This window comes from Trichosurus vulpecula, chromosome 3 (genome assembly GCF_011100635.1).
Source record: "Trichosurus vulpecula isolate mTriVul1 chromosome 3, mTriVul1.pri, whole genome shotgun sequence".
In the NCBI taxonomy this organism is placed as follows: Eukaryota; Metazoa; Chordata; class Mammalia; order Diprotodontia; family Phalangeridae; genus Trichosurus; species Trichosurus vulpecula.
This window is the reverse complement of record NC_050575.1, coordinates 105776385-105879011: the sequence shown is the minus strand read 5'-3', so window position 1 is coordinate 105879011 and position 102627 is coordinate 105776385. Positions and strand designations below refer to the sequence as shown.

The 102627-nt window shown below is 46.2% G+C and overlaps 2 protein-coding genes across 10 annotated transcripts; one reads left to right on the top strand and one right to left on the bottom strand.

Annotated features, from left to right (window-relative positions):
• The first annotated feature begins 34322 nt into the window (after positions 1 to 34322).
• LPIN3 (lipin 3) lies at positions 34323 to 64425 on the top strand. Of its 9 annotated transcripts, none has more exons than XM_036750994.1 (21): positions 34323 to 34367; positions 37150 to 37350; positions 37796 to 37891; positions 39015 to 39292; positions 41279 to 41356; positions 41474 to 41554; positions 41827 to 41959; positions 42308 to 42704; positions 42892 to 42991; positions 45828 to 46009; positions 46420 to 46513; positions 53066 to 53135; positions 54106 to 54198; positions 54354 to 54406; positions 57194 to 57326; positions 58340 to 58488; positions 59645 to 59731; positions 61596 to 61748; positions 62522 to 62636; positions 62734 to 62837; positions 63847 to 64425. In XM_036750994.1, the coding sequence occupies exons 2-21, from the start codon at positions 37159 to 37161 to the stop codon at positions 63998 to 64000; spliced, it is 2742 nt and encodes a 913-aa protein (XP_036606889.1). In that variant the 5' UTR covers positions 34323 to 34367; positions 37150 to 37158; the 3' UTR covers positions 64001 to 64425. The 9 variants fall into 9 exon arrangements, with proteins under 9 accessions (XP_036606889.1, XP_036606892.1, XP_036606890.1 ...); XM_036750997.1 differs by having other exon boundaries at positions 34330 to 34367; positions 58397 to 58488; positions 62600 to 62636; XM_036750995.1 differs by having other exon boundaries at positions 34330 to 34367; positions 58397 to 58488.
• Positions 64426 to 68912: 4487 nt separating this feature from the next.
• Positions 68913 to 78615, bottom strand: EMILIN3 (elastin microfibril interfacer 3). The gene is made up of 4 exons (XM_036748202.1): positions 78434 to 78615; positions 75271 to 75393; positions 71425 to 71669; positions 68913 to 70807 (listed from the first exon to the last, which is right to left on the bottom strand). The coding sequence occupies exons 1-4, from the start codon at positions 78613 to 78615 to the stop codon at positions 68913 to 68915; spliced, it is 2445 nt and encodes an 814-aa protein (XP_036604097.1).
• Between the last annotated feature and the right edge of the window lie 24012 nt (positions 78616 to 102627).

Genomic DNA, 102627 nt, shown 5'->3' with positions numbered 1-102627 from the left:
CCAGATTTCACAGGCAAATTTAATCATCATGCTTTTAAACAAGTCCTGTAATTATGACTGGTCCTACTCCAGGCCTTTTCTGAACCCTAATTCACAAAGCCCCTTCACTCCCCCAATTCTCTCGCCTTGCTCTGTGGCATAATGATAATAATAACGAGGAGAAGAAGACCATTTCCATTAATACTCAATAGGTGTCTGTCTCCCACCTTGAATAAGCACCCCGATGACATGACTCCTGCTCAGAATTTTCCACAGAGTCATTAGAAATACACTCCTTCTCGCCTTTTCCTTTGCACTTCTGCTTCACACGTTTTTCTGAAGCATGCAAATCACCCTAGGTGGTTTCTCAAAGTCCTTCCAAAAAGGAGATGGGCATCAGTCAATCATCAAGCATTTATTAAACCTACTGTATGCTAGGCAATGGGGAGATAAATTCAAAAGTGAGACAGTCTCTGCCCTCTGGCATTCAATTGGAGAAAAATAAATTATTATTATCAATATCTTTATTATTTCCACCACAGTAGGAAAATTTTTGGTTGAATTTTGTAAATGAGAGGGCCAGGCAGAGAGGGAGACACCTGGCTGGGGTGCTGGGCCAAGAGCACCAACCTCCCAGGCAGATCCAGAGGAAGGTGAGTCCTGGGCTAAGTAGGAAGCTTCCTCTCCCCCTTGCTAATGGCTACGTGCTCTGTCATGTGCCTCATCATCCCATGGGGGAGAAATAAGCATTTATGTAGTACTTACTATGTGCCAGGGACTGTGCTAAATGCTTTACAAATATTTTCTCATTTAATCCTCACGACAACCTTGGGAGGCAGGTGCTATCATTATCCTCATTTTACAGTTGAGGAAACAGGCAGACAGAAGTTAAGTGACTTGCCCAGGGTCACACAGGTAGTAAGTATCTAAGGCTGGATTTGAACTCATTTCTTCCTGACTCCATCCCCAGTGCTCTATCCACTGCCCCACCAGCTGCCTTATTTCTCGAGTCTGTGCCCCAGCAGAAATTTCATTCTAGATTTGCTCTTCTTTTGACCTTGTTTCCTTATTTGAGACTATCTTCAGGAACTTTGCAGGAAGAAACACAGTCCTTGTCATAATGAACCCCTGGTTACCGCTGATACTAAAATGGCAAGTTTGTGACTTTGTCACTGGATTGATTGGCAGAACCTGGGGTGGGGAACCAGTGGTAGGAGGAAGAGCTGGTTTTTCTTACAGGGGTGGGGGATACCAGAAGGAGGGGGATGAGAATCAATGTGGTTCTGAATTGTTTTGGGCCCAGTGGTGTCCCTCCTTCGGGTCTTTGTTCACATCTTTGTCAATGCAGGAGCTCAAGGGGGCAGGACCTGAGGGGCAGCATGGGCAGAAATAACAGCAGCAGCATTGATGACGATGGCCACAACTCCGCCCACGTCAAAGGCCTCCATGACATAAATGACTTGAGAGAATATTGAGGATCTGGGGAAAGGCATTGGAAGCCTGCATCTCCCACTTGGCTGTACTTCACTCCTCTGGATTTCTCTGGAATTCTCCATCATGCTCTTCACATTCAACTGGGTACCTTCTTCCCCTACTTTCAGCTTCCTCTTCTTGTCTTCCCCCATTAGACTGTAAGTTCCTTGAAGGCAGGGACTGTCTTTTTTAATATTTGTATCTCTGATGCTTAGCAAACAGTGTTTTGCACATAGTAGGTGCTTAGTACATGCTTAATGACTGATTAATTGATTATGTCAATACCTAACTCCTATACGCAGTAGGAAATTTGAATATGTTATTGTCCAATTAAAGGTACCCCAAAGATATGCAGAAAGGAATCCAGAAAACAAAAGTATATTAGAAATTTTAGTTTATCTTAATTAGTAACTAAAAATAAAAGTTAAGAATATATAGCAATTCAAAGAGTCAACACAGAGAAAATGACAAAATAAACAACTAAACATCAATTTAAAAAAGAGAAACTTCACTAAGGACCTTGAGAAATAAATAAATCATAAGTAAGAAGAATACCTAAAGGAGCGCATAGAAAATTTCTGGACATTGATATGCTCATAAGAAGTCCAACACAATGAAAACACAAGTTGGATCAAAGGTGAATCAGAAGCCTTGTACTATTAATATACACTATATATGCTATTAATATAATACACTATTGATATAATAAATAACAGTACAGTTAAATCAAGGAGGGCAATTGAAGTTCTAGCCTCTGTGCAAAACTGGAAAGTGATGGGGTTAAATAAGATCCCTAATTATTGGCTCAACCATTTCACAGAGTCACATGAGTTACTAGCAGAGGACTTTAGCACCTTCCTTTCAAATGTCATGTTGATCCCAACTTTCTTAATAGAAGACATCATACAGTTTTTACCAAGGTATGAGACTACCATTGACTTTTCCATATATGGACCAATTATGTATTGATAAGCTTTATATAAAGCCTTCACAGCTTGTATTACAAAAAAATCTAAAAACTCTTATAAGGTAACTATATATCAGCCAAAGGATAAAAGGGTGTTCCAAAACCTCAGAAGTATAAAGGAGAACTTATGATTCAGTAATGATTGAACAAACTTCCCCAAAGCACCATTACATATGTACTGTCTTTGTTGATTATCACAAAGCCTTTCACTCAGTTATGCACTCGTGGCTTATTTATATACTGCAAATATATAAAATAGAGATAAGTAGAGTGAGATTTCTAGAGTAATGTCCTACGAAAAGCTATTCTCTATTTAAAATGTTTTCAGTGTAATCATGTCAAGAACAATTCATATACATTTTTTTTCACAGAGTTTAAGTCCATTATGGTTCCCTCTAGATTTAAACTTGTTATTTTTCCTAGATATAATGAAGAATGGTACCTTAAGATAAAGAAAAAAGAAACTCCTACAGAGTAGTCCTAGTAGTGCCCTCCCTACCACCATCCACCCCCTTCCCTTAGAAGTGACTAATCAAAAACTATTACCCCAAGCCTACCCAAACGATGATTAGACAAAAAAGTTCTTGCTGCCAAAATTGGCAAACTTCCTTTCATTCAGACATGAATCCCTAGCTGGGTCCATGGTCTACCCACCTGCCTTATATAAAAAGAGGCTCTCTGGAACCCTGCGTGGCACTTCATCTAGACCATAGGTTCCCAAACTTATTTGTCCTACCACCCCCTTTAAAAAAATTACTCAGTGCCCCTTTGGAAGTCTACTTTCTTTAACACTTTAAAGATTTTTTTTTGAAATTTGCATCATTTCAAAAAACCATAATTTTTTTTAAAAATGATGCACCTTAAATTTAATAATTTATTGTAAATTTATGGTTTTTCCTGCATTGAAATTTTGATGATGTAATATTGTATCATGTAACTGTATAATATCATATTGTAAACAAGTCATTACATGCACATATTCCTGCCCATGCAAGCTGGACTTTACAACAATGCGTGACACTCACTTGCCAACATTTGCTTGTTAAGACCTGCCAATGGACTTGACCACTGATAGGTTATAACTAGCATTTTGTGTGTTTATTTAGAAAATAGTGTAATCACTATGACTTTAACTCTGTTACACAACAAATGAAACATGTACAAACAGTTTTTCAAAATTTTCTTCTCTTCTTTCTTTATGCTTCCACCCCCTTATTTTTATTCAGCCCCCCTCAATTGCACTCAAGGCTACTACCGCCCCCTCCCCATCATCTCAGTGTTCCCCAGGCGGCAATATTGTCCACTTTTGGAACCTATGAGTCCTAGACCAACTTGGCTGACTCTTTCAAGGATGACTGCTCACTCTAGAAAATCCTACCCTTTCCTCCCTCTCCTCTGTGCCTCTGATGGATCCTTGCTCACCATATCAACTTTTACTTTTTCTCATGCCACTTCTCCACCTTCCCCACTGAGCTGTATTCAATACAAAACTGTCATTATAAAAAAAAGAACTGGGCTGATTTGATGCCTCTCTGGCACTAGTACAAGTCCCAAGCTGAAGGCACATGGGTTCCAAATAAAGGAATTGAAGCAAAACATCTTATTAAGCACTTGGCATATCTATATCTATATATATATATATATATATATATATTATGTACACACATGAATACACACATATGTATAGGTATGTATGTACATATATATGTATATATGCATGAAAACAAGTTAGCTTTCCTAAAAACAATGACAACAGGTTAAACAGCTGTTTTATATTGTAGATACTCCAACAACATTAAAATATCATCTGGACTCAACATTATGAAGTTTTTAATATACACCACGGAAAGACAGAAACTAAAGGTTTAGATCTTGAATCTGGAAGTCCCATTGAACCAATGGATGAAAGAAATATGTACAAATACCTTGATTTTCCCCAGGGAAAATGTATTCAGCATAACACTATTAAGCAGAAAGCAGTGGCTAAATATGTTATGAGACTCACTGGCATCCTGAAATCAAAGCTGAATGGGAAGAACATATTGAAAGCAATTAGTACTTACACAATACCAATTTTTATGTACACCCTTAGAATTTTTAAATGGAATTTAACAGATTTGGAAAGTATTCTAACAAATACTTATACTATATTAACGAAACAGCAGCCATCTAAGGTAGCTATAACAGGAGCAACACTTTGACATCAGAAAGGAGGAAGAGGCTTTATAGATATTCTTAGAGATCTAAGTCCTACAGAAGTACCTTTGGAACAGACAGGCATCACTCTGCAAAGCCATATAAAAGGATGATAACAGGCACATGCCATTGGATTTCTTGATTACAACCAAAAGTGGTTTACCTCTGGATGGAGCCTATCGAACTATTAAAATCCAACAGTGGGATCGAAAGGTTCTCTATAGTTAAATATCCACATGAACTCAGTCAATAATATGTCAACAAAGGACTGGACAAACACCTGCATCATGAAGATGTATTTGTGGAAATGAAGGACAGTTGAGGTCTTTGACATCAGAAACTACAAAAGGCTTGTCCTTAAAAGCTCAGATTTATGTAAGGAAATGGTGGAGAGTATACAACACATTATTTCTCTAAAAATTTAGCACCTACTTAGCAAGAAATAGCTAGAATTATGCATCAGAAACTCCCTCTCTTTTATGTAATGACAGACCAATATGAAATCTTCATCCTGCAAATTCAGACCTCAATCAATAAACTGTACTGGAACCGAATCATTATCGCACATTGAATTGTTGTTCACAATCGCCCCCACATAACATTGATCCATAAAAACTTAAGAAAAACATTTTAAATAGATGTCACCATCCCAAATGCTCATAATATACAAGCTTCAAAGAACAAAAAGAAGTGCTGGAGGTCAAAATAATACGTGAGAACAGAATGAAATACTGCTCATCTCTGTTGTCCTGTCTGCTATTGGAGTTTTACCAAACCCCACAAAGGATGTTTACATCCTAATACTTTTATTCAATTATGAAAAGCAACCATTTCATTTATCTATGCAATGGACAATGGATCATTGAACAATAAGAAATAACAGCAGGATAGCAACTTGTCCAGTGTGTTTCTATCTTAACTCCATCAAAAACCAGGAAACTGAATTAATAATAGTAATGATAGTCTGCAATACCTTAAATATAAGAGAATAATACTTAGGCCATGTCTGTCTGAACCCTACCAAAAATGTGAGAATGAAATGACAGTTATAACATATCATAACAACAATTGACATTTATATAGCACCTTAAGGTCAGCATATATCATCATACTTGAGATAATAAAGGGCAGAGCCAGGAGCGTGCCGCTAAATATTTAACAATTGTTTTATTTTTTAAAAAATATGCAGGACATACTTCTTAAGTTTAATTTGCATTGTTAACATTTTCTCCATCATTCTCTTATATCTAGATAATCAACAAAATGTTAATTCAAGTCCCACGCATCACATTTGCTGATTTCTGAAGTGTAAATGCTCTCATTGAATATTTAACAATGGGCTCTAAGCATCTCCGGGTGTTGGCTGGGCTGGGCCAGCTTTCTTCCCCTCCTCCCATACTCCACACATTCAGCCCAAGTGAATTAACCAAGATTTATATGCAAGAAGGAAATTTCTATAGGCCCTAGTCCGTGTCAACATTTCTATATCACACAGCTCATTCTTCACAACCACCTTGTGAGACAGACAGCAGGAGTATGGCTATTCCCACTTAGAGATAAGGAAACTGAGTCATAGAGAGGTGAGGGTGCTAGCCCAAGGTCACAGAGTTAGGGAGTATCAGAGCTAGCTCTCAAACCCAGTTCTCCTGACTCTAGAGTCCCAGGCTCTTTCCTCTTGTCCTGCTCTGAAATGTTTCTCGTTTGATACCTTGCTTTGTTGGGTGGTTTGGGTCTGCTAGCTTCCTCTGCCAGTGATGCTTCTGCCAAAAGACCTCCAGCTGGGTGGCCTTGGAGTCCTCTTAGCTCCTGTTGTCTCTTGAGGCTCCCTCCCACTAGAGGTCCAACTGAGAAGAGTTATCAGAAAAGTGACCCTTGTACAATGTACCCTAACCATGTGCCTGAAGCCAGAGTCCAGCCCTTAGTCTCTCTTCTACCAGAGATTCCAGCCTCTCCCAAAGGGATGTGGGGAAGGCTTCAGGCCCAGAGTGGAGTTCTGATGGAACATCTTTACAGCAGCTTTGCTCTGATCTCCCTGGGTGGGCTGCTCAGCCTTTAGAAGCTGTGTATCAAACCAGTGGCAAAACTGGAAATAGAACCCGGTTTTCCTGACTCTTAGTCTAGGATTCCTTCCACTCCTCACTCCCTGATCCCCCACCCCCTTGTTCTAGAGCTGCCTTCACTCCTCATGTCACTTTGAACAAGCCATTTTTCCTCTTGGCCTCAGTTTCCCTATCTGCGAGACAAGGCTATTAAGTGTGCCCCCATTTGGGCACAAACAAGCCTCCCTTCATTACCTTTCTGTCCAGAAGGATGGTGTTCATTGGGGAGAATTTCAGACACTAATATAGCAATTAGAGAGTCCCTTGCTATGCGTATTCTATTGTCTCCCTTTCTCCTTATCCTCCCTCCCCCCAGTTTCTGGGTCCCCTGCTCTAGCGGCTAGGCTCCCCCAGTCCAGCAGCCTCTGGGCTAAGCCATTGCCTGGATTTGCCTTCACCTTGCTCTTCCAGTAGGCTCAATCTCTGCATATTTTTCCTAAGCAGATGTTTTTAAAAATCTGTAGGACACAAACAGGCCTTCCCAACCACCCCACTGAACATTTTATCAACCCCCACACACACAGGCTCCAGCTGGAGTCCCTGGGATGGTAGCAACTCAGGAAGGAAGCTCCCTTTGACTGGTTCAGCACCCTTAGCCGATGGCCTGCCCAAACACTCCACCTGAATCAGCATCTCAAATTCCTAGGCCCTGGGCTGTCACTGTCCACATTCACCCCCTCACCCCCCACCCCCGCTCCGATGTTGTAAGAAAAAGAGCTTGCCCTGGAACTGGGACATTCATGAGGCTTTGAAATATTTCTGTAGCATCACACGGTGGAAAGGGCCAGGAAGGAAAGACCCGGTTATAAAGCCTGGCTCTGACATTTATTAGCTCAGTGATCATGGGCGAGTCATTTAACTTCTCTGGGCCGTGGTTTCCTCGTCTGTAAGCTGGGCATGATGGCCTACAAAGTGCCTTCAAGCTCTAGAGCTATGAGCCTTTGAGGTCATTATAAAATGAGTTTAATAATAGAACCTATTTCACAGGACTGCTTTGAGGATCATACAGGAGAGTGCATGTCAAATGCTTTGTGAATGTTGAAGAGCTCTATGATGGCCAGCTATTCTGAGGCTGTGATTCTGACTGCCTGATCCTGGCCCTGCCACAGCCAGATTGAGATCTCCTGCTGGCAGGATGAGGGCCCATTAATTGATTTTTTTAAAAAACCAACTTTTTTAAATTTAAAAATTAACAAAGGCCTACTTGGATTTAGATAAAAATCCAGTTACCATGGCTCTAGAAAAAGAACAATTGATAAGGAACAATGACAAAGGATAGAAAGATAAAAAATAATCATTAAGTTTTATTTATTAAATTGATTTAAATTTTAAATAATTTTAATCAAGCCCTGACTTGTTCATAGTCTCATGGAGTCATCAGTCTAACATAGGATCATACATTTAGAACTAAAAAGGACCTCACAGGCCATCTCATCCAACCCTCTTTTTTTATAGATGGGGGAACTGAGGCCTGGAGAGAGGAAAGGACTTGTCAAAAATCACATAAGGGATTTAATTTAATAAGTGGCAGAGACTGGACTCAAATTCAGGTGTCTGACTCCAATTAGTAAGAGTTTATTGAGCACCTGGTTACAATGGAGGACAGGGACTTGGGGGTAAGAGAGCATCTGGCATCTGCTCTCTTGCTCACATTTCTATAGCCTTAAGTTACCCTTAAGGGCAACAAGGTGGCACAGTGGATAGAACTCTGGGCCTGAGTTCAAATGTGACTTCAAAAACTTACTAGCTAAGTGACCCTGGGCAAGTCACTTAACCCCTGTCTGGGGATAGTAATAGCACCTACCTCCTGAGGTTGTTGTAAGGAACACATGAGCTAGTATTTGTAAAGTGCTTAGCTTAGTACCTGGCACATAGTAGGTGTTTAATAAATACTTGTTTCCTTCCCAACCCCCCAACTCCCTACCCTCTTTAAGATGTGTACTGTGCTTTCCCTCACAACAACTCAGTAGACAGTGGACATGTTACTGTACTCATATTACAGATCAGGAACCTGGGTCCGAGGAGGTTAAGTGGTTTGCACAAAGTCACACAGTAAGCCAATGTCAGAGCCAGTACTCCCAAATGCCATTCCATTTCCACAGAACCATAGGCTGGGATTCTGGTGCCCGGGAAAGACTTGGAGGAAGGGGGAGAGAAATGACAAAGGATGGCCTTCCTGGGCAATGCAGGAAAGAAGAGAAGGTGGAGGTACGGAGGGGAAAGTCCCCATGCCACTGTAGCCTCACTGGACAATCCCCTTGAAGCAGGGTTGGGGAAGGAGAAGAGGCATCAAAGATAGTTTATTCTGGTCAAGTGCAGTCCCACAGGTTAATCCTCTGGAGGAGGTGGGGGAGGGGAACAGAGCAGTTTGGAAGTACAACGATTGGACAAGAGACGAGCAGACCCTCACTAAAGATGGTCCCCAGGGGAGGGACAGAAGCCCTGTGGTATAGTCATGTCAGGTAACCTCACAGAGGAGGTAAAGGGGAGAGAGGAGGCAAGGAGCAGAGTTTAGCTCATCCTGGATGGGTTGGGTTATACTGGACAACCCCCTTGGAAGAAGGGGAAGGAGGTAATAGGTATGGGGTGGGGAGAGGGACAAACACTCATGATGGAGGGTTGGTCCCAGGAGAGGAGCAATATCCTCATGGAGCAGATACATGCTGCTCCAGGATGTAGTTATAGGATTCAGAGGGACATGGTAATGGAGTGAGAGATGGGCCTGACTCTTGTGGCACCTCACGGTTCAGGGTCCACAGAGACCTAGGTAGGGGAGGTTGGGGAGGAGGAGGAAGTGGTCCTTTGCCATCCCCATCCCCCCATCCCATTGATAATTGGAGGAAAAGGTCTGGTCTCCCCACCCTAGGTATAGCTTTGTCCTTCCATAACACAGATGTTCTATATAGGAAAATAAGTCATAAAGCACATCAAATTAAATAACTATTAGAGGCAGTAAATATTATTAGGGTCAAATCAATGGTCTAGACAATATGTTGGGAGATTTTCCCTAACAATCAGAGTCACAAAGTGTGAATGCTTCATCAGGTAGTGAGCTCCTCATCACTGTAGGTCTTAAAGCTACATGACCATTTGTTTGGCATACAGTAAATTCCTGTTCAGGTACAGTTTGGGCTAGATGGCCTCTGGGGTCCACTTTTAACTCTAATACACTAGGAATTTATGTTATAGTAGTTCAAAGGAGGGAAGGAGGGAGGGGTTGCTGGAGGCTGGCACGTTCGGGGAGGCTTTATGGAAGAGAGACTTTTCCTGAGGAGGTGGTGGTCACATGCTCCAAAGCAGTCCATCAGGAATGAGGACTGAGAAGAGGCCATTGGACTTGGCAGTCAGGAGGTCATTGGTGGATCCCAAGAGTGTAGTTTCAGAAGGGTGGTATCAGATCGTCAGACTGTGGAAAGAGGGTAATGGAAGGTATAATGGAGGGTAATGGCCTGGAAGTGGAGCCAAGATAGTTCTTGTGTGAGAAGTCTGCTTGCAAGAAAGGGAAGACAAAAAGGGAGGTTCTTTTCAAAATGGGGAGAATTGGGTGTGTCTGTAGGCAATGGGAAAGGGGCCACTAAAGAGGGAGACTGAAGATGCTAGACACTGGGGATAATGGAAGTGGGGTGGGGCAGGGGTGTCCTAGGGCAGACAGGAAAGGCTTCAGTCCCTGAACAAATATTTATTGAATGGTTACTATGTGCAAAGACTGTGGGGGTATGGGCTGCTGGCTTCAGGCGCCTGCCCACTGGTCCCCAAGAGGGTTTCAGTTTTCTTCCCTGGGAATTGACCTTCATGGCACACAATGCTTCCTTTCAGGGCTCATATGGGCTTTACTGAATCATTCCAGGAGCTCATTGTACCTGAGCTGGGCCGTGCCACATCTGGAGCCAGAGGGAAGGTGAGGACATGCCCTTGTCCTTCTGCTCTTTACATTCTCTCCCCTGGTAATCTCATCCACTCCCATGGCTTCCACTGTCACCTCCACACCAAGGCCTCGCAAATCTGGAGGCGGACAGTGTGGCTGAGGTCCCTGTCAGCTTTAGATCAATGATTTTAGTGCAGCAATGCCCGGCTTTTCTGCCAGTAGCCAACATACCTAAAACCAAATTCATTATTTCCTTACCCCAAACTTCTCCCAACTCCTTCATTTCTCTCGGTGGTATCATTATTTTCTAGGAGCTCAGGTTCATAATTTTGTCTTAAACATTCAATCAACCCACCACTTCCCATGGCTTTTTCCTTTCCACTGTCTTTTTGCATCCATCCTTTCTATTGTGTTCCCTTGTCACCACCCTAGTTCAAAGTTCTTATCACCTTAGACCTGGATCACTACTTACTGGCTCTCCCTTCTCCCCTATATGAAATGCTTCAGGGTTAGGTGAAAAAGTTACATACAGATGAGGAAACTGAGGTTGAGCCATGATTAGACTCACACAGCTAGTAACTGTCTAAGGTAGGATTCGAACTTAGATCTTCTTTACAGCAGTCCATCCATGACACCACCTAGCATTTATTCATTCATTCTATAAACATCTTTTAAGTATCTACCATATGCTAGGTACTAGGGAAGATACAGAATTTAAGTAGTGCCCTTATGCTCACAGTCTAGTAAGAGATAATAAATATGTTAAGTGAATTAGAAAGCTATACAACAAAGTGCCTAGGTTAGATTGTGACTGATAGAGGGAGCAGGGAAGATTTCATGGAGGAGGTGGCCTTTGAGGGGGCTTTAAAACATGGACAGGAATTCAAAAGTAAAAGAAGAAGAGGAGGAAGGCCATTCCCAGAATAGGAAACAACATAAGCAAAGGCGTGGAAACAGGAAATTTCAGTACTCATTGGATGGCAATGAGTAGTGGTCTGGTCAGAGTGTAGGGTAGAAAGATGGAAGATTATTGTTATTGTTCAGTGTTTTCGGTCACAGCTGACTCTGTGACCCCCATTTGGGGTTATCTTAGCAGAGACACTAGAGTGGTTTGCCATTTCCTTCTCCAGTGCATTTTACAGATAAGGAAACCGAGGCCAACAGGGTTAAGTGACTTGCTCAGGGTCACATAGCTAGTAAGTGTCTGAGTACTTGTATCAGATTTGAATTCAGGAAGATGAGTGTTCCTGACTCCAGGCCCCGTGCTCTATCCTCTGTGCCACCTAGCTGCTCATGAAAAAGATTATTCTAGCATAAAGGCTGGATTAGAGGTGAGAGAGAATGAATGGGAGACTTAGAAGGAGACTCTCTTGGAATGGTCCAGGAAAGTGGTAATGAGGCCTTTTTTAGGGAAGTGGCAGTAGAAATAGAAAGAGGTCCCATTACAACTCTCCTACCAAGGCTTCTGTGGTCTCTCTTCTGGCTCTGTCACATCCCTCCTGCTACATTCCCCACATTTCTCCTCAGCTCTAAGCGAGGGGTGCCTGGTAATTTCTTTTGCTGTTCATCCTGATATTGGTGATGCAATTCTCTTTGAATCCAAAGTTTCCTCCAAAACTCAACCCAAGCCCCATCTTCTGCTTAAACTTATTTCTGATCTGCTCTCCCTCCCAAACTACCTTGTGTTTATTTTCCATATATTTTCTATGTGCCTTTATATGAATAGGTTGTCTCTCCTGGTTAGAATGTAAACTGCTTGAGGGCAGAGACTGTTTCATTGCTGTCTTTGTATCCCCAGCATTTAACACAGGGCCTGGTACATAGTAGGCATTTAATTATTGCTCATTGATCAATTATAGAATTACCCCAATACTCTTCCAGGAGTCTCCACCACCAGTGTCCCAGCCCAGCTATAATGCAGAGTTAGGGGGAATGCTACCAGAATGCCTTTGTCTGGGCCAGGGGGTCTTCCTACACTCTCCTCCCCATCTAGCTCAGCCCTTTTCCCCAGTGCCTACCAATCTCTACCCACCCCTTTGATCACACCCTCCAGAATCTCTGCCTCATAGTTAATAAATTCCCCTTCATCCAAGCTCCCTTCCTGTCTCTCTTTAGAAGACACTACATTATTCTTCTGGGCTTGTTGTCCTTGGGCCTGGAGAAGGAGCAGGCCTGTGTCTTAATCTTCACTGCCACTTCCAGATCTTCCCTCTGCCAGTATCTCTGTAACTTTTTCCTCCTTTTAAATTTACTTTATCCATCTATATTACCGGGCCCGGATCTTTGTTGCCATAATCCACAGGCTGTTGAATCACCCCCTACTTTCTCAAAGAGTTTGGTACCTACCTCACAGTCTTCCTTTCCACTTCAACCTCTACCCTTATATTTGGGGGCTTCAATCTGCATCTTAATGTCCCCTCAAACATCCAGACCTCCCAGTTCACCAAAATGCTCAAATGATATGACCTAAACCTCAGCTATCTGCAATGACTCAATCAATGAACATTTATTAAGCATTTATTATATGCACGTGATACCTTAGATCAGGGCTGTCCAGTGAGATTTGTGCTACCCGCCTACAAGCCTTGAAATTTACATAAATGCTTTAGTAAACGAAGCTGAGCCACTGCAGAGCTCTCACTAAAATGGCAAATCAAAATATATTGTCTATTGTTTCAATAAAAACCTAAGGTTGGACAGCCCTGCCTTAAATTTTGCCTTCACCCCCAACTGGGCTATCTCTGTGATCTTAAATTCTGAAGTTATTCTCTCTGATCATAATATTCACGTAACCACCTTGAGCTCTTTGCAACTTATGGTCAATTGCCATCTTCTAGGTATTCCCTCTTCCTTGGCCCCTGTGACATTGTTATCTCCTGGATTTTCTCATGTCTGTCTGAATGTTCCTTCTCAGTCTTTTTTCCTGAGGATGAAATTACCACTCTGAATGAACTATCATCTACCTTCCAAGCCCTACATGCGGGTATTCACCATGCGTCTGACTTGGGTCCTTTTCTTTCTATATATACTCTCTCAGTGGTTTCATCATTTCTCCTAAGTTCAATAATCTTCTCTATGAAGACGACTCTCAAATTTAGGTATCCATCCCTAATCTCTCTTCTGAACTCTAATTTTCCATTATCATTTGCTTGTTAGCATTTCTACCTGAATATCCCATTGGTATCCCAAACTCAACATATCCCCTCCAAAGTCCGCCCCTCCTCCAAGCTTCGCTAAATATGTTGAGGGCACCTTTAGCCTCTCAGTCCCCCAGCTTGCAATCTCAGAGTCAACCTTGACTCTTTCCCTCTTCCTAATCCACATGTCCCATTAGTTGTCAGATCCTGTTGATAATAATTGAAGCTGGAGGAGGAGACTTGGCCTCAGGATGGAGAACAAAAGCTAAGTCTTAGCAAATATGAGATAAATCTATGAGGACTGGGGCCAGAGGGGTCAAAGTTGAAGGGAGGGGAAAAAGGGAAGGAATCCAGATAATTACCCAATCTCTCAGATCCATCCCCTTCTTTCTACTCACACAGCTCCCACTTGACATCAGATCTCCATCACCTCTTACCTATATTATGGGGCTGTATGGGGTGCTCAGGGAGGACTAGCATCTCTGGTGTGAGGGCTGCTGACCCACCTTTGGTGTCACCTGTCACTCAACTCTTACCTGTGGCTCCAAGAAGCTGCAGCATGTGCAGAGGCCACACCCTAGCAAAACCATCTCAGCAAACAGGCTAAACCAGGTTAAGGGTAATTGGCAAGCTTCACATGCAGAGGCAAATTAGGGGGATGTCCACCCCAAGCATGGGAAGACTTCCCCCAGCGGAATGGGAACAATTTGTTCCAATGGCCATGAAGGCAACTGAAGCAGGCGCTGCGGAGTGCTTAGAACTGGCTCGGACATCACCATCCCCAGTCATCTTGGCTTTTGTCCCTCCACTGGACTTTGACGACTCTGGAGGAAAGCGAGGTTGACGACTTTGCACAACTCTGCCTCACTTAAACCCAATTCACAAGTGAGTCAAGACATCACCCCATGAAGTCATTGGTTCTCTTGGAAAACAAAGGAGCAACCACGACAGTATTATTATAATAGCCTCCTATTTATATCCTCTGCTTTTAGTCTCTCCTCTCTCTAACCCATGGTAATGATTCTATTTTTAGCATTTATGTTGCCCTTTGAGGCTGGCAAAGTGTTTTACGCGGACCATCTCATTTGATTCCTCACAATCCTATAAAATTGACGCTTTTATTATTCCTACTTAGCATATGAGGTAAATGAGGCTGAGGAAGGTAAAGTAACGTTCTGAGGGACACACAGCTAAGAAGTGACTGAGGAAGGATTCAGGCTCAGGGCTTCTAAAATCACGTGACTGAACAGGATGGCAGACGAGACATTTTTTTCCGATCCTTGTGATCTCTCAAATCTCTCCAAAAGAGGAATTATGTACCAGAGATAAAGCAGCTTCAGCTGTCTCCATGGTCTCTAGGACACACAAGGTAACAATTCAACAAAGGAATGGCAGAGAAGACTAATTGTTGGTCCCTAAGGCACTCACTAAGCACTCCTTCCCTTCCCACCTACCACATGATCAAGGCCGCCCTAGGTGACCCATGGATTTGCAACAGAATTCAACTCTACATTTTACTCCCCTTTCTTCCATTGCCCACGAGTTCCAAATAGCACAAATGTGCCCAGACTGTGACTGCAGCATATCAGAGCTTTGTGCTCCAACAGAGTTGAATTAGAGAACTAAGGAATAGAGGGACATGTGTGTGGCTATTTAGCACTCCACTAAGCCAGAGAGAGAGAGAGAGAGAGAGAGAGAGAGAGAGAGAGAGAGAGAGAGAGAGAGAGAGAGAGAGAGAGAGAGAGAGAGAGAGAGAGAGAGAGGGAGGGAGAGAGAGAGAGAAAGAGAGAAAGAGCCCAGAAGCTAGCGGGGACAAGTTCTGTCCTCCCAGAAGTAACTGGAGGCAGAGACCTAAGCCAGTGAACTATGAATTGCCCAGTGTGGGAGGAGATTGAGATGGCTCTGAGATCCAGTGCCCAGGAAAATTGCCATCAAAGGGGAAGAAGTCAGAAAGTGGGTTATCAGGGACCATAAGAAGAAAAAAAAATTCTGGAACTATTAAAGATCTCAGCAAGAAGAGAACTCAGTTAAAGACCTTGAACACAAGTAGATAAACCCGTTGGGAAGATATTAATAACAAAAGAGAATTCTATTGCTTTCAGATCAGATCAGCTCTTCAGATATCTATGAACAAATATTGCCAGACAAAGAAGAATGTATCAACACCTGATAGGATAGAGGGCCTTGTGGATTCCCAAGAGTATATGGAACCAAAGGAAGATATTCCTGGGCTATTCAGGACTTCCTGCCTCCAAGCCTGTTAGAGTGTGAGTTCCTTCAGAATGAGGACTGTCTTTTGCTTTTCTTTGTGTCCTCAGAACTTAGCACAGTTCCTGGAACACAGTGGGCCCTTAATGATTAATTATTGATTATCGACTCCCTGACTTTAGCCTCAATCCAGCCTGCAACAGGTCCCAGGTACTTCTCTTTTTTTGGTGAGGGGTTGGTGGTGTAGAAGGGGAGACTGGGTCTCTTTAACTAGCCCAGATTAGAAATGCAGTGGCCACTCACAGATCCACAAAAGCTTTAACCTTATCTATTTTTTTTTCTTTTTTGGAGGAGGGAAGGCAGGGCAATTAGGGTTAAGTGACTTGCCCAAGGCCACACAGTTAGTAGATGTGTCAAGTGTCTGAGGTTGGATTTGAACTCAGGTCCTCCTGACTCAGGGCCGGTGCTCTACTCACTGTGCCACCTAGCTGACCCCCAACCTGATCCGTTTCTGATCAAGGCCTCCTTAGATAGCCTGGTGGCCCCCATACTCCCAGGAGCTCACCAAACTTGTACCAGACTTAGTGCAGACTCTCAATCAGCTTTAGCCCTACCACAGCTCAGAACTTCAGAGCTCAAGTCATCCATTACCTTCAGCCTCCCCAGTAGTAAAGTTATAGGAATCTGCCATGATGTCCTGCCAAAATAATCTTTGCTAAGGCACAGGTTTGACCATGTCATTCCTTTGCTCAGAAATGTTCGGTGGCTCCCTATTGCCTCTAAGATAAAGTATAAACATCTGACATTAAATGCCTCGTGACTTCAGGCAAGTCACTTAATATCTCTGGGTCTCAATTTTCTCACCTGTAAAATGAAGGAGTTAGACTAGACAACCACTGAGGCCTCTTCTAGTTCAAAATCTATGATGCTATTATTTTCACCTTTGGGGGTTTTTTTGGTGGTTTTTCCCTTTTGTTCTGTTTCTTCTTTCACAACATCACTAATGTGGAAATATGTTTAACATGATTGCACATGTATAACCTCTACCAGATTGCTTACTGTCTTGGGGAGGAGGGATGGGAGGAAGGGAGGGAGAAAAAATTTGGAACTCAGAATCTTATAAAAAATGAATGTTGAAAATTATCTTTACATGTAATTGGAAAAAATAGTATATTAAAAATATCTATGATGCTTAGCTTGGCATTTCAAGCCCTCCACAATTTGCTTCCAGCATACCCTTTCAGCTCTAACTTTATTTCATAAGCATGCCTTTGCAGCCTTATTTCATATTACTCTATATTCCTATTAAATGGACTATATTCCTATTAATTTAAACAGCAGTTGGCTGCTGTTTGAATGTTCTACCTCCCAACCTCCCTGAATTCCCCCCTGGCCCAGAATGCTCTTTCTCCAGATCCACCTCCCAGAATCTTTATCTTCATTTAAGGACTAAAGGTAACATGCCACCTCCTCCAGGAAGTCTTCTCTGATCCTGCTAGTTGTTCACGTTCCTTTTCCCTCCTGTGTTCACTTCCTAGGTTCATGTTATATACTCCCAGGACAGTGGAAGTTTATTGAGGGCAGGGATTATTAAAGTCTCTGTCTTGGTATTTCCAGGGCCTAGCATAGTGCCTGTGGCATTGGGCCCTTCATAAACGTTTGCTTTTGTCGTTAGGCCCTTTTCTCATCCAACCTTCCAGCAAAGCCACTTTGATTGAGGCCGGTAAGGCCTACCCATATTGCATGGGCCAGCTAAAATCAGACAGTCAGCTTCTGAGTTACCTGAATACACAGAACAAGTACTTACTCCTTTGACGGCCTTAGTCTGGCATCCTGACAAGACTGACCTAGTAGGCCTTCACACAAACACACAGAGAAATGAATTCAGAACGTGTTTAGGGAAATTAACAAATGCCATAATCACAAATGATTTTTTCCTTTCTTTTAAAAATATCCTTTATTTTTAATATTAAAAAAAATTGAATTCTAAATTCTCTCCAGCCCCTCCCCCATCCAAGAAATATGGTATTAATTATACATGTGAAATCATGAAAAACATCTATAAGTGACTTCTAAGAGATATTGGCCATGCCTTACCTTTAAGATGGATCTCAAAGACGGCATATCCCCCGGGGATCACCACTGGCAACCAGAATGCTGGGCTGGACAGTCCAAAGGTTCTGAGCCAGCCCGGAAATGCCTCTGCTCTTCCAGTGTCTCTGTTTTACAAGGGAGGGGGCCAAGGCACAGGGCTGGGGCAGGACATGGTTAAAATAAGTCAGTGGGGGAGGCAGGAATTGAAGCCACATGCCCTGGCTCACTGTAAGGGCCCCTCTAGGCCACACCCTCTTTCTGGCCTGTACCCCTCAAGGGTGGAATTTCCTGGTTCATGTCCCAAATGTGGGACAGAGAAATGCAGGGAAGGCATATGTGGACATCCTCTCCTCCCTCCGTCCCCTCCCTCATTTTTGTTACCCCACCCGATCCAAACTGGACTCCCAACTTCTTTCTCGTTTGAAGTGAAAATGATTTTGGAAGGAAAAGCAATGATGAAACCTTAGCCAGCAGGCGCTGTGCATGCTCTCTTCAAGGGAGAGGAGCCCAGAAGAGGGCTGGGCTGGCAGGGCTGCGGGGGCAGCTGGGGACAAGCTGCAGTTGGCAGGACTCTGTCCCTCTCCTCTCTGTCCTGCTAGGCCGAGCAGTGTGGGAAGTTGGCCCCAGGCTGGTTTGCCCAGTGCCTGGCTCCTGCCCCTCTTATCAGTCTCTTACTTTCCACCACTGCCCGCATTCACACAAAGGCTGGCACCAGGAAGGGGTTCCAGAAGGCTCCCTGGAGGGAAGATGAGGCTGGGGGAGGAGGGTTAGCCTGGGCATGGAGAGCAAGAGCCGAGTCTGAAAACAAGGATGGCATAAATATCACAGAATTGAGGCCCGGGGGACTGGAGCTGAGGGGTGGAGGGAAAAGAAAGAATACAGAGAACTCAAAAGATGCAGTCCCAGTTGGCTTCTCCCGTGTGGTGTACACAAGAAGATGTGATGCACTGGCTTCTTGCCTCTCCTTTCTTCCTGAATTCCCCCCACCCCAGAAGACAGCATAAGACTCAGAGCTGAAAAACAGTGCTAAAACTAGAAATTCCAGTGCCTGAAGCAAATTCAGTTCCGCGGGGCAAGATGAGGAAGGGTTAAGGTGCACAATGGACGTGGCATAGAATATAATTTGTCAATGTGTTCTGGGCAGGTACAATTACATTGGGAAAAGCCTGACTAGCCACTTGGGGGTTGGAGAAGGAAGGAAGACCCTGAAAGAGGGGCACTATGATGACGGGACCCTGTGGGTGATGACCCAGGACCACTACGCCACATGAGAAAGGTGGTCCTATAGGAGAAGCAGCACACCCTCCACACTGTGGGCCAAAGGCCTTATTTCCATTTTGTAGTTACAGCTTAAAAAGACATAGACATAGTCTAGTCCAACCTTCTCATCTGATAGATAGATGGAAAAGCAGCTATTTCATATAGGTAGTAAGTAGTCAGTGAGTGAGAGGTGGGAAAAATTGAGCCAGGGATTCCAAATCTAGTTTTCTTTCCAATACCCTACATGGCCTGCCCCATAAAATTGTAGGCCTTGCTCCAGAACTGTTTGTTAAATAAAAGATTGATCACAAGACAGTGATGTCCAAGACAAGGTTAGTTAACTCAAAAAGTGTCTTTAAAATTCAAAAAAAGGACTTAAAGGAAAATATATTGAATTCATTTTACTAAAATGAAAGGAAATTGCCCCCATTGGTCTGAGTCTACCAGGGTTTTGAATATGGGCACATGAGCTGAGGAGTGGAGGCATTCCAAACCCTAGGAACAGCAGGTGGGAAGACAGGGAGATAGGGGGGAGATGGCATGCCAAGTTTGGGGAACAAACAGTCCCTCAGTTTGGCTGGAACAGAGGGTATGAAGTAGATTAATACAAAATAAATCTGGAAAGATAGGTGGGATCCACATTGTGGAGAGCTGAGGGGTTCGCATTTTATCCTAGACTAGGTGACAGGAAGCCAATAAATGTTTGCTTTTGAATGAAGGACCCGTACTATAAGAAAATGGCTTTCGCAGTTATATATAGGAAGGATTGGAGGGGGAAGAATGGAGACAAAGGATATAAGTTGTGGAGTCAATCAGCTTGGATTCAAATTCTGACTTTGCTTCTTAGTGCCTGTGAGAATATGAGTCATTTCCCTCTCTCTGTAAAAGGGTGTGTGATGGGTGGTGGTGGGGGGGGGGGGGTGGCTGTGATGGTGGAGAGGGATTGTGCTAGATGGTTTCTGAAGTTTCTTCTAATCCTTGTATAGATGGAAGTGATATTGAAGATAAAAAACAAAACAAAACAAAACAAAAAAAACCCTAACAAAAAACCCAAAGGGGAAACACTGCCCTCTGGTGTCCAGGAGCAGCAACTGTCTTCCCAGAAAGATGACTTGTAACACACATTCCTCCATCCTGCCCAAGAGGGAAAGATGTGGTCTTGTTCCCTAGCTGAGTCACTGGTTTAGGAGCTCTGGGTAACGGACCTAACAACTGTCAGTGAGGATGTGGGATACCCCTATTATTTCATATTGAGGCCCAGCCACCAACAACAGCTTGGCAAAGCGAGTATCTGGGGACGGATTCACCACTCCATCTCAGCCCCCACCCCACCACCACCACACACAGTTTTGGTTGTTTTTGATTTAATGAAAAAAGAATTCAATGCATTTCTCCTTAAGGATATTGTTTCATTTTTCCATTTAGAATTTCAAGGTACCTCTTGAGATAACTGGCAGTACCTTGAGTGTTGGTTAAATCAAGAAACATCCATAGAGCAAGGCCCTGGGCTAGGCCTCCTGGTAGAAGATATAAGACAGTTCCTATGGCACAGCAGCTCACAGTCTACTTGGAAGAACAATAGGCCCTGACGTTCCTCTCCAAGCTAATTTCACAGGGCTCTCCTTTACAAACTACAATCTAACAAAACATCTCAACTCAACGTTCTCTCTCCCACATCCCTTATCGTCTCCTTCCCACGCTAATATCCCTCTGGTTGATCATCCCGCCTTAAGTCTCTCCCTACTCCAGTAAATCCTCCATTCAGCTATTAAAGTGACTTTCCTAAATCACAGATCTGACCATGTACTCCCCTATCCAATGAACTTCTGTAGCTCCCTATTGCCTCTAGGATCAAATATAAAATTCTTTTAAATCCCATCATAAATCTGGTACCTTCCTGTTCTACCTGTCTTCTTATGTCTTACTCTTTTCAACATACTCTTTGACTCAGTAACGCTGGCCTGTTTATCATCTCCTTGTTGTTGAGTCATGTCTGACTCTTTGTGACCCCATTTGGGGTTTTTCTTGGCGGAGATTCTGGAGTGGTTTGCCATTTTCTTGTCCAGCTCATTTTACAAATGAGGAAACTGAGGCAAACAAGGTGAAGTGACTTGCCCAGGGTCACACAGCTAATACGTGTCTGAGACCAGATTTGATCTCAGGAAGATGTCTTCCTGATTCTAAGCCCCGTGCTCTGTCCACTGTGCCTCCTCGCTGCTTCTCCATCTCTCATCTTGGTGTATTTTTGCTGGCTGTCCCCCACACTTTGTAACTTTCTCCCTCTTCATCTTTGTCTCCTGGCTTCCCTTAAGTCTCAGTTCAAACTCCACCTTCTGTAAGAGGCCATTCCTGGTCCTCCTTGATCCTATTGCTTTCCTTTCTCTCCAGTTGTGACTTTGCGACACTCTGCCTCGCTTCAATCCAATTCACGCTCACATGGTCACCCTCGTGATGTCATTGTTCCTCTTTGAGAAGGAAGGAGGAACGACAATGACATTGTACAGAGTTGTTTGCATGTTGCCTCCCTCCCATTAAATTGTGATCTCCTTGACAGCAGGGGCTGTTTTTTTGTCTTTCTTTTTATCCCCCGTATTTAGCATGGTGCCTGGCACACAGTAGGTGTGTGATAAATAGGTGGTGATTTGAGTTGATCTCCATTTCAACTCCCATTGTGGGAACTCTCTCTCCCCCTTCCACCAACACATACACATACACACGCATGCACACACGCATGCATGCACAAACCCCAGAACAAGGCTTATGTCCTTTCCCCTCTCCTTCACCATGGAATCCAGGGTACTCTCCTCTGACAGCAGCAAATTAAGACTAAAAGAAGGTTTGATTTTATTGATGTCTTTCTTGTAAACATCTCAGAGAACACCAACTCAGTCCCTGTGAGATAAGAAAAAGCAGTCACTCATCTCCCTGCGAGATGAATAGGGAAACTGAAGCACACAGAATGACAGAGCTAGAAGTAGTGCTAGAGGTCATTTAATCTACTCCTTTGAGGCTAAGAAAGGTGAAATGACTTGCCAAAGGTCACAGACGCCTTTGGACATCCAGTCCTGCATCCTACCTACCCTTCCCACCCTTTCCTCCTGCTTTGCCCCTCATAAATTGCACTATAAGTCAGAAGAAGCACTTGAGTCCCTGGTGAGACCTCTATCCACCAGGTTAGGCTAATAGATCTTCCACATAAGCCCTGGGTGCCTGGGAGTTGAGTCAGTTCTCATGGCCAGCACAGTATTTCTTGAGAACTCTGTAGGAAATCCTTCCTCTTTGAGAGCTGCTTCTTTAGGAGAGCCAGACGTGTCCAGGGCAGCATGGCACAGAACAATGAACTTGAGATCAGAAGACCTGGGCTGGAATCCCAGCTCAGTCAACTACTATCAGGACTTACTTGAGCAATTGACTTCTCCGTGGTGGGGCTGGGTTAACTTAATCAGCAAAATGAGGGGTCTGGACTTGCTGTAAGATCCCTTCAAGCTTAGACACCTGTGAACCTACAGCTTGGAAGAGCAAAGCTTGCTGGCTTGGGGCACTTTTAGGCCTCACCATGGTAAAGGACTGGGTGGTTGAATAAACATTACAAAATCATACCCTTTGACCCAATAATTCCATTGTTGGGGATATTCTCGGAGAGTCTTATTTTTAAAAAAATATCAAAAAAGAGCTACCTGTTCAAAGATTTTCATCACAGCATTGTATGTAATTTTTAAAAAAATGAAAGCAACCTAAATGCCCATTAGCGAGGTAATGGTTGAATAAATTGTGGCACAATAATATAATTGGATATTTTAATGCAATTAAGACTGTCAAATGAGAAATACACAAAGAAATCTGGAAAAGACTTCTGTGAAATAAAGCAAAGTGAAAAAAGCCAAAGAAGGAAAATGGAGTACATTAACCAAGACCACATAAGAAGAAAAATGAGATTGAATGGGCCAAAAAAAAAATCCTAATAAGGCCATAGAGTGACTGAAAAGTTGATTTGATGCTTTATGTGTTGGAATTAATTCCAGCGTAAATAGTGATGAACAATTTTATTTGACTATATTGATGCTCAATGTTCAGCTTTTAAGAAAGCATTTAGGGGCAGCTAGGTGGCGCAGTGAGTAGAGCACCAGCCCTGGAGTCAGGAGGACCTGAGTTCAAATACAGCCTCAGACACTTGACACGAACTAGCTGTATGACCTTGGGCAAGTCACTTAACCCCAATTGCCCGGCCTTCCCCCCTCCAAAAAAAAAAAAGAAAGCATTTAACCTCAAACAAACAAAAACAAAACCAGAGCTGTGATTCTCTTTGGCCCTATCCACTGGAGAGGTGGAGGGTGGGAGTAGAGGGGAGGAGGCTGCTTCTGACCTGCTCTCCAGTGGCCAGCTGGGGAAGTGTAGTCTCTCACCGTGGTTCTAGTTATCACCTGAGATGCAGGAGACTGCCATAGCATCTGGCTCTCTGCCCAATGCCCCACTTCTCGGGAGGGGTTAGGGATACTTCCGAAGGCAGGGGATGGAATAAACTGCTCCTCAAAGTCCCTTTACGGTCTAAGGAGTCTATGAAGACAGCTCAGGGCCTTTGGGATTTTGAGACAAAGGAGGTAGCTGGGTCATCAAAGGCACGGTAGGGGCAGTGATCAGCAAGTCCCTTAGGTTTAGAAGCTAAAGGGTGAGGGGCATATAATCATGGCATTCCCTCCACATTCTTGCCAGGAATGGAATGTGGGGAATGTCCAGTCTATTCTCCACTCAAACCCCACCATATCTGTTTTAACCCCTCCCTCAGCGGGTACCGGACAAACCCATATGGTTTAAGGACCTATTTTTCCCATTTTGAGAAAATTCTAAGAAAAAATTCAGACTGTTATAAGGGTTGACTTTAAAACAATACCTAATGAGGCCTGTGGTGAGAAAAGTCTTTTTGTGATTATTTTAGCCAAGCCTGTGGTTCAGTGGAAAAAGGGCACTGGGCTCTGGATTCAGAGAACCTGGGTTCAAATCTAACACTTATTATATGAGTCGCTTCCTTAGGTGTCAGTTTCTTTATCTGTAAAAGGAGCAGAAGAAATAGCCCCCAAACCCCTTCCAGTTCCAGATCCCTTAGGGGTCTAGGATTTTATTGAGGACTGTTACTTGACTCCCTCAGATCTCAACACAGAAGATTTGGGGTCCAATTTGCCAGCTGCAAGTCTTGGCTTAGTTTTATTTTAGATGAAGGATTGTTCCCTAGCGTAATCTGTGATCACCAGCTTTTGGTGGAGTTTCAGGGAAGTCTTGCTTCCATAAGTTTCTTGGAGCTGAGGTCCTGGCCACCAGGGAGGGTCCGCATCTTTTGAACTGGCCAGCTGTTGATGGAACAGCCCCAGCCTATTTTATGGAGGCTGTATTCAAGGCTCCTCCCTGTAGTTAGTTAATACATGGTACTGGGAGGCCCTACCCATGGGCTCAATATCAGTAGCAGGTACGCTCTTTGAAAATAGTGACTGATTAATTTGTGTCCATGTAGTCCCAGCATCTAGCACAACCTTGCAGATCCGTCAATGTGCCAAAGACCTGTGATTCTATGATTTCCGGTGATTCTGTGATTTCATAGGTGCCCAAACTCCTTCCACCAATAAATTTTAGACTTGGAAATTCTGAAATTCCAACTCTGAAATTCTGTGGTTCTATGACTCTCCAAATGGAACCTCCAGGCACCCAGGACCCGGGCCTCAACTGGGAATGGAATAAGAGTGAGAGGATGGCCCTGGGCCTAAGACTGGGTGGGGTGGTGGGGATAGGGAAGAGTCTCCAGGCCTGGGGTAACAGCCCAGGCAGGCAGGCAGGCAGGCAGCTTTGCCCCTAATGCAGGAAATGTATCCATCCATCACTGCTCTCTCCCTGGGGCCTTTAATTACAGGAGAACAGAAGGACTGAGAGCAGCTGCCCTGACAGGGTGTACAGACTGAGGCTCCGAGCCAGAGGAAGCAGCTGGGAAAGGCTGGGTCCAAGGCCCCTCCTTCCTTCCTTTCCTCCGCCAGCCTCAGGTGAAAGGAACACGGGAAGTGGCAGGTGAGAAGAGGAGGAGAGTGGGGTGGGGCAGGGCAGGCAAATCCAAAATGTCTAGTCTGGCCTCTGGCCAGCCCAGCTCCTGAGGTCTATGGGAACCCAAGCCAGGCCAGCTCTGGGAGGTGAAAGGTGAGAGGTGGGAGGTGGGAGGTGTAGCGCTGAGCCAAGTCCAGCCCCCAGGTAAGGCTCCCTGAATGGCTGGCAGGCCATGGGACTGAAGAAATCCCATATGCGGAGTATGAGCAAGGGTTGGTGTGGGGGAAAGAGAAAGGGAGTGGGGCAGCTATTCCTTGGGAAGACTTCCCTTGACAACTTGAGGCTTGGATTCCAGGCCTCCAAACTGTGGCATCCTGTTCCCAGGCCCAGCAACCCAAGTTCCTGGGCCCTCTTCCAAGGGGTGCTCCAACTGGTTTGTTACAGCCTTTCCTTGGTTTCTGGTAGGACCCTGCCCTGAGTTCCCCTTCACTGATTCTTCCTTTTATGCCATGCTGCTGTGACGCACAGCTGTGTGCTTGGGGTCTCAGTGGGCCTGCTCGCTCCAGATGTTTCCATTGTCTCTCCTTCTTAGCAAAGGTGCAGTGTACCAAGGATGGAAGGGTAGGGGTTCATCAGACATCAGGACTAGTAGCTTAGTCTAGTTTAAAAAAAAATTAAAGGGAGAGACAGAAGACTTATGCAGGCTCTAATTTTGCCTCTCCCTCTTATTATCTGAATGACCTTGGGCAAGTGAGTCAACAAGTATTGAAGCATCTATGCTGTGCCAGGCTCTGTGCTAAGCACTAAAGATACAAAGGAAGGTAAAAGATAGTTCTTGTTCTCAAGGAGCTCACAGCCAAATGGGTGAGACAATATGTAAACAACTTCGTATAAATGAGATAGAATAAATTGGAGATAATCAAGAGAGGAAAAGCACTGATGTGAAGGGGGATCCAGAAAGACTTCTTGTAAAAGGTGGGATTTTAGAGAAGACTTGAAGGAAGGAAAGAGAGAGTTCCAGGCTGGGAGTTGAGAGATGGACTATCTAGTACAAAGAACATAGAGGAAGCCAGTATCATTGGATGGAAGAATATTGGGGTAGGCAGGGAGGGAATGTAAAAATAAGAATGGAAAGGTAGGAAGAGGCTAGTTTATGGAGGGTTTTAGAAGATTTTATATTTGAACCTGGAGGTGACAGGGAGCCCCTGTTGTTGATTGAATTGAGGAGTAATATGGTGAAACCTGTGCTTCCAGAAGATCAATTTGATGGCCGAGTGGGAAGAGACTTAAGGCAAGGAGACTAACCAGTAAACTACTGCAATAGTATTGCTACGGAGTGATGAGGGGTTGGAGCGGGGTGGTGGTGATGTCAGGGGAGAGAAGGGGGAGTATAGGAGAGCTATTATAAAGCTAGAAACAATAGGCCTTTGCAACTGTTTGGCTTTGAGGGGTGAGAGAGAGAGAGTGAAAAGTCAGGAATGATACCTAGGTGGCCAGCCTGGGTGACTGAGAGGATGATGGTGCCCTGGAGAGTAAGAGGGAAGTTAGTGAGAGGAAAGGATTTGGGGAGAAAGATAATGAGCTCAGTTTTGAACATGTCGAATTTAAGCTATCTAGGAGATATCGTTCAAAGTGTCCAATATACAGTTGATGTGCTGGAAATGCTAAACTGGAGATCAAGAGAGGAGTTAGAGCTGAACAAATTAAGACTGAGAATGATCTGCTTAGGGTTGAAACCATGTGACCTGTTGAGATCACCAAGTAAAATAGTATAGAAGGAAAAAAGAAGAGGGCCCAGGACACAGCCTTGGGGAATACCCATAGTCAGTGGGTGTGATGCGGTTGAAGACCCAGAAAAGAAAACTGAGTTAGACAGGCAGGAGGAGAGCCAGAAGAGAACGGTATCTTGAAAACCCAGAGAAAGGAGGGTGAGCGACAATGTCAAAGGCTGCAGAGGTAAGAGAGGATAAGAACTGAGAGAAGACCATCAGATCTGATGATTAGGAGATCACTGGTAACTTTGGAGAGAGACGTTTCAGTTAAGGGATGAGGTCAGAGAGAGTGAGAGGAAAGGAAATAGAGGTACTCATTGTATGTAGACTTCTCAAGAAGTTTAGCTACAAAAGGGAGAAGAGTTATGGAATGATAGTTGGGGGGGGGGGAAGAGAAGGATGCAGTGAGGGTTTTTTTTTTTTTTGAAGACGGAGGAGATGTGGGTATGTACTCAGGCAATAGAGAAGCAGCCAATAGACAGGGAGAAATTGAAAGCAAGTGAGAGAGTGAAGATGATGGCGAAGGAAATCTGGAGAAGATGAGATGGATGGGATCACTTGTGCATGTGGAGATGTTAGGCTTGGCAAGGAGAAGGTCTACATCTTCATGGGAAATAGGTTTAAAGATGGAGATAGAAAAGGGAAAACACCTGAGTGATGTGAGATGAGGAGGAGGAGGAGGGAAAAGAGGAAGCTCTCTGATGATCACTGTCTCTTGGAGCCTCCTTGCTTTCATCTCTCAAATCTGCCCAGCTTGTGTCACCGGGACATAACATCATTGATTTAGAACTTGAAGGAACCAGATGAGGAGACTGAGGTTCAGGGAGGTTAGGTGTCTTGTGCCAGGTCATGAGGCAGCAAGTATCGGAGCCAAGCTTCACGTCCAAGAGTGACACGATGTTAGAGGTGGAAGGGAGGTCACAGAACGTCTATTCCACATCTGTCATTTTTTTAGATGAGAAAACTGAGCAGCTGACCTTTATAAAGTGCTTCCTAAACGTTATTTCATTTGATCGTTCACAACTCTATAGGGGATATTATTAGATAGGGGATATTATCCTCATTTTACAGATGAGGAAGCTGAGGCTGACTTGCCCAGTGTCATATACCAGTAAATGCTCGAGCCAGGGGTCCAAAGCCAGGTCTTCCTGTCTCCCAATCCATGCCACCCTTTCTCAAGGTCATATAAGTAGTAATGGCAGAGCTAGAATTGAAACAAAATTTGGCCAAAGTTCACATGAGATATTGATGTGAAGTACTTTGGAAAATATAGAATGCAATGCATACCAATAGAAGGTGGTTCAGTTTTCACCCAACAGAGTAATTATGGAGCATTACCCCTGGGCATGCTGCAAAGATGTGTATGACTTCTGGAGGTGGGGAAATAGGAGACATATGCATCAAATGTTAAAAATTATTTTGGGGCAGTATATACTTAAGTATCAAACCAGTAATGTCAAACTTGAGATAGAAAATGGATCTCTGAGGGCCACATATTGACTTAGAAAACCACAAATTAATATTATCTATGTTTTATTATATTTTTATTTATTTTCATTAACTGTTTGCCAGTGATATTTTAATATGGTTCTGGCTGTATTCTGGAAATACTGTCTTGTAGGTTGTACGTTTGAGACCTCCGGTGTAGATGATAAGTTCTATATTATTTCTCTTTTTTGGGAAACTTGGGAAGACTTGTTTGAACTGATACAAAGAAAAGTGAGCAGAGCCAGAAGAATAATTGATACAATAATGTAATGATACTAGTAATTCAAAGGAAAACAGCCCTGAAAGACATCCGGACTCTGACCAGCACAGTAATCAATGAATGATCAATACAGTAATTATGACTTCAGGGAACCAGTGATTAAGCCTGCCTCTTTCCTCTCAAGAGAAATGGTAGATGATAGCTGTAGAATGAAGTCAGGTGTGGCTGCTGAGTTGATTGGTTTTGCTCAGCAATTATATCTTTGTTTCAAGGGAAGGTCTAACAAATCCTTGGAAAGTGACAGCAATGTTTTTTTAAAAAAAAATTAAAGCACCAATAAAATGTTGGGTTTTTTTTTTAAGGTAGGATAGAGTCATACTATATAGAGGGCCTTGACTGCCAGGCTAAGGAGTTGGGCTTTATCCTACAGTCGGTGGAGATTTCCAAACTCTCTTGTTTGTGATAAAAGTGTTTTAGAAAGAATCATCAGGCAGAGAACCCTGAGCCCTTGAGTCTACGCTGGTGCAACAGCAGGTCTTACCAAGCAGGAAGGGCTTGTAGTATGGCCCCAGACATGGATAATATGACTACAATCTGAGGATCAGCCCAATTTAGCCCAGAGAGGCTCATCCCCCACAGCCCACAAAGACCAGCTACCAACACCATGCCAATTAAATCAGGAATCCTGGAAGAATTGGAGTTATCGGGTAGCATGCATTGGCTGGATCAGAAGTAGAAGCAACTGGAGATGGGGAAACCAGTTAAGAGACTAGTACAATAATACAAGTATGTAGTAAAAAGGGCTTAAACAAGGGTGGCAACAGTGGGAAAAAGAAAGAAAGAGGTGAGTAGTACTTGGCAATTATCTGGACATGAATAAATGAAAAAGCATTTAGTAAACACCTAGTATGTGCAAGGTACATAAAGATACAGATGTGCAATGGGTCCTTGTCCTCAAGGCACTAATGTTCTCCTGGAGGGAGACACCCCAGTGGGGAGTGGTGGCCAGAGAAAGGAGTTTTGGTCTGGGGAGACACAGAGAGGGTGAGTAAAGACTAGGTCCGTTGTAATTCTCTTTCTAGTCAAATTTCTAGTCAAAATGGTGGTATCGATTTGATTTTTGTCCTCTTAAGAAAGATGTAGCAAGTGAGGGGGGCTACACGAGAGGCAGAGCAGGTGGCAAAGTGCCCTGGTGGCCTGATAGATGCCCAGATGGCATGTAAAGTGTGGTCTGTGGTTGGTTAGATATAGTGGCTTAGATGAGGCTCCAATTACTAACCCACCAATCAGGATGGTTCAGCCCCAGGGAAGACTTCTAAAAGGAAACAAGGGGGAATAAGCATTTATATAGTCCCTACTATGTGCCAGAGGCAGCTAGATGGCTCTGTGGATAGAGTGCTGGGCCTGGATTCAGGAAGACCAGAGTTAAAATCTGGCCTTAGACACTTATTATCTGTGTGACCTCAGGCAAGTCACTTAACTCTGTTTGCCTTAATTTACTGGAGAAGGAAGAGGCACCACCCCAGTATCTTTGCCGAGAAAACCCCATGGTAAGTATTGGCATGCTCTGGTCCACAGGGTCACAAAGAATGGGACTTGCCCAAAGGACCGAACAACAACAATGCATCAGGCGCTGTGCTAAGGGCTTTACAAATATGCTCTTGTGTGATCTGCCCAACGGCCCTTTGAAGCAGGTGCTATCATCATCCCCATCTTACAATCGAGGAGACCGAGGCAAACAGATTAAGGGACTTCCAAAGGTCATACTGAGGAGGGATTTAAATTCAGGTCTTCCTGTTTCCAGGCCTAGTGCTCTATCCGCTGAACCACCAGCTGCTCCAAAAGCCGAGGGATGGGGGGGAGGGAGAAGTAAGTGTTAAAGACATTTCTAAATTTTTTTTTTGCTTAGGTGAGAGAATGATAATACTTAAAATAGAGAAGTGATTGGAGACATGGAGACAGTTTGGGGTCAAGAAGACGGGTTGGGTTCTAATTCCAGTTCTCTCACTGTGTGGTAGAGGCTGTGTGACCTTGGGCAAGTAACTTAACCTTTCTGGGCCTCATTTTCCTTATATGTCAATAAGAACGCACCTGTCTTCATCATAGATTGTATGTGTGTGTGTGTGTGGTCAGAATCACATAATATAAGTGGAAGCATTTGACCAAACAAAAAACACTGTAAAGGTGAGACAGTAGTCCAAGTTTGATTTTAGAAATGTTGGTCGCTGTCTTCAAATGTCTGAAGGGCTGCCATGTTGAAGAAAGATTGAACTGGCCCTGTTCTGCCCCAAGGAAGAGGACCTTGGAGCAAAGGGTATGATTTGCAGCGACAGATTTTGGCTCGGGACCATAGAAAACTTCCAAACAACTGAGGCTATCCAAAAGTGGAACGTGTCACTTCACAAAGTAGTGAAGTCCAGTCCCTGGAAGGTGTTCGAGCAGAGATTGGTGAACCCTTCACTGGGATCATAGGCTCAGAGATACGAAACTGGAAGAGATCTCAAAAGTCCAGAGTCCAACCCAGTCCGTTTTACACTTGAGAAAACAGGAAAGAGAAGGAAGGGGAGGGAAGTGACTAGACCAAGGTCACAAGTGTCAATGGTAGGACTTGAACCCTAGTCTTCTGACTCAAAGGACCAAAGTTCTTTCCACTGTACTAGGCTACCTCCCTAACATTATACAGGAGATTCTTGTTTAGGTCTAGGTTGAACAAGATGACCTCTGAGGTCCCTTCCAACTCTGAGATCCCATAATTCTGTAAGTATTAAATTAACTTCTGTTTAAGTTGATGAGAGCTCAGAACCAGGCCTCTAGGGGGCCCAGAGGAGGTCGGATGGGGAATCATTGGCACAGAACGGGTAGTGGAAACTGAAATGACCATAATCACCTGGCATGGCAGACGCAGCATGGTGTATTGGATGGCTGACTTGGGAGTCAGGAAAACCTGCATTCATTTCCCACTGGCTGGGTGGCCCTGGGCAAGTCGCTTAGCTTCTGTCTGCCTCAGTTTCCTCATCCGTAATAATACTAGCATATCCCTGACAGGGTTGTTGTGAACTTCAAATGGGACAGCATATAAAAAGTGCTTTGCAAACCTTAGATCATGATGTAAATGTTAGCTGTTATGATTTTATTAAGTGACTTGCCTTTGATCACACAAATAGCAAGGGGCCGGAGGAGGGATTTTTATTTTGTTTTTGAGACTAGGTCTCCCTGTGTCACTGATATCTCATTCTCTGCAACTTCCACTGATTTCTTCCTATTTCTGCCTCCTGGCACCAAGCAAAACGAGTTTTATCCTTCTTCCACACTAGGTGACAGCTGGCTGGCTTGGTAGACAAAGCACTGAACTTGGTATCAGGAAGATCTGAGATCGAATCTTGGCTCAGACATGTAACCGTGTGACCCTGTGTGATCTCTCAGCCTCAGTTTCCTCATAGGTAAAAGGAGGCTTGTAATCACACCTACCTCACAGGGCTGTTGCGAGGATTAAATGAGATAACATATGGAAAGTGCTTCATAAAATATAAATTGTTGTATAAGAGCTAGCTATTTCACAGAGCCTTTTAAATATTTGAAGCAGTCATAAACTTTGCTAGTTCCTCCATCCTATTCTCCTAGGGTATGGTTTTCAGTCCTCTCATCTATCTGTGTCATTGGTGATGGTCCTGGCTTCCCTTTTTCAGATGGGGAGATGGAACTCTCCTGTTGGGTCAGCTGCTTATCTCTCCACCAGGCCCAGAGGATGGCTGGGCTGGCCTCTTGTCCTGGAGGGCCTCCTCCCATAAGATGGCCACATTGCTGAGAACCCCTACCTCCTTGCCCACACCCAAATAAAAGGAAATAGCTAAAAGCTGGAGGGAGAATTAAAGGGACAGTGTTTAGCCTTCTTGGCAAAGAAGAGGCTAATTAGTTTGGCTTAATGCAGCTTTGTCATTAACAGTGTTTTGTCTCCATGGTCAGGGACTTAGCTTCCTGGTCTGCAGGCTGGGCTAACATGAGGCTGGCCATCTTCCCCAAATGGTTCTAAGAAAACACCCAAATGCTTATTAAAATAATAACAGTGACCAGGCTAAGGTCAGAGACTCAGACTCCAAAAACAAGTCTTGTATATCCTGTCTGATGCCCAACTGGCCCCTGGAACCTGGAGCTGTTCCCATATTTCACACCCAAGCTGGAAACAGAGGTATCCCCCCACTCAAAACAACCAAACAAACTTTGGAGCAGGATAAAGTCCAGGCCTTCCATAAACAAACTTCAGGTAATTCCAGCCTGGATGCCAGGGCTGCTGTACTCATCTACCCTTAGGTCTGGGCAATGGGGGTAGCGTGGAGGAGAGGGCTGAACCTCTGAATGTATTTGCTGTTCTTGTGTCAGTCCTTGACAGAATTTCCTTTACCTGTTTCTATTTTTGGTGACTGAGGTAACTAGTGATTTCGGGAATTTTTAGGAGGTGAGAAAGAGAGAAGAGAGTTCAGGCTCCCCAAGGGTACTTATGTGTACGTAAGTCCATTCTAGGTCAGGAACTGAGGTGTCTGGCCTAGGGCCAGGGTCTGCAATTGAAAAGGCAGTAAGTTGGGGTGATCCACATCCCCAAAACTTCTAGTCAGAATGGCACGTTGATAGAGCGATGGAGTCTGAGAAAGGACATGAGCAAGCGAGGGGCAAGGAACCAGATGGGCTATTCCTTTCGAGGCTTACTCCCAAGCCTCATCTGTGGTCTCTCTGCTTTTTTCTTTCCTTGGTCCAGGGAGACTTGGCTAGCTGTGTGTTTTCTCAATCTCGGTCACAAGCAGAGAGAGGCCCAGAGGTGGGGACAAAGGGGCTTAAAGTGCCTGAAGTCTGAGGCCTGAGGAGCTGGCGGGGCTTGGCTGTGAGGGCCTCACCCGTAGAGTTTGGAGGCTGAGAGGCTGGAGGGATGAACAGCCCCTGATGAGGACCTCTGGTGTGGGGTTCAGTAGGTTTGGGCAGGGAGCCCGCTGTGTACAGTGGGAGGAGAGTCAGATCTGGAGTCACCTGTGTGGATTCAGATCCAGCCACGACCCTAACTCCTGTTTCCTAAGTCCCAGAGGGCTCTGTAGACCTAAAGAAGCTAGATGGTTCTGGAAACACTGTGTATTTCTGCCCCGGAGGGCCCCGCTGCGAGGTTTAGGATGAGACAGGAGGGCATATTAGAGATTTTCTAGCCCAGCTCGATCACTTTACAGATGAAGAAACTGAGGCCCGGGGGGGGGGGGGGGGGGGGGGGGGGGAGAATGATGGCCACAAAAGTACAGCGCGGGATCTAACCGCAAACACGGGGCCTCAGGATATGGTGGCAATACTGGATTTAGGAGGGTGGTCTAGAATGTGTGCGAGGCCTGGTTACCGAGAAAGCCTCCAAGTGGGTGGCGGGGTGGGTGGGTGGGGGGAAGACCAGGATGGAGGATGTGAAGGGGGTGGGGATTCAGGCCTGAAAGGCCACCAGTGAGGGAGACCCTCTGGGTGGGGGTGGGGCGGTGGTTTAAAACCCCATGCAGCGCCTGCCCCAGCCTGCAGGGGGCCCCGTGCTCGGAAGCCGTGGGAAGGCTCCTGGAGGCCTGGGAAAGGTGAGACCGCTGTCCCTGGGCAGAGCCCCCCAAGGGCCCAGGCTGGCCCTGACTGCCCGAGCCGGGGGGCCCGGGATGGGGTCACTGGGCCGGACGGACCCTCCGGGGCAGATTATAGGCGCCGCGGGGTGGCGTGGGGGAGGGGTGGGGGACGGGATCCCGGCAGCTCCCTCCTCCCTCCCTCCCCACCCCCCCCCAACTGGCCCTGCTTCCATCCCACCCGGGCTAGCTAGAGACCGCGGGCTAGAGCGGCCTTTTGGTAATCGGCCTGCGCCGTCCAAACCCACCCCCACCTCCGGGAAGGTGTAAACCAGCGCCGCTCCCATTTCACGGGTGGGAAAACCGAGACACCCACCGTTTAGGCGGAGAGGGTGGGGTTCTGCCCGCCAGCACTGCGGCAGGAAGAACACTCTCCCTGGAGTCCGAGAACCTGGGTTCAAAGGCCTGCCTCTAAAGCCCCGGACGAGTGATTTGACCTCTCGGGACCTCAGTTTCCTCAGCTGTAAAATTCCGGAGTCGGGACTAGACGGGCTCGGAGCTCCGATGACTCAGGGACGCTTCCCAGGGCGAGGCTTTGGGGCGCCCCAGGCAGGTTCGGCCCCACCCGGCAGGGCGTGGCGGAGCCCTCCTCCCCACCCAGGTGTGCCGTCCTGGTGGAGGAGCGCAGAGACTTCTGGGCCCTCGCTGCCCTGCCGGATCGCGGGGGTCCATGGTCCAGAGTCCTCCTTAATGTTGTTTTGTAAACTGGGGAAACTGAGGCAAGGTGGATCTTGCTCTTGAATCCAAACAATATCGTGTGCCTGAAACGGCCTTGGGGTGGGGGTGATGGGGGAGGGGGAGATGGCGGTCCGCCCCTTGTTTCTGAAGGCTCTGGGGCCCCGGGCTGTGCCTCGGCACCACTCACACCTCGGGTTCTTAGGTCAGGCCCGGTCTAGATCCCAAGACGAGGAAGAACTGGCCCCACGACTTTCCAGAATTCAGGGACTGAAGTTCAGACAGACGGCCTTCTGCCTTGGCAAGGACAGATCCAGGGAGGGAGCGGGGCTACACCTGCCCACTGGCAGGGGAGTCACAGACCCCCCCCCCCCCCGGGAGGCACCGATCCGGAGGGTCTGGCCTGAACATGTTACAGCGAAGGAAACTGAGGCACAGAGGGAAAGGGTGACCTCACAACTTAGAGGTGGAGTCACCCACACCACACCAGCCCAGGATGGGAGGCTGGTGGGAAGGGAGCAGCTAATCTCACCTCCTTATTTTACAGGAGAGAGCGAGACACAGAGAGAGAGAGAGAGAGAGAGAGAAAGGTGCACTTGCACATTGCAGAAGGGAAACCTAAACCCTGTGCCAGATGCAGGGCAGAAGGAAGAGGGAAGGGGGGGATGGAAGGGATCCACTAGGGGCATAGGGGACATATTCATTGGCTGTTTGAGGATGGGGGCTCTGACTTCTGTTGCTATACTTGTATATACCCAATGTTCAAGGATCAGACCTAGAACTGTGTCCTAAGGATAGGAAGAGCTGGTGGGGGAAGTGGGGTGGCTTCAGCTGTCTCCCATGCCTCCTCATATCCGCCTGTCCTCCCCTACTATCTACTCTCTGCAGGCCAGGCAGCTGGACTGAGCAGCTTTGCTTGGCCTGTCCCCCTGGTCCCGTGACGTTGGCCTTTGTGTGTCTGTCTTTCTATCTGTCTCTGTCAGTCTGTCCGGGGAGCCGACAGGTACTGTCGCTGCCAGGGCTGGGGCCCCGGTTCCAGTGAGGGTTGAAGTGGGGGGCTGTTCCTGAGAGCAGAGAGCTGGGGAGGCAGCCTCCTGGGATCTGGTGTGAATGCATCCTAACCCCCAGCCCTGTTTCTGCATCTGAAGCCAGGACAACAGGCTGGCCTTCATCTCCCTTGGAGAGGGTGATGGAGTACTAGGGGAAAAGGAAGACTTGGCCTGTGGGGTAGGTGGTGAAGGTACAAAGAAGGCCTCCACAACCTTTCTGTTTCTGGGGATGTTGTGGCCTGGTTTTTACAGGTGAGTTGCTCTTCTAGACCTTTGCCACTTGCTGCTTTGAACTTAGGGGGAGATTCTGAGGCCCTCTGCCTTTGAAGATAGAAGGTAGTGGGCTCCTTGTCACTGGTGGCCGGGCAGAGGTCAAATGGCCACTTAGGGATGTTGTAGAAGGGATTCCTGTTCAGGGAGGCCTTCAGAGGGCACTCGTAGCTCTGAACTTCTGTAGTGCAACTTGCCAAGACTGTCAAGGAGGGTCCCTGAAAAGAAGGGAGATAGATGGACTTTTGAGGTGTTGAGAGAGTTGTGGATACAGGATTATCACTTCTTCCCCTGAGACCAGAGAGGTTTGGGGAAAGGCTCCCTGGAGCCCAGAGAGTGATCTCCTAGGATGAAAAGGAACCCTGAGGCCCTGATTCCGATTTTCATGTGGTTCTGGCCTTGCCCTTGTCCCTATTCCATCAGTAGCTTTCAGAACCCTTGACCTTGGAGTTAACTTCTTCATCTATGATACCCCAGAGATAGCCCATGCAGGAACAATGGTGTCCCAGAGTTCTGTGAGACAAGAATGGGGTGCTTACTATCAATGGGTGTGTGCCAGTAATGCTTATAAAATCCTAGAAATGGTTTATACGCAGTGAGTTACAATGGGTAATGTTGACCTCATCTAAAAAAGGATAATTTACCTAGCAATCGGTACTTTGTAAAGACTAGGAGAAAGCCATGTGGCTGGGTTATATGGCAGACCTTGGCCTCCTGCTGACCCTTCCTGTCATGGGCCTTGTTGACAGTGCCAGACCATGAACTATGTGGGCCAGCTGGCGGAGACAGTGTATGTGACAGTAAAGGAACTGTACGAGGGCCTGAACCCTGCCACACTATCAGGTGGCTCTGATGTGCTAGTAGTGAGACAACCAGATGGCTCCTTCGTCTGTTCCCCTTTCCATGTTCGTTTTGGCAAGCTGAGTGTTCTGCGATCCCGTGAGAAGGTGGTAAGTCGCAGGGTCTGTGGGACGGTGGGTTGTCCCGAAGGTTTCTCCTTGACCTCAACCATCTTGGCCCAAGGTCTGGGTATTGTCATGGGAGGAGGGAGAGCCTAACTCCCTTGGGAATTTAACAAGGTAACACTGTCTACACTGCAGAGTGATTGGACTGGGGGAATGGCACCATCTCCTGCCTTAGGGCAGAAAGCAGGGTTGAAGCTTTGATACCACAGCAGCTTGTGCCAGGCAGTGTGATAATGGGGTAATAGATTCAGAGAATCTGAGTTTGAATCCCAGCTCTGCTCCTTTCTATGTGTGTGTCACTTAACCTCGCTAAGACTCAGTTTCCCCCTTTTTAAATGAGGGGGTTGGGCTAACCAATATGGACAGTAATGTGAAGGGGAGGGCAAAAGTGAAATCACCTATGAGACATGGTCTACTCCTCCCTTCCCAGGTTGACATTGAAATTAATGGGAAGCCGGTGGACCTGCAAATGAAATTGGGAGACGATGGACAAGCCTTCTTTGTTCAGCAGCTAGAGGCTAATGAGGTGAGTGTACTGCCCTAACCTGCAGTTGCCAGAGACTTCCTGATAACCCCTGCCTTTCCCCCCCTTTCTTCTCAGCTCCCAAAGTGCCAGGGCAGTCTATAGATCTGTCCTTTTATGAGATCTTCATAGGGTCCCTGGGGGGTGAGGCCCTGCTGATGTTCACCTTCTAGCTCTTGGGCCCCTTGCTTCTCCAAGAGTGAAGTATTGGATTTGGAGGAACCTGGGAAGACCCGGATTCAAACTGTGCCTGCCATTAGCCGTGTGACCCTAGACACACCACTCTACATCTTTGCATCTCAGTTTCCCTAAAGGTTCTTGTGCAGATCAAACAAGAAAGTGTTGTGCGAGCCTTAAACGCCCATGACTGCTCAATCCCTCATTGAACACTTACTCTGTTTGGCCCCTGAAAAAATGATCATTATTACAGTTTGCATTTTCAAGGCTTTAAGGATGGCAAAAAGCTTTCCTCATCACAACCCTGTGAGATAGTACAAATATTCTTCTCCCTGCTTTGTGTATGAAGAAATTGCATCTCAGAGAAGGGGAGAGATTTCAATCAATCGAATGTTAACTTATCATTCACTATGTGCTGAACTCTGAGTTAAGATCTGAGGATACAAAAAGAGACAAATGGAGCCCCTGCCCCAAGGATCTCACATTCTAATTGGCGAGGCGGGGGTGGGGAACAACATGTAAATAACTAGGCACCTCTAAGGTACAGAGAGTGCAGATGGAAAGTAAGAGGGAAGACACTAGCAGCTGGAAGGGGGTGTGTGTGTGTGTGTGTGTGTGTGTGTGTGTGTGTGTGTGTGTGTGTAGAGAATGGGAAATGCCTCATGAAGAAGCTAAGATTTGAAGGAACCCAAACAGGCATGAGGGGCAGTTAGGACAAAGGTGTGGAAGTGGGAAATGGGGTGGGCCAATGTCACTGGATTCATGGAGGGGCGTAAAGTGTAAGAAGACTGCGAAAGGGAAGAAGCCAGGTTGTGAAGGGCTTTATTTAGTCCCATTGCCGGGGGACTAGAATTCAAGCCTCCTAAATACAGCAGTACCTTTTCTAATACATCACACAAAATGCTGACCATCCTCCCAACTGTTTTGGGCCTGCCTTCCCTAACCCCAGGAGGAGGTCCCCACCAGCCTACGTACCTCACCTATCCCTGTGGAGAACTCGAATGAGATCCTGAGCGACCCTCTGCTGGATCTCATTGAGGATGTCCACAGAAAGACCTCACAGATGGCCATCCCATTGCGGAAAAAGAGGCGATGCCGGAAGAAAGCCAAAAAGAAAAGCAAAGTAGTGCCAGCAACAACACCCAATTCCAGTTCCGAGGAGCTGGAAGGAATACAGAGTGAGATAGTCTTAAAAGTGAAACCAGCCACAGAATCGTCCTCAGCATCGTGAGTGAAAACCATTGGGGGGGGAGGGACGGTGGGGGCAGGGGGGATGAGGGGGAAGGTGGGGCGTGGGGGGGAGAAGGCGAGGTAAAGTATCAATCTCTATGCTCCCACAGTCGTAAAACTTGGTTGGGTTGAGGCCTTCCTATTCAAGGTCCACTGATGGGACCAAGGGTTGCTGTTGGTTGGAGCCTTTCTTGGCCAAGAATACAGGTCAATAAATATTATCAACAGGTATATTACAGCTAGGTGGCATGGTGCACAGAGTGCTGCACTTGGAGTCAGGAAGGCTCATCTTCCTGAGTTCAAATGTGACCTCAGACACTAGCTGCGTGACCCTGGGCGAGTCACTTAACCCTGTTTGCCTCATCTGTAAAATGAGCTAGAGAAGGAAATGGCAAAACCACTCCAGTATCTTTGCCAAGAAAACCCCAAGTGAGGTCATGAAGAGTCAGACAGAACTGAGCAACAGCAACAGTGCACCCAGCCCAGTGCTTGGCCCTGTAGGGGAGATACAGAAGTATATTACGGTGTGTGTGTATGTGTGTGTGTGTGTGTGTGTGTGTGTGTGATGAAGAAAGGGGAGGGCTAAGGGGATTAGTCTAGTTGGAGAAGTAAAATGCAGACATAGAATAAATTAGAGAGTCATTTAAGGGAATGTATATACACGTATATATTCAGAAAGAATATAGAAATACTAAAGAAAAAGCAAGGTGAGGTGATGTTAATTGAGGAAAACATTGTGGAGGAGGTTTGTTTTATGTAGAATCCTGAAGGAGAGGTTCCTGGTGGTCAATCCCTAAGTGACATTTTCTTGAGTCTGAGAACAAAGTCAGCAGCCCCTTCCCAGCTGCCGTATGACCTTCCTTCTCTCCTGTGATACATTACACTTGACTCCAGCCTGTGAATTCACAGGATCCCATTTCTAACTGCTCTAAACTAGGAGGCACCTTAAAAATCATTTAAATCAAATCCCTACATTTTACAAATGAGAACTGAGATGTAAATGGGATAGGTGACATTTCCACAGTCACATGGGCAGTCAATGGCAGGATTAGCCTGAAAACCTCGTCTTCAGACACTGAACTCCCCAAAGATCCAGGGAGGGTACGGCTTATGCCAAGGCCCTGGAAGCCCCTTGATCATTCATTCAATCAACAAATATTTATTAAGTACGTACTATGAGTCAGGCAGTATGCTAGGCCTTGGGAAGACAAGACAAAAAATGAAACAGTCCTTACTTGCAAGGAGGTTACACTCCAGTGGAGGAGACTATAATTACATATATAAATAATATACAGCATAAATATAAAGAGAACAAATGCAAATATATATAAAGTAGTTAAATTTAAGAGAACTAGAGTTGGAGTCAAGGAGACCTGAGTTTGAATCCTGTCTCAGACACTTGCTAGCTATGTGGCCCTGGCCAAGTCACTTAATTTCTGCGTGACTTAGTTTCCTCGTCTGTAGCATGGGAGTAATGATATTACCTCCCTTGTAGGCTTGTGAGGATCGAATGAAGCAATGCGTGTAAAGCGCTTCACAAACCTTAAAGCGCTACGTACAGGCTAGGTGTTCTTCTCATAGTTGTTTTGCAAGACAGTTTGGGAGGAAAGGCACCAACAGTCAAGGAGGATCAAGAGAGGCCTCATGTTTGGTTTTCTCTTGGTTATTGAAAAGGCTTGTCAGAGAGACTAACTTTACTGTTTCTGCTTTGGAAACTGCTCTCATGAATCCCCAGGTATTTAGGGCAGACTCGTCAGCCCCAGGCCCTGCTCCCTTTGGGGCCTGGTGGTGGGTATGCAGGCTGCGTGTTACTGGTCCCCTCCTGACTTTCAGGGGTACACTTTGGACCCACAAAGACTGTAGTCACCACTTGCTCTCTCTGCCTCTGTCTTCCTGTGGGTGATAAGACCCAGGGGTGGTGGGAGCATGCCCTTGCCTCCCTTCTCTCTACTGTATGGTGACTCTGTTTCCCTTTCTTACTAGTTTCAGCCCTGATGGCAATGTCTCTGCACAGCCCAACGATTCCAATCTCTATTTAGATGTGACGCGCCCAGAGGACAAGTAAGAGACTATATCAGTGTGCAGGCTTGTGGTCACTCAGTGGGGACTGTTTTTCAGGTGGCTGTAGGAAGGGAAGAGGGGAAGGTGAATATGTTGACTGTTTCCCTGTCTTACTAGTTTCTTCACTGCGGATGACACCTTTGTAGAGTCCAAAGATCCGTTTGTCTTTTTCGATGTGGAATGCTTATTGAAGGAGAGGTAAAAGAGAATTTATTAATGAACAGGCTTGTGGTCACTCAGTGGGGACTGTTTTTCAGATCGCTGTAGGAAGGGAGGAGGGAGGTGGAGATGGGCCTGACTGAGATTCATGAAGACCACTCCCAGAGGAAAGTTCAGTGCTGGGCTGTGCCAGCTACTGGTCTAGATTGCATTGGGGTGGGAGCAGAGCTGAGCTAGAGGTCATGGGCAAGCAGAACGGGGAGAAGAAGATAAGCTTGGCTAGGAGACCAGAGTAAGCCTTTGGTTGGCAGCCATTCGGGCAGTTTATCCTCAGAATATCTAACGAGCTTCAAGAGTGACTCTGAGCTGGAGATGGCATACGCAGACCAGAACCCCACAAGGACTGGGTCCCATGTGCAGTGGCCCTGGGGGAGCCTTCCTCAGGTCAGCAAGTGGGAGCTTGACTTTGTTTATTCTTTTTTGGGAGAAGGGGGTATGGAGAGGTTTCAATCCAGACAGCTCCCTCTCCCCAAAGTCATGGGCAGTGATGGAGGGTATGTGGGGCTTCCTAGGTTACCATCAGAGGGATCACTAGTCCAACTTCCTGTCCCTCAGAATCCCTGAACTAGTGGGGTTTATTTTGTGCCTAAGTGCCTAGTTCCACCCCCAACCCCATCCCAACACACCTCCCCCCATCCCTCCCCCACTCCCTGGGCCAGGGTTAGGACCTGTCAGACCTCAAACACCTGTCAGATCTTGCTGGCCTAACCTCTCCTGCTTTTTTGCCTGAAGGTGATGAAAGGCGAGAACGTGAAGGTGCTGGGGCCATCACACAGTAACATATCGACCAAACCTCATCTTTGGGAAGAACCAATATTCCAGAGGTCTAGTTTTCACAAATTGGCAGAGTCTCAGACTGTCCTCCAGGATGCTAAGGGCATTTCTAGCTCTCCTTCCCTGCTTCATCCTCCAGCATCCTTCCAGAGTAGCAGACCTTCAGATGTAACAAAGTCCTGCTTTATAGCAAGAAAACTCACTGCAGCCCGGGATTCCCTTGCACAAGACAAAGAGGAGAATATGGCTGAGAACACCCAGGAGATGCGTTGCTCATCTGGCTCTATAATGTCGGCCAAAGGGCCCACAGTTCAGGAAGGCTCTGATCCCTCTGGACAGAGTGAAGAGGACAAGGGTAAGAATAGTGAGTGAATATGGATGAGTGGGAGGTAGGAGAGAGGAGGCAGAGTGATGTCTCCCATGGGCTGGGATCAGCCCATGTTATATTTGGGTGGTCCTGAATTTATCCAGTGCCATGGAGTCTGTCCTCTCATGCCCACACTGGCACTGCCTGGCCTAAAGCTTCCTTCCTCTGCACTCAGAAACACAGAGGAGTAGTCAGCACCTTGGACCCAGCGACATCCACCTTGAAGATTTGCCTTCCTCGAGTTCAACTAATACTACCCTTTACTTAACCCAAAGGTAGTGACATCCTTCTCATTCTCTCTGAGGCTCTTTTTAAAAAATTATTTTTTAATTAATAAAAAAATCTGTTTTCTCTTTCACTTGCTTTGCCTTCCACCATCGGAAAAAAGAAAACTCTTGTAACGATCATGCATAGTCGCGCAAAACTAATTCACACATTAACTCTGTCCAAAAATATATGTATGTCACCCTTTGTCCATCACCTCTCTGTTCAGGAGATGTGTAGTGTACTTCATCATCAATCCTCTGCAGTCGTGGCATAAATCAGAGTTTTTAAGTCTTTCAAAGGTTTTTTTTTATAAATTATTCCGCTCACTTCGCTCTGCATCAGTTCTTACGACTCTTCTCAGGTTTCTCTGAATCTGTCCCCTTCGTCATTTCTTACATACAATAGTATTCCATTATATTTATAGCCATAACTTGTTCAAGTATTCAGTAATTAACAGGTACCCTCTTATTTCTTTGCCACTACAAAAAGAGCCATATCAATACTTTTGTACATCTGGGTCCTTTTTCTTCTTCATCTCTTCTTCTTCATCTCTTTGTGCTATAGACTTAGTAGTGGTATCACCAGGTCATAGATTATGCTGCTCATTAGTAACTTTTAGGAGATAGTTCCACATTTCTTTGCAGAATGATTTGCTTAACAGTTCTACCTATTGCGCATCAACGTTCCTCTCCCATTTGTCTTGTTCTTTGTCAACTTTGCCGATCTGATGGATGTGAGGTGGAAGCTTAGAAGTTGCATTAATTTGCATTTCTCTAATTATTAGTGATTTGGAACATTTTGTCATATGGCTTTTGGTAGCTTGGATTTCCTCCTGAAAACTGTATTTATAAACTCTGACCAATTGAGGAATAGCTCTTATTTTTATAAATCTGAATCTGTCCCTTACATATCTTGAAAATGTGATCTTTATCAGAAAAATTTACTGCAAAGATTTTTTTCCCCAGCTACCCACTTTCTTTCTAACGTTAACTGTATTGGTTTTGTTTGTGCCAAACCTTGTTAATTTAATGTGGTCAAAATTATCCATTTTATCCTCTGTGTTCCTCACTTTTCTTTGTCTGGTCATGAACTCTTGCCCTATCCATGGATCTTAAAGGTAATTTCTTCTTTGTTCCTCTAAATTGTTCAGAACATCTAAGTCTTTGTGCCCCTTTACCTTAGTATACAGTATGAGATGCTAATTTATACCTAGTTTCTGTAAGACTGCTTTCCATTTTCCTCAGTAGTCTTGGTTGAATATTGAGTTCTTACCCCAGTAGCTGGGGTCTTCATATTTCAAATACTAGGCTGTTATTCTCATTTACTTATGTATATTGTGTACCTAATCTATTTCACTGATGAACCTCTATTTCTTAACCAGTACCAAATCATTTTGATGATTACAGTTTTATTGTATAGTTTGAGATTTGGTGCTGCTAGCCTCCTTTCATTCCCTCTTTTTTTGTGTTTTCCCTTGAGATTCTCTACTTTTTGTTCCTCCAGATTAATTTTGTTATTTTTTTCTAACCCTATAAAGTAATCTTTTGTAGTTTGGTTTGTATGGCAGTGGATAATTAAATTAATTTAGGTCTTATCATTCTTTTTTTCTGGTACTGCCCAAGGCTTCAGGGTCCCTCGTTTCTGGGGGTGAGGTGCCAGGCCTCCTACTGGTATGAAGGACAGGGAGCTCTTGGGAAAGTTGCCTTTAAACTACATCCAAAAAGTTGCTAAACTGTGCATAGCCTATGACCCATCGATGCCACCACTAGATCTCTTCTCCAAAGAGATAACATAAAGAGGAAAAGGTCTCATGTACAAAATTTCTCCTAGCAATCTTTTTGTGGTAGCAAAGAATTGGAAATTAAAATCGTGCCTGTCAACTGGGGAGTGATTGAACAAGCTAAGTAATCTGACTGTGATGGAATACTATTGTGCTGTAAGAAATGATGAAAGGGATAATTTCTGAGAAACTTAGGAAAACTTGTATGAACTGAGGAAGAATGAAATAAGCAGAACCAGGAGAAGAGTTCATACAATAACAACAATATGGTAGAGATGAACAACTTTGAAAGATTTAGAAACTCTCATCTATGAAATTACCAACCACAATTCCAAAGGACTCATGATGAAACCTGCTACTTACCTCTGGATTGCTGTTTGTCCTCTGTTCTCGAAGAGGGCCGTGGCATCAGGAAGGTGAGGCCATGACTTACAGGTGAATTGGATTTAAGTGAGGGAGTGCTGTGCAAAGTCACCAGCCTCCCTTTCTCTTCCAGAACCACCTGGGTCTAGTGGCAGAATATAGACTCAGAGTGCAGACTGAGACTTTTGGGGGTGGGGTGATGAGAGACAGGGCTAATGTGGGAGTTTGTTTTGCCCAACTATATATATATATAACAGGGAAAAAAGGAATGAAGTAAAGAAGCATCTATTAAGTACCTACTGTGTGCCAGATTTGGTGGCACAACAACCCTGGGAGGAAGGTGCTATTATATAAAACTCATTTTATAGTTGAGGAAACTGAGGCAGGCAGATTAAATGACTTGCCCAGGGTCACACAGCTAGTAAGTAGGTGAGGTTGAGTTTGTCTCTTAACAGTGAGGGGAGTAGGTGGAAGGGAGATGAAGCTCTTATTTATTAATTAAAAAATAAAAGTTAATTTAAAAAAAGAAGAAAGTTGTTTTTTAGTAAAGATGCACCTGTTCCCTTTGATTTACTCTGTAGAAGGGATAGGTCTCTGGGAGAGTCAGCATAGTTCTATTCACCAGCCCAAATGACCTGGTAGCAGCAGATCCTTTCCCAGCCCTCTCAGTAAGTTATCACTGCTTATTCTTCCACCCTCAGTGAAATTGGGCTTGAAGCCAAACTATGGAGTGAGCCCTTCGGCTCAGATACGAACCTCTCGACAACCACGACTGTGAAGGATAGTAACACGGACAGCTTATCTGATACTGCCCTGGAGCAGGGGAATGACGTCAAGCTTTCTCTCTGTGGTGGACTGGCTGATAACCAGGACATCTCAATAGGTGGGTCTAATGGTAGTCTTTCATGAGGAGCAGAGGAGAAGGACCCAGGGAACTCCATTCACAAGGCAGAGGTGGGGGCAGGGGAGGAAACCTGCAACTGATGTAAAAGTCAGTGGTGGGCATTCTATAGTCCAGAGGCTGGTGTATGAGGCTGTCCTCACTCCCCCAGGCAGCTGGATCCTTTGGGCCAGGGGTGAGGAACCTGAAGACTGAAGTCCAAAGGCCATACTTAAGGATGTAGAAGGCCGCATGTGGCCTCAAGGCCACGGGTTCCCCACCCCTGCTTTGGGCCCTAGGGGAGAAATGGCCTGATTATCTCACTGTCCTCTTCAGTCCCTACCACACCTGCCCTCTGGTCTCTCACATCTGTTTTTGTTCTCCTACTTTCATTTGCCTCCTCTTTCCTCTAGAGAAGTTTACCAAATATGCCATATCCTACCAGGATCTCGCTGACAACCCAGGAATCCTATATGACCCCAACCTTGTCGTGAAAATTGGAATGAAGTAAGTCTCCTGTGAGGAGTGGGGTTGAGATGGGAGGTGTTTGTCTTAGAGTGGGCAAAAATGTCTTCAATCCTTCAAGGAGCCCAGATCAGGAAGACAACTATGGCTTTGAGTCCGAATGACATACTTAATTACTCTTCAACCATCTTTTTTCACCTCTGTCCGTCACAGAGTCTAGGGCAGGGTCTAGGCCCTTTGCCAAAGGGCTGCACTTGAGGACCTTGAGTGCCACATGTGGCCTCGAGGCCACAGGTTCTCTACTCCTGCTCCAGGTACCAGTGCTAAGCAACCTCAGTCTCCCTTTCTCATGGCAATTCAGACCCTGCCTCTGGAGACTAGCATATCTTGGAGCTTTTTTTACTTAGAGGCAGCTAGGTGGCTCCATAGAGTGCTGGGTCTGTAGTTAGGAAGATCTGAGTTCAAAGTGACCTCAAGCACTTAATAGCTGTGTGACCCAGGGCAAGTCATTTAATCCTATTTGTCTTCCTTTCCTCGGCTGTAAAATGGGGATTATAACAGCACCTACCTTGCAGGATTGTTGTGAGGGTCAAATGAGGCAATGTTTTTAGTGCACTTAGCATTTGTGTGTGGCATATAGTAGGTGCAGTATAACTGCTTATTCCTCCCTCCCTCCATTTCTCAGGGGAAACCCCCCACCCCCGCCCCATTCAGTAGGGGTGAGGTGGTTATCAGACACCTACTCTGTACAAAAGATACATTTTGGATGCAGCAGGAGCTGGGGATGATACTCAGGAGGGCTAGGATCAGTCAAGCTGGGGAAGCGGGTGAAGTTAGGAGTGAAATGCAGGAGAAGGGACAAATAATAGGAGGAGTTCTGGATATGGACTTGGAAGGCCTGGGTTCAAATACCACCTCTGCTACTTATCTGCCTTTGTGACCTTGTGGGCAGGTCTATGCCGCCTACAATCCTTTTGCCTCATTGGTAAAGAGTGTGTGTGTGTGTGTGTGTGTGTGTGTGTGTGTGTGTGGTGGGGGAGAGGGGAATAATGGAGTGGGGAACTTATAAAAAAATTTTTCAGACTCTCACATGATGATGGTTCTGCTCTTAGTATCTGTGGATTGAGCAAAAAAAAATGCAATTTTATATGTGTAGAGAAAAACAACCCCATGATGAAGATCAGTAGCCTCTCTTTTTGTTGCCTGGGAGCATCGAGGGGTGAGGTTAGTTTTGCCAAGGTTACATACCTGGTATGTGTCAGAGGCAGGATCTTCCTGAATCCAAGACTGGTCCTCTTTCCACTATCCTGCACTCTCAGTTCTTTAAGAAAATATGCACTCACAAAAAAGCTCCCGTGAATTTAGCAATTAATTCACCAACAAGACACATGCATCCTGGTCCAGGAAACCAGGGCAGGAACCTATTCTGAAAGGTGGGCCTATTGGAGGATCTCCCAGGTCTCTCATACAAAACAGTTTGTTTTCTTTATCACTTTCTTTTTCACATCATGTTCATTTCTGAATACATTCCTCCACTCTCCCCAGCCCAGCGAGGTATTCTTTGTAGAAGAGATAAGAAAAGTTCAGGAGAACCAACCAATATGTCAGCTGTGTCTGACAATCTATGTAATATTCCACATTCCTAGCTCCTCCCCCAACCTCACCCCCACCCCCATCTCTGCAAAGAAGGGAGGCCTAGTTTTTACACAGGCCTGAAGTTTTGATTCTGGGTACCTTTGGCTTGTTCAGCTGCCAGGGCTGGCCGGCCTGTCCTTTCCATCACTGTTCAGCTAAGTTATATATATCCACATCTGCTGTTCACACTCTGTATTTTATATGTGAAATTCTTACTTGGTTCCAAACAATCCCTGAGACCCCATAAACTGAAACACACAAGGAAATCCTGAGCGTGAGAGATGCCAACTCACCCTAAATAGCTCCCCCCCGGGACCTGGCTGCCTGAATTCTTGGAGCAGCCTGCCCCAGAGTCCCTGAGCCCTTCAGGCTGCCTATCAGATTTCAGAGGCAGGAGACCAGTCCAAGCCCTTAATACTAGCTGTGTAACTCTAGGAGACAACTACTTAACCTCTGTGCCTCAATTTTCTCATCTGTAAAATGGGGGTGGATGATACTTATTAACTTAAAAAGGTAAATTTTTTAAAAGGTAAAAACCTTAAAAATGTGAGGCAAACCATCCCAATGTGGCTGGATTTAAGGAGTATGAGGGAGCATCTACATGGTTATTAAAGTCCTCTTGGGTAAGGACAGGCATTGTGGAGGAGAGGAAGATGGCAAATCTGGTACCAAACTTCTAGAGATATTTCCATATTAGACCTGATTCTGCTGTTGCTGCTACAGTATCTCATGTCCTTGATACTGGTCTTGCTTCCTGCCATTGTATTGATCAGGGACAGGCAATTGGATTGAGAGGAAACAGTAAACAATTATGCATTTCTTGAAGTCTAGTGATTGGTCAGTTAAAAACCATTTATTAATCACCTGCTGTGTACTGGGCACCATGCTAATAGCTGTAGATACAAAGAAAAGCAAAGGACAGTTCTGTTCTCAAGGAGCTTATAGTCTAATAGAGGAGACAGCATGTAAATAACTATGTACAAACAAGCTATAGACAGAATAAACTGGAAATAATCAACTGAGATAAGGCACTAAAATTAAGGGGGGATTGGGAAAGACTTCTTACATTTAAGCTGGTACCTTGAAGGAAACTAAGAGGTGGAGATGAGGAGGGAGAGCATTCCAGGCATGGGGGACAGCCAGAAAAAATGCCTGGAGTCAGAAGACAGGGTGTCTTTTTTGAGGAATAGCCAGGAAGCGAGGGTCACTGGATTGAAGAGTAAGAGAGAGGAGGAATAGTGAAGCTGTAAGAAGACGGGGGCAGGTTATGAAGGGCTCTGAACAACAAATAGCAAAAACGAGGGCTGGACTTGGAATTGGAAAGACTTGGGTTTGAATCCTGCAAAATGGAGATGATACCTGTAGCACTTACCTGACAAGATGGTGGTAAGACTCTCATGAGATCATGAGTGTAAAGTGATTTGCAAACCTTAAAGGACTATATAAATGTCAGGTAGTATTGTTACTATAATTAGCTGTCATTATTGTTATGGCATTTTTATCATCTTTTTGGATCAGGGTTTAGACAGAACCCATCCTGGGGCAAGTTTCTCTCCTACTATGATTCTTTTATGTTTAATTTTCTGCAGACTTTCACAGGTAGATGGAATAATCGAATAAGAGTATTGGAATCTATTGTTATTATAATCTAATTCTGTGGACTCTTGCCCAGGTAGACAGAATAGCTGCTTTCTGTAGTTGAATAGCAACATTGGGATGTAAGCTAGGCTCACTGACGGCATCCTTAGGACATCTCCAATGGCAAAGATAGAATGCCCCTCATCCTTAGTCCAAAAGATTTTAATTGTTTCAGTCTGGTCTGTGTACTTTGAAATCTCTTCATTCCATAAATCTTGGAAATTATGAATACTTGAGACGATAACATCTATTAAAAATGTTAAATTTTTATGAGTCAATGCTATGTCCACACAACTGTGGGCAACTGTTCAGTATGTGATAAGGGTCTGAGGCCAGTATAGTTTGAGTTGAATTTTCTAGTCAATTTTGACATCTGTGTAAATGTCTGATGCATAATTTTGGCCACCAGGTCATGTCTTGTTAGGTATTTCGTAGGTACTAAATTTTTACAGCCTGCAGTGACATGTTGCACTTTCTCTACCATTTCCTTGCATAGTATACATTGATCACTAAGTCTGGAAGCCTCAGGCATCTCCCTTCAGTATTTTTGGGTAATGATCTGGTCCTGAATGCCCATCACAAACACCTCCTTTTGCACAAATAAACCTGCATGACTCATCCTTATATTGTTGACTGAGTTCTTGTGATAATCACCTGAGGAGAGTCTTCTCAATTCCATTCTTAAATCTTAGTCATCTCATAAACTCCGTCCAGTGGTCTGAAGCCATGTACCTCTCATCAGTCTTTAGGACTGTTTGGTCAAGTGATGTCTGCTTATTCCAAAAGTCTTTCTGTCATGTACTCTAAGCATGTTTGTCAAGTTTCTTCCTCCTTTTGAGTAGTTATCGATCTTTCGAGAGGGTAATGGGCTTTATGTTTTATTAATATTTCAGGAGGGTGGTTGTTAGGGTATGCCGCAAAATGATTACAATCCATTTTACAGCTTTGAAAGCTGAGGTTAAGACTAATATTGAACAGGTGTTAATTGCTCTACGTGGGTTCTTCCTAGTCAGTTTTGATTTTAGAATGCCTGTCTCAGCTGAGTAAACCACAGCGTTAAAATCATTATGCTTCATTTGTCTTGCTTGAAGGAGATGAGAGTATTTCTAGATATGATTTTATCCATTGTTTCCATGTAACCTTGTGATTCAAGCTTCAATCTCTGTCCTTTCTTGGCCTATTTTAAGAATCTTACACTTACTGAGCCAAATAACATTTTGATAACATTGGAGGAAGATTCCATGAAATGAAACTGTTTAATTTGTTTTTAGAAGTAGCTTTTAGTTTGACTCTTTTAATTTGGTGGGGTAATTCTCTTTTTTAAAGGCTTTTTGTTTGTGTTCTAATGTTTCTTGTCATAGATTCATCGATTTCTGTTTAATCTATTCTAATTTTCAGGGAGTATGATTCTTGAATACTGTGCTATTTATTCTTCCAATTCCTTCCCCTAGAGCTCTTATTTAATTTATGATGTCATTTTAAAAATTTTTGTTTCATTTCTTCCAGGAATTCTAGACTTTGTGGCAAAGTGGTATTTGTTTGAGAATTTGCTTGCACATGCTGTGGAGTTATTCTCTTCTTCTGGGTCTGTCTTATGCATTCTTGGAGCCATCATTTCTTTTTAATGTGTCTTCTCATTTTTTCTAGCCTTATTTCCTCAATTGAAACTTTGTGTCAAGACCAGGCTATGTACATCTGAAAGGAATGATGGGGCCTTGTTTAGTCCCCATCTTGCAGCCATGGAGATGACCAGAATTTTCTCATATCCCCTTTCTTTAGATGTTCTTTCCCACCTATGATTTATCTCTTAAGCCTCTGGAGTAGTTTTTAGTTGATATTGAACTATTAAATTTGTTTTTTGGGCTGCTTCAGCTCCTTGTAGCACTTAACCTTTTACCTTTGGCCCTCGCTTGCTGATTTAGGGAGTTCAGAATTTCTGATAGGCTTTTCTTTTTCTTGTCACTTCCGTATGTTTCCTTTTTGTTGCCTTTAACTGCACAATATGATGTTCAGCTGTCCGTACCAGTTAGATCTTTCAGTGCCTTTCCACAGATCTTCAATAGCTTTCTCAAGTTACTTCTACTATGGTGGCCTGGGGAGGGTGGCTGGTGGAGAAATTCCTTGATAGCTCCACCTTTCCTACCATGGCAACAGCTGCTGCATATACTACTGTCTGCAGGTTCAGAAATGGTTTTTATGCTTTTCTGTCAAATGCTGTGGCTAAGTATGTTTGTTCATAATGGTTATAGCAGAACTGGCTTTTTTATTACTCTATTTTGGTATAATTGGTCTACCAATTGGATTCATGCCATCAAGCTCAAAAAGAACCTTCCAGAGTTCCAGTCTTAAATATGCTTTTCAAGGTCATTGGACTTCAGTACTGTTTTTGTCATCTTCCTTGTTATGAAGTAGGATTTCTGGAGTTTGCATTAAAAAGTAAAGATTTTCTGTGACCTCAGGGTCCTCAACTTTTCCTTCTTCAGATTTTAGTAGCCCATTGATTTCATTTCTTATTTCATCTGATGTGGGCTTAGGAATGAAATTTTTTTTTTAAATTGTCCTGTGCTACTTAGGTATACATTATCATGTGACTTGGAGCTGAGAGTACAATTGACAAAAAGTATGAGACCCTTGCCCATAACCGGTCAGATGTGCTTCCAGTTTTGTTAGAACATGGTTCTGGAACACAAAGAAAGTGTTTATACTTTCAGTTCATTTCATGGATACTTATGGTTTGCCTATTTTCGTGTTCAGCGTCAGTCGTACTGAAGCATTTCCGTTAGTTAAGGTATTGGTATTTCTGGTTTGTTCGGATATATCTTGCCTTCTTGTGATACCAGAACATGGAGAATCACTTGCACTCTTCTCTGTGTTATGATGGTTTTGAGAAGACCAACCTACGATTCTCTATTGCCCCATCTATTTCCTTGACTCTTAGGAGCAGTTCCATCACACTGCCTGGGATGCTTATCCTGTTTAGAAGTATCATCAGAGCCCAGGTCACCAGCATTTCAGGGTTCCTGCTGGGCCTTCGCAGCTGATGGTCTCAAGAAACAAAGTTTCTATGGTACATCACACAGCACACACAGCATGGACATTTGATTGGGCTTTGAGAGAGGGTTTATTACTATTGCATGTGAAACCTCTCAGAGTCTAAACAAAGTAACTGAAAATGGGAGCCCAGGGTCCTTTTGTGGATGGAGAGCTCCAGCCTTGAACCTCATCTGGGGCCTTCAGTCTCAAGCCCATCCATAGCCAGGCTTTGCCTTTTTGGCCATTGTTCCTGGGAAGTTACTTTTCTTCCCTACTCCCCCTTTCTAGGCATTACAACTGGGCTGTAGCTGCCCCGATGATCCTGTCCCTTCAGGCCTTTCAGAAGAGTTTGCCCAAGGTAAAGGAGCAGAACTCCCTCTCCATCTATCTTTCCTGCATGGTCATAGGGAGGGTTTGGGTAACATTACAGGGAGCTCGGGAAGGGTGGAGAGCAAGGAGAAAGGGGATTAGTGGGAAATTCCATTATAAAACTCTAGTCTTCCTATGGGATTAGCCAAGAAAGGATAGAGCTCCAAATTAGGGCTGATTCTGAATCCCAGAACAGAGAATTTCCAAATCCTTCAAACCAATTCACCTAGTTCCTTCCTGACTCAGTGGGTTTGTCCTGTCTGTCTATCACTTCTCCCTCTGTACTTCCTAGGAAACTGCTCACAGAGTCACTGGTTCAGATGGCCTTATCCTAGGAACTGAGGACAGTGGCCTTGGGAGTCATCCATAGTTTTCTTGGGGGGAAGTTTGAATGGGTCACGAGTCAGAAGGAAGGACAGCAATTTCTGTTAACCCTTCTCTCAGGCACTTGGTGACTCTGTATAGGGAGTCCCTTATTCTTGAAAGTCCTGCCATCTCCCCTAAAGTATCACCTCTCTGGTTATTGTAAGGTGTTCTGGCCTGTTGGGTGGGAGGAAGGGCTCCTGAATCCCCTTCTTCCATCCACTTATTCAGCAAGCATGTACCATATCATTTCTATTCTATTATTGATATTTCTTCGACCCACCACGAGGCCTAGACCAGTGAACACTGTGGTTAATCAGTACCCTGAGCTAGGGGGGCAGTGCCAGCACTCAAGCTTTGAAAGCAGCGCCCTCTGGAGTAAGTCTCATACTCCCCTGACAAAGTAATCTCTCCTGAGAGCTCAGGGAGGTGCTTCAGAAAACTCATCCAGAAAGAGTTTTCATTGTGGGTCTCCAGTGGAGACTGGGTGGGTGCCATTTGTTTGAGAGGATTATTCCTCAGAGAGGCCTGTCCTTGAAGCCACTTTGGCAGATACCCTGCCCACTGTGTCCTTCCTGATCTTGTCTGGCATTCAGAGCACTATTGACAAGCTGGTGAAGGAGAAAATGCCCAAGAAGAGTGGCCGCTGGTGGTTCTCCTGGGGGCTAAAGGATCCGATAACTGAGGAGGTAGGTGATAACCTCTTGGAAGGCCCTTGGGATTGAAGGTCTGGTCTCCATTTGCCCTTTTAGAAGGGCCCAGACCTAGGGGAGGTAGGATTGGCCTCAGGGATAGGATCTTTCCTTTTAACAGAGGGGCTCATGGGAAAACTCTTCCCCTGCAGCATGAAATCCAGGAGATGGCATCTACTTCAAAGAAGAATTCCATCCAGCAGGTGTAAGTTATCTTGGTCAGGCCCCCAGGAAGGGCATTAGAGTCTTTTATTTTAAAGGGGGAAGCGAGGCAATGGAGGTTAAGTGACTTGTCCAAGTTCACACAGCTAGTGTCAAGTGTCTGAGGCTGGATTTGAACTCAGATCCTCCCGACTTCAGGGCCAGTGCTCTATTCACTGTGCCACCTAGCTGCCCCTAGAGTATTAAAGAATTGTCTGTGGGTACCCCAACAGGTTAAGTGGGTTATTCACCATCAGATAGCTAATCATTGTCAGAGGCAAGATTCAAATCCAGGATTCCAAGCCCAGTGTTCCAACCATTTTACTACTTTTTCCTCTCTCCAAGGTATTCACACACTGTCTCATGAAGTCTTCACAGGGATTTCACTAGGTGAAATCCTTACCTGGTGTCACCTGCAGGACACCAGGTAGCCAGGGATGACTGTTCCCACTGAGGAAGTCATTGGCCCACGGTCACAGAGTAGGCGTGTGACAAATATAGGACCAGAACCTTTGAATCTCAGCTCAAAGATTTTTCTGTCAGACTGGGTCAACCCTATGGTTTTGGTACTTCAAAGCCTGCCCCATCTAGGAAAAGCAATGCCTGGCAAGAAATGCCTTGTGGACCTGCCCCACGGGCCCAGTGAAGCTGGATTCTTTCTCAAAACCTTAGTGCCTTCAATCATGGGCAGATTAAGTCCTTCAAGTCATAGTCTTTTCTATGTACTTTGAGGGGACTTAGAACATACACTATTGCATAAAGAGGTATAATCATTTGTTTTCCATTTACACCAAAGAAACGGAAGTAGGTGAGACAGATTACATACTAGGAAGAACTCCCCAGGTTAGGTTTGGTCCTGATATACATTAAGAAGGAAGGGCACTCTAGGGATTTTTTGGGACAGTGAGGAGAGAGGTTTCATAGTGTATCCAGAAGAACATTGTCCTGTTGTCCTCCATAACCAGGAGCCATAGATGGAAATTGCAAAGAGGCAAATTTAGGTTTGATAGGCTGCTAGGTGGCGCAGTGGATAGAGTACCAGGCCTGAAGTCAGGAAGACTCATCTTTCTGAGTTCAAATCTGGCCTCAGACACTTACTAGCTATGTGACCCTGGGCAGGTCATTTAACCCTGTTTGCCTGAGTTTCCTCCTCTGTAAAATGAGCTGGAGAAGGAAATGGCAAACCACTCCAGTATGTTTGCCAAGAAAACTCCAAATGGGGGTCACAAAGAGTCAGACACAACTGAAAAATGACTGAACAACAAATGGGAAACTTGCTAAAAATTAAAGCTCACCAAAATGCGGTGGATTGCCTCAGAGGAGTAATGGTAGAGGTGTGTGCTAGGGCCAGTTCATCCTGGCATTTGATTGGTAAATTCTCAGTACACACATTCACATCTCTGTAATCAGCAAATGCTATAAATCAAGGCTTGATTTATTGTTTGGTTGATTGTCTAGACTCAAAGTGATGGATAAAATGTTAACAAGGCAAATTAAACTTGTGTGTTTATAGGCATACTCCTCTCCCCAATCCCCCCCCCCCAACAGCTATTTGTTAAACATTTACCAGTACATCCCTGGTTTTAAGTATAATAGTCTTCTTGAAAGGCAGATAGAGAACTGGCCTTGAAGTCAGAAAGAACTGGATTTAAGTCTTAGCTCCAGTACATCCTGGCATCCACCACATATGGGCAAGGCCCTCCACTTCTCAGTACCATAGGCAACACTCATAAGTCAGGACTTTTTAACCTATTTTGGTGTTATGGACCCCCTTTGATAGTGTAAAGAAGCCTAGAGAATCCTTCTCAGAATAGTCTTTAAATGCATAAAATAAAATAAACAGGGTTACAAAGGCAATCAATTACATTGAAATACAGTTATCAAAATATTTTTTTAAACCAGATTCACAGATCCCAGGTTAAGAACCCCTTCTCTAAGACTTTAAGTTGCAAAATACTTACAGATTCACATTGGTAGAAGGAGTTTCCTCATTGAGAGTTCCTCACTTTGTATCCCCAGTCTCCAAAAAGGCTCTTAGAGATCATCTAATCTAACTGCCTTGTTTTATAAAAGAGCAACTAACTCCTAGAGAGGGAATGGTAGAGTGGCTCAGGTAGTAGTGCAGAGTCAGAATTTGAATCCAGTTCCTCTGAGTACAAATCTGATGTAGATTAATACAATATAATACATTACACATTTATTAAATGGCTACTGTGTGCCAGGCACTGAACCAAGCACTGGGGATACAAATAAGAAAAAGAAAGACAATCCTTGCTCTCAAAGAGCTTACAATCTAATAGAGGTAAGACAACACACAAAAAGAAGTGGAAAAGCTGGGCGAGGGGGATAGGTAGAAAGGTTATGGGGGGGGCAATGATGATGGTTGTGGAGTTAAAACCAAACAATCAGTGGGGGGGGGGGGATAAAAGAGTTGGCTGGGCTTCCGGGTTCCCCTTAAAGGAAGGCTTTGAGAGTTTTTTGCTCGGCCCTCCAATAGGAGGGGCAGAGGCAACTGAGGGTACTTATGAAGTGTGGGTACCAAAGTAGAAGCAATCTCTATGATGAGGCTCTTGGTGATGAGCCATTCTTGGGGGAGGTAGAGTTGAAACCAGGCAGGTGGGAGAGGGAGGGAAGGCTTGATCGGGGGGCCTGATGAATTGAGTTTCCCCAAGTTACATGATGAACTTATTCTCCATGGTATTGTCATTTTGTGATTTAATGGGTGGAAGTGGTTCTTCTTATTGTAAACCTTGGGAGGAGGGGGGACCTTAGAGGCCTGGATTCCCTGCAGACTGAACATGGATGTCTCATCTATTGAAGTCAACTCCCTCAGCACCCCGGTGGTCTTGAATGCCCCTTCTCCCCCACCTCAAAGTCATATTTCTGCCTTCAAGAAGTCCCTTCGTCTCTCCTCTGATCAGATTGTAAGTTCAAGGTTTGGAGGGTTGGGCTGTTCCTGCCTTTGGCTGGGTCCAGGAAAGCGTCCATGTTTCCATGTTTCAGGAATGGGAGAGAGGGAGTTTGGGGGAAAGAAGTGGTCCGGGCAGAGGTGGGTAGCCTTAAAAAAATACTCTGGGGCCTCATTAAGCTCTGTCTTTTGTGCTAAGCTGTAGTACTGCCTTATGCGATGGGCATTTAGGATGACCCTTTGCATGATATTTCCTTGGGTCTACTCTATAAAAAGTACAGCTCTGTGGCCAAACTAAGCTGGCTATATGTGGGGTTCCATAACTACAGCCTCTATCCTGGATTCCCTTCTCACCTTCCCCTAGAGACAAGGCTGTCTAGAGCATTCCACTACTTGGAGAAGTTTCCTGCAGCCTCCATCAAAATGTATCCCATTCTAATGGAAAGATCTCCAATTCCTCAGTGACATGTGTGATATGAAGTAGCCTTGAACACTTACTCATACATGGACATTTGTTATATAAATTCTATGCAGTGTCGGCATAGGGGTCGGGAGGGGCTAGAGAGAACATATAGAGATCTATTGCATAGATTGGGTACTCCCAGCTGGCTGGGGCTGCATCTCTGTCTTTCTCTGTCTGACTTTGGCCAGGCTCTAGGTTGGGGAGGAGTACCTTTGGGGAGAAAAAAAGAGGAATATGCTTCTCATCAGAGAAATGGCAGACTGTGGGTGGGGACTGAGGCAGACATAGCCAATATATTGATTTATTTTGCTTAACTGTACTTTGTCACACAGGAGGGTTCTCTTTGGGGGTGAAGAGTCATTGGGAAGTAATAATCATGCTCTTGAAAGAGCTCAATTTAAAACGATTTTTTAAAGAAAGAAGAGAGGAAGAGAACTCCTAACAGTAGTCCAGAGGCTGGTAGAGGGAGGCAGGAGGCCAGTTAGGCTAGATCTCTCAAACTGGAGAGGTATTGGGTCTTTCTGGAGCTGCCTTTGACTCTACCCTGGTTCCCTTGGACTGTCCAGCGAGATTTAAACCTGAGGGAGGGAGCCAATGATGTGGTGTTTAGTGTGACCACTCAGTTCCAGGGCACCTGCCACTGCCATGCCAACATCTACCTGTGGAACTGGTACGACAAGGTGGTGATCTCAGACATCGATGGGACCATCACGAAGTAAGAAACAGCAAGAAAAGTAGGGAAGGGGGAAGGTGTTGGAGTGGGAGGTTGGAAGGGGGGTTTGTGATCCCCAATAGTCAAACACTTTCTAAATCCTGCTTGAAGCATTAAGAATAGAGTGAAAGAGGCCTGGGGAACCATGCCAAGGTGACTGGGTACTGTCATGCTTAAAAAATGAAGTGGCTATGGTGTCCACCTTCCTCCTACATGGCTGACCAGAGCTCCCTGGAGGAAAGATGGACGATGATGATGATGATGATGATGATGACAGCTCACATCTACATTATGAACTTCAAGTTTGCAAAGTGTTTGACGTGTGTCATCTGCTATTATTGCCCCATTTTACAACTAAGGAAGATGAGGGTCAGAGAGTTTAAGTGACTTACCTGCAGTCGCCTGGCTAGTAAGTGTCTGAGATGGAATGAGAACCCGGCTCCTTCTAACTCCAAGTCCAGCAGCCCATCTGCTACAGCAAGCTCCCTCTGATCAATCAGAAGGATGATCCAACGCATGGGTTAGCACACCGTGGCTAGCTGCCTGCCTCTGTCTGGCCCACGAACTAGGAATGCTTTTATTTTTAAATAAAGTGTGATTATGCTTTAAAATGTAAAAGATCCATCCCTAGCTCCTCTGGGCAGTAAGGCAGGGGTCTGCATTTGGCCCTCAGGTCCCAATGTGTGGACCCCTGATCTAAAGGTTTGGGTTTGCTCTTGTCTCCCTCATTTTTTGCATTTGTATCACTAGCACTTAACCCAATGCTTGGCACATAGTGAGTGCTTAGTAAATACTTTTTCATTCATTCATTCGCTCATAATCATACTGTTCTGGGAGCTGGGCTCCTATCCAATGATCGCTATTGAGTTTTTGGAAGCCTGTTCAAAGAGAGACAGCCCAGAGTAGTGGAAAGACCATTGCATTTGGAGTCAGAAGAAACCTAGGGCTGAATCCCATCTCTGATACCTGCTGGCTATGTGATCATGAGCAAACCGTGTCTCTGTGAGCCTTAGTTAACTCATCTGGAAGATGGGGAAACGCACTACTTCATAATGTGGTTGTGAAGAAAGTGCTAGATAAACCTAATCATTTGAGTTGTCCTGAAGTCCCAGCACTGGGCCCAATCTGTCTCTGTGTGCCTGACTTCTCTTTCTCTCAGGTCTGATGCTTTGGGTCACATTTTGCCCCAGCTGGGGAAGGACTGGACTCACCAGGGTATCATCAAGCTTTACCACAAAATTCACCTGTGAGTGCTTCTGGAAGGCTGGGGCTCTCTTGTAGTGGATTCCTGCTTTGGGAGGGAAGGGGCTCAGGTCTGCTTTCCTTCCTGCCTAGGAACAAGTGCCCACTAGGCTGGCCATCTGGGCTTCCAGTCTCTGTCCCAGGCATTGATCCTTAGCAATTTCTTAACTGGAAAGGCAAAGTGAGAGGGGAAAAAAAGCCTTCAGCTGAAATGATGCCAGCACCTGATGGATTGTGCCTTTGGTGATGTTGAATTCAGCATCTCCGACTCTTAACAATGCCTTTAGAGTGTCTGAAGAGCGTTGTTCTTGTTGCCTTTGATCCATGGCATTGCCTTTGACTCCACGCAGACTTTCTGTTCAGTGCCCCAGAGCTCACTTCATCTGCTGTCCCCGCAGGGTTGACTGGGAGAACGAGTATCATGGATATCATGGAGGGGCAGGAGGGATGGAGGAGAGGGAGATAGGCACCAGACCAGATTTGCCACAGGATGGCAGTGTCTGCCACTTGAGAGAAAACCAGGGCATAATTCAATAGGGGCTGAGACTTCCCCTGGTATTTTTTCTTAGTAGCTCAGTTCGACCTCAAGAGCTGAGAAGAAGCTAGGGTGGCATGGTAGCTCACTTTCAGAGAGAGACAACTTGATCCTGGCAGGATAACCGGGAATTTCTGGGACGGCATACCAGGCTCTCCACATGCCCTTTCCTCCTTGTGGCTGGTGAAAGTAACAGGCCATGGTTTCACCCAGGCCCCTTGGGAAGCCTTTAAAATCTACAACAGCCATTTTAATTCAACCCTTCCAACACCACCAAAGAAGGGAGAAAAGAAATTTACGAACTGAGGATTAGAAGAGATCTCAAGGTCTAGTCCAAGGGTGGGGAACCTGTGGTCTCAAGGCCTCATGTGGCCCTCTAGGTCCTCAAGTGTGGCCCTTTGAATCCAAACTTCACCTAGAGGGCCACATGTGGTCTCAAGGCCACAGGTTCCTCACCCCTTGTCTAGTCTCTCTTTTCTGAAACTCTTGCAAGTTTTCTTTAAAACCCAGAGCCAAATTCTTAAGAAATGCATGTTTCTCTTATCTATGCGGATTTCTGTTATTCCTAAGTTTCTTCAGTCCCTTCTGCTACAGTAGGATGCCATTTATTCTTAGACTATTCACCAGGAGTTCAGAGGACAATTGTTCCTCTCTATCATACTGGGTCCTTCATAGCACTCAGGACTTGGCTTCAGTGCCTCCTCAGTCATCCTTCTTCAGGTGAAATAGCTGTAGGCCCCCTAACCATTCTGTAACCTGGGCCACAGCTTTATGCTTTGCTTTTTCTCTACATTGGCTTATGTTCTGGCCCCTCTGGGTGTGAATGAATAAATGAATGAATGTGAGTAAATGAATGAAAAAAGCATTTATTAAGCACTCATTATGTGTGAAACACTGTTTGAAGTGCTGCGGATACAAATAGAAGAACAAGGCAATCCCTGCTTTCAAGGTGTGAAGAGAAGGGGCAGCTGTGGCAAGTGACATTGGCCTAAGTCTTTGCCTGTTACTTGGGGAGAGTGGGTCCAAAAGGTTCAGAGCACCATAAGGCCTTTCTGACCTTTCCCTCTGGGTCTGAGCCTCTTCCCTGGATTGTGCCATTGGTGATGTTGAAGGTGGCATCCCAGATGTGGAAAGTCCTGCCCAGAGCATCTCTCGTAGTGTCTCTAGAGAGAAGAAAAGAGGAGCATAACTCTGGGCACCAGTGCCTGCCATTGTCTCAGGGCAGATTTCCCCTGCTGGCTGGTATGTGCTCTCCTGGCAGGGTTTATTGGGAGAGCTGATTCTGGTGGCCACCAGGGGACGATCTATAACAGGTTCTGTGGTCTCTCTCCAGAAACGGGTACAAATTCCTTTATTGCTCAACCCGATCCATTGGCATGGCGGACCTCACCAGGAGCTACTTGCAGTGGGTGAATGAGCAGGGCTGTGCTCTCCCCAAAGGCCCCCTCCTCTTGACCCCCAGCAGCCTCTTCTCTGCCCTTCACAGGTAAAATGTAACCCTTCTCCCTATACAAATTCATTAGAATTTTTGATGCCCCTGGAATCAACCAATCAATAAGTCTTTATTGAGTGCTTGTGCTATGTATGGAACAGCTCAAAGTGACATTGGGTGGTCTCTGTCCCCTTATCTTGGGCACTTTGGAGCTTGGTCCTGTTGGCTGAGGAAGTTGTACCCACTAGAAGATTCTAGATGCCTATGGGGTGAGGATAAAGTCAAGACTTCTGTAAGGATGTTACTTCTGAGGGTGATGGACTATATGTGGAAGTTTCTCACCATCAGAAACAAGATCCAAGAGGCTTTCAGTTGTTGTTTGCCTCCTTCCTGTTCTCCAATTTCAATCAATACCATTCATCATTAAGGTTTACAAAGTACTTTTCCTATCATTTCGATAGGATAAATATTATCCCAGTTTTACAGCTAAGGAAACTGTCCAGGAGAGGCATCGTGCCCGTTGTCATACAACCATCTGGAATTTAAACCTGGGTCTCTTGGATCCATATCACAAGCTCCTCCCATTACATCATGTCCACCTCTTAGTACTTTCCCTCAGCTCCTTGGAAGAGGGCTAAAGACCTTGATCCCCTATGTGGCACTACACTTAGAGTTAGGAGAGATCTGTATGCAAATCTCACCTCTTACATGTGTTAGTTGTTAGCTTATGAAGCCTGATCCTCATTTTCCTCTTCTGTAAAGTGGCAGTAGGACCTGTGTCACCAGGTGGATCCACTATTACTATCTCTGCCCATTGATCTCCCTAGGGAGATGATTGAAAAGAAGCCCGAGGTGTTCAAGATTGCATGCCTGACTGACATCCATCACCTGTTCCTGCCCCACAGAAATCCCTTCTTCGCTGGCTTTGGGAACCGTGCCACTGTGAGCGTGCCCTCCCCCCACCTTCTGAGCCGGGCCAGGCCGGGTCGGGTCAGGTCCCTCCTTCCCTCCTCTCCAACTTCTCTCTGCTCTTCTCCAGGATATCTTTACCTATCTTCAGGTAGGGATACCCAAATCCCGAATCTTCACTGTCAACCCCCAAGGAGAGCTTATTCAGGAGCTTATCAAGAACCACAAGACCACGTAAGTGTCACTCTCAAATCAGAGCCCGACTGCCTGGTCCATCCCCCTCATCGAACGGATGGAGAAACTCAGGCACAGGGAGCTCGAAGAACTCACTCGAGGTCACACAGGGAGCAAGTATCAGGGGTGGAATTTGAACCCAGCTCCTCTGACTCCAGAGCTAGCATTCTTTACACTGTACTGTGGCAGCTAGATGGCACCTGGAATAGAACACCGGGCTGGGAGTTAAGAAGTCCTGAATTCAAATCCAGCCTCAGACACTTACTCCCTATGTGACCCCCGGCACGTCACTTCACCTCTGTTGGCCTCAGTTTCCTCACTCGTAAAATGGGGATGTCATGAGGATCTAATGAGAAGATAGTTGTAAAGTCCTTAGCGCAGTGCGTGGCACATGGTAAGCCTTCTATAAATGTCAGCTGTGTTCTCTTCTATCACACAAGAACACTTGGTTAAAAAGAATTAAAAAGCTTAAAAAGAATAGGTTAAGAAGAAAAAAAAAGCAATTGGTTCAGGCGAGCCTCAGCCCCCCGGGACTTCTCATCTCTCCTGCCTTCATTCCGCCCTGTCTGAGAGGCCTGGGATCGACAGCATGGGCTGCTCGGGCGAAGGTTCAAAGGTGATGGGTGTAGAGTACGTTACACACTACAAATGCCAGCTCTTATCTCAGCTGAGAAGCCATTGTGGCTAAACAGAGAGCAGGCGGGTTCAAGCCCCGACTCACAGATGCTGGCTGGAGGATCCTGGGCAAGTCCCTCACCCTCTCAGTGCTTGGGGCACCTCTCAAATTGTAAATGGCAGAGGAGGTACCAACCTGCATTGGCAGAAGACGTTTCCTCACTAGTGAGATCTATTTTCCAATGAAATCATGGGTCCTGTCACTGTGCTGTTCCAGCTGAGAAAAGATTTGGTGAAGCCAGAGAGCGCAGTCCCTTGACTGGAGCCGGGTTCTGGCCGCAGGGCCTAGATTTGGGGCCAGTCCTTGCTTCTCACTCTCTTTTCCCACCCTTAGGTATGACCGGCTCAGAGAGACTGTGGAGCTCATGTTTCCTCCTGTGAAAGTGGGGCCCAGTGTGATGCTGTCCAATCCAGAGTATAGCCAGTTCTGCTACTGGAGGAATCCCTTACTTAAACTTCCCCTGCATGACATCCCAAGCCTGGATTAGAACCTCTACCCACCCATTCTACCCCTAAACACACGCACACACACACACACACACACACATGCACACGCACGCGCACACTTCAGGAAGGCAAGAGTCTCTTCTATTTTCCCAGGGTTGCATGAGGGCCCAGTTCAGAACCCGAAGTCCCAATGTGGTTCACATGCCCTTGTCCCAGCATGGGCTGTGATGGAGGAATCTATAGCATTGATCAGAGTAGCAGAGTTGGGGGCAGCATGAGCCCAGGGGTTCCTCTGGGGCCAGGCCCAAAGGGGCCCCTGCTGCCTGGCCAGCTGACTCTAGCCATCTCTCCTGCCCTAGTTCATAGGATGTGGGAATACAGCATTAGAGCTGGGGGAGGGGAGAGGACCCAGTGTGGAAAGAGATCTGTCTTGTTGCCCTGAAGAGATTAAACCATGAAGTGTGTAGCGGCCTTTGCAATTTATTCTGTGCCTCGACCTGCCTGTCTGTCCATTGTCCAGGTTTATGCATCCCTCATTCATAGGGTCGTTTCCTTTTGAGCTCGTTCCCTAAGTAGCATCTTGGTACAGTGGAAGGTGTATTGTCCTGTGAGTCAGGAAACTTGGCTTCAAATCCTGGCTCTATCACTCACTACTTTTGTGACTTTGAGAAAGTCACTTCCTTTGTTTGGGCCCCCACTTCCTAATCTGTAAAGTGATTGAACTCAATGATTTTCAAGGTCTTTTCAAGCTCAAAATCCTAGGTCTCTGTGAGTGTCCGTGTAGTATAGTAGATAAAACTGGATTAGGAGTGAAAACTGGGTTCAAATCCCAACTTGGACGCTAGCTGTGAGACCTTGGACAAGTCAACTAACCTCTCCAAACCTCAGTTTCCTTATTTGTATAAAATGTGGTAGTAATAGCACCTAACTCACAGGGTTGTTGTATCAAATGAAATAATATTTGTAAGGTGCTTTGCAAAAATGTCATAAAGAACTATGTAAATGCCAACTTTTGTTATCATTGTGATTTCTAAGGCACCTTCTGGCTCCCTTGCAGCTTCTTCTGTCTCCACCTGTCCGTCCCTCTCCCAGGCTCCTCCTGTCCCCTCATCTTGTTGGCCCAAAGGACAGATCACCATTGAAAATGTTCTAGCTCCTCCTGCCCTCCTCTCCCTTCCCCCCTGCCCAGGTATGTGTTGACACATGCTATCTTGGGTTATTCTTTCTGAGGGCAGAGAACAGAAATGGAATCACCACCTTGGGATTCCAGTGTGAGGGATGATTGGCATCACCATGGGGCAACTCAATACCAAATCATAGAAATCCAGAGCAGTAGAGTGGAATGGAATCAGGGAACTATTCTAATCCAACCCCCTCATTTTATACATGAAGAAACCCAGACCTGTAGAGGGCTGATGATCTGCCAAAGGTCACATTAGAAGGCAGCTAATCAGAGGGTACTTGAACCCAGGTACTCACCTAGGGCTCTCACCACTGTGCGATACTGCCTTGTGAAAGTGTAGTGATGTTTAATGAGCCAGGATACAGTTTATAGTCCGGGAAAGGGGTTATGAAATGTGAGTAGCAATGTTTAGTGAGCAGGGACATTGCTTATATTCAGGAACAAGAATTGTAGTAAAGCGCGGGTTAAGCGTCGGTATATTGGGCAGGACAATAGCTTATATTCGGAAACTCATAAAGTGTGGGTAAACGTGGGTGTAGCAAGCAGGGGCATGGCTTGTGTTCAGGGATAAGGGTTGTTATAAATGTGGGTAAGAAGGATTTCTCCCATAGTCTAACTCTCTTTTCTCCATGAAAAGTGTGTATGCATGGGGGGAGGGGGGGTGACTCTATGCCTCCCTCCAGATGAAGCACATGCTCAAACAACTGAAACATCTGCCTTAGCACTTAGGGCCAGTTAATGTGGACAGCAGGACCCTGACCTGAGTCTTTTGGTCTTCCTGGAGGATGTTGGCCTGTTCAGTCAGTCCCTAGCCCTCTCAGACCCCTTTAGAGGTGGGGTGAGGAACAACAGGGTTTTAGGCATCAGCTATTTCACTCCCAAGGTAGTAGAGGTCTCTGTTCTGTCTCTCTGGACCTTCCCAACACCTTGGGAGCTGTAGAGAGGATATTGCTCAGTGGTCAGAGAGGCTGACAACCTTGGGACTTGCTTGTTCAGGGAGTGGCTGAGCGATTCTTTCTCTGAAACAAGTTATGCCATCCTCATCTCCTGGGCCCTCATGCCCTGCCCCAAATTTGCCCTCTGCTTTCACAGGATCCAGTTAGTGACTTAACATTTAACCCTTCTTGGCTCAGCGTGGGTTTTGTAGAACCTAAAAATATTCCAGGTGGGAGGGACATTAGAGATGATCTGGGTCAGTCTTTCTAATTTTACATGTAAGGAAGTGAAGGTGAAATGTCTTGCCGTCATCTACGTCTGCTGCTGCTGCTACTTAATGACTAGCATTTATGTAACACTTTAAATTTTTCAAAGTGCTTCACTTTAACTCATTTGACCCTCACAACAACCCTGAGAAGTATTATGCTTATCCCATTTTACAGATGAGGAAACTGAGGCACATAGAGGTTAAACATCTTGTCCTAATAGCTAGTAAGTGAGGTAGGACTGCCACTCTAGTCTCCCTGACTCCAAGTCCTATGCTCTGTCTGTTGTGCCACCTAGCTGCCTCCAGGTCACACAGTTGCAGAGACAGGCCACGAACCCAGGTCTCCTGATTTCCAGTCCAGAGTTCCATCCATGCTACCATCCTGAGGAACCAAAATGAAATCCCTTTTCCCTCTTGGGTTGATGGTGCATTGGGGTGGGGGAATGTACATTGCCTGCTTGTCCCATTCCCCATTCCCCTGGGTTAGTGACCTAACACAGGATGCCTTCTTGGCTTAGTGTGGGAAGTCAACCAACTGCTTACTGTGTCACAGAACTCTAAAAAGAATTATTCAAGGTGGGAGGGACATTAGAGAATATCTGGGTCAACTTCCCGATTTTGCATGTGAGGAAGTGTAGTTTCTCCCTCTTCCCTAACTGTCTGTGCCTCAGAGCTGTTATGACTTGGGGTCTGGTGCCCCCTACCTTCCCCAGGTCTAGTAACTGACTCTTCCAAGTCAGAAAGGATCCCCAAATCTGTCTGAGTTCCTATGGAGACAGCCCTGGGACAAAGGCTGTGGTGTGAGGAGGCAGGCATGACCCTGCCATGTCCCCTCAGCTCTGGGTCCTGTTTCTCATAACCAAAGGGATCACTTTCTGACTGGCAAGAAGCTTTAATCCATTTCCTGCCCTCCCCAAACATAACAAACAATTTCAAATCCAAATGAAACACATAATAGCAAAAGAAAACAAGGGAGACCTAGCAGGATCTTCTACATGAAAGGGGTGAGTGTCATTTCTCCCACATCTCTGCTTGATCTGGAAAAGACCCGTGCCATGCCCTCTCTAATGGGACCCACTGTGTTCTGGGGTCAGGTTCCCCCTCTCCCCACACCCCAGTCCTGTCCTGAGAGGGCTGGAGCCCACTACCTTTACTTCCTAGAGGAAGTCAAGGTTCTAAGTTCCCCCCTGTCCCTGAGCAGGTGGAGCCAGGCAAGGAGCCTTTTCCAAATGGCCTTTTGAGAGGCCATATTAGCACCATCAGTTCCAAGCTGCTGCTCATCAGCTCAGGGGTAGCTGTGCCTGGATGTCCCATGAGGCAGGCCTTTGGGTGGGTGGGACATTAGGATCTGCACAATTTCCCCCTGGCTGTTCTTGAGAATGGCTCTGTTTTGCTGAGACTCCACCTATTTGGTTGGAGAATTCCTGCTTCAATAGAAATCCCATGAATGGAGACAAAGGACAAGACAGGATCATAGCACTTAGAGCTGGAAGGGGACCTCCAAGATCATCTTCTCCAACCCCGCCCCCCTCCATTTTACAGAAGAGGAAACTGAGGCCCAAAGATCCTGACTTGTCCAAAGTCACAGGTAGTAAATAGTCACGCTGCAGTTTCACCCCATATCCTAACTCCAAATCTTAGGTTTTTTTCATGACATCACAGGACTGGTGAAAATCCCAACTTCCCCAAAGGCCGTGCTTAGTGGAAGGTCTTTCCTTCATGAGATGAAAATGGATATGAGGGGAAAACAGTCTCACAAGTTCCTGTATCTTTAGGAACTTCCACTGCTGAATGCTGCCTTTGTTCTTTTCTTTGGGAGACTGCTTTCCTTCCCCTTGAGGAGAAAAGGGGAAGGGGAGGCCCCTAAGAAAGAACTTGGCTGTCTCTAGGTCGAACTCAGCCCTGGGTTTTCCCAGTCCATCTGAGCGCTTAGTGTCCTCAGACCTAGAAATGGAGGCTCCTCATCTGCAAAGCTGCCACATACGGGAAAGGAGAATCCCAGGAGAGAGAGCTTTTACTTTCAGCTACCTGGGCATGGAGATCCTGGGGATCCCACTGAGAACCAAGTCTGAGGGAGGCCTGAAGGAGAGGCATGGGTGGGATGAGGATGGAAAAGGAAGGAATCTGGTTTCCATGGAACAAAGGAGAATGGAAGTCTTGGGAGAAGGCTGGCTCATCCTGGTGATGGAGATAAAACCAACAGTCATTGCCCAAGTGAACGTGAATGTCTGGGGCTTGGTGGCTAGAATCCTGTGGGCCCAAGGTGGTTGAAAAAGCCTTAAAGAGGCTGCAGAGTCCAATCCCCTTCCTCCAGGCATGACAACCAACATCCATAGCACGCCTACATTTTCTAGTTTGAGTTGCACTGAGAATGGCCAGTGCATGCTTTATTTTGGCAATTGAGATGGCTTCACGAGCCACGTGATGATGAGCTGAGATGATGGGAATTGTCCTGGAAGTTCCCCAAAATGGTTTTTCAACGGTGGTGGGGGTGGGGGTGACTTTTGGCTCCAGAAAAGAGAACCTCAAGGGGCTCAAGCCGAGCTTGATCCTGTGTGAGCTTCGTCTAGTTCTCCTGCTGCTCTCCAGGCACTGGCAGAGGTCCAATGTGCTCGGACAGTTCAGCCACTTTGGCCTGGCAGTCCATGAGGCCATCCCGAAGGCTGATGATCTCCTGGGAATGGGCAGCCACGGTTTTATTCAACCAGTCCATGTGACCCCACAACCCCCCTACCCGTCTCAGGACCTCATCCTGAAAACCGTCCAGGCCTCCAGCAATAAGGCCAAGCTTCCCACATGTGCTCTCCACCTGGGCCACCCGCTGCTCAAAGTGGCCCACCTCCTGCTGCAATTTCCTGGCTGCATCTTGGCAACTGCTCAGGTCACCGACAATCCTGGCTTTGAACCTCTCCAAATCTCCCTTGAGGCTCATGACCTGCTTGTTACTCACCAGGAGCCTGGACCCCTGATCACTGACCTTGGCTTGGATTGAGTGGACCTCATCCTCCACTTTCCGCTCCCGTTCATCAAGCGAGGAGTTGACGTATAAGACGGTGTCCGAGTACTGACTGACTGAGTCTTTGAGGCCAGTGAGGGATTTGCTAACAGTGTTGAGGTTGACCTTGAGCAGGGTGATTTCTCCTTGGAGAGAGTTAGTCACAGCTTCCTCCAGCTGTCTCTGGATTTCCGAGACGGTGGCATTGAGCTTCTGAAGGAGGTCGGCATTGCTGTCAACCTGGAGCAGCAGGGCCCTACTCTTGCTCTGACAATCTTTCACTTCGGCGGTGAGGGTCTGCATGTCTTTAGACGAGGAGCCCGCAGAACATAAGCTCTCCAGGGAGGTGAGCCTGCTCTCCACCACGGCCAGCTCCCGGATGGTCTGCTGCCGGGCGTTGGCCACCTCCATCTCCACCAAGGGCAGCGTTGCCCCTTCCGTAGATCTCAGGGTGCTGATGTTTCCCAACTCACCTACAATGGTCATGAACTGATCCTCCATGGTCTGCATTCTGTCCTCCACTGTGGTTCTGATGCCGTCTAGCTCAGAGCCCACCAAGCCCTTCATGCTTTCTTCTAGATCGTGGCAGCAGCCACTTGCCCCTCCCTCTGTAGCATTAAGCCTGGCCTCCAGGTTTTCTAATCGCTGGTCCACAAAGTTATCCAGGATGGTGGTGGGGATTGGGCTCATTTCCCCATCTAACTGGGAGGCCTGACTCCTCTGAGCTTCAGCGAGAGTGTGCAGACCCTTCTCGAGGATGTCTATCCTTTCGGTGACAAAAGTCAAGTGGCTACAGCAGTCCTCCACCATAGTCAGCCCCTGGATCTGAGTCTCCAGCAGTGAGAGTTCTTTTTTGATCTCCAGCTCCTTGCCATCCAGGCTTTGCTGGAGCCTGAGGCTAGTGGCCTTGTCCTCCTCACATTGCTGCTGCATCTCCTTGATGCGGAAGTCGCACGTGGTCTGCAGGTCGAGTAGTTTCTTCTCAAAGCCATCCAATAGGTCACCCCAGAGGTGGCTCAGTCTCTGGTCAATGTATTCCTCCAGCAGCGTCAGGGAGGTGAGTGGGGATGGCCGGGCTCCCTCCAGTAGGTGTTTTATCTGAGTATCATGACCCAGGACCAAGCTGTGAACCTCATCTAGAAGGCTGGTCTTGGTCTTCAGGATGTCACTTACCTCTGTCACCTTGGTCAGGATCTCCCCTAGTGTTGGGAATGGGCCCCCTGCTTTGTCGGCAGGATCCACAACTCCACCAGGAATTATTCCAAAGCCTACAGGAGCATCTGGAGCAGTGGGGGGATTCCCCAAGGCACCAGTCATCCTGCTGCTGTCCTCATGAACGGTCAGGTGTAAGTGGTCTCCTAGCCCAGCCACAAGTCCACTGAGGGTACCATAGGACTGTGTGAGGCGCTGGACATCACCCTCCAGCCGAGCTAGCCTTTCACCGAACAGCCCAGGGCCTTTCCTACCTGGGAAGGAGAAAATGGAATAACAGGATATAGATATGGGAGTTCCCCCAGACCAGGGGTGGGGAATCTGCGCCCTTGAGGCCACATGTGACCCAAGGGCTGCACTTGAGGACCTAGAGGGATATGTGTGGCCTCAAAGCCACAGGTTCCCCACCCTTGCCCAAGACATACTCCTCACTTACCCTCCAGGAAGGATCATAGGTTGATAAAGACTAGAAGGGACCTTTGGAGGTCATCAAGCCCAACCACTTCATTTTACAAAGGAGAAACTGAGGCCCAGTTAACATCCCCATGTTAAACAATGAAGAAATCAAGTCCCAGAGAGGTTAAAATGACATGCTCGTGGTCACTCAGATAGTGTCCAAGCTGATGGAGGGAGGATGACTGCCCAAGGTCACACAGTGAATATTCATAATCATACCCGATTGGACTCCCAGCCTGCCCCAAGCCACTAGTTTCCCTTAGTGGGGTGTGGGAAAGAATGTGGAAAGAGGTTCTGGGTACTTTGTCCCCAGCCCCTGCCACTCTCCCAGCTTGGTACTATAGGCCTAAATAGGCCTAGCTTCTGTTGCCTTGTTTCAGAGAACTCTGCAGGAGCTGGCTACTCATCAGCTCACCATAGGGATGGCTCTTGGGTCCTGGGAAGGGGCTGGTGGGCAGCCTGGCATAAGGAGGCACTCTGGGGCCTGGAAATGGCTTCTGTCCAGAGGGAGTCTGGGGGCGTGGCTGAGGTAGAAGAGTTCCTGTATCAGTGAGAGGATCAGAGCAGCCTTCTCCTGTCAGGCCCTGGCAGCAACGCCAGGCCAGCTCCGTGATGGTCTTGTAGCCAATCTTGTATCTGGGTCTAAGGAGGGTGCGGTACCTGGTATGGAGAGGAAATTGACCTCTGTCACTAATGATGATGATAGGGTGACAGTCCTAGCTAGTACTTACTGTTGAGAAGACCACTGAACACAAGCTGCCCCTGTTCAGATCAGCCTGACCACATAGCCCTTGGCCTGAAAAAACAGAGACAACCAGTGGGGAAGGGGAAGGAAGAGAAGCTGTCATGGTTCACGTCAATGACATCCTGAACATACAGTGGTAATGACTGCCCTTTGTGGCTCCTGACAACAACCTTACAAGGTCAGTCTTGCATGTGTTATCCCCATGTTAAACAGTGAAGAAATTGAGTCCCAGAGAGGTTAAAATGACATGCTCATGGTCACTTAGTGTCCACGCTGAGACCCAAACCCAGGTGTCCTTATCTCTAAAGGTCAAAATAATTGTGCAGAGCTAGCTTTCCTCTGCTCCCTCCCCTCACAACTCCCCCACCTCTTTCTTAAGAAGCAGTAGTGGTGGGTTCAGGTTATGTTACTGGGACTCCTTTCGCCGGTCAGGCACAGGCAAACAGCCCACAGGGTCCTTGGGGACCAAGGGGAGAGGGGAGAGGTGATGGTAGTGGATATCCCACCGTCACTGCCACCACTTTCCTGGGCTGAGGCTACAGGATCCCAGATACCCAGGGCCCTAAACATTACCTGAAGGGCCTTCCCTTGATTAGTACCATTTCCCTTTTCATTCTCCCTTTAGTCTAGAGGTGAGGTGGAGCACAGGGCACCATGGAGGATGCTGCAGGTATACCCTATACTGCAGGCTGAGCAGGCATAGCTCCTAGGAAGAAGCTGCTGGTTATCCCTACTCAGACTACATCTTGAGTGTTCTGTAGTTCTGCGTGCTATAGTATAAGGACATTGATGATCACAGGATGATAGACTTCAAGCTAGAAGGAATCTTAAGAAGTCATCAAGTCCAGCCCCCCATTTTACAGATCAGGAAACTGAGGCCCAGAGATGCTAAGTGACTTGCCCAGAGTCACGCCATTCGTAAGGATCCAAGGATGAATTCAAATTCAGGTCTTTATGGTTCTGAATCTAGTACTCAACTATCCCATGCCAAGCACCCAGAGGAGGGCAGCCAGCATCGTGATGCACCTCAAGTCTATGCCGTATGAAGACACGTGAAGGAACAGAGGTGGTGGCAGAGGGGGCAGGGGTATTAGCTTGAAGGAGAGAAGGCTTAGGGAAAATGGTGGCTTCTTCTGAGTGCTTGACAGGCGGTAATCATCGGAAAGAGGGATTCAGTTTTATCTCTTTGTCCCTAGAGAGAAAAAATAGGAGAAATGGGTGGGGGGTTGGGGGGAGGCAAAAAGGATAGCCTGTAAGTAGCAGAGGCATGGGAACAAAGAGTGGGCTGCCTCAGGAAGAGATAGGCTGCCCATAACTGGAGGTCTCCAAGCCAGGCCTGGAGAAGATAGGTTGTAAGGAAGATTCCTTTTCAGGTATGGGTTGCACTAGGTGGTCCACAAGGCCTCCACCTCTGACCCTGAGAACTGATTTAAGTAAATGATGGTATGGGCAGGTAAGCTAGAGCAGGGGTGGGGAACCTGCTGCCTTGAGGCCACATAGGGCCTTAGCTGCAGCCTTTTGACTGAGTCCCATGAAAAGATTTGTTTTGTGACACTTAGACTCAGTCAAAAAGCCGCACCTGAGGACCTCAAAGCCCACATGTGGCCTTGAGGCCCCAGAGGTTCCCCCCCCCCCCCGAGCTGGGATGCCCATTCCTCTCTGTAGCTATAGGATACTCACAGGGTCATCCTTCCCTCTTTGGGGAATGCTTGGGAGGCTACATCTCTCCCTGAGAGCTCTCAGCCAGGAGCAGAGGCCGAGAGGCATCAGAGAAAGCTTGCTGGGCTTGGGATCTGGAGACCTGAGTTTGAATCCCTAGCTGGACATTTTGGAGTTGTCTGCCTTTAGACAGGACCTTCTGTTTCTTGGAGTCTCTGTTTTCTCATCTGTAAAATGTGCCCTGTAAACTGGGGTTATTACTACGTCCATATCTGCTTCTGCCCGAAAAACCTAGATAATTCTGGCATAAATCTCAAATATCTCCTATCTCCCTCACCTGCCAAGCGCCAAGCTTCCCCCTCCTTCCAACCAGCTGAGGCCTGGGCGCCTCTAGCTGAAGAATCCTACCCTCCAGACATACGTATACTCCCTTTCATAAGGGTAGGGAAGGAGAGCGGATAAGAGCTGGAGCTGGGCAGGATTGACCTTGTGACTTCAGGGGCAAAAAGCTGAGGAAAAGGCTGGTTACTGAATCCTGGAAAAGAGCAGCACAGGCTTGGATCCCTCTCCTCTGCGAGCCGCCTCCCCAGTTGGGAAGGTAATGCTGGTAGAAGGGAGAACTGAGGGGCTCGACGGGAGGTGAGTGGCAACAGTGGTGGCCGGGCGCCCCTGAGTCGTCCTCCATTCCTGCCTACCAGGCAGAGAACCCCCTACACTCCAGCCTCTTGGCTCCTGCCTGCTCCCACTGGAGACATCCACATGACTTGAAGGTTTCCACTCCTCCCGGGCCTGTTCCATGATCTCAGCTGCAGGCAGCATGACCGCCCTGGCTTTCTAGGATTCAGGGGGAGGCCAGAGGGCAGGACTGTACAGGCTGCACATACAGATACCCAGGCAGATCTGTATCCTCACACAGACCCACGCCTACACACTTTCTCAGAGACATCTCCACATTGGCATACCTTCACATACACGTGCATAGACATGCGCTTTGAAACACACATCCACACATACCTACACACTTTTCCAGAAATGAATCCAGCTACATATTGATCTAACCTTCTATAGATGCCCATGCATAACCACTTTCCAGGAGACATACACACACTTGTATAGACACACTCTCATACAGACACACAAGTATACACACCTTCTAAGATACACAGGCATACTTTCCTCCTCACGTATATACATGCATAAACACGTGCTCCATAGATTCACACATATACATTTCACATACTCACACACACAGTGAGAGAAAGAGAGAGAGAGAGAGAGAGAGAGAGAGGAATTGAGAGAGACAAAGAGAGAGAAATGGTCTTAACCTTGCATGCATAATGCCTACTTGACCCAGACCAGGGTTTCTTAAAAATTTTCTTTGTTTTGGACCCTTTGATAGTCTGGTGAAGCCAATGGACCCCTTCTCAGAAAAATTGGGGTTTTGTTTGTTTTAAATTCATAGTTGAAGGCAATGCTGAATTTCAGTTAGAGGTTAATGAAAATAAATTTGTATTTTTTCCCCATATAGGTTCACAGATTCCCTAAAATCTGTCCAGGCTAAGAACCCCTGGTACAGACATCCACCCCCTTCCCTTTATTTCCTCACCATCTGACCTCTCCCCAACAACCCCGGTTCCACTGCCATCACTTTTCTGAAACTTCGCTCTCCAAGACTGCTGGTAAACTCCTCTTGTTCAAATCCATAAGAGAATTTTTTGGTCTTTATCCTCTGGGATATCTTTGCAACACTGGAAACTGTTGATCACTCCCTCCTCCTGAATTCTCCCTCCTCCCTTAGCTTCTGTAACTGTACAGTTCCTCCCCCACTCCCCAAGCTAAATTCTGACAGGTACTCACACCACAGTTCCTGGGCATTTGGGGCCCCAGCTGCATTTGTGATATTCCGCCTTGATGTAGCTCTCAGCCCCATCCTGCAAAATGCAGGTCACGTTCTTCTGGACCACATAAGCACAGAGCATGCTGGGAAGGCAGAGCAGTCTGTCAGGGTCACTGGCCCGAGTATCTTCTCTCTTAGAGCACATTTCTCCCCTCCCCTTCCCCACCCCATATTCCTTTGTCCCTTTACTCCTCAACATAAATCCTTGGCATCAGACATTACCACTCTACCTACCTCCCAAACAGATCTCTCCACTTTTCTTCTTAAGAGCCTTCCTCAAGACACAGACCCAGAGGCTACCTGACCCTTAAACTCCAAGATAGCTGGAGACTGCAACATTGACCCTACCCACCAAGCTAGAGTTCTAGTTCTGCTCTTTATTATTATTTGGGTATTTTAGAATTCTAAGCTTGGTAACCATCAATAAAAGCAAATATTTGAATACAATTAAAAACCATCATACATGAAATCACAAACTTCCAATTCTTACAATGTTAAAAAAGTATATATGTCCTTAATAAAATGTTTAAAATCTTATTTGTTTTGATGTTTCCTTTCACATTCTCATCTCTTTTTCTTCTTGTATTTTTTCCATATTTTGTTGCTGTAAGTCTTACATACCTGTAGTCACTGTATATTGCTGGTTTTGCACAATTTTCCATAGTTGTAGCTAATATATACTGTTCTCAAGCTTTTCTGTGTATCCCTTCATGCAAGAATTTCCTTGCTTCTTTGTAGTTTCCGTATTTGCCTTTTCTTAGGGTGCAGTAATATCCCTACGCTAGCACAATTTACTCAGCCGGCACTCAGATTGATGGGCATAGAATCTGATTACTTCCTGAAGATTCGTAGACACCAACCAGTGGAGGGAACCACTTTCAGAGGATGAGTGCCTCTGTTTGTGGTAGTTGAATTACTTGGGTTCCCAGGGGGTGCTAGAAACCCTCTTACTATTGCTCGGGGCCCACCTTTTTTAATTCCTCCACTGACCAAGCCCCGCTCAGTTTCCCCAGACCTGCCATTCCTCCAACTCAGGGGATCTCAGTCCCCCTCTTTCATGCTGATGCTGTGATCCCACAGATCTTAGCACATGGACTCAAGAGATTCCATACATTCCCAGAGAAGGCTCTAGGAGGACTTCAGGGAAAATGAAAGAGTGAGGTCAAAGGGAGCCCCCATCCTCAACATCCCCCTCAAAACCATCAGCAGACATACAAAACTAAAGAAGTGGGTAAAACTTCCAGGAATCCTTAACAGCTCAGATCGTAAAGCGCTCAAAGTTTATATCGTACTCAAAGGGTGAAGTGCTTTCCATGTATCATTTCATTTTTGCTTACTCCTCACAATTTTGTGAGACAGGGAAACTGAGGTTCTGAGACATTAAATGACTCAGGTCACCTCTGAATGTCAAGCAGGAGGATTTAAATCCCTGTCTTCCTAATTCCCTAACACCCACCACAATGCCACAGGGGAAAAAAAAGAAATTATATCAGCCTTGCAACTTATCCCCTTGCCTCCAGGTTTTTCTCTCCCATCCAGAGGCAGAGGGCTTGGGTTAGAATCTAAACTATAGCATTTAATAGCTGTGTGACTTTGATCAAGTTGCATGATTTCTCTGAGCTTTAGTCTCCTTCCCAGTAAAATGAAGGGGTTGTGTTAAATGATCTCTGAGGTCCCTCTAACCTTAGATTCCATGGCCTCGCTTAGCCTCTTCAGGTTTGGTTTGGTGCTTACGGGAAAAGCCTCTCAAGAGAACAGAACCCTCTGTTTTTATCAATGGGGAAAATGGGCTCAGCTAAAGCAACTGATCCAAAGCCCCATAGGGACTGCCATGCTTGGAACCCTGGGCCAAGCACCTGCTGCGCATGGCCTACTGAGGGAGTTCATGGCCCGGGAGCTGACTCCCACGCCCCTCCCAGCCCCTGAACATCAGGAATACATGCAGAGCATTGGCTGAGGCTCAGGGCGCAGAGAAACCTATGCTGGGACATCTAGAATGAAAACAGCAGCACACTGCCTCTGAGCCAAGCTGGAGAGAGGAATGAGGTGGATGGGGAGTGGGGACAGGGAGAACTGAGGCCAGGGAAAGCACAAACAGGCCCCTCACAGTCCCGGAAGACCCTACATTGTCTACTTAGCTTTTGTCTCCCTAACCCGATGATCAGACTGGTGTCCTGGTCCAAGGCTCTAAGAAGGGGCATTGTGAGAAGGGGGCTGGGAGGATTTGTGAGGGGAGACCAGCTGGGGGGTGGGTCTGGCCTCTCAGACAGCCCCTCCTTCCTCTCCCAGCACCTGGGGCTGGGTTCCCTAGCTCTGCCTGATGTTTGCACTTCGAGCAGCTGGAAAATGTGACTTTCCTGGAAATGTTTCCGTGGGCATGGCCAGTGTTCCAGTCTCCATCCTATTAGGCCTCCTTTGGCTTATTTGTCTTCCCAAACCCCACATCCTTCCCTTCCTGGCCTTCTTAAGCAAGGACATAATTCTCAAGGAAAAAAAAATGCCCTCTTGGTTCTTCCTTCCCCACCCCAGCACCCACATCACCTTTCCAGCCCCTCCTCCCAGGAGGAGAGGAGAAGAGAGGAGAGAAAGAGAGATGTGAAAGGAGAAAAGAGGGAGGAGAGAGGAGGGTGATGCAAGGGGAGGGGAAGGAAAAACACCAGGGAGGGAGGTGAAAGCAGAAAAGAAAAAAGAGAAGGTTGGGGTGGGGGGAGGAAGGGAAAGGAAGAAGAGAGAAGAAAGATTGGAGAAAGGATATGGGGAAAGAGAGATTGAGGATAGGAAAGGAAAGGAAAAGAGAGAGCAAGGGGACCGGGGAGAGAGAGAGAGAAAGAGAGACAGAGAGAGAGAGAGAGAGAGAGAGAGAGAGAGAGAGAGAGAGAGAGAGAGTGAGAGAGAGAGAGAGAGAGAGAGAGAGAGAGAGAGAGAGAGAGAGAGAATTTTGGGAAAGTGAGCTAGGGAGTGAATTGGCAGCTAGAACCTTTGTTTTAGCCCGTCCGACCCTCTTCTCCAAAGAGGGTCCTTTCCCCTCCTCCAGTCCCCCAGCCCCGGGGGCCGCACCGGGGGGGAGGGTAGAGAAAGAGGAGTGTATACATGGGGGCGGGGGAGGGGGGAGCTGCTTCTTACTTGTGCTGCCCCTCGCGGAGCTGCGGGCTGGATCCCGTCGTGTACAGGTTGTAGCGGCCACCGCTGGGCGGGCCGGGCCGGGGAAAGTAGGTCCCCTTCGCCTGAGCGCAGGAGATCAGTGTCCCGGCGCACAGCCAGAACCGAAGCCAGCGCGCCCCCCGGTCCGGGGGCCCCATCCCCATCCCCGCCGCCCCCCGGCCCACAAGCTGGGGGCTTGGCACTGATGCGGCTGCTCCCTCTCTGTCTTACTGCCCGCCTGCCTCGGTCCGGCGCGGGCAGAGTCGCTTGGGAAGTGTGGGCCTGAGTTTGGTTTCCAAAAGAGCAAGCCCAAATCGGTAGCGGAGAATGTCCCGAGGAGACAGGAGCCCAGCAGGGCCCCCCAGCCCCTCTTCTCACAGAGCCCGAACCCCTCGAATACCCTGCTCCGGCCTCGCTCCCCTTGAGCCCCCTTCCCCAGATCCACTTCCCTGGAGATCTCTTGAGCCCCCTCCCCTAAAGCCCCGCTCTAGGAGCCCCTGCCAAGTTCCTCTCTCACCCCCTTCCTGAACCCCTGCCCCTGTCGTCGCTGGAGCCCCTTCTTCCAGATGCCAGGAGCTTCTGAATCCCTCGCTCTGAACCCTGGCCCCCAGAGACCCTGCCTTGCCCCTGGACCTCCAGGGAGCCTCTTCGTCCAGCTTGAAGCCCCTGTCCTCCTTTCCTGAGTCCCACTGCCTCGAACCCGAACCCACAAGTCCCTGACCCGCCCCGCCTCCCTCTGGGCCCCGGCCCTGGGTCTCTGGCTCCCGCTCTGACTCCGGCTCCCGCGCACCCAGGAGCTCGCTACCCGGGGCGGGCTTGTGCTTTTGTAGCGCCTGCGGTCCTGCTGTCTCCACCGGCTCTGGCGGCGGGGCCGGAGAGGGGAGGGGAAGGGAGGGGAGGGGAGGCCAGCGGGAGAGGGGCGGGCTCTCCATAGATTAGCATAAACTGCTCTAGCTCCCTCGCCTTCTCTCCCCAGCCCCGAACTTCACCCCATCCCAGAGCAGACCCGAGACCCCGCGATCTTAGGGCCTGGAATGGGGGAGCTGGTGGGCAATGCCGTCCTCTCTCCCCACCCAGCTCAGCTCAGGACAGAACCGTGGCCCGGCCTGAGCGACCTCAGGGTGCTCCAGGGTGCCCAGAGTGGGACAAGGACAGGCCCCCTAGACCCCAGACTGCCGTGAAAGCGGAGGTGTGAGGGGAAGCTAACACAATTCTTAAGTGGCATATTAGTAGGGGTCTGTTACCCTCGAGCAGCTAAGGGAAGATCCCCCCCTTGTCCTCTGCCCTGCTTGGACTTTATCTGGAGCATAGGTTCAACTCTGGACACCAAGCCCGGGGAAGCGCAGTGACAAGCTGACTGCACGCAAGGTGATGAGTTTTTCAACCACATGAATTCTTCCAGATGATCTGTCTACTTAGTCACGGAGAGATTTTGAGCAGATTGGAGATTCCCTGAATTACTGAAAAACAGAAATGTGTCCAGAAAAAGGCGACCAGCTGGGAAGATAGCTGGAGACCATGCCATTTGAAGATCCTTTGAGGGAAAAGGGAATGTTTAGCTCGACGAGGTTTAGGAGACATATACTCACAGGAGTCAAGTATTAAATGGTTATTTTCTGAAAGAGGTTAGACCCCGTTCTTCATGGTCCTAGAAGGCAGGTCAAGGATCAGTGGGTGGCCGTTAGCAGAGAGATGGATTTCGGTTTCTTAAGAAAAAATATTCCTAACCATTAGGGATATCCCAAAGTGCAATGGGCAACTTGAAAAGGGGGAGAATGAATTTTCCATCACTGGAGGTATGAATCAAAGGGGGAGGGAGAGTGCTGGAGAGAACATTACTGGCCAGGTACAGGCTAGACTAGAGCTTAACCTTTTGGGGCCTCAGTTTAGGAGTAAGCAAAATGAGGAGGTTGGACTGGATGGTCTCTAAGACCCTTTGCACAACCAGATCTAAGATCCAAAAATCTCTCTCCAACTCTGAGACAGTGATTCTGTGATCTCAGCCTCCCCTCCCACCCTCTTTGAGTCTCACCTCTTCTCTGCCCAGCCTGGATGCTTTTTCTCAGGAAGTAGGAACACCCAGCTTTGTGGATGGACAGGGCTCCATAGATCTTCCTGCTCTTTCCCCTTCTCAGGGGTCACATAATGGAATAACTTCATCTTTTCCCCACACTGGTCCTCTTTCACCTCCACGAAGAGATGTGCAACATTCAACAACCTTGGACTCAATGGAATCTCTTCCATCTATCTACCCATTCTTCAGCACCGGACTTGGAGTCCTGAGGCCTGAGTTCAGATGCCCACAGCAATACTTACTGTGTGGCCTTGGACAAGTTCTTTTACTCTCCAGACCTCAGTTTCCTCATCTTTAAAATGCGTGTAATAATGCTTTCCATGACTGTTTCACAGTGTGGTGAGGAGGAAGGTACTCTGTAAACTCTAAAGCCCTGTAGAAATTGGAGCTATTATTATTATCTGGCTTCTTGTTGTCGTTTAGTCATGACCTCTTTGGGGGAGTTTCCTTGGCAAAGATACTGCCATTTGCTTCTCCAGCTCATTTTATAGATGGGGAAACTGAGGCAGACAAGATTAAATGACTTGTCCAGGGTCACACAGGTAGGAACTGTCTGAGGTAAGAATTGAACTCATGAAGATAAGTATTCCTTACTCCAGGCCTAGCACTCTATCCACTTCACCACCAAGCTGCCCCAAGGCTCAAATCCCATGTTTTCTATACAGGCAACCTAGCCAAACCAGAGTAATATCCAACCCACCTCCCCCATCCCCCATCCCCCCAGCACTATCCTTGGAGTCAGAGGACCTAGATTCAAATCCAGCCTCTAATGTTCACTAGCTGTGTGACTTTGGGCAACTAGCTTAACCTCCTTCGGCTTCGGCTTCCTCATCTGAAAAATGAGTGGGATTAGGCTAGGTGGTCTCTGAGATCCTTTTCTATGATCCTGTGACAATCCTATAGCATCAGTGTTGATTCTTTTCACAAAATATCCATGGCTTCTTTGACATGGGATCACCTTTCAACCATGCAGAGATCCAGTCTCTCCCAGGTGAGTTGCCCTAGTGGAGAGAATCCATTCTCTGGTGACTAGGTTTCTAATGATTAATTTTCTTCACTTTAGGCTGGTACTCAGAGGACAGAGGCAGCATCCACCCAGCAGTTCAAACTTAGTAAGATCTGCCAGAACTTAGCCTTCACCGGCACTGTCTTCAAGAACTTAAGGTCACTTTCATGTCATGACATCAGAATAGGGCTTTAGTGGAGCTAAATAAAATGATATCTAATGACAATTTAAAGAAAGATTCTGGATTTAAATCCTGCTTCAAATATATGCAAATGACTTAACCCCTCACTGCCCCCAGGCAAGCTTCAGACTGTAAATTACAGACCAGTTAAACATCTGCTTAGGTAAAGGTGTTTTCCACTCCCCCTCCCCCCCTCCCAAATACAGAGGATTTCCCACACCATTGAAATCACAACTATGGACTGCCCCTCTCTCCCCGCCCCCACTTAAGAGACATCACTCAATACCTTTTCTTTTGTATTCACTTGGCTTATTGATGTTTGGGGAATTTAATAAATGCTTGTTGATTGGTCAGAAAAGGAGATGAGTCAGTCATGGATCAAGAATTCTGTACTTGTCATCATTCAGAAAACTGGCAAGACACCCTGCTCTGATCATAATGAGTTTAATGTTTATTGTTCTGTCATTTGCTTCTTGTGTATCCTGAGGCGAGTAATTTAACTTTTCAGGAACTCAGTTTCCCCATTTGTAAAATGAGGGAGTTTGGCTAGATGACCTCTGAGGTCCCTTCCAGTTCTCCATCTATGGTTTCGTGATCCTAAGGTCTCTGGCACTCTCGGTGGAAGAACATGGATAAAAATCATACAGGCTAAGATGGCATTGAAAGAATATGATCTGCACCAGTGGAAGGAAGACCCATGCCAAGAAAACCATGGACCTACTAAAGTATCAATAAATAATGATAGCAGTGATGTAGCATATGGGCTCCACTGGGACCAAGTGATGTCAAGAGATCCAGAGGAAGGCACATAGGGTATACCCAAGATAGAAGTTTTACTGGGGGACATGGTTAAGGATGGCATGGTTGCAGAAGTGTCTTTGGGTTGTTACCTGCAACTCTGGAGAGAGGACCCTCATCCACATTGTTGATCACAACTCCATCTAGCTATCAAACTAATCGATCAATTAATCAACAAGCATTTCTTAAGTAATTACTAGGTGCCAGGCACTGTGCTAAGGGCTAGATGTTCAAAGACAAAAGTTAGCGGCTCCTGTCCTTCATGGATATTACATTCTAAGGGGAGAAACATATATTGTAGGTATATATCCAAAATTAATATGAGGTAGTTCGGTGAAGTAAAGATTATAATAATAATAAACTTACATAATATCTTCACACACAATTGGGGTCTCATGTAAGATAGATAATGGTATACCAAGATAAGCTCAAAATGGCTTCATGATTTAGACATCAGGGTAATACCATAAGCAAATTAAGAGAGCAAGGAGCAATTTACTTGTCAGATCTATAGATAAGGGAAGAATTTAGCACTAAACAAGAGATATAAAGTAGATAATTTGATTATATTAAATCAAAAAGATTTTGCAGAAACAAAACCAATGCAACCAAGATTCGAAGGAAAGCAGAAAAATGGGAAACAATTTTTACAGCAAGTGTCTCTGATAAAAGCCTCATTTCTCAACTATATAGATAACTGAGTTGATTTTATAAGAATACAAATCATTCCCCAATTGATAAATAGTCAAAGGATATGAACAAGCAGTTTTCAGACAAAGAAATCAAAGTTATTGTCAGTCATGTGAAAAAAATGCTCTAAATCATTACTGCTGAGAGAAATGTAAATTAAAATAACTCTAAGGCACCATCTCATATTTATCAGATTGGTTAATGTGACAGAAAAAGAAAATGATAAATGTTGGAGGGGATGTGGGGAAATTGGAACACTAATGTACTATTATTGGTGGAGTTGTAAACTGATCCAACCATTGTGGAGAACAATTTTGAACTATGCCCCAAAGCCTATGCATATCCTTTGAACCAGCAATACCACCACTAGATCTGTATTCCAAAGAGATTTAAAAGGGGGGGGGGCTATTTATATAAAATATTTATAGCAGCTCTTTTTGTGGTGACAAAAAATGGAAATTGAGACGATGCCCATCAATTGGGGGAGTAGCTGAACAAGTTGTGGTATATGATTGTAATGGAATACTATTGTGCTATAAGAAATGAGGAGCAGGATAATTTCATAAAAAACCTGGAAAGATTTACATGAACTGATGCAGACTGAAGTGGGCAGAACCTGGCCTTCATCAAGTGCTAGCTGAGTACTTGACAGAGGGTGAAAAGGCTCTTAGTAGATGAATTGCTTTCTCTCCCTTCCTAGAAGAGAGAGAATGATATGGAGAAAGAGGTGTGTGAAGGATTTAGCCTTAGGATTGGTCTTGAACAGAGTGAGAAGGCTGAGTATGTTTGTCGTTCTGATGTCAAACTTAGCTAAGCTTGATGAGACTCATCACCACAGACAGGGTTGGTCACCAGCAGATAATTGGGAGGGGTGGGGGGGTCCACAGCAAGTCCCTACAGAGGAGGAGCATGATACAGAAAAGACTCCTGTTCCCCTATTAAACCTAATAGTTGGTCTCTGAGGTTCTCTCCAGCTCAGAGGCTGGAATTCTGTGAACACTGATTGGTTTCGGGTCCTGGCTCTCACTGAAATAAGTTGCAGATCTCCCTCTGGGAGTTAGGGATCTCCCGGAACAAAGGTTTCTTATGTTTCTCCTTTCTCCTCCTTATTCAGTTGTGTCCAACTCTTCGTGACCCTGTGGACCATTCTGTCCATGGGATTTTCTTGGTAAAGATATTGGAGTGGTTTGTCCTTTCCTTCTCCAGTGGACTAAGGCAAACTGAGATCAAATGACTTGCCCGAGGGGTCACACAGCTAGTAAGTGATTAAGGCTGTATCGGAATTCAGGTCTTCTAGACTCCAGGCCCAACGCTCTATCCATTGTGGCCTCTTTCTCCTCCTTTCCCTCACTAAAACCCACAGATATAAGCGGGTCAAAAAAGACATTTTCACTAGTTAACAGTCGGGCAAACATGAACAAGACCAATGAGACAAATAAAGTAAACAGGGCATTCCAGGTTTAGGCTATATGGTGAGCACACAGCAAAAAGCCTCTCCCTCCCTGCCTCTCTGTCTCTTGGCTTTTCTCCAAGTCAATCGGTGTAGGTTGGCTGGCCAGGTCTGGCCTAAGTCTGTCCTGCCCATCCCTATCCCCACTTCCACCCCGGTCCTTACTGCTGATTGACTTACAATCCATTTCTAAAGGAGATGTTAGTGTTAAAAGGATTCCTTCACACTTTTACTTTCTAAGCTTGGGGCTGGAGGTATGGATGTGTGAGGGCAGCCAACCCCGATCAGTTGTCATGTCAATTTCCCTTCCTCGTGCTCCTTGGCTTTGAGGATGGAAGAATCTCTGGGTATTGATATCATTTTATTGTTCCTTCCTCTTACCGATGATAATTTCAGGCAATGCTACTTCTGAGACCCAACTAAGGGGACTGGAGCCCCAAGAGGGGCCTCAAAGAAAAGAGGAAGAGAAAATGGGGGTGGGGGCAGAGGGAAGGAAGTTAAGATTCCAGTCTCTTCCTCCTCCAGGTACTCTGACCACTAGACAGTATTTTTCCTGGGAACCAGCTGGAACTTGGAACAAATCCTGCCCTCCCCTTCCAAGTTGATTCTCTCTCCCAGGTGGGATCCCTGGCCCCTTCCTCTCCAGCTCTCCTCTCCTGGCTCCAGATGCTCCAGATGTTTGGTTCTGGGGTTCGAAGAGAAGAAGGAGGAAAGAGGAAGCAGAAGGAGGAGAAGGTTGAAGCTTGAAGTCCGAGACTATCCTTTCCTCATTCCTCAAGACAGAGAGAGCAAGACAGGCCCGCCCCAGCACCTGGAGGGGGAAGAGGGTGCTTTTCACAAGAAATTAATAGCAAACCTCTCTGTGCCCCTTGGGTGCAAGGTTGGGGTCCAACTTGTCCTGTGGGCTGTGGGCAGGGGTGGGGTGGAGCTAGCATATATTGGCTCTAAAGAGTAGATTGTTAAATTTTCAGTGAGAGTATTTATGTCTTGGAAAATGGCAAATGCTACAAATCAGGGCTTGATTTATCGTTTTTGTTGTAGTTGGTGCTGATTTTCTAGAATTAAGAAAGTGATGAAGAAAATGTTAACAATGCACATTAAACATAAAAGTATAACAGGTATGCATCATTTTTAGGGAGCTGGTTGTTAAACATTTACCAGCACATCCCCTGCTCATAAGGAGCAGAAAACAAGGAGAGGAAAGGGGTGAGGGGATCCTCCTGGACATAGGCTATGGAACAGAGAGGGGCCCGAAAATGTCATAGGGGTCAGATGCCCAGGTGACAGGAGGGAACAAAAATGGTCCAAGTGCATATGTGGAACATTTGTGGAAATCAGAGGCAAAGAGTGAAAGAAGATTCCATCATTTCCCAATCAGTTTCTCATCCTAACAGTCATAGACATACTCATGCTTAAATGCACAGGAGCTGTATAAGTACAAATTATTCTCAGAGATGTATTCATGGGGGGCAGCTAGGTGGCACAGTGAGTAGAGCACTGGCCCTGGAGTCAGGAGGACCTGAGTTCAAATGTGGCCTCAGACACTAGACCCACTTACTAGCTGTGTGACCTTGGGCAAGTCACTTTACCCCAATTGCCCTACCTTCCCCCCTCCAAAAAAAAAAAGAGATGCATTCATGGAGGCACACAAAGAGAATCTTGGACACTTAAGGACCATAGAGGACGTCTACTTCAACCACTTACCCCATGGGCAATTACTCTACACAAATAGGTGACCACCTAGTCTCTGATGAACATTTCTGGCGACTGGGAGTTTACTACCTACCATGTAGTGTTTCACTATTGAACAGCATACACACATATACATCCATACACACATATATATGTATATGTGTGTGCATAGTTCTTCCTTATATTGAGTCAAACATCAATATGAGTTAACAGCTGGACTGAGCAACCAAAAAAAGTTAACACCATCTCAGGCGGCATTAATTAAGGGAAAAAACTAAGTTAAAGAGTCAAAGTGTGAAGGAATCTTTTTAATACTCAAGTCTCCTTTAGAAATGGATCATAAGCCAATTTGGACTAATGACTGGGTGGAAGTGAGGACTGGGATGGGTAGGAAAGAGTCAGGCTTGACCTGGCCCGCCAACCTACAAGGACTGACTTGGAGAAAAGCCAAGAGATAGAGAGGCTGGGATGGAGAGGATTTTTGCTGTGTGCTCACCATATAGCCTAAACCTGGAATGTCCTGTTTTCATTTGTCTCTTTAATCTTGTTCAATAAATTAAATAATAAATAAATAAAAATAAAAAGAAATGTTTAACTTTAAAAAATAAAAAAAAGTCATCCTGGCGTGGTGGATCATCATGTCTCGCATCTGACACATGCTAGCAAGTCATTTAACCTCTTAGTTCCTTTCAGGGAACTCTAAGAACATAAGTTACAGAGTAATTGCCATTTTGCATCAGTAGAGGGTTTTACCAGACCAAGAGTTCTCTCTCTCTCTCTCTCTCTCTCTCTCTCTCTCTCTGTCTCTCTTTCTCCATATGTACACACACATACAGAGTCTGAAAGGGGCAGAGTCAGGGGTGTGCTAGTACTTTTTAACAACTGGTTCTCCAAAAATGTATACAGGACACACTTTTAAGTTTAACCCACAATATTAACATTTTCTCCATCCCATTCTTAAGTCTAGATAACCCACAAAACAATCACTCTATCCCAAAATGTAAATGCTCACACCGAAAATTTAACAATTGGCTTTTGCAGGCTGGCATGACCTGTCTCTGGCCCACCCCTGGGAAGAATGTATTTAATGACTGCAGACCACAGCTCAGTATAGGTATTATTAAGCTGGAACTGGTCCAGAGGAGGTCTACCAGAGAGAGCATGGAGGGGACTGAAAACCATGCCACAGGATGATTGGTTGAAAGAATTGGGAAGGATTAAACTGGAGAGGAAAATTGGGGAAGATGTTTACTGTTTTCACGTATTTCAGGGATCATTGTGGGGAAGGAGGAATTAACTTGTTTCCCTTGGCTCTAGAGAAGTGGGAGTGGTGGGTGGAGCTTTAGGGAAGAAGGACAGGGCATGTCTGGCCAGACAGGTAGCAGAAGGATCTAGGAGCCTATGGCTTTAGGAAGGGCCATAGGGATCCAACAACTGACAGGAGTACACCCAGAGGAACTAGTGTCAACCTTTCTTCCAGCCTGAGGCTGGTTTGGGTCTCCCTGAATGCCTTGAGTTCAGTTGGCTATGGTCAGAAGGGAGAGGGAGGAACTGGCCTGGAATTGCTTCTATCAGCAAGGGCGCTGGATGATCCAGGCTGACCCTGAAAGGTTTCCAAAGTCAGGACTGGGTCCTGGGCTAGGCAGTTCTCTCCTCAGCCTGCCCTGTCTAGTCCCCTCAAATTCATCCAACTGTGGCCTTGGCTAGATGACAGAACTGATCTCCTTGGGTGGGCTTTGCTCCTTGAATAAGTGGTTGGCTGCAGGAACAGGGTATATTAAGTTCATCTACCTCCAGATTTGGGAGGGTAGGGAGGGAGCAAAGACACATAGGGCCTTGACATTTCTTCCGCTCATTTCATAGCAAAACTGACATGGGGGACCCATGAACTTCCTTACTTTGATGATCCTTCTAATATAGGAACAATTGGCTTGCCTGAGTGATCGCTCCTCTTCCTGTTCTAAAGATCTATCCCTTCCTCCCCCACCCCAAGCCTTTCCATCCCTGCCTTGAAGAGGGGATGCAGCTGGGGCTGCCCAGTTGGGATCTGTGCCTGGGATTCCAGGAACTCCAGGTGTTTCACATCTGGCCCAGACAATTCCCTAACTGGAATACAGGGTGGAGGTTTTACAGTGGCCAGAGGTGTTCCCAGCTGCATGGCCAGGTCATGTCATGGCTGCTCCATGATGGGTTCAGAAGTCCCTCCCTCTCCCTTCTGACCATAGCCAGGACCTTGCTTGGAGACACCTAGCCCCTCATTTAAAAGGCAATTCTGGGGAGTTATTGTCTTGTTAATCAACCACCAATAAAAGGTCCACTGACTGCTGCTGTTTTGGGAAGAGGAACAGAAATGGAGAGTGTAAGGAAGAGGAAGAGAAGGATGAGAGGGAAGAGGAGGAGGAGGAGAAGAAGAAGAAGAAGAAGAAGAAGAAGGGGAGGAAGAAGGGGAGGAAGAGGAGGAGGAAGAGAGAATTAGATGAGATGAAAAGAAAGTGGAAGAAGAGGGCATGAAAGAGGAAGAAGGAAATAGGAAGGAAGGGGGAGTGGAAAGTAAGAGAGGGAAGGAGGAAAAGGGAAAGAGGGAAGTAAAGGAAGGAAGAGGGAAGGGGACGATGAAGATGAGAAGGATCAGTAGGCAGAGGAGTAGAAAAAGAGGAGTAGACAGAAAGAAAGAAAGAAAAGGAGTGGCTGAGAACGAGGACAGGGAGGGAAAAGAGAATAAGTATTTGTATAGATCCTACTATGTGCCAGGCACTTCACAATTATTGTCTCATTTGACCCTCAGAACAACCCTGTGAAGCAGGTGCTGCTGTTCTCCATTTTATAGTCAAGAAAGCTGAGTTTAAAGGACTTGCCCAGGGTCACATAGTAAGTTTCTGAGGTTGGATTTGAACTCCGGTTTCTTCTTGAGTCTAGGCCCAGCTTTCCATCTACTGTGCCACCTAGCTGTAGGAGTCGAGGAGGGAAAGGAGGAGGGAAGGGGAGGGAGAGGGGACACAGTTCATATCCTGAGGAGCTCCTAGCCTGAATGGGGAAACACGAATTATACACAAGAAACAGCTAATGAACAATTTTGAAGTAACCCCAGGTCAGCCGATACTTGAGCATCATTAAGACGTTCCCTCCCCTCTGTTAGCTGCAGGGAGCAGGTTCCCTGCTTGGCTTCCTCAAGCTCTCACCACTCAGCTGGAATCTCTCTTCCCCAAATTGAGCCGGCTGAATTCAGGCCTCAGAGGACGGTCACTCACTGGTACTATCCCTATCTGACTATTTGACTAAACTTAAAATCCAGATCAGTACTTTCCTGGTTCTCCCTGGTTTGTCCTGTTTTCCAATGTGTTCTTACAGCCTGGTCTTTTAAGTCACTGTCCTTCCTTGTAAAAACCTTGCCCAGGTTTTTACCTCCTCAAACTAGAACCAAAGCTTGTCAATCCCTATGAAAGCAAGGTCCTTTATGTCTGGCCCCTAAGAACTCCCTTGGTTTCAGGTCAACACTGCTTTTCCCATGACCACCAAAAATCCATAACTCAGGAACTCCGACCAAATAATTTTCCTGCACTTGGCCTCTCATCGAGTCATAAGCCTTTAGAATTGGAGGGGATTTAAGAGATGAGCTAATTCACTCACCCTTGTTTTGCATATGGAGAAACTGAGGCCCAGAGTGGGGATGGGGAGGGGAAGGGCTTTATTCATAGCCATACAGCTTCTACTCAGTGACAGACCCAGGACTGGCATTAGGTCTCCTGCCTCCCAATCTGGGTGCCTTTCCATTATATCCCAACTGCCTCTACCATCTAACCATAGGACATTCTGCTTATTTTCTCTCATAATGAGGGTTTCAGCCCCTTCACCCTTACATTATTCTGGTCTTTGCAGCCAGAACCACTCTATTCCTCCTGCAGTCTAGAGGACTATTCCTGGGTCTGGGTTTGGTTAATCTAGAACCCCAGGCCAGTGACCTTGGGACACACCGTTGAGTTGGCCTTGCTGCTAGCCTCATTCTGACCTACTTTCTCTTTCTTTTTTAAAGTAAATTCTACTGTTATCTTTTGTTTTTCCACACCCTAAATTACCCTAGTGTCCCTCCCTTTCCCCCCTCAAAGAGCCCTGCCATGTAACAAGGAACTTTCTGACTTGATTATTAATGTGCGAGTGTTCAGTTGTGTCCGACTCTTCTTGACTCCATTTGGGGTTTTCCTTGGCAAACATTCTGGAGTGGTTTTGTCATCTCCTTCTCCAGCTCCCTTTATAGATGAGGAAACTGAGGCAAAGAGTGTTAAGTGACTTGCCCAGGGTCACACAGCTAATAAACGGCTGAGGCTGGATTTGAACTCACAAAGATGAGTCTTCCTGACTCCAGGACTGGTGCTCTATTCCCTGTGCCACCTAGCTGCCCCCAATGGTTGCTACCATTCCAATGGTATTTCCAGATTTACAAAGCACCTTCCTTACAACAGCTATAACAACGTGACACAAATAGTGTAAATATTGCTGGCCTCATGTTAGAGGTGAGGAGACTGAGGCTGAAAGACAACGAACAATACGGCATCTGGAGCTAGAAGTGACTTTAGAGATCCCCTAGTTCAACCCCTTTGTTTTACAGACAGAAAAGTGAAGACCATAGAGGGGAAGTGACTTGCCCAAGGTCACACAGGTACTAGGAAAATACCAATGACAATAACAGGAATCACAATTAAAAACTCACATTTATATAGTGCTTACTGTTGTGCCAAGCACTTTACAGTTACTACCTCATTTAACAGTCCTGAGAGATCCTTTGGTACAGTGAAAAGATCACTGATTCTGGAATTGGAAGATATGGGTTCAAATCCTGCCTTATTACCTATGTGTCCTCAGGCAAGTACCTTAACCCCTTAACCTCTTAGCCTACTGAACCTGAACCTCAGTTTCCTCCAGACCTTTAGTTATCTCATTCTCTTTCTACCTATACTTCCTCTTATAGGCTGATCTGGTTTCAGATCCACCTTCCCACACTCATGTCAGTGCTTCGCTTTGAATAATCCTTAGTCTTGCTGCCAGAGGCACTGTGGAATCGTGGAAAGAGCAGAATTCAAATCCTGCCTCTGATATTATTGTAGCTGAGTGACCCTCAACTGGTCCCTGTAGACTGTAAAACAGTCTAGAACGTATACGTAGGATAGTCTGACCATTTCCCAGGATTCATTATTCACAGTAATCCAGATCCAATTATACTGGTCTCACAGGGTTGTTGGACGGAAAAGTACTTTTAGAATCTTAAAATGCTATATAAATGTGAGTTATTATTATGCAGCTATCCCTGACCTTCTGCCAGCCCTGGGAGTCTGCCTAGCTACTCACTTCTGCCCTCTCCCTATTTTTTTAGTTTCTGCCTCCACTTCCTGACCATTTCTTTATTCGCCCCCGCCAAAGTCCTAGGATCATTCACAGCTTTCTAGTTCACAGATGATTGTGCACTTAATGTAACCTTCAAGGCGGAGATACAGTGGAGTATGGATCAATTCTCTGCTGCTTGTGTTCATTTTGGCCTGACAATTAACACCAAGAAAACAGAGGTTCTCCACCAGCCAGCACCACACCACCATCCATCCATGGAACCGTGGCCACAGGAAATGGAGACATTTTGAACGTTGTGGATAAGTTCACTTACCTTGGTTGTGTACTTTCCAGGGCTGTACACACAGATGATGATGAAGCTGACACATGCATTGCCAGAGCCTGTTCATTGCTTGGAAGGCTCCGAAGGAGGGGGTGGGAGAGAAGAGGTATTAGACTGACTATCAGACTGAAGGTCTGAAGGTCATCGTTGTATGCCTGTGAAACCCAGACAGTCTACCAGCGCCCTGCTGGGAAATTGGTTTGAGGTGTCTTAGGAAGGTTCTGAAGATCACTAGGCAAGATAAGGTACCAGACACTGAGGTCCCTTCTCGATCTGAACTGCCAAGCACTCAAACTCTACTGCAGAGAGCCCATCTCTGATGTGCTGGCCACCTTGTTTGAATGCCAGACATATGTTTGCCTAAAAGACTCTTTTATGGAGAACTCACACAGGGCAGGTGCTTACATGGTGGTTGGAAGAAGTGATACAAGGACATTCTCAAGGTCTCTCTGAAGAATTTTGGTATCAATTGTGAGACATAGGAAACACTGGCAAGGATTGTTTAGCATGGTGTGCCCACATCAAAGAGGGTATTTTGTCCTCTGAGCACAGCAGAATTATGGTAGCTCAAAGGAAACATGAAACATGCATATTTCGAGACTTCTCCCTCCCAAATGGTCATATGGACCATTTGTGCCCAACCTGTGGTAGAGCCTTCTGAGCTTGTATTGACCCTGACCTAGTGATGAATCATTTTGGTACTCTTTGAGTATAAAGGACAAACAACAACTCTGCAGGGAGGTGACCTTCAGAGGAAGAGGCTGATAACTAGGAGGGCCCAGACATGGAGGTGGGGACCTAGGTGTTCCCTTTAAGACCACCAACCCCTCTTGATAGCCCTGGGCCTGAGAGGCTCCCATTACTGTCACAAAATCTGAAAGTTAGATTGGACCTCAATAGTCGCGGGCTACTCAGATTTTGCTCCCAGCCAAATTTGTCAGGGAGGTCTGGGGGCCAAGGCTACTAGTGTGGGGTCTAGGACCTGGCAACCACAAGGCTCAATATAAGGAAGAACTTTGATAATGAGAGCTGACCAATGATAGAGCAGGTTGTTTCCTGAGGTAGTGAGCTACCTGGCACTGGAAGTATCCGAGCAGAAACTGGAGAGCCCCCTGTAATCAAGGTGATTCTTGAGTGAGGTGCAAAGATCATAGTATCATAGATTAGAACTGGAAGGGAATTTAGACCAATTCCTTCCATTTAAAGAGAACAAAACTGAGTCCCAGAGAAGTTGTCACTTGCTCAAGGCTACAGATTTGGATTAAATAAAGTCTCTTCCAACTCTAAGACTATATAATTCTTGAATTATTTGTCTGGACTAGGTGGGTGAATTGAAAGAAATAATGTTTGCTTATTCATTAGAAAGAGTCATTTAATGGAATAGACCTCTTGCAATAACTGAAGCCTTCTCAGGATTCCACAGGTTGGAAGCTATCACTCTCTATCATGTGGCTTTAGCTTGAGTCTTCTGGGGACCCTACATTTCCTGGACCTAGCCCAGATCCCAGAGGACCAGGCTACCCCCTCACCCTAAATCCCTTGAGTCCTGAGTCGCCTCTGAGGCTCTCAGCATCTGGCACCAGCCTGGAGGTGGGGTGGGGCTGGGAAGGAAAGAGAAGGAAGTTCTGGGGCCCCCCACCCTGTCATAACATCTGGCCCCAAGCCCTCGTATTCCAGAGGCTTTAGCCCACATGGTGTGTTAGGAGCTTTGTGTGTGTTCAGGGAGCAACTGATGGAGGACCTTTTCTCCTTCCTTCCTGGTGCCCTCTGTTCAGTGTGGCTAAGCCAAGTGAGGACGGCAGCCTCACCACCTGTGGAGAAGGTCAATCAGCTCCTTTAGGCTGCTGCACTAGGCTTCTTGCCTCAGGCCACCTGGCTCATTTCTCATTTCTGTCACACCAAGCCATAGGTTACTCAGCCATTCCTTGAAAGCATCAGTTTTCTGCTCAAAACTGCCCTCTTTGTCGTCACCTGAGCCTCAGTTCTGTGATTCTTTGGATCGGAGATCTAGAGCTGGAGGGGACCTCGAAGGCTATCCAATCCAGCTCCTCCTCATTTTACTGGGCCCAGGGAGTATCTGAGGCTGGATTTGAACTCAAGTCTCCTGGCTCCAGAATCAGAGATCTTTCTTCAACTGGAGGTTCTGCCCACTCACCCTTTACTAAGTCTTTTCTAGTTTCCTCATATTACCTCTAATACCATGCCTCCCATCTTTCATTCTGCTCATCCTTCAGTCTAGTCCTACAATTTTTTTTGAGGGGGGAAGGCAGGGCAATTGGGGTTAAGTGACCTGCCCAAGGTCACACAGCTGGTAACTGTATCAAGTGTCTGAGACCAGATTTGAACTCAGGTCCTCCTGACTCCAGGGCTGGTGCTCTATTCACTATGCCACCTAGCTGCCCCAAGTCCTACAGTTTTTGTAAAAGGAGCTCTGTATCTCGTAGGTGGTACATTGGGTAGAGTACTTGAGACTAGAGTAGGAAAAACCTGAGTTCAAATCCTGCCTCAGACCCACTGTCTGCCTCAGTTTCCTCATCTGTAAAATGGGGCATAATAAAGGTGCCTACCTTTTAGGGTTGTTGTGAGGATCAAACGAGGTGTTTGTAAAGGCACAGGGCCCTCCACATAGTAGGCACTATATAAATGCTTATTCCCTCCCCCTTCACTGACCCTCAGTTTCTCTAAAAGGTTCCTCTGTACTTTCCATTCTCAACGTCCTCCTTCCAGCACTACACATCTGGATCTTTCTAGCTTCCAAATCATTCCTCCCCTCCTCCCCATAGGAAGTAACACATACCAGGGGCATGCTTCCTGGTTTCCCTGTCCATTCTGTAAGAACATTAGCATTGTAAAAGACAAATTTACATTTTAGTTATTCCTACTCCAGCCTGAAAAGCTGCTCTCAAATATACATCTATTTTGGAGAGGTTGGTTTTTTTTAAATTTTGTTTTTGTTTGTTTCACACCTGGATCCCTTCTTGTCTGGACAACCTTGTGTCTAAGGGACACTATGTTATCAGGGACGATTGCTCTCTCTGGGCTGGGGGCTACAGGGGGACTGGAAGGAGGCCACTGTGGAATACTCTGAGAGGAGGATCTTTAGATCTTGAAAAGGATTGACTTTCATCAGCCTTGAATGGTTTAGAAGTAACTTGAAAAGTGCACGAGAACAGATGGGATATTCTAAGTGGACACATGCAAACCAGATGCAAACATTATGCATATTACATGCAAAATATCCAGGCCATCCCCAAACCCTTCCCTACCCCCCTAACTCTTGCCCACACCAGATGTGTCCCTTGAGAAAATCCTAGATGGGATTTGATTTTAGGTTCTCTTTGCATGGAAGCTACAGAATAGTCTGGGACTCTCAGCAGATTTAGTCATTTGCTCCTGGAGTTCCCTGACACCAGGCAGGGTCCAAGCTCCTTCTTGAGGCTGCCATTGTGGGACCCTGATATCTCTCGGAGAGAGTCACTTATAGCAGCACCTTTGGGTCTCCATGACCACTGTCCTAGCCTACAGGCATGAAGCATGGTCAGGATGGCAAGGCTGGGTATGGGTCAGAGCAGAGATCCAAGGGGTCCAGCTTGGCCCGACTTCTGGACTGTGGTCCCTTCTTTCTTCTCTCCTTCTGGACTGAGTCAGCTTTATCCCTGCTGCCTTTTGTCACCCCAATCTTCTCCTAAGCAAAACTTCTTTGCTCTAGTCCAACCCGTATCCTTTTACTCCTCTCAGCTTGTGCGTTCTCTCCTGGCCTGACTATCGTCTACCCACAGAGCCATTTACTGCCCCTTAGAGACTCAGAGAGACCACCCTGCACCAGCTCTCAGTTATTTGCTATAGTCGTTTACCGAGACACAGGAGGTAGAGACCCAGTTGCTCCGGATAAGAAAGACCACACACAATGCCACCCATAGTGCAAGAGGGGATAACTCTTCTAATGTCATTCTCAGTAGCTCAGGTGTACATGTTGACCATTCTTTAGTAGCCTTGTCCCCACAATTCCTCACCCTCGCTGCCTTAACAGCAGCCTCCCACAACTCATTTCCATTAAAGCTGTCTTAAATGAAATATTTATGTTCCATGGAGTGCTGCATTTATTTCTGGGCTGGATATGAATTACCCTTTAACAAACCAATAAATAAGAATTCTAGGCAAATTCATTTGAATTGAGGGAGAGGGCCCATGGTGGGTGTATGCATGTCTTTGAAATCTCACCTCATCTGGCATGTAAAATCATCACTCTTAAGACCAGTAAAAGACATGGTACAGGGTCCCAATCCTGGAAGTGGTATAAAGTGGTCTGGCCACAGAAGACCATCTACCCCAATTGAGGGCAGTCACCCAGAAAGTTTGACTTTTTCTCCTACATAAATACACTTATGGTTAATTACCTCAACACCTGAGAGGGGGTGGAAGGGGGGGATTAAGGAGGAGGCAGCAAGTAGAAAACACTGTGGCAGGGGAAGATGGGCCCCAAGAGAGGGGTATGTGATTACAGGACCTCCAGGATGATGGCAAGAGGCCAGACAAGGGAATAAAGGCAGTTGTTCCAAGTGGAGTTGCACCAAGGTTGCAGGGGAGACAAAACTTGCCCCTTGAAAGTTGGTGCCCTGTTACAAAGCCCCAGTCATCCTAGTTAAGTCTCCCCTGCTTGAACAGTCATTATCACCATCTCTGAGATTTCTAAGTGGTAGCCCTTCTCTTAATAATAATCTCTTACATTCATATACTGCTTTATGGTTTCCAAAGGACTTTCACAGCCATTATCAAATCTATCATAGATTTAAGAGCTTGGAGAAAACCATAGTGATCTTATAGTCTAATTCCCTTTGTTTGCAGATGGAGAAACTGAGGCCCAGAGAGGCGAAATCACTTGTTCAAGGGCAGTAAGTAGGAAAGCTTGGATTTTAATCCAGGTCTTTGGATTCCAAATCCAGGGTTCTTTGGATCTCTACAGCACCCTATGAAGAAGATAGTTCAAGGCTTGCTATCTTTATTTCATAGTTAAGAACACAAAGGCACAGAAGGGGAAAGTGATCTGCCCAAGGTCAGTGGGCTAATTTGTGGCAGAGCCAGGATTCCATTCCAGGTGCCCTGGATTCAATGACATGCTCATAAATATTTAACAACTGGCTCTGGGGGAGAAAAATGTACTCGCAACACACTTTCAGGTTTAATCTGCTTTATTAACATTTTCTTCATCATGTTCTCATGTCTAGACAATCAAAAAACCTTGATCTGTTGTGCTTGCAGATTTCTGAGGTATAAATGTTCACGCTGAAAATTTAGCAGTCAGCTCTTGTTGGCTGGTTCAAGGTGGCCCCAGTATATCCCTGCCCAAGTGCTGGGCCAAGGCTTTCTGGAAGCAGTGTGGTGGTGGCATGGAAAGGATGCTAGATTTAGAATCAAAGTACCTGTGTTCCAATCCTGACTCAACCACTTGCTCTCTGTGTGACCTTGGGCAAGTCTCTTAACCTCTCTAGGCCTCTGTCATTTACAAAATGAGGGAGCCGTACTGGGTGATCTACAAGCTCCCTTTCACCTCAACCTAGGAGCTTATGGTTTTTCCGCCACAGGAGGCCACCTCTTAGATTACGTCCTCCTTATCGACCATGTTCCCTGCTGTATTTCCAGCTTTGGCTATATCACTGTGAGTGACTGTGGGTGTCTCCTCCCCCCTGGAGCAGAGATGAGAGTGTCACTGATCTCCCCAACTTCCCCAGCACTGAGCTCAGGACAAACAAGAATTGGTGGAGTGAACTCTCTCAGCTGGTCATTTGTTATTATTTGTCTTTCCCAGAAATGGAGCCAAGGCTGGGAGCTGGAAGGAGGAAAGGAGGGAGGGATGGGACAGGCTCAGGCTAGAGAGCTCTGCTTGAACACAAGCATCAGCTCTGGCCCCACCGTCATCCTGCAGTGAGACCCTGCCCAAAGAATGACACAAAAGTCTTTTACTAAGAAGAAAAAGCACAATTGTCCCTCTGTGACCTTCCCCAGGGATTCCCCCTCCCTGCCCCTATAGGCTGGCTTCCTGCCTCCTTGGGGTTAGATAGGGACTAAGGAGCCCTCCCCCTGGTTCTGTAACTCAGTAGCTAGGATTAGTGTCCCAGCCCCTGCCTGGCTCCAGACCTACTGTCCCCTGCCCACTCTGAGGGCTCAGAAGAGGGGAACCTCACAGATCAGGCAGGGAGTCCTGTCTGTTTCTCTGAAGAGGGCTCCGGGGTGACTTCCCCATCCTTGCCACCCAAAGAGCTTCTGACCACATATATTGTGGCCCCTTACAGCCTGGGCGTCCTTGCCTGCTTTCTGAAGCTAGTCAGAGCAGTGCAGAGCCGTCTGGACCAACACATCTAAACAGCCAAGTGATACTCAAAGCCACACACATATTTTTGGAAACATAGTTGTACATACACATTTATCACCTCTCAAACCCACGCACTCCTTGGCACTCATGGTCCCCTAGGCATCTTAAACAGAAGTGTCCAAAACAGAATTCATCTCTCCCCTCTTCCCCCACATCGACCCTCCCCTCTCCCTAACTTCCCCATTTCTGTTCTTCTGGAAACTCCAGTCTGCAAACTCAGAGTCATCCGCAACTCTTCTGCTTTCCTCGAGGACTCCTACTACCCAATCACTGATCATGACTCGGAATTCACTATGTCTTTTGCCTCCATCCCCCTTTTCTCTAATGTAGCCATAATGGCTTTTGTTTTCTTTGAATGGCTCAGCTTGCCTCATTGAGCCTCTGGACACTGTGGCTTGCTCTTCCGGGGCAGGAGGCCCGGGGAGCATGCCGGGAGGCAGACGGCTTCCTGTGTGGGGAGTCATGGGGCTGGCTGAGGGGAGGTGTTAGCTCCAGAACCTGGTCTACCCTAGGGGGAGGAGCCAACTCAGGAACCAATCGGCCCTGGTCATTTGGGCGGAGCTTGATGATGTCAGAAACCCTATAAGAGGGGAGAGGACAGCTTGAAGATTCTTCCTTTCTTTCCTTTTCCGGTTGGAGCCAGCGACAGTTACGACAGTTACCTCGTCAGTTACAGCGGCAGTTACATCGTCAGTTACGTCAGTTTCAGTTACAGACACAGACACAGCTGAGGCAGGAGCTGCCAGTAGCAGAGCTGACCTACGGGAGGAAGCTGAACAAAGACTTCAGGCCAGTGGGTAATCTTATTACCATCGAGGGGGAAGCATGATTTTGCTTTACGCAATCATGCTTCTCTGTAGCCTCCTGGTTACTCTTGCAAGGCGTACTTATTGGGCCTGGAAGATTATGATCAACATATCAAAATGGGGCTTCTGGTTCATGGGTTGGTTACTGTGGAGCCTAAATAAATGTTTTGATTCTTCTGCCTTCTACTTTGAGAGTTTCTTATATCCGGCGGTTCCGAACCTTTCAGACATGTTTATGATCCTCTTTGAGATTATAAACTCTGCCCTCCTGATACATCTACTCATACCCCACCCACCCTAGTTCAGACCCTGCCTCTTCACCTCTTGCCCAGACAATTGCAGAGCCTCCTAATTGGCCTCTCTTCCTTCTCCAATTCATCCTCCACAGCTGCCAGACTGATATTCCTCGAGCACAGGCCTGACCCTGTCAGTTCCCTGCTCGAGAAGCCCTGTTGGTTCATAATTGCCTCTTGGATCAAATACGAACTTCTCTGTCCAGACTTTAGAGCCCTTCACAGTTTGGCCCCAGCCTCTCTTTCTAGGCTTAGTAAATAGTACTGCCCTTTGCATGTGTTATTTTCCAGCCGGACTGGCCTATTTTCTGCTCCCTGTGCCTGACATTCCCTCTCCCATCTTCGTGCCTTTCTAAGTCTGTCTCCCATGCCTAGAATACACTCCTCCTCACCTCTGCCTCTTTAAAATCCCTGGCTCCCTGCAAGGCTCAGCCCAAATACCATTTCTGACACTAGGTTGATTCCGGTGCCCCCGGTTGCTATCCCGTCACTAGTGCCCTCCTTCCTCCCAAAATTACTTTGTATTTGTTTCCTATTGACTTCTTTGTGTTTTTCTCTCATACCCACTTAATAATTGCTTGTTGAATGACTGGTCCCATTAATCACATACTGCTCAGAAGTTAATCATTTAAAAATGTAGTGGAGGGAAGGTAGGGCATGGATCAGAGTCTCTGCCATGATGAATGCTTGGGGATAAGCTGGCAGGGGCCACCCTGTGGAGCCTGTATATATGTGTCCTGTTTATGTCCTGGCCACTTCAGTGGAGACAAGTTCTTTGGCCTCTTGGGCATCCAGAGGTTTGTGGTTGTTCCCCATGTGGTGCTCCCACTCCATGTACCCCCATCCCCCCAGAAGGGAATTTTATGTCAAATAACTTTGGCTGCTGAGCAACAAAAGAAAACCACTCAGCAGACTTGGAAGGGGAGGGCATGTGTGCTTGTTCTCTTCTCGTCCCAAAGTGTGGCCTGGGACTGACGTATCTCCTCTGGACTTTCAATGGGGGCTCTTCACTCCCAGCTATGGTGGCTTGAGCACACAATGCCTTACCATACAGCTAGGGAGTGGGAAGATCTGCTGCTGAGGGCATCATCCCTGCCCCCTGGCCTTTCCTTTGACCTCTCCCGACTCCCACTGTCCAGATTTCAACAGGGCTACCAATTGGAAGGAGTGACATTGACTGCTTATGCCACTTGGGTGTGATGGGAATCAATAACTCTAATTCTTCCAGTGAGATGGAAGACCATCAGGCCTCACCATTTGCTTCCCAACTATGTCCTAAGGTTCTCTGGGCCTGACCGTACTCCCTGTCTTTTTGTACTTCACCCCCCCACACACATACATGTACTGTCATCTGAACTTCTAATGTACCCTGAGGAACCTGCCATCTACCCTGCTGCAGGACCCCCAGACCTTCCAGTCCTTTCCACCCACCCTACAGTCTGCTCCAGTTAGAGTGTGGGCTCCTTGAGAGCAGGGACTGTCTTGCTTTTGTTCCTTACATCCCTGACACTTAGAGCAATGTTTGGCACATAGTAAGCACTTAATCAATGCCTTTTCACATTTATTCATTTTGTTCATATTGAGTAAATACATCTATTTAGGCAAGCCTGTGACTGGCCTTCATACCTCGGACTGTTTCTTCTGTTTTGTGTTGCTTTTCCTGAGCATAGGTGATGTCAAGATTGATGTTCTAGCCTTGGAAGTAACCTTGTGAGTCTGAAAGGTCAGATGCTCCTGGGTCCGAGGCCTTGTTGCTCAGCAGAGGGTAATTTTTAAAGGAATTTCTTGGAGAGAAGGGAGTCACCAGGAGAACAAATCAGAGCTGTGCCCTAGCTTGCCAGAAGATATGGACCTGAGGTGATTTGTTTGGAGAATGAAGAACTGAGGTGCAAGTGGAATACCTGTTCAAGCTTTTAAGCAGTTGCCCTTGTATGCTTATGAGACTTTATTTTGTGATGAAAGAAATAAATAGTTGACCTATACCTGATCTATTTTGGACATTGGATGTCTTTTGGGGAGACGTAAACCTAAGCTTTGCTTAAGTGATTGCACTCAGAGTTCAACTCTGGGGTGGGGGCATAATGAGCTGGGGACAACCAAAAAAAAAACCCAAACCTCCAAACTCTTCTCTGTGGAGGCCAGGCTACCTCAAGACTGAATCTGGTCAATGAGACCCCAGGACCGGATCTCCTCAGTGGAAGCAGGAGCCTTAGCCTCCTGGGCCCATATTATACATACATCATTCTAAGACAGGGAAGTAATTTCAAAATGATGGTTCATTGTTAGCATTGGAAGAGCTCTCCAAGCTCATCTAGACTAACCCATATCTAACCAAGGATCCCATCTATGACAACCTCCCAAAGCAGTCACGTAGCTAGCCTTCAGTTGAAGACCTCAAGTGAGGGGAAATCTACTCCCTCCTGAAGCAGCCCCTCCCACGTTGGCTGCTCTATTTGTTAAGGAAGTTTCCCCTCAAATCTGGTTGAGATCTGTTTCTCTACATTTTCTACCCATTGCTTCTAGTTCTACCAAAAAAAGGATCGGTTGACTGCCTCTTCCCAGTGAGAAACATTCAAATTTAGAAAGAACTACCATGTATCTCCACCCCTGTCCTCCACCCCTCAGGTTTTCTGTTTTCCAAAGTAAACAAATAACATCCTCAGTTTCTTCAGCCAATCCTACAGCCCCCTTCTCCATTCCTTCAGAATTTCCCCAGTTCATCAAAGTCCTTCATGAAATGTGGTGTAAAGAATTAAACAAACAGCTCCAATGTGGTCTGCCTAGGGCAGAGTAGAATGGGATTATCACCGCCCATGTCCTGGACACAGTGTCTCTCTTTACACAGCCTAAAACTGCTTTATTTTTTTTAGCAACTGGACTACATTGTGTATAACAGAGGAAATCTACATTGAAGACACAATTTTGAGTGCATTGAAGGATTAATTTTCAAGGTATCTATCCACAAGGGGAAAATAGCAAAAGAATATTTTAAAAATCTGGCATCTTATTATTACCAAAAAGAGACAAAAGAGAGAATATTAATAATGAACCATCCATGTGCCCATTTTCCCATTTGTTGAAAAAATTTAAATGAAAACAGTCTACATGTATTTCAAGCATCATTGATGAAAACACAAGAAGGGAATGGACAAACTTT

Coding starts and splice junctions, on each gene's coding strand:
- LPIN3 (XM_036750988.1), top strand. CDS start 37,159: ATGAACTATGTGGGCCAGCTGGCGGAGACAGTGTATGTGACAGTAAAG. Junction 42,992..45,827: donor ACCCTTTACTTAACCCAAAG/GTAGTGACATCC, acceptor TTCCACCCTCAG/TGAAATTGGGCTTGAAGCCA. Junction 57,327..58,339: donor GTCTCTCCTCTGATCAGATT/GTAAGTTCAAGG, acceptor TGGACTGTCCAG/CGAGATTTAAACCTGAGGGA.
- EMILIN3 (XM_036748202.1), bottom strand. CDS start 78,615: ATGGGGATGGGGCCCCCGGACCGGGGGGCGCGCTGGCTTCGGTTCTGG. Junction 75,394..78,433: donor CTCCGCGAGGGGCAGCACAA/GTAAGAAGCAGC, acceptor CTGCCTTCCCAG/CATGCTCTGTGCTTATGTGG. Junction 71,670..75,270: donor AAATGCCCAGGAACTGTGGT/GTGAGTACCTGT, acceptor TCTCCATACCAG/GTACCGCACCCTCCTTAGAC.